The 124,848-nt window shown below is 39.5% G+C and overlaps 28 non-coding genes across 28 annotated transcripts; all 28 read right to left on the bottom strand.

Moving 5' to 3' along the window:
* Positions 1–381: 381 nt before the first annotated feature.
* On the bottom strand, positions 382–453 carry TRNAD-GUC (transfer RNA aspartic acid (anticodon GUC)). Its single transcript has one exon. It is a non-coding gene; the product is annotated as a tRNA-Asp (tRNA).
* A 26,663-nt stretch (positions 454–27,116) lies between these two features.
* On the bottom strand, positions 27,117–27,188 carry TRNAD-GUC (transfer RNA aspartic acid (anticodon GUC)). The gene has a single exon. It is a non-coding gene; the product is annotated as a tRNA-Asp (tRNA).
* Positions 27,189–28,528: 1,340 nt separating this feature from the next.
* TRNAD-GUC (transfer RNA aspartic acid (anticodon GUC)) lies at positions 28,529–28,600 on the bottom strand. Its single transcript has one exon. It is a non-coding gene; the product is annotated as a tRNA-Asp (tRNA).
* Positions 28,601–43,219: 14,619 nt separating this feature from the next.
* TRNAD-GUC (transfer RNA aspartic acid (anticodon GUC)) lies at positions 43,220–43,291 on the bottom strand. The gene has a single exon. It is a non-coding gene; the product is annotated as a tRNA-Asp (tRNA).
* A 1,342-nt stretch (positions 43,292–44,633) lies between these two features.
* TRNAD-GUC (transfer RNA aspartic acid (anticodon GUC)) lies at positions 44,634–44,705 on the bottom strand. Its single transcript has one exon. It is a non-coding gene; the product is annotated as a tRNA-Asp (tRNA).
* Positions 44,706–45,461: 756 nt separating this feature from the next.
* Positions 45,462–45,533, bottom strand: TRNAD-GUC (transfer RNA aspartic acid (anticodon GUC)). The gene has a single exon. It is a non-coding gene; the product is annotated as a tRNA-Asp (tRNA).
* A 2,778-nt stretch (positions 45,534–48,311) lies between these two features.
* TRNAD-GUC (transfer RNA aspartic acid (anticodon GUC)) lies at positions 48,312–48,383 on the bottom strand. The gene has a single exon. It is a non-coding gene; the product is annotated as a tRNA-Asp (tRNA).
* A 9,110-nt stretch (positions 48,384–57,493) lies between these two features.
* Positions 57,494–57,565, bottom strand: TRNAD-GUC (transfer RNA aspartic acid (anticodon GUC)). The gene has a single exon. It is a non-coding gene; the product is annotated as a tRNA-Asp (tRNA).
* Positions 57,566–74,401: 16,836 nt separating this feature from the next.
* TRNAD-GUC (transfer RNA aspartic acid (anticodon GUC)) lies at positions 74,402–74,473 on the bottom strand. The gene has a single exon. It is a non-coding gene; the product is annotated as a tRNA-Asp (tRNA).
* A 664-nt stretch (positions 74,474–75,137) lies between these two features.
* On the bottom strand, positions 75,138–75,209 carry TRNAD-GUC (transfer RNA aspartic acid (anticodon GUC)). Its single transcript has one exon. It is a non-coding gene; the product is annotated as a tRNA-Asp (tRNA).
* Positions 75,210–75,843: 634 nt separating this feature from the next.
* On the bottom strand, positions 75,844–75,915 carry TRNAD-GUC (transfer RNA aspartic acid (anticodon GUC)). Its single transcript has one exon. It is a non-coding gene; the product is annotated as a tRNA-Asp (tRNA).
* Positions 75,916–77,961: 2,046 nt separating this feature from the next.
* Positions 77,962–78,033, bottom strand: TRNAD-GUC (transfer RNA aspartic acid (anticodon GUC)). The gene has a single exon. It is a non-coding gene; the product is annotated as a tRNA-Asp (tRNA).
* Positions 78,034–78,787: 754 nt separating this feature from the next.
* TRNAD-GUC (transfer RNA aspartic acid (anticodon GUC)) lies at positions 78,788–78,859 on the bottom strand. The gene has a single exon. It is a non-coding gene; the product is annotated as a tRNA-Asp (tRNA).
* Positions 78,860–81,659: 2,800 nt separating this feature from the next.
* Positions 81,660–81,731, bottom strand: TRNAD-GUC (transfer RNA aspartic acid (anticodon GUC)). Its single transcript has one exon. It is a non-coding gene; the product is annotated as a tRNA-Asp (tRNA).
* A 1,414-nt stretch (positions 81,732–83,145) lies between these two features.
* On the bottom strand, positions 83,146–83,217 carry TRNAD-GUC (transfer RNA aspartic acid (anticodon GUC)). The gene has a single exon. It is a non-coding gene; the product is annotated as a tRNA-Asp (tRNA).
* Positions 83,218–83,850: 633 nt separating this feature from the next.
* TRNAD-GUC (transfer RNA aspartic acid (anticodon GUC)) lies at positions 83,851–83,922 on the bottom strand. The gene has a single exon. It is a non-coding gene; the product is annotated as a tRNA-Asp (tRNA).
* Positions 83,923–99,085: 15,163 nt separating this feature from the next.
* On the bottom strand, positions 99,086–99,157 carry TRNAD-GUC (transfer RNA aspartic acid (anticodon GUC)). The gene has a single exon. It is a non-coding gene; the product is annotated as a tRNA-Asp (tRNA).
* Positions 99,158–99,793: 636 nt separating this feature from the next.
* Positions 99,794–99,865, bottom strand: TRNAD-GUC (transfer RNA aspartic acid (anticodon GUC)). Its single transcript has one exon. It is a non-coding gene; the product is annotated as a tRNA-Asp (tRNA).
* A 634-nt stretch (positions 99,866–100,499) lies between these two features.
* TRNAD-GUC (transfer RNA aspartic acid (anticodon GUC)) lies at positions 100,500–100,571 on the bottom strand. Its single transcript has one exon. It is a non-coding gene; the product is annotated as a tRNA-Asp (tRNA).
* A 635-nt stretch (positions 100,572–101,206) lies between these two features.
* On the bottom strand, positions 101,207–101,278 carry TRNAD-GUC (transfer RNA aspartic acid (anticodon GUC)). Its single transcript has one exon. It is a non-coding gene; the product is annotated as a tRNA-Asp (tRNA).
* Positions 101,279–102,697: 1,419 nt separating this feature from the next.
* Positions 102,698–102,769, bottom strand: TRNAD-GUC (transfer RNA aspartic acid (anticodon GUC)). The gene has a single exon. It is a non-coding gene; the product is annotated as a tRNA-Asp (tRNA).
* Positions 102,770–105,551: 2,782 nt separating this feature from the next.
* Positions 105,552–105,623, bottom strand: TRNAD-GUC (transfer RNA aspartic acid (anticodon GUC)). The gene has a single exon. It is a non-coding gene; the product is annotated as a tRNA-Asp (tRNA).
* A 4,956-nt stretch (positions 105,624–110,579) lies between these two features.
* Positions 110,580–110,651, bottom strand: TRNAD-GUC (transfer RNA aspartic acid (anticodon GUC)). Its single transcript has one exon. It is a non-coding gene; the product is annotated as a tRNA-Asp (tRNA).
* A 2,130-nt stretch (positions 110,652–112,781) lies between these two features.
* Positions 112,782–112,853, bottom strand: TRNAD-GUC (transfer RNA aspartic acid (anticodon GUC)). The gene has a single exon. It is a non-coding gene; the product is annotated as a tRNA-Asp (tRNA).
* A 2,103-nt stretch (positions 112,854–114,956) lies between these two features.
* TRNAD-GUC (transfer RNA aspartic acid (anticodon GUC)) lies at positions 114,957–115,028 on the bottom strand. Its single transcript has one exon. It is a non-coding gene; the product is annotated as a tRNA-Asp (tRNA).
* A 639-nt stretch (positions 115,029–115,667) lies between these two features.
* On the bottom strand, positions 115,668–115,739 carry TRNAD-GUC (transfer RNA aspartic acid (anticodon GUC)). The gene has a single exon. It is a non-coding gene; the product is annotated as a tRNA-Asp (tRNA).
* A 1,352-nt stretch (positions 115,740–117,091) lies between these two features.
* TRNAD-GUC (transfer RNA aspartic acid (anticodon GUC)) lies at positions 117,092–117,163 on the bottom strand. The gene has a single exon. It is a non-coding gene; the product is annotated as a tRNA-Asp (tRNA).
* A 3,518-nt stretch (positions 117,164–120,681) lies between these two features.
* TRNAD-GUC (transfer RNA aspartic acid (anticodon GUC)) lies at positions 120,682–120,753 on the bottom strand. The gene has a single exon. It is a non-coding gene; the product is annotated as a tRNA-Asp (tRNA).
* Positions 120,754–124,848: the final 4,095 nt, after the last annotated feature.

Raw genomic sequence — 124,848 nt, 5'->3', positions numbered from 1 at the left:
ATATCTATATATATATATATAATCAGCTCAATTTACCATTTGCAGCTTATAACTATTAGCCACCAGGGGTCACTACTAACCAAAAGCAGTCATTCTACTTGTAAATTGTGCCAATCGAGTGGAACAGCAGCCTAGGATTCACCACTTCTTCATCTCATTTTCCAAGAGAATGCAGATGTAAAGTGTTTTTGATGGTACGCCTGTGCATATTGAAATATTCAGAGCATATTCTGAATTTCAGTTAACACATCAGTAAGCATTTTGTCCATCTGTGAATTCAACCTTTTTTCTCAATCGGAATAGGCAAGGATAATGACAGATATATTTTACAATGTTAGAAAGTGCATCATTTTATTTAATTGTGTGAATAAAAGGAATCGCCTCCCCGTCGGGGAATTGATCCCCGGTCTCCTGCGTGACAGGCAGGGATACTGACCACTATACTAACGAGGACTTATTGGCATCAGTTAAACAGTGCTCACCTCCTTGGAGTTAAGGCATACCCTCGATCAATTCACAGTATTGTAATAGGCAGATTTGCTGCTTTTGGTTAGGACAAGTAATCTTTTTTCCTAAATATTACAATACAGAAATTCCTAGCCAAAAACAATCAGTTTTATCAAGAAATGATTTCATTGAAATAAATATCTATCTATCGATCTGTCTATCTGGCTATCTTTCTAACTATCAATATATATATTTATATATATCTATATATATATATATAATCAGCTCACTTTACCATTTGCAGCTTATAACTATTAGCCACCAGGGGTCACTACTAACCAAAAGCAGTCATTCTACTTGTAAATTGTGCCAATCGAGTGGAACAGCAGCCTAGGATTCACCACTGCTTCATCTCATTTTCCAAGAGAATGCAGATGTAAAGTGTTTTTGATGGTACGCCTGTGCATATTGAAATATTCAGAGCATATTCTGAATTTCAGTTAACACATCAGTAAGCATTTTGTCCATCTGTGAATTCAACCTTTTTTCTCAATCGGAATAGGCAAGGATAATGACAGATATATTTTACAATGTTAGAAAGTGCATCATTTTATTTAATTGTGTGAATAAAAGGAATCGCCTCCCCGTCGGGGAATTGATCCCCGGTCTCCTGCGTGACAGGCGGGGATACTGACCACTATACTAACGAGGACTTATTGGCATCAGTTAAACAGTGCTCACCTCCTTGGGGTTAAGGCATACCCTCGATCAATTCACAGTATTGTAATAGGCAGATTTGCTGCTTTTGGTTAGGACAAGTAATCTTTTTTCCTAAATATTACAATACAGAAATTCCTAGCCAAAAACAATCAGTTTTATCAAGAAATTATTTCATTGAAATAAATATCTATCTATCGATCTGTCTATCTGGCTATCTTTCTAACTATCAATATATATATTTATATATATATATATATATATATATATATATAATCAGCTCACTTTATCATTTGCAGCTTATAACTATTAGCCACCAGGGGTCACTACTAACCAAAAGCAGTCATTCTACTTGTAAATTGTGCCAATCGAGTGGAACAGCAGCCTAGGATTCACCACTGCTTCATCTCATTTTCCAAGAGAATGCAGATGTAAAGTGTTTTTGATGGTACGCCTGTGCATATTGAAATATTCAGAGCATATTCTGAATTTCAGTTAACACATCAGTAAGCATTTTGTCCATCTGTGAATTCAACCTTTTTTCTCAATCGGAATAGGCAAGGATAATGACAGATATATTTTACAATGTTAGAAAGTGCATCATTTTATTTAATTGTGTGAATAAAAGGAATCGCCTCCCCGTCGGGGAATTGATCCCCGGTCTCCTGCGTGACAGGCGGGGATACTGACCACTATACTAACGAGGACTTATTGGCATCAGTTAAACAGTGCTCACCTCCTTGGGGTTAAGGCATACCCTCGATCAATTCACAGTATTGTAATAGGCAGATTTGCTGCTTTTGGTTAGGACAAGTAATCTTTTTTCCTAAATATTACAATACAGAAATTCCTAGCCAAAAACAATCAGTTTTATCAAGAAATTATTTCATTGAAATAAATATCTATCTATCGATCTGTCTATCTGGCTATCTTTCTAACTATCAATATATATATTTATATATATATATATATATATATATATATATATAATCAGCTCACTTTATCATTTGCAGCTTATAACTATTAGCCACCAGGGGTCACTACTAACCAAAAGCAGTCATTCTACTTGTAAATTGTGCCAATCGAGTGGAACAGCAGCCTAGGATTCACCACTGCTTCATCTCATTTTCCAAGAGAATGCAGATGTAAAGTGTTTTTGATGGTACGCCTGTGCATATTGAAATATTCAGAGCATATTCTGAATTTCAGTTAACACATCAGTAAGCATTTTGTCCATCTGTGAATTCAACCTTTTTTCTCAATCGGAATAGGCAAGGATAATGACAGATATATTTTACAATGTTAGAAAGTGCATCATTTTATTTAATTGTGTGAATAAAAGGAATCGCCTCCCCGTCGGGGAATTGATCCCCGGTCTCCTGCGTGACAGGCGGGGATACTGACCACTATACTAACGAGGACTTATCGGCATCAGTTAAACAGTGCTCACCTCCTTGGGGTTAAGGCATACCCTCGATCAATTCACAGTATTGTAATAGGCAGATTTGCTGCTTTTGGTTAGGACAAGTAATATTTGTTCCTAAATATTACAATACAGAAATTCCTAGCCAAAAACAATCAGTTTTATCAAGAAATGATTTCATTGAAATAAATATCTATCTATCGATCTGTCTATCTGGCTATCTTTCTAACTATCAATATATATATTTATATATATCTATATATATATATATAATCAGCTCACTTTACCATTTGCAGCTTATAACTATTAGCCACCAGGGGTCACTACTAACCAAAAGCAGTCATTCTACTTGTAAATTGTGCCAATCGAGTGGAACAGCAGCCTAGGATTCACCACTGCTTCATCTCATTTTCCAAGAGAATGCAGATGTAAAGTGTTTTTGATGGTACGCCTGTGCATATTGAAATATTCAGAGCATATTCTGAATTTCAGTTAACACATCAGTAAGCATTTTGTCCATCTGTGAATTCAACCTTTTTTCTCAATCGGAATAGGCAAGGATAATGACAGATATATTTTACAATGTTAGAAAGTGCATCATTTTATTTAATTGTGTGAATAAAAGGAATCGCCTCCCCGTCAGGGAATTGATCCCCGGTCTCCTGCGTGACAGGCGGGGATACTGACCACTATACTAACGAGGACTTATTGGCATCAGTTAAACAGTGCTCACCTCCTTGGGGTTAAGGCATACCCTCGATCAATTCACAGTATTGTAATAGGCAGATTTGCTGCTTTTGGTTAGGACAAGTAATCTTTTTTCCTAAATATTACAATACAGAAATTCCTAGCCAAAAACAATCAGTTTTATCAAGAAATTATTTCATTGAAATAAATATCTATCTATCGATCTGTCTATCTGGCTATCTTTCTAACTATCAATATATATATTTATATATATATATATTCACTGAAAAAACCATAGGTTATAGACCATATATAGTTAGGAATTAGCATTTACAAAACCTTGAAAATTCACTGAAAAAACCATAGGTTATAGACCATATATAGTTAGGAATTAGCATTTACAAAACCTTATTTTACTCACACAAAACCATTGAAATTCCATATATAGTTAGTTGCACTAACTATATATCGCGCACCCGCAATCCACTGCTGATGATGTCACATATTACATCATTCATGACATGGTCAGTGACATCACTGATGACATCACTGATGACATCTCAAATGACATCACTGATGACATCACTGATGACAACATCCAGTGACTGTATTTTTCTGTAAAGTTAAAATATGTCTTGAGTGGATGTATAAGTGTCTGGATGAAGGATTTAGTAGGTGCATGACTGACTGTATGAGTGAGTGATTAAATGTGTCTCACTGAATGCATGGGTTAGTGACTAAACTGTCTTAATTTGTGCATCATTATGTCTGTTGTTCTGTAAACTGCTGCATGTGTTGATCATTAGCTATACGAGAGGCTATATGTGTTATTAATTGGTTGCCCAAGTATTTCTATGGGAGATTGAGTTTGTGTGGGGGTGGCTGGAAGGTGTGAGACTCTATGCATAGATGTGTGAGCAGTTTATTCACTAGGTGTATGAGTTCAAGAGTGCATGTGGAAACAGCTACATGGGCAGTTGACTGTGTGCATGAGTGTATTGATGAGTGAATGGATATCTCAATGCTACATGTCATAGTAAGTACATATGTAAAACACAGTACATGTGAGAGTTGGCATATATAAATAACTGTGCATGAGAGCCACTGAATGAGTGAGTGGTTGTATCGATCATTGTGAACTTGTATCAGGGATTGTATAAGAGAGTAAATATGTGTTAGTATATGTTTCAATAAGTAAGGTGTGTTTAACTGTATAGTTGAAGAAATGGAGGTGAGATTGTTTCTTTGCATGACTGACTGGGTGTGTGAGTAACTCCATGGATGAGTGGCAGTGTGTGAGTGTCTGTATACACTGAGTGTATCTAAGGTTATATTAGAGTCTGAAGAGGTTTATCGTATTAGCACAAGAATGATGTCAAATGAGATGTCATCAGTGATGTCATCAGTGATGTCATTTGAGATGTCATCAGTGATGTCATCAGTGATGTCACTGACCATGTCATGAATGATGTAATATGTGACATCATCAGCAGTGGATTGCGGGTGCGCGATATATAGTTAGTGCAACTAACTATATATGGAATTTCAATGGTTTTGTGTGAGTAAAATAAGGTTTTGTAAATGCTAATTCCTAACTATATATGGTCTTTAACCTATGGTTTTTTCAGTGAATTTTCAAGGTTTTGTAAATGCTAATTCCTAACTATATATGGTCTATAACCTATGGTTTTTTCAGTGAATTTCATTGGTTTTTTAACAGCTAATATCTGTAGCTGTAAAATTTATTCTTCTTTAAATCCAAAAATATATTTTATATGTTTATGAATAATTATTTTTTTAAATATTTTTTTTTCTTCGTTCCCGCTTCGCGAATCGGGAACCTTACAGTAAAAAAATGTTCAGAAAAATAAAAAAAAAAGTTCTTTTCAGAACTACCTCCCCGTTATTAAAAAATTGGTACAATATTTGGAACTGTGCCAACCTCTATTTCTCTTAGTTCGCTTCCTAGTTCGCTCGCTGGTACGCGAACTGGAAGCGAACCAAAAACAGTAAGTATAAGGGAAGGAAACACACACTTATGTTAAAAGAAAGACAGCTATAGGGGAGTAAACTAGAGATACTATTACCCATAATCCACTACTGATGATGTCACATATTACATCATTCATGACATGCTCAATGACATCATCAGCAGAGGATTGCGGGTTTTTTGGCAACATGCCTTATCCACGGTTTAATAACGCTGCCTTTTGCTTTATATAAGTTTTCAAATTGTATGAAATATATACCAATAGGTCTTTATGAACCTTTAGGTAGTGCTTTTGTTCATGAGGTCTGGTCGCTTCCATACACATACAGATGTTTCAAAGATGATTAAGAAGTTTATCTGAATGGAGAGGAATGCACTGAGACGCCAGATCATTCACTAATGTGTAGGCACATACAGTTACACGATTCATGCAACAAACACCGACCAAATATGGCTTGCGTGTTGCAAGGCACGCCAGTTCCTGCTATCATCCCCACGTTCAAGTTGTTGGAAAATGGTAGTTATTTGATGCTCAATAATGAAGATTGTTCTGAGTTAATTAAAAGTATTCCTTTTATCGTAACAGTAAGTGAACGGGTTATTTGCTGCAGAAATGTTCTATTTCCTCCCACACATGAACATAGGGAGTTTTCAATCTGGCCACAAATACCAACCTTGGGACACGTTTCAACGGCATGACAAGAATAAGAGCTCTTTTGTCTCAGAGAGAGGTGGCCTTGAGTTCGGCCCGTGAAACTTTCGTACTTCACATAGCGAACACCCGTACACAGGTTTGCCTTTCAATTTCAGCAACATGTTTCCGACTATCTTTAACGCATCCTCCACAAAATCCCTGGCACACTTTTTTAAAGTTGTTACCAGTGGTCTCGTGACTTCATTTGAGAAAATCTTTGGAGTCATCCCTGCTCCCTTTCATTCCATTTTCTCCACTCTGGTTCGTGGATTGCATTTTTACTTGCATTACCAGCGGACGCTCTTGTGCTTTTTTACATTTTTAAATATGGATGTCCCTCCTATGCAACCTCCGACCCTGCAGCTGCTGACACTGTTCCGCAATCGCATGCTAGAATATTATGGCACAATGCCGTTGGCGATATTAAGCACGGCATATGGATTATCTTTTCGGTTCTCCTACTTCACCTGTGTCCAGCCTGTATTTCACTGCCTGACCTGTGATTTCGATTGGGCCATTGATTTGTGTCTCTGCGGACCGGTTTCTCCTGACGTCGACTTTAATCAGCTGATGACTCCTATCATTACTCACGAGTTGATTTGTCCTGGCGAAAGGATTATGGCTGTGGCATTGATGCATGGACTACTTGGTCCCTGGAATTTACTGGCGGCAGCACAGTCTTTCTTGGAACACAGCTTTCTTGAAAACCCACCGAGCTGTCCTCTGATGGTGATAGAGGATCCGGTGCTGGGAGAGCACGTATGTTCTTTTCCGCTTTTAAATTGGATGGCTGAACTGTTTTCGGATGAAGACGGTGACTTCCTGTTGGAGGCTGTTGCAGCTTATTTTGCATACACAGTTATGTCATAGACCTTTTTCATGTTTCATATGCTGAGTACTAGCATTTCATTGACAATTCATTGACTTAATTGTCAAGTTTTTATTATTTACCTTGCCTATTGGCTTAAGACTCGATAAAGTACTTGGCTGTTTTATTTTTCTTTAGCATTGAATTTTCCTAGTTTTTAATGCTTTACCTTGCGGACCGTCCACATATAAACTTGCAATCTGCTCTCATGAGATGGCACTTCTATTATCTTATTCAGTTCGTTTCCGGATCATGAGGAGGTGTCATCTAGGTCCTGGATATCTTTACACCGTGTTAAGTTAGCATGGGCTCATTACCGGTTTAAACGCCATTTTTCCTTTTTTGCAACTTCTGCACACGACATTTAGTTGTTGCTTTAGCTTTCCACCTAGTAGTTCATCGTGGTTTACATGAGAATAATATGTTATTGGTCTACTATCTGCTTTACTTGTTAAACTATATCTGTACAGCGAGTGCTAAAGTTTCAAGAACAACACGATACAGAATTGTTATGAGGTCTGATCTCCACGACTTCATACTCATAACATAAGTGCAACTTCTGCCAATTCTGGGCATGAGGCGGGTTTTATATTGCTTTGCCGAACACACATACACAACAGTTGATGCGGTTCACATGAAGAGAGAGCTGGTGTATGCTGATGTGATTCCTTCAAATCTAAGACACTAAAGTATGGGCACGCCCTAAACCAACACAAAGAGACCTTCTTAGCAAATAATATAATATGTGTATTAGGGAGGGTGAGATATAAGCAGCCGCGGGCCGTGGAGGGAGTTACGGTGAGGCAGGGAGGCGGGGAGGGGGAGAAGCAGGGTGGAGCCCTCTCTACCTTGCCCCTCCCCCTCCCCGCCTCCCTGCCCCACCGTAACTCCCTCCACGGCCCGCGGCTGCTTATAAGTGTTGCTAACTCTTATTCATTTACAGCATGTTAACATACTGTCACCATTCGCTTTTTATGTACTAGTAACTATGCTGGTAATTTTGCTACTGATAATATGTGTACTTGTATTCTCCACCCTGCTTCTCCCCCTCCCCGCCTCCCTGCCTCACCGTAACTCCCTCCACGGCCCGCGGCTGCTTATAAGTGTTGCTAACTCTTATTCATTTACAGCATGTTAACATACTATCACCATTCACTTTTTATGTACTAGTAACTATGCTGGTAATTTTGCTACTGATAATATGTGTACTTTTATTATCTAAGGTACTACGCCTGAGAAGACGGCATTAGTAAATAAACATTTCAAATACACATGTGTTCTTCTTAACTCCATGTTCTGGTTTCTAAGAAATATATAACGACCGACTGTTCATGAGTTCCACGTATCCTGAGGTACTATAAGTTCATATTCTGGATTGTCTAAACATTGAGAGTTTGTTATATCCAATGTGACACTGTACCTAGCTTGCTAAGGAGTTTTTGATTACTAACGTGAGTTTTGGGACACCCTAATTCGCCGAGGTTCCAATCCTCTGTCCACAGTTCTGTGTGAGAACAGAAACCCTGCGACAGGGGCACCCCCGACCCTTGCTGGAGCTTCATCACACTTGCGATACAACTCCAGCAATGCGCCACCTTTACGGCACAGATACATCACGCATCTGTGCTGTTTTTGCCCCATGATGCGCCGCATTGTAAATGCAGCACACCATAGGTGACGGAACAGCGGCACAGAATGACTAACACATCCCTGGTGATGCGCCAGTCATCATAAATGTATCCCTATGCTTCTTATCTTGTTAGAGATGAACCGCCATATGTATCATCAAAGTTTTTTGCATTTCCTAAATAGCGAACTTTAAGGAATAAATAGCGATTCTTTACCATTCCTAGTTTGCGATGAGCTATTTGCTAATTAGCCGAATGTAGCCCAATGAAGCCCAATGTAGCCCAAAGATGGCCGCCAGACACACAAAAAAACAAATGTAGCCCAAATATCAGCCAGATGTAGCCCAACTATAGCCCAGTGACAGAATGACCAATCAGCTTCGCAAACCTCCGTTACGCGAAGCGGAGCGCTGTTACAGATATATATCTTTTTTTGAACGTTAATTTCTCAAAATCCACTGGAGCACATATATTGAGACCTAGCAAAGGCACATCGGGCTACCAGTCCCTAATATTTTGCCAAGTTTCGTGCAAATCCATTCAGCCGTTCAATTATTATTATTATTATTTCTTTTTGCCCCGCGGGGCCCTTTTAAAACCTCCACATCAAACCTAGGGGGTCAGCGAGGATCTACTATGCCCCCTTATAGTTATTTCCCCCTTTGTTTTGACCTCCTCTTGTCTCTCGATCCTACCGAGAGACAAGATGGCGGCCGCTACGGACTGTTTGGAATGTTGACAGACGCCGGAGAACCAATCAGCTTCGCTTCACAAAGCTCCGTTGCGCGAAAAGTCCGCGAACCAGAGCGCTAACCGGTCCGCTGTTACAGATATATATCTTTTTTTAAACGTTAATTTCTCAAAATCCACTGGAGCACATATATTGAGACCTACAAAAGGCACATCGGGCTACCAGTCCCTACAATTTTGCCAAGTTTCGTGCAAATCCATTCAGCCGTTCGGGCTAAAAGTGAGGCCAACCGCCCTATGGAAAACTCAATGTTAAAAACACGTTTTGGGACCCCCCTTTTTTCTCGGCCCCCACTGGACGAACCCCCCCCAAATTTTCAAGGGCTGCTCAGAAACAAAATGTGCCATTTTCCTGAAAATTTCAGCCAATTCCGTCCACAAACGCCAAAGTTATTAGACATAGAATTTTCAAAAAACCCATAGAGAAAAAATCCTAACTATATATACCTACTGGCGATCGCCAGTAGGTAATATATATATATATGTATATATATATTCATTGAAAAAACCATAGGTTATAGACCATATATAGTTAGGAATTAGCATTTACAAAACCTTGAAAATTCACTGAAAAAACCATAGGTTATAGACCATATATAGTTAGGAATTAGCATTTAAAAAACCTTATTTTACTCACACAAAACCATTGAAATTCCATATATAGTTAGTTGCACTAACTATATATCGCGCACCTGCAATCCACTGCTGATCATGTCACATATTACATCATTCATGACATGGTCAGTGACATCACTGATGACATCACTGATGACATCTCAAATGACATCACTGATGACATCACTGATGACATCTCATTTGACATCATTCTTGTGCTAATACGATAAACCTCTTCAGACTCTAATATAACCTTAGATACACTCAGTGTATACAGACACTCACACACTTCCACTCATCCATGGAGTTACTCACACACCCAGTCAGTCATGCAAAGAAACAATCTCATCTCCATTTCTTCAACTATACAGTTAAACACACCTTACTTATTGAAACATATACTAACACATATTTACTCTCTTATACAATCCCTCATACAAGTTCACAATGATCGATACAACCACTCACTCATTCGGTGGCTCTCATGCACAGTTATTTATATATGCCAACTCTCACATGTACTGTGTTTTACATATGTACTTACTATGACATGTAGCATTGAGATATCCATTCACTCATCAATACACTCATGCACACAGTCAACTGCCCATGTAGCTGTTTCCACATGCACTCTTGAACTCATACACCTAGTGAATAAACTGTTCACACATCTATGCATAGAGTCACACACCTTCCAGCCACCCCCACACAAACTCAATCTCCCATAGAAATACTTGGGCAAGCAATTAATAACACATATAGCCTCTCGTATAGCTAATGATCAACACATGCAGCAGTTTACAGAACAACAGACATAATGATGCACAAATTAAGACAGTTTAGTCACTAACCCATGCATTCAGTGAGACACATTTAATCACTCACTCATACAGTCAGTCACGCACCTACTAAATCCTTCATCCAGACACTTATACATCCACTCATTCTTCAATATGTAAGATATATTTTAACTTTACAGAAACATACAGTCACTGGATGTTGTCATCAGTGATGTCATCAGTGATGTCATTTGAGATGTCATCAGTGATGTCATCAGTGATGTCACTGACCATGTCATGAATGATGTAATATGTGACATGATCAGCAGTGGATTGCAGGTGCGCGATATATAGTTAGTGCAACTAACTATATATGGAATTTCAATGGTTTTGTGTGAGTAAAATAAGGTTTTTTAAATGCTAATTCCTAACTATATATGGTCTATAACCTATGGTTTTTTCAGTGAATTTTCAAGGTTTTGTAAATGCTAATTCCTAACTATATATGGTCTATAACCTATGGTTTTTTCAGTGAATTTCAATGTTTTTTTAATAGCAAATATCATAAGCTGTCGAATGTCAAGTACGTGGTAAGTGAAAACATTTTCGTGTTTATGCACACTGATCTGCTTTGAATGGTGCCCCCCCCCTCATTTCTATTAGGAGTACTCTCTCTTTGCAGATAGTGAAAGGTAGTTAACGCAGGCCTTTGCCCCCGTTGTAATCCGTCGTGCCTGCTTCTCTCTCCATTTGATTGATTGTTATCCAAGTATTTACTGTTTTAGAATTAGTTCTCTTTGGTTCATTCTCTATTTACAAACAAACACAGAGTCGCAATACTCTGTTTAGTCTTTGCAGATAACGAAAAATCGTGTAAAAAAAAAGAAAAGGAATCGAGCAAAATCAGTAGGCCACTAATGGGATCTCTTTTTGACCTCGCTAAAATAGAAACATTAGGAACAACCCCTCATGACAAATACAAAACTAGTGAGATGAACTGAACTCCACACAATGATGGCTGCAAAACAGCCCGGCTCCGCCACCCACCCCGCCCAAAATAACGATAAAGAGCGGCTGCCATGATTGGTTGCGGAATGGCCACGACGGAGCTACGAAATGATGCTGCTCTCATGCTAACCCCAGCTTCAGTCTGAAACATCCAGAAACACTGTAGACTACCAATTCGATCAGTTCCGGTAGCGCCCCAATGTAACCCGGTAGAGAAGAACTAGCCCTCCCCTCTTTCACTGATGGTTCTTGTTGCCTGTCCCTTCTGTTCTCATTTAACAGAACTATTTAGCCTGCTGAAAGGGGTTGTGTTCCGACCGCTGGTTGGTGGAGACATTTTGACTATATTCTGGACCTGCGTTGTCGCGTAATGCGTCATATGACGCGCCGCGTTAGCGCATCCGGAAGTCATCCGGGGCGCGCAGCGCGTAACGTAAGCATAACAAGTCATGTGACTTGTTAATAAAACTTTTCATTGGTTCATTTTACTTTTCTTATTGTAATGATGAAAGGCTTGCTCATATGACCTAAAAATTACGCTTTTCATTACTTCCGAACATTATTTTTTCTTAAATATATGTTATAATGTTCCAGGCTAATGTACTTTCCCGGAAATTTTACAACTGTCCTGCAAGTAAAATATATTCTTTTTTCGAGAAAAAGAGCGTTTCTTCGTCCCATGATGGAGCCGTTGAGCAAAAGAGGGTCGACCTGCTGTCTTAGTCGCCGATACGCCTGAATATGAGATTCTTATCGATCACTTTATGTTGCAGGAATAGAAAACACAACAGCCCTTGACCATTTATCTTTACTGCGTTCCTTCGTATTATACCTTTTACCCTTCATGTAATTGGTCTGCTTTATTTCACTTGCCTTTTAATGATTCTAAAACAGTGACTATTATTACAAACTTTACCAATGTATATACTACTACCATGTTTTCTTTTAAAAACCTTTATTGTGAAAATTTCATTATACAAATACGAGCCTATAACCACGTGGGCCGGCCACGGAGCAAACTGTAATCGTATGTGATGAGTAGACATTTACACTGTAGAGGAACGTAACGGGCGGGCCATTAGGTTGCAAGAACTAAGGTGTCTAACAGTTACGGAATCGGTGGACGTACATTTTATAATTAAAATACGACAGGGCCAGTTACAATAAAATTATCTAGATATACATTTGCGGGCAAGTACCATGGGTGACGTTAATTCGAACTTTCAACAGTACAGTAATCAATAACACATCAGAACTTAATATCAATAGGGATGTCGAAATATTCAATCAATTCTCGTCCCCGCCCGCCATGTGCTTCAAAACTGCATACGTATCTCGTGATTTCAAGGTTCTGCAACCAGTACACAACAAGGAGTTACGAGTCCCATTTATTCCGGCGCCATTTTGGGCGAGGACGGGCAGGTCCAGGATATAGTCAAAATGTCTCTACCAACCATCGACTATGATGATGTTCATATGCTGTATTTATTAGAGTAACACTCATCTGCCCACATGAAATTAATTTACCACAATCTAAACATGTCATTTTAATCTTTCCAAAGTTCTTCTAAATATTTGGGACCGTTTCCCTTGCCTCTGAAGCTCTCAGTGCCACTTCTTTGATGAATGTACTAGCAGGTCAGGGGTTCTCCTCCAAATCTCTCTTTTATGCAGCACTATAATTAATTGGTGCCACCTCTCCATATGACGATGCATGGTATAGTTACCACAACTATATATTTTTTCGGTTCCTCTGGAGAGTTCATCGTGGCAGATGAAGCGTGTAACATACCGGGCATTTACCTTTTTTTGCATGTACAGGAAAGGAAAAAAAAATCGAGCGTTCGAGTTCTTAGGTGTCCCAGGGCCATTTTAGTGGACCAGGCCCAAATCCAAAGAACAGCTATCTCACAGGCTAATGGGGCGACCCACGCCGAGTTTCAGCATTGTAGGATGACCACACAAGTACAGCAACTTGCTAGACATCACCTCGGTGCCATCCGGATCTCGGCGCCCCACTGCAGATGAAGTGCCTCTCAACTATGAAACCACCAGAAAACGCTTGAGTCAGCTTTGTGTGAAGCCGCCATTTTGATTCAATCAATAGCGTCCCCCTGCACACATTCAGGGACCTGGTCGTGTCTTCAGGTCAAACGGATTTTGGGACAAGATGCAGAAAGGAAAAGGAAAAAAGTTCCGCCGGACCCCGGGAGGTGGCCGCCTATGTCATGGGCGATCTTAGGCCACACCAGGGCAATAGTGAAGCTGCAGCAGGTGCAAATAAGCTTCAGACAGTGTTACAAGCGCTGCTCAGAACTCTCAACTATGACACCACCTCGGTGCCATCCGGATCTTGGCGCCTTGTGCTGGTTCCGGCCTATTCACACATCGGTCCGCTACTGACGCCACCTCACAGGCCAACGGGGCACCCCACGCCGACTTTCGGCGCAGCATTGTAGGATGGCCACACCAGTGCGGCAAATTGCTGGACACCACCTCAGTGCCATCCAGATCTCGGCGCGTTGTGCTGCCTTCGGCCTATTCGCCACAAGTGCGCACGCAACTCAGCTGCATAGCGAGTGAAACACCAAGGGGCGCCCCACTGCAGCCGAGGAACCTCCATCTTGGGGGCGACGCACAGCATCACATTGCTTTCCAATGCAGTCAGATCCTCAAACAGCCCCCACTGACTGACGCGAACTCACAGGCCAACGGGGCGCCCCACGCCGACTTTCGGCGCAGCATTGTAGGATGGCCACACCAGTGCGGCAAGTTGCTGGACACCACCTCGGTGCCATCCGGATCTTGGCGCGTTGTGCTGCCTTTGGCCCCATTCGCACATCAGTCCGCTACTGACGCCATCTCACAGGCTAATGGGGCGCCCCACGCCGACTTTCAGCATTGTAGGATGACCACACCAGTACAGCAACTTGCTAGACATCACCTCGGTGCCATCCGGATCTCGGCGCCCCACTGCAGATGAAGTGCCTCTCAACTATGAAACCACCACGGTGACATCCGGATCTTGGCGCGTTGTGCTGCCTTCGGCCTATTCGCACATCGGTCCGCTACTGACGCCATCTCACAGGCTAATGGGGCGACCCACGCCGAGTTTCAGCATTGTAGGATGACCACACCAGTGCAGCAACTTGCTAGACATCACCTCGGTGCCATCCGAATCTTGGCATCTCAACGCCTAGTGGTATCTTCCATACAGAAAATATTGTTACGCTACCTTTGGCCCCATTCGCACATCAGTCCGCAACTTAGACATCACCTCGGTGCCATCCGGATCTTGGCATCTCAGCGCCTTGTGGTGTCAGTCAGAAAATATTGTTGCGCTGCCTTTGGCCCCATTCGCACATCAGTCCGCTACTGACACCATCTCACAGGCCAACAGGGCGCCCCACGCCGACTTTCAGCATTGTAGGATGGCCACACCAGTGCGGCAACTTACTAGACACCACCTCGGTGCCATCCGGATCTTGGCGCGTTGTGCTGCCTTCGGCCTATTCGCACATCGGTCCGCTACTGACGCAAACTCACAGGCCAACGGGGCGCCCCACGCCGACTTTCAACATTGTAGGATGGCCACACCAGTGCTGCAACTTGCTGGACACCACCTCGGTGCCATCCGGATCTTGGCGCGCTGTGTTGCCTTCGGCCTATTCGCACATCGGTCCGCTACTGACGCCGCCTCACGTGCCAACGTATTTTCTCCGCATTTTATACCCTATGCCGCATAACAGGTCATGTGACTTGTTTATAAAACTTTTCATTGGTTCATTTTACTTTTGGTTTCCTAATGATGGAAGGCTTGATCATATGACCTAAAAACAACACTTTTCATTGGATGAAAACTTTTTTTTTTTTCCAAACGATGAAAGCCCCACCTTGTTTCTGGATGTTTCAGACTGAAGCTGGCGTCAGCATGAGAGCACCACCATCTCGTAGCTCCGTCGTGGTCATTCCGCGAGCAATCATGGCAGCCGCTCCCCACCAGAAGCCTGCAGGAGTCGGGGCCCCCAAAACTTTTGATGAATTCTCAAAGCGGAGGGGACGCTTTCGAGAATGGGGTCCAAGACCTAGCAGACAAGCGTCCGATTTCCAAGGTGTCCCAGGGCCATTTCAGTGGACCAGGCCCAAAAAGGAAAGAGCCTGCCGCCATTTTGAGAGTCCTGTGACAGCCGACTATCGCTGCACCGCAAGAGTGGGCGCAACTCAGCTGAATTGCGGCTTTTGACACAGTGGACCAAAAACGGACGGAATGGCAACTGAAACGGTAAAGGGGCGCCCCACTACAACAGATGACACTCCACCTGGAGAGGCCCGTTCACGCCGCCTCCCCCGGGGCGCTCCACGCCGTTATTCGGAGCAGCATTGTAGGATACCAAAACCAGTGCGGCAACTTACTGGACATCACCTTGGTGCCATCGTTCTGCTGCCTTGGAACTATTCGCACAACAGTTTGCTACTGAAGACCCACCCCCCGCGACGCCCCACGCCGTTATTTGCTGGGTGGCAACTTACTAGACATCACTTTCGTGTCATCTAGATTTCAGCGCGTTCTGCTGCCTTGGAACTATTCGCACAACAGTTTGCTACTGATGACCCGCCCCACGCCGGAAATCTGGACGTTGTGCTGCGTTGGGACTATTCGCACAGCCGACCGCTACTTCGTTGTTTTTCCCTAAAAATGTTTATATGTTATTACTATTTTTGTTTTCTTGTATATATTTATAAATTATTAAAGTTTTATAATCTTACTACTTTGTCGGAGTGCTATATATTTTTAATGTGACACATAATTGTAAAAACTTTGATGTACAAAGAGTCATCCCTGGAATCTTCCGCTTCACGCTCGGTCCCCTCCCCAATCACAATACAGGATGGTTTTCAGATAATAGCAACGCTTCTGCTGTGACGGATCTCATCGAGTGTGGGCCTTGATCTACTATAACTCCTTTGAAGAGGGGTGAATCTTTACAGCTGTGGCCATAAACTACATCTGCAGGGCTAGCTGATACCCTAGGACCAGCCTGGACAATCGGACACAGAGGAAAAGGAGTGTCAGAGGGTGCAGTAGTGAATAGGGCGAAAGGGAGGTGTCGGGCGGGCACAGGGTGTGATTCTCAGGAAAGAGCAGCGCAGATGGGGGGAGGTTTATTACCCATGCATAAGACAGAGAGCGGGGGTGACCACTGCCTGGGGGAGATGCTTGCGAGGGTGGGGAGCCATGCTAAGGATCGACAGCGTGCACAGAGTGGGTCTGGTCAAGGCATCTAAAATGGCTGCCGTGCACGACAAAAGTGTGGCATTTGAAAAAAGACAAGATGGCGCAGACAATGTTTTTCAACACTTCCTGATTTCCTTCGAATCGAACGTTAAGAGACGTTGGGGCATATTACCAAAGTTAAGCGATATTTATCCCTAACGATGCATTGCAAAGATTTTTTTACCGTCAGAAATTATCGCAGATAAACGTTGCTATTATCAAAGTTTATCGCAAATACGATAAAAACCGACCGCAATGCATTAATATCGCTGAAAACTCAGCGATATTCATGCATTACCGAGCTAATCCTCTTAGCCATGTTATCCACCTCCCATAGGATAACATGGCTAAGAACTGCTCAGGGCAGCTGTTACTTTTTGGAGATATTCGCGCTTATCTCGAATATTTCCAAAAGTTGATAATAGGAGATAGCGATGTTAGCGACTGTTTCCAGTCGCTAACATCTTGGCATGCCCACTTTGCATGTCATTAGTGATAAATATCACTCACATGCAAAGTGGGGCCCAAGATGGTCGCTATCTCCTACTAGCCGTCGCTAACTGGTGTTAGCAACAGCTAGGTAATACATATATAATTTTATCTCCGCGAAGCGGAGCGCTGTTACAGATATATATCTTGTTTTTGAACGTTAATTTCTCAAAATGCACTGAAGCACATATATTGAGACCTAGCAAAGGCACATCGGGCTACCAGTCCCTAATATTTTACCAAGTTTCGTGCAAATCCATTCAGCCGTTCGATGATTATTATTATTTATTTATTTTGCCCCGCGGGGCCCTTTTAAAACCTCCACATCAAACCTAGGGGATCAGCGAGGATCTACTATGCCCCCTTATGGTCATTTGCCCCTTCGCTTTGGCCTCCTCTTGTCTCTCGATCCTACCGAGAGACAAGATGGCGGCCGCTACGGACTGTTTGGAATGTTTACAGACACCGGAGAGCCAATCAGCTTCGCTTCGCAAAGCTCCGTAACGCGAAAAGTACGCGAAGCGGTCCGCTGTTACAGATATATATCTTTTTTTAAACGTTAATTTCTCAAAATCCACTGGAGCACATATATTGAGACCTACAAAAGGCACATCGGGCTACCAGTCCCTACAATTTTGCCAAGTTTCGTGCAAATCCATTCAGCCGTTCGGGCTAAAAGTGAGGCCAACCGCCCTATGGAAAACTCAATGTTAAAAACACGTTTTGGGACCCCCCTTTTTTCTCGGCCCCCACTGGACGAACCCCCCCCAAATTTTCAAGGGCTGCTCAGAAACAAAATGTGATACAAAAGGGGATGATGGACGGAGCGTTTCAACAAATCAAACACTCACCCCCAGTCAACTGATCTGGGTTTAATCCATCACCATTCTTTAGTTCACTCAGCCACCCCAGTTCAGACATATGCAAATCAGTCTGACCCTGTGCCTCATGGGAACAGTCCAGCCCGAACTGCCAAGCCATGTCTTCCCTGGACCGGAAACAAGCATCCTGGGACCGGTTTCGGATTCATAATCCTCATCAGCCAGGCTATCTTGAATCCAGTGGCCAAGTGAACAAGGGACTCACGTCTGAGCATACCCTGCCACACTTAGGGCGAACAAAGCGATACAAAAGGGGATGATGGACGGAGCGTTTCAACAAATCAAACACTCACCCCCAGTCAACTGATCTGGGTTTAATCCATCACCATTCTTTAGTTCACTCAGCCACCCCAGTTCAGACATGGCCATATGCAAATCAGTCTGACCCTGTGCCTCATGGGAACAGTCCAGCCCGAACTGCCAAGCCATGTCTTCCCTGGACCGGAAACAAGCATCCTGGGACCGGTTTCGGATTCATAATCCTCATCAGCCAGGCTATCTTGAATCCAGTGGCCAAGTGAACAAGGGACTCACGTCTGAGCATACCCTGCCACACTTAGGGCGAACAAAGCGATACAAAAGGGGATGATGGACGGAGCGTTTCAACAAATCAAACACTCACCCCCAGTCAACTGATCTGGGTTTAATCCATCACCATTCTTTAGTTCACTCAGCCACCCCAGTTCAGACATGGCCATATGCAAATCAGTCTGACCCTGTGCCTCATGGGAACAGTCCAGCCCGAACTGCCAAGCCATGTCTTCCCTGGACCGGAAACAAGCATCCTGGGACCGGTTTCGGATTCATAATCCTCATCAGCCAGGCTATCTTGAATCCAGTGGCCAAGTGAACAAGGGACTCACGTCTGAGCATACCCTGCCACACTTAGGGCGAACAAAGCGATACAAAAGGGGATGATGGACGGAGCGTTTCAACAAATCAAACACTCACCCCCAGTCAACTGATCTGGGTTTAATCCATCACCATTCTTTAGTTCACTCAGCCACCCCAGTTCAGACATGGCCATATGCAAATCAGTCTGACCCTGTGCCTCATGGGAACAGTCCAGCCCGAACTGCCAAGCCATGTCTTCCCTGGACCGGAAACAAGCATCCTGGGACCGGTTTCGGATTCATAATCCTCATCAGCCAGGCTATCTTGAATCCAGTGGCCAAGTGAACAAGGGACTCACGTCTGAGCATACCCTGCCACACTTAGGGCGAACAAAGCGATACAAAAGGGGATGATGGACGGAGCGTTTCAACAAATCAAACACTCACCCCCAGTCAACTGATCTGGGTTTAATCCATCACCATTCTTTAGTTCACTCAGCCACCCCAGTTCAGACATGGCCATATGCAAATCAGTCTGACCCTGTGCCTCATGGGAACAGTCCAGCCCGAACTGCCAAGCCATGTCTTCCCTGGACCGGAAACAAGCATCCTGGGACCGGTTTCGGATTCATAATCCTCATCAGCCAGGCTATCTTGAATCCAGTGGCCAAGTGAACAAGGGACTCACGTCTGAGCATACCCTGCCACACTTAGGGCGAACAAAGCGATACAAAAGGGGATGATGGACGGAGCGTTTCAACAAATCAAACACTCACCCCCAGTCAACTGATCTGGGTTTAATCCATCACCATTCTTTAGTTCACTCAGCCACCCCAGTTCAGACATGGCCATATGCAAATCAGTCTGACCCTGTGCCTCATGGGAACAGTCCAGCCCGAACTGCCAAGCCATGTCTTCCCTGGACCGGAAACAAGCATCCTGGGACCGGTTTCGGATTCATAATCCTCATCAGCCAGGCTATCTTGAATCCAGTGGCCAAGTGAACAAGGGACTCACGTCTGAGCATACCCTGCCACACTTAGGGCGAACAAAGCGATACAAAAGGGGATGATGGACGGAGCGTTTCAACAAATCAAACACTCACCCCCAGTCAACTGATCTGGGTTTAATCCATCACCATTCTTTAGTTCACTCAGCCACCCCAGTTCAGACATGGCCATATGCAAATCAGTCTGACCCTGTGCCTCATGGGAACAGTCCAGCCCGAACTGCCAAGCCATGTCTTCCCTGGACCGGAAACAAGCATCCTGGGACCGGTTTCGGATTCATAATCCTCATCAGCCAGGCTATCTTGAATCCAGTGGCCAAGTGAACAAGGGACTCACGTCTGAGCATACCCTGCCACACTTAGGGCGAACAAAGCGATACAAAAGGGGATGATGGACGGAGCGTTTCAACAAATCAAACACTCACCCCCAGTCAACTGATCTGGGTTTAATCCATCACCATTCTTTAGTTCACTCAGCCACCCCAGTTCAGACATGGCCATATGCAAATCAGTCTGACCCTGTGCCTCATGGGAACAGTCCAGCCCGAACTGCCAAGCCATGTCTTCCCTGGACCGGAAACAAGCATCCTGGGACCGGTTTCGGATTCATAATCCTCATCAGCCAGGCTATCTTGAATCCAGTGGCCAAGTGAACAAGGGACTCACGTCTGAGCATTCCCTGCCAAACTTAGGGCGAACAAAGCGATACAAAAGGGGATGATGGACGGAGCGTTTCAACAAATCAAACACTCACCCCCAGTCAACTGATCTGGGTTTAATCCATCACCATTCTTTAGTTCACTCAGCCACCCCAGTTCAGACATGGCCATATGCAAATCAGTCTGACCCTGTGCCTCATGGGAACAGTCCAGCCCGAACTACCAAGCCATGTCTTCCCTGGACCGGAAACAAGCATCCTGGGACCGGTTTCGGATTCATAATCCTCATCAGCCAGGCTATCTTGAATCCAGTGGCCAAGTGAACAAGGGACTCACGTCTGAGCATACCCTGCCACACTTAGGGCGAACAAAGCGATACAAAAGGGGATGATGGACGGAGCGTTTCAACAAATCAAACACTCACCCCCAGTCAACTGATCTGGGTTTAATCCATCACCATTCTTTAGTTCACTCAGCCACCCCAGTTCAGACATGGCCATATGCAAATCAGTCTGACCCTGTGCCTCATGGGAACAGTCCAGCCCGAACTGCCAAGCCATGTCTTCCCTGGACCGGAAACAAGCATCCTGGGACCGGTTTCGGATTCATAATCCTCATCAGCCAGGCTATCTTGAATCCAGTGGCCAAGTGAACAAGGGACTCACGTCTGAGCATACCCTGCCACACTTAGGGCGAACAAAGCGATACAAAAGGGGATGATGGACGGAGCGTTTCAACAAATCAAACACTCACCCCCAGTCAACTGATCTGGGTTTAATCCATCACCATTCTTTAGTTCACTCAGCCACCCCAGTTCAGACATGGCCATATGCAAATCAGTCTGACCCTGTGCCTCATGGGAACAGTCCAGCCCGAACTGCCAAGCCATGTCTTCCCTGGACCGGAAACAAGCATCCTGGGACCGGTTTCGGATTCATAATCCTCATCAGCCAGGCTATCTTGAATCCAGTGGCCAAGTGAACAAGGGACTCACGTCTGAGCATACCCTGCCACACTTAGGGCGAACAAAGCGATACAAAAGGGGATGATGGACGGAGCGTTTCAACAAATCAAACACTCACCCCCAGTCAACTGATCTGGGTTTAATCCATCACCATTCTTTAGTTCACTCAGCCACCCCAGTTCAGACATGGCCATATGCAAATCAGTCTGACCCTGTGCCTCATGGGAACAGTCCAGCCCGAACTGCCAAGCCATGTCTTCCCTGGACCGGAAACAAGCATCCTGGGACCGGTTTCGGATTCATAATCCTCATCAGCCAGGCTATCTTGAATCCAGTGGCCAAGTGAACAAGGGACTCACGTCTGAGCATACCCTGCCACACTTAGGGCGAACAAAGCGATACAAAAGGGGATGATGGACGGAGCGTTTCAACAAATCAAACACTCACCCCCAGTCAACTGATCTGGGTTTAATCCATCACCATTCTTTAGTTCACTCAGCCACCCCAGTTCAGACATGGCCATATGCAAATCAGTCTGACCCTGTGCCTCATGGGAACAGTCCAGCCCGAACTGCCAAGCCATGTCTTCCCTGGACCGGAAACAAGCATCCTGGGACCGGTTTCGGATTCATAATCCTCATCAGCCAGGCTATCTTGAATCCAGTGGCCAAGTGAACAAGGGACTCACGTCTGAGCATACCCTGCCACACTTAGGGCGAACAAAGCGATACAAAAGGGGATGATGGACGGAGCGTTTCAACAAATCAAACACTCACCCCCAGTCAACTGATCTGGGTTTAATCCATCACCATTCTTTAGTTCACTCAGCCACCCCAGTTCAGACATGGCCATATGCAAATCAGTCTGACCCTGTGCCTCATGGGAACAGTCCAGCCCGAACTGCCAAGCCATGTCTTCCCTGGACCGGAAACAAGCATCCTGGGACCGGTTTCGGATTCATAATCCTCATCAGCCAGGCTATCTTGAATCCAGTGGCCAAGTGAACAAGGGACTCACGTCTGAGCATACCCTGCCACACTTAGGGCGAACAAAGCGATACAAAAGGGGATGATGGACGGAGCGTTTCAACAAATCAAACACTCACCCCCAGTCAACTGATCTGGGTTTAATCCATCACCATTCTTTAGTTCACTCAGCCACCCCAGTTCAGACATGGCCATATGCAAATCAGTCTGACCCTGTGCCTCATGGGAACAGTCCAGCCCGAACTGCCAAGCCATGTCTTCCCTGGACCGGAAACAAGCATCCTGGGACCGGTTTCGGATTCATAATCCTCATCAGCCAGGCTATCTTGAATCCAGTGGCCAAGTGAACAAGGGACTCACGTCTGAGCATACCCTGCCACACTTAGGGCGAACAAAGCGATACAAAAGGGGATGATGGACGGAGCGTTTCAACAAATCAAACACTCACCCCCAGTCAACTGATCTGGGTTTAATCCATCACCATTCTTTAGTTCACTCAGCCACCCCAGTTCAGACATGGCCATATGCAAATCAGTCTGACCCTGTGCCTCATGGGAACAGTCCAGCCCGAACTGCCAAGCCATGTCTTCCCTGGACCGGAAACAAGCATCCTGGGACCGGTTTCGGATTCATAATCCTCATCAGCCAGGCTATCTTGAATCCAGTGGCCAAGTGAACAAGGGACTCACGTCTGAGCATACCCTGCCACACTTAGGGCGAACAAAGCGATACAAAAGGGGATGATGGACGGAGCGTTTCAACAAATCAAACACTCACCCCCAGTCAACTGATCTGGGTTTAATCCATCACCATTCTTTAGTTCACTCAGCCACCCCAGTTCAGACATGGCCATATGCAAATCAGTCTGACCCTGTGCCTCATGGGAACAGTCCAGCCCGAACTGCCAAGCCATGTCTTCCCTGGACCGGAAACAAGCATCCTGGGACCGGTTTCGGATTCATAATCCTCATCAGCCAGGCTATCTTGAATCCAGTGGCCAAGTGAACAAGGGACTCACGTCTGAGCATACCCTGCCACACTTAGGGCGAACAAAGCGATACAAAAGGGGATGATGGACGGAGCGTTTCAACAAATCAAACACTCAACCCCAGTCAAATGATCTGGGTTTAATCCATCACCATTCTTTAGTTCACTCAGCCACCCCAGTTCAGACATGGCCATATGCAAATCAGTCTGACCCTGTGCCTCATGGGAACAGTCCAGCCCGAACTGCCAAGCCATGTCTTCCCTGGACCGGAAACAAGCATCCTGGGACCGGTTTCGGATTCATAATCCTCATCAGCCAGGCTATCTTGAATCCAGTGGCCAAGTGAACAAGGGACTCACGTCTGAGCATACCCTGCCACACTTAGGGCGAACAAAGCGATACAAAAGGGGATGATGGACGGAGCGTTTCAACAAATCAAACACTCACCCCCAGTCAACTGATCTGGGTTTAATCCATCACCATTCTTTAGTTCACTCAGCCACCCCAGTTCAGACATGGCCATATGCAAATCAGTCTGACCCTGTGCCTCATGGGAACAGTCCAGCCCGAACTGCCAAGCCATGTCTTCCCTGGACCGGAAACAAGCATCCTGGGACCGGTTTCGGATTCATAATCCTCATCAGCCAGGCTATCTTGAATCCAGTGGCCAAGTGAACAAGGGACTCACGTCTGAGCATACCCTGCCACACTTAGGGCGAACAAAGCGATACAAAAGGGGATGATGGACGGAGCGTTTCAACAAATCAAACACTCACCCCCAGTCAACTGATCTGGGTTTAATCCATCACCATTCTTTAGTTCACTCAGCCACCCCAGTTCAGACATGGCCATATGCAAATCAGTCTGACCCTGTGCCTCATGGGAACAGTCCAGCCCGAACTGCCAAGCCATGTCTTCCCTGGACCGGAAACAAGCATCCTGGGACCGGTTTCGGATTCATAATCCTCATCAGCCAGGCTATCTTGAATCCAGTGGCCAAGTGAACAAGGGACTCACGTCTGAGCATACCCTGCCACACTTAGGGTGAACAAAGCGATACAAAAGGGGATGATGGACGGAGCGTTTCAACAAATCAAACACTCACCCCCAGTCAACTGATCTGGGTTTAATCCATCACCATTCTTTAGTTCACTCAGCCACCCCAGTTCAGACATGGCCATATGCAAATCAGTCTGACCCTGTGCCTCATGGGAACAGTCCAGCCCGAACTGCCAAGCCATGTCTTCCCTGGACCGGAAACAAGCATCCTGGGACCGGTTTCGGATTCATAATCCTCATCAGCCAGGCTATCTTGAATCCAGTGGCCAAGTGAACAAGGGACTCACGTCTGAGCATACCCTGCCACACTTAGGGCGAACAAAGCGATACAAGAGGGGATGATGGACGGAGCGTTTCAACAAATCAAACACTCACCCCCAGTCAACTGATCTGGGTTTAATCCATCACCATTCTTTAGTTCACTCAGCCACCCCAGTTCAGACATGGCCATATGCAAATCAGTCTGACCCTGTGCCTCATGGGAACAGTCCAGCCCGAACTGCCAAGCCATGTCTTCCCTGGACCGGAAACAAGCATCCTGGGACCGGTTTCGGATTCATAATCCTCATCAGCCAGGCTATCTTGAATCCAGTGGCCAAGTGAACAAGGGACTCACGTCTGAGCATACCCTGCCACACTTAGGGCGAACAAAGCGATACAAAAGGGGATGATGGACGGAGCGTTTCAACAAATCAAACACTCACCCCCAGTCAACTGATCTGGGTTTAATCCATCACCATTCTTTAGTTCACTCAGCCACCCCAGTTCAGACATGGCCATATGCAAATCAGTCTGACCCTGTGCCTCATGGGAACAGTCCAGCCCGAACTGCCAAGCCCTGTCTTCCCTGGACCGGAAACAAGCATCCTGGGACCGGTTTCGGATTCAAGCAAGCCGGGCTGAAGACGGCTGGAATGCCAGAAACCGGTCCTCGGAAGCTTGTTTCCCGTCCAGGGAAGACATGGCTTGGCGGTTCGGGCTGCACTGTTCCCATGAGGCACAGGGTCAGACTGATTTGCATATAGCCATGTCTGAACTGGGGTGGCAGAGTGGGCTAAAGAACGGTGATGGATTAAACCCAGATCTTTTGACTGGGTGTGAGTGTTTGATTGATTCAGATGCTCTGTCCATCACCACCCCCTTTTGTACCGCTTTTGGCCGCCATAAGTGTGGCAGGGTATGCTCAGACGTGAGTCCCTTGCTCACTTTGCCACTGGATTCAAGCAAGCCGGGCTGAAGACGGCTGGAATGCCAGAAACCGGTCCTCGGAAGCTTGTTTCCCGTCCAGGGAAGACATGGCTTGGCGGTTCGGGCTGCACTGTTCCCATGAGGCACAGGGTCAGACTGATTTGCATATAGCCATGTCTGAACTGGGGTGGCAGAGTGGGCTAAAGAACGGTGATGGATTAAACCCAGATCTTTTGACTGGGTGTGAGTGTTTGATTGATTCAGATGCTCTGTCCATCACCACCCCCTTTTGTACCGCTTTTGGCCGCCATAAGTGTGGCAGGGTATGCTCAGACGTGAGTCCCTTGCTCACTTTGCCACTGGATTCAAGCAAGCCGGGCTGAAGACGGCTGGAATGCCAGAAACCGGTCCTCGGAAGCTTGTTTCCCGTCCAGGGAAGACATGGCTTGGCGGTTCGGGCTGCACTGTTCCCATGAGGCACAGGGTCAGACTGATTTGCATATAGCCATGTCTGAACTGGGGTGGCAGAGTGGGCTAAAGAACGGTGATGGATTAAACCCAGATCTTTTGACTGGGTGTGAGTGTTTGATTGATTCAGATGCTCTGTCCATCACCACCCCCTTTTGTACCAGAAACAAAATGTGCCATTTTCCTGAAAATTTCAGCCAATTCCGTCCACAAACGCCAAAGTTATTAGACATAGAATTTTCAAAAAACCCATAGAGAAAAAATCCTAACTATATATACCTACTGGCGACCGCCAGTAGGTAATATATATACATATATATATATATATATATATATATATATATATATATAATCAGCTCACATTACCATTTGCAGCTTATAACTATTAGCCACCAGGGGTCACTACTAACCAAAAGCAGTCATTCTACTTGTAAATTGTGCCAATCGAGTGGAACAGCAGCCTAGGATTCACCACTGCTTCATCTCATTTTCCAAGAGAATGCAGATGTAAAGTGTTTTTGATGGTACGCCTGTGCATATTGAAATATTCAGAGCATATTCTGAATTTCAGTTAACACATCAGTAAGCATTTTAGCCATCAGTGAATTCAACCTTTTTTCTCAATCAGAATAGGCAAGGATAATGACAGATATATTTTTTAATGTTAGAAAGTACATCATTTTATTTCATTGTGTGAATAAAATGAATCGACTCCCCGTCGGGGAATTGAACCCTGGTCTCCCGCGTGACAGGCGGGGATACTGACCACTATACTAACGAGGACTTATTGGCATCAGTTAAACAGTGCTCACCTCCTTGGGGTTAAGGCATACCCTCGATCAATTCACAGTATTGTAATAGGCAGATTTGCTGCTTTTGGTTAGGACAAGTAATCTTTTTTCCTAAATATTACAATACAGAAATTCCTAGCCAAAAACAATCAGTTTTATCAAGAAATGATTTCATTGAAATAAATATCTATCTATCGATCTGTCTATCTGGCTATCTTTCTAACTATCAATATATATATTTATATATATCTATATATATATATATAATCAGCTCACTTTACCATTTGCAGCTTATAACTATTAGCCACCAGGGGTCACTACTAACCAAAAGCAGTCATTCTACTTGTAAATTGTGCCAATCGAGTGGAACAGCAGCCTAGGATTCACCACTGCTTCATCTCATTTTCCAAGAGAATGCAGATGTAAAGTGTTTTTGATGGTACGCCTGTGCATATTGAAATATTCAGAGCATATTCTGAATTTCAGTTAACACATCAGTAAGCATTTTGTCCATCTGTGAATTCAACCTTTTTTCTCAATCGGAATAGGCAAGGATAATGACAGATATATTTTACAATGTTAGAAAGTGCATCATTTTATTTAATTGTGTGAATAAAAGGAATTGCCTCCCCGTCGGGGAATTGATCCCCGGTCTCCTGCGTGACAGGCGGGGATACTGACCACTATACTAACGAGGACTTATTGGCATCAGTTAAACAGTGCTCACCTCCTTGGGGTTAAGGCATACCCTCGATCAATTCACAGTATTGTAAGAGGCAGATTTGCTGCTTTTGGTTAGGACAAGTAATCTTTTTTCCTAAATATTACAATACAGAAATTCCTAGCCAAAAACAATCAGTTTTATCAAGAAATGATTTCATTGAAATAAATATCTATCTATCGATCTGTCTATCTGGCTATCTTTCTAACTATCAATATATATATTTATATATATCTATATATATATATATAATCAGCTCACTTTACCATTTGCAGCTTATAACTATTAGCCACCAGGGGTCACTACTAACCAAAAGCAGTCATTCTACTTGTAAATTGTGCCAATCGAGTGGAACAGCAGCCTAGGATTCACCACTGCTTCATCTCATTTTCCAAGAGAATGCAGATGTAAAGTGTTTTTGATGGTACGCCTGTGCATATTGAAATATTCAGAGCATATTCTGAATTTCAGTTAACACATCAGTAAGCATTTTGTCCATCTGTGAATTCAACCTTTTTTCTCAATCGGAATAGGCAAGGATAATGACAGATATATTTTACAATGTTAGAAAGTGCATCATTTTATTTAATTGTGTGAATAAAATGAATCGCCTCCCCGTCGGGGAATTGAACCCCGGTCTCCCGCGTGACAGGTGGGGATACTGACCACTATACTAACGAGGACTTATTGGCATCAGTTAAACAGTGCTCACCTCCTTGGGGTTAAGGCATACCCTTGATCAATTCACAGTATTGTAATAGGCAGATTTGCTGCTTTTGGTTAGGACAAGTAATCTTTTTTCCTAAATATTACAATACAGAAATTCCTAGCCAAAAACAATCAGTTTTATCAAGAAATTATTTCATTGAAATAAATATCTATCTATCGATCTGTCTATCTGGCTATCTTTCTAACTATCAATATATATATTTATATATATATATATATATATATATATATATATATATATATATATATATATATATGTATATATATATATATATATATTCACTGAAAAAACCATAGGTTATAGACCATATATAGTTAGGAATTAGCATTTACTAAACCTTATTTTACTCACACAAAACCATTGAAATTCCATATATAGTTAGTTGCACTAACTATATATCGCGCACCCGCAATCCACTGCTGATGATGTCACATATTACATCATTCATGACATGGTCAGTGACATCACTGATGACATCACTGATGACATCTCAAATGACATCACTGATGACATCACTGATGACATCTCAAATGACATCACTGATGACATCATGACACACCAATACCAGTTACTACATACGCACTCACTGATTCCTACGTCTACACACACATTCACTCATTCACCCATACAATAACTCATACATACAGTCACTTATTATTACAACACTATCATATGCACTCATACACCTATGCAGACAGTCACACACTGCCACTCATCCATGGAGTTACTCACACACCAAGTCAGTCCTGTAAAGAATCAATCACACTTCCATTTCTTCATCTATACAGTTAAACACAGAACACCATACTTCAGTGACATCACTGATGACATCACTAATGACATCTGAAATGACATCACTGATGACATCTCAAATGACATCACTGATGACATCATGACACACCAATACCAGTTACTACATACGCACTCACTGATTCGTACGTCTACACACACATTCACTCATTCACCCATACAATTACTCATACATACAGTCAGTTATTATTAGAACACTATCATATGCACTCATACACCTAGTCAGTCCTGTGAAGAATCAATCACACTTCGATTTCCTCATCTATAGTTAAACACAGAACACCATACTTTTCACACATATACTAACACATACTTACTCTCTTATACAATCACTGATACAAGTACACATTGATATGCACAGAGTCACACACCTCCCAGCCAGCCACACACACACTCAGTCTTCCATACATCCAGTCATTCTTCAATATGTAAAACGTATTTAAACTTTACAAAAACACACAGACACTAGATGATGTCATCAGTGATGTCATTTGAGATGTCATCAGTGATGTCATCAGTGATGTCACTGACCATGTCATGAATGATGTAATATGTGACATCATCAGCAGTGGATTGCGGGTGCGCGATATATAGTTAGTGCAACTAACTATATATGGAATTTCAATGGTTTTGTGTGAGTAAAATAAGGTTTAGTAAATGCTAATTCCTAACTATATATGGTCTATAACCTATGGTTTTTTCAGTGAATTTTCAAGGTTTTGTAAATGCTAATTCCTAACTATATATGGTCTATAACCTATGGTTTTTTCAGTGAATTTCATTGGTTTTTTAACAGCTAATATCTGTAGCTGTAAAATTTATTCTTCTTTAAATCCAAAAATATATTTTATATGTTTATGAATAATTATTTTTTTAAATATTTTTTTTTCTTCGTTCCCGCTTCGCGAATCGGGAACCTTACAGTAAAAAAATGTTCAGCAAAATAAAAAAAAAAGTTCTTTTCAGAACTACCTCCCCGTTATTAAAAAATTGGTACAATATTTGGAACTGTGCCAACCTCTATTTCTCTTAGTTCGCTTCCTAGTTCGCTCGCTGGTACGCGAACTGGAAGCGAACCAAAAACAGTAAGTATAAGGGAAGGAAACACACACTTATGTTAAAAGAAAGACAGCTATAGGGGAGTAAACTAGAGATACTATTACCCATAATCCACTACTGATGATGTCACATATTACATCATTCATGACATGCTCAGTGACATCATCAGCAGAGGATTGCGGGTTTTTTGGCAACATGCCTTATCGACGGTTTAATAACGCTGCCTTTTGCTTTATATAAGTTTTCAAATTGTATGAAATATATACCAATAGGTCTTTATGAACCTTTAGGTAGTGCTTTTGTTCATGAGGTCTGGTCGCTTCCATACACATACAGATGTTTCAAAGATGATCAAGAAGTTTATCTGAATGGAGAGGAATGCACTGAGACGCCAGATCATTCACTAATGTGTAGGCACATACAGTTACACGATTCATGCAACAAACAGCGACCAAATATGGCTTGCGTGATGCAAGGCACGCCAGTTCCTGCTATCATCCCCACGTTCAAGTTGTTGGAAAATGGTAGTTATTTGATGCTCAATAATGAAGATTGTTCTGAGTTAATTAAAAGTATTCCTTTTATCGTAACAGTAAGTGAACGGGTTATTTGCTGCAGAAATGTTCTATTTCCTCCCACACATGAACATAGGGAGTTTTCAATCTGGCCACAAATACCAACCTTGGGACACGTTTCAACAGCATGACAAGAATAAGAGCTCTTTTGTCTCAGAGAGAGGTGGCCTTGAGTTCGGCCCGTGAAACTTTCGTACTTCACATAGCGAACACCCGTACACAGGTTTGCCTTTCAATTTCAGCAACATGTTTCCGACTATCTTTAACGCATCCTCCACAAAATCCCTGGCACACTTTTTTAAAGTTGTTACCAGTGGTCTCGTGACTTCATTTGAGAAAATCTTTGGAGTCATCCCTACTCCCTTTCATTCCATTTTCTCCACTCTGGTTCGTGGATTGCATTTTTACTTGCATTACCAGCGGACGCTCTTGTACTTTTTTACATTTTTAAATATGGATGTCCCTCCTATGCAACCTCCGACCCTGCAGCTGCTGACACTGTTCCGCAATCGCATGCTAGAATATTATGGCACAATGCCGTTGGCGATATTAAGCACGGCATATGGATTATCTTTTCGGTTCTCCTACTTCACCTGTGTCCAGCCTGTATTTCACTGCCTGACCTGTGATTTCGATTGGGCCATTGATTTGTGTCTCTGCGGACCGGTTTCTCCTGTCGTCGACTTTAATCAGCTGATGACTCCTATCATTACTCACGAGTTGATTTGTCCTGGCGAAAGGATTATGGCTGTGGCATTGATGCATGGACTACTTGGTCCCTGGAATTTACTGGCGGCAGCACAGTCTTTCTTGGAACACAGCTTTCTTGAAAACCCACCGAGCTGTCCTCTGATGGTGATAGAGGATCCGGTGCTGGGAGAGCACGTATGTTCTTTTCCGCTTTTAAATTGGATGGCTGAACTGTTTTCGGATGAAGACGGTGACTTCCTGTTGGAGGCTGTTGCAGCTTATTTTGCATACACAGTTATGTCATAGACCTTTTTCATGTTTCATATGCTGAGTACTAGCATTTCATTGACAATTCATTGACTTAATTGTCAAGTTTTTATTATTTACCTTGCCTATTGGCTTAAGACTCGATAAAGTACTTGGCTGTTTTATTTTTCTTTAGCATTGAATTTTCCTAGTTTTTAATGCTTTACCTTGCGGACCGTCCACATATAAACTTGCAATCTGCTCTCATGAGATGGCACTTCTATTATCTTATTCAGTTCGTTTCCGGATCATGAGGAGGTGTCATCTAGGTCCTGGATATCTTTACACCGTGTTAAGTTAGCATGGGCTCATTACCGGTTTAAACGCCATTTTTCCTTTTTTGCAACTTCTGCACACGACATTTAGTTGTTGCTTTAGCTTTCCACCTAGTAGTTCATCGTGGTTTACATGAGAATAATATGTTATTGCTCTACTATCTGCTTTGCTTGTTAAACTATATCTGTACAGCGAGTGCTAAAGTTTCAAGAACAACACGATACAGAATTGTTATGAGGTCTGATCTCCACGACTTCATACTCATAACATAAGTGCAACTTCTGCCAATTCTGGGCATGAGGCGGGTTTTATATTGCTTTGCCGAACACACATACACAACAGTTGATGCGGTTCACATGAAGAGAGAGCTGGTGTATGCTGATGTGATTCCTTCAAATCTAAGACACTAAAGTATGGGCACGCCCTAAACCAACACAAAGAGACCTTCTTAGCAAATAATATAATATGTGTATTAGGGAGGGTGAGATATAAGCAGCCGCGGGCCGTGGAGGGAGTTACGGTGAGGCAGGGAGGCGGGGAGGGGGAGAAGCAGGGTGGAGCCCTCTCTACCTTGCCCCTCCCCCTCCCCGCCTCCCTGCCCCACCGTAACTCCCTCCACGGCCCGCGGCTGCTTATAAGTGTTGCTAACTCTTATTCATTTACAGCATGTTAACATACTGTCACCATTCGCTTTTTATGTACTAGTAACTATGCTGGTAATTTTGCTACTGATAATATGTGTACTTGTATTCTCCACCCTGCTTCTCCCCCTCCCCGCCTCCATGCCTCACCGTAACTCCCTCCACGGCCCGCGGCTGCTTATAAGTGTTGCTAACTCTTATTCATTTACAGCATGTTAACATACTATCACCATTCACTTTTTATGTACTAGTAACTATGCTGGTAATTTTGCTACTGATAATATGTGTACTTTTATTATCTAAGGTACTACGCCTGAGAAGACGGCATTAGTAAATAAACATTTCAAATACACATGTGTTCTTCTTAACTCCATGTTCTGGTTTCTAAGAAATATATAACGACCGACTGTTCATGAGTTCCACGTATCCTGAGGTACTATAAGTTCATATTCTGGATTGTCTAAACATTGAGAGTTTGTTATATCCAATGTGACACTGTACCTAGCTTGCTAAATAGTTTTTGATTACTAACGTGAGTTTTGGGACACCCTAATTCGCCGAGGTTCCAATCCTCTGTCCACAGTTCTGTGTGAGAACAGAAACCCTGCGACAGGGGCACCCCTGACCCTTGCTGGAGCTTCATCACACTTGCGATACAACTCCAGCAATGCATTCGCCGAGGTTCCAATCCTCTGTCCACAGTTCTGTGTGAGAACAGAAACCCTGCGACAGGGGCACCCCCGACCCTTGCTGGAGCTTCATCACACTTGCGATACAACTCCAGCAATGCGCCACCTTTACGGCACAGATACATCACGCATCTGTGCTGTTTTTGCCCCATGATGCGCCGCATTGTAAATGCAGCACATCATAGGTGACGGAACAGCGGCACAGAATGACTAACACATCCCTGGTGATGCGCCAGTCATCATAAATGTATCCCTATGCTTCTTATCTTGTTAGAGATGAACCGCCATATGTATCATCAAAGTTTTTTGCATTTCCTAAATAGCGAACTTTAAGGAATAAATAGCGATTCTTTACCATTCCTAGTTTGCGATGAGCTATTTGCTAATTAGCCGAATGTAGCCCAATGAAGCCCAATGTAGCCCAATGTAGCCCAAAGATGGCCGCCAGACACACAAAAAAACAAATGTAGCCCAAATATCAGCCAGATGTAGCCCAACTATAGCCCAGTGACAGAATGACCAATCAGCTTCGCAAACCTCCGTTACGCGAAGCGGAGCGCTGTTACAGATATATATCTTTTTTTGAACGTTAATTTCTCAAAATCCACTGGAGCACATATATTGAGACCTAGCAAAGGCACATCGGGCTACCAGTCCCTAATATTTTGCCAAGTTTCGTGCAAATCCATTCAGCCGTTCAATTATTATTTTTATTATTTTTTTTTGCCCCGCGGGGCCCTTTTAAAACCTCCACATCAAACCTAGGGGGTCAGCGAGGATCTACTATGCCCCCTTATAGTTATTTCCCCCTTTGTTTTGACCTCCTCTTGTCTCTCGATCCTACCGAGAGACAAGATGGCGGCCGCTACGGACTGTTTGGAATGTTGACAGACGCCGGAGAACCAATCAGCTTCGCTTCACAAAGCTCCGTTGCGCGAAAAGTCCGCGAACCAGAGCGCTAACCGGTCCGCTGTTACAGATATATATCTTTTTTTAAACGTTAATTTCTCAAAATCCACTGGAGCACATATATTGAGACCTACAAAAGGCACATCGGGCTACCAGTCCCTACAATTTTGCCAAGTTTCGTGCAAATCCATTCAGCCGTTCGGGCTAAAAGTGAGGCCAACCGCCCTATGGAAAACTCAATGTTAAAAACACGTTTTGGGACCCCCCTTTTTTCTCGGCCCCCCCTTGACGAACCCCCCCCAAATTTTCAAGGGCTGCTCAGAAACAAAATGTGCCATTTTCCTGAAAATTTCAGCCAATTCCGTCCACAAACGCCAAAGTTATTAGACATAGAATTTTCAAAAAACCCATAGAGAAAAAATCCTAACTATATATACCTACTGGCGACCGCCAGTAGGTAATATATATATATATATATATATATATATATATATATATGTATATATATATATATATATATATATATATATATATATATATATTCACTGAAAAAACCATAGGTTATAGACCATATATAGTTAGGAATTAGCATTTAAAAAACCTTATTTTACTCACACAAAACCATTGAAATTCCATATATAGTTAGTTGCACTAACTATATATTGCGCACCCGCAATCCACTGCTGATGATGTCACATATTACATCATTCATGACATGGTCAGTGACATCACTGATGACATCACTGATGACATCTCAAATGACATCACTGATGACATCACTGATGACAACATCCAGTGACTATGTTTCTGTAAAGTTAAAATATGTCTTACATATTGAAGAATGAGTGGATGTATAAGTGTCTGGACGAAGGATTTAGTAGGTGCATGACTGAATGTATGAGTGAGTGATTAAATGTGTCTCACTGAGTGCATGGGTTAGTGACTAAACTGTCTTAATTTGTGCATCATTATGTCTGTTGTTCTGTAAACTGCTGCATGTGTTGATCAGTAGCTATATGAGTAACTATATGGGTTATTGATTGATTGCCCAAGTATTTGCATGGGAGACTGAGTGTGTGTGTGGCTGGATGGGAGGTGTGTGACTCTGTACAGATCAATGTGTACTTGTATCAATGATTGTATAAGAGAGTAAGTATGTGTTAGTATATGGTTGAAAACGTAAGGTGCTCTATGTTTAACTGTATAGAGTAGAAAATGGAAGTGTGATTGATTCTTTACAGGACTGACTAGGTGTGTGAGTAACTCCATGGATGAGTGGCAGAGTGGCAGTGTCTGTATAGGTGTATGAGTGCATATGATTGTGTTGTAAACATGAGTGATTGTATGTATGAATGATTGTATGGGTGAATGAGTGAATGTGTGTGTAGACGTAGGAATCAGTGAGTACGTATGTAGTAACTAGTATTGGTGTGTCAATTGTTTCAAAAATTATACTCTGTTTTTAACACTGGGTGAAACAGAGGTTATATTAAAATGTGAGGAGATGCATTGTATTGTCACATGAATGATATCATCAGTGATGTGATCATTGATGTCAAGTGAGATGTCATCAGTGATGTCATTTGAGATGTCATCAGTGATGTCATCAGTGATGTCACTGACCATGTCATGAATGATGTAATATGTGACATCATCAGCAGTGGATTGCGGGTGCGCAATATATAGTTAGTGCAACTAACTATATATGGAATTTCAATGGTTTTGTGTGAGTAAAATAAGGTTTTTTAAATGCTAATTCCTAACTATATATGGTCTATAACCTATGGTTTTTTCAGTGAATTTTCAAGGTTTTGTAAATGCTAATTCCTAACTATATATGGTCTATAACCTATGGTTTTTTCAGTGAATTTCAATGGTTTTTTAATAGCAAATATCATAAGCTGTCGAATGTCAAGTACGTGGTAAGAATTTTTTTTTTCGTGTTTATGCACACTGATCTGCTTTGATTGCTGCCCCCCACCCCTCATTTCTATTAGGAGTACTCTCTCTTTGCAGATAGTGAAGGGTAGTTAACGCAGCCCTTTCCCCCTTTGTAATCCGTCGTGCCTGCTTCTCTCTCCATTTGATTGATTGTTCTCTTTGGTTCATTCTCTATTTACAAACAAGCACAGAGTCGCAATACTCTGTTTAGTCTTTGCAGATAGCGAAAAATCGTGTAAAAAAACAAAAGGAATCGAGCAAAATCAGTAGGCCACTAATGGGATCTCTTTTGACCTCGCTAAAATAGAAACATTAGGAACAACCTGTTGAAAATAGCAATGCGTATGTATATAAGCGGCGTTCATTTGTGTTCACAGTACCCCTTGTTGATTGTTTCAATCGAGCATTGAATTGTTCGAAGTTAATTCTCTTAACGATCTTCTCTACCTGCAAACGAGGAAGAATAGGAATATTCTATCTCCCTTTGCAGATAGTGAAGGGTAGGTAACGCAAGCCTTTAACACGTCGTACCTATTTCATTCCTCATTGATTGATTGATTGTCCGAACATTGACTGTTTGGGAATTAGTTCTTTTTGGAGGTATTCCCTGTTTGCAAATAAACGTAGGAAAATCTTTGCAAGTAGTGAAAGGGTACGTAATGCGGACCGTTCTCCCCCGTTGTAATCTGTCATGCCTATCTACTCCCCACTGATTGATGCACCTTTTTCACCCGGACCATTTACTAGAGATACGTCATCTGGCCCGACCAGAGAGCACCCCTAGTGAAAAGGACATATGCAATAATAACGAAGTGATCACTGTATCCTGTTAACAGAAACTTTACCATGAAACAACCTGGAAAGAAAAAAATAGGAAAACGAAAATCAGTAGGCCACTGATGAACATGAACTTTTATTAAACAACGAACAAAGAAACGATAACATAACGTAATGATAAAACCTATTAATGTCCTAGAAACAAGAAAACGTTAAAATATGCCAGTGGTGAGAGACCAGAAAAACAGTAAGAGAAACCAAATCACCCCTCGCTGTCCCACCGCCTGCCACGCCAAAAAAATCGATAGACTAGGGAAAATGCAAGTCAGTAGAACATCCACCCCCACTCTGGAAACTTCCAAGGTGGGGCAGGGTTCCGGCTACGCCCAGCCGGGAGCAGCCCATATAAGGCAGGTCCTGCTGCCACGCCTCGGCCAGGAGATCCTAACGTAGGGTGTAGCCGGAGGAGAGGCCGAGACCAGCGGGACCCGGCCAGGGGATTGCCTTTACAACGCTGAACAGTTGCAGGGGGGGGGGAATGTCTCCTCGACCCTCCCCTCTCTCTCCCAGTCCGGCCGCGGTGGCCCTTGAGAGTTGCAGGTAGTCCCGCCACATGCTCTTCCGGTCCGACCACCAACGGTCGGGGGGCCGAGGCCGACGGGATCCGGCTGCAGCCGATAAACCAAGAAACCCGTTCATGGGGCCAGAGCCAGGGGCGTCCGGCCGACATCCACCGGAAGCCCGGCCCAAAGACGGACGGGACACTTCTTTCTTTTATAATGGCTGCGACAACACTGGAGGGGGATGTCTTGCACATGCCTCCGACCCCCCCCTCGTCCTCATCGCCTGGTCCGGCCATAACAAATCTCAAGCGAGACGCCGTGGGGTGCACTGGGAGGGAGAGACGGTGCGAACAGGCCTCTCCCGCCTCCCCAGGTGGAGGCTTCCCAGCTGCACCCTCAGCGCTCCAGGCGGTGGCATCCTAACAACTACAGTGCTGCACAGTTTCGGAACGACCTAGATAACGGTTCTTCCACTGTGGCCATGCTGCAACGTCTCGCCCGGCAGGGTGGAGCCCGTCCGCTCATGTGACCCCGCGATCGCCGGTAGCTGCCGAACTCTCAAAATGGCGGTCGACCTGGCAAGAGCGGGCCCAACATAAAGAAATGGCCCGGTCACTGGTTGACTCCACCACCGTAGTCCTCCACGACCTTGAAGATTCTAGAGGAGCCGCGGGAGTCTCCGACCCCCGATGGGGAATGACTGCCATGATCGCCCGTGGAGTGACGAAACTGTATCCGCGGGACGTCGGCGCTCCCATGCTGGCGCCAGCCTCACTTTGAATTACTACAATCCTGCAGACCTTACTTCCGGTGAAAGCACAGTGTGACCCGGTAGGAAAAATTATTGCACCCCCTCCCCTTTTTGACTGATAGTTCAAACCACCGATCCTTTCCTTTGCCCTTTTAACGGAACTTTGGACTGCCTCCCCCTCTTTTACATTTTCTAGAGAAAACAAAACATTAACCACTACATTAGCATAGCAGTTGACACCAGAACTGTTTTCAAATTGAAAACCAACAACATCTTCAACAGAATCCTTTTTGTTTCTGCTGTGACCCTGCTACAGCACAGGCATTGTCCCCAGCAGTAATTCTGCAATGCCGGTAAGAATAGCTGTGGTGCCTACTGGACTCACTCACCCCCGCGGCGCCCCACGCCGTTTTTTGCTGGGCGGCAACTTACTAGACATCACCTTCGTGCCATCTAGATTTCAGCGCGTTCTGCTGCCTTGGAACTATTCGCACAACAGACCGCTACTGACAAGAATATTTCATTATTGGTGCTGTCAATTTCAATAAATCTATTGGATAATTAAAAAGAAATTGCCACGGTCTCTTCGTTGTTTAAATGTTTTTACTGTTTTTGTTTTGTTGTATATATTTATATGTTATTAAAGTTTTATATTCCTACTACTTTGTTGGAGTGCTATATATTTTTAATGTGACACATAATTGTAAAAACTTTGATGTACAAAGAGTCATTCCTGGAATCTTCCGCTTCAGGCTCAGTCCCCTCCCCAATCACAATACAGGATGGTTTTCAGATAGTAGGAACACGTGTGCTGTGACGGATCACATCGGGTGTGGGCCTTGATCTACTATAACTCCTTTGAAGAGGGGTGATTCTTTACAGCTGGGGCCATAAACTACATCTGCAGGGCTAGCTGATAGCCTAGGACCGGCCTGGACATTCGGACACAGAGGAAGAGGAGTGTCAGAGGGTGCGGTAGTGAATAGGGCGAAAGGGAGGTGTCGGGCGGGCACAGAGTGTGATTCTCAGGGAAGAGCAGTGCAGATGGGGGAAGGTTTATTGCCCATGCATAAGACAGAGAGCGGTGGTGACCAGTGCCTGGGGGAGATGCTTACGAGGGTGAGGAGCCATGCTACGAATCGACAGCGTGCAGAGAGTGGGTCTGGTCAAGACATCTAAAATGGCTGCCGTGCACGACAAAAGTGTGGCATTTCAAAAAAGGCAAGATGGCGCAGACAATGTTTTTCAACACTTCCTCATTTCCTTCGAATCGAACGTTAACAGACGTTGGGGCATATTACCAAAGTTAAGCGATATTTATCGCTAACGATGCTTACCAACCAATTTTTTACCACTAAGCATCGTCAGAAATTATCGAAGATAAACCTTACTATTATCAAGGTTTATCGCAAATGCGATAATAAACGGCCGCAATGCATGAATATCGCTAAAAACTCAGCGATATTCATGCATTACCGAGCTAATACTCTTAGCCATGTTATCCACCTCCCATTGGATAACATGGCTAAGAACTGCTCAGGGCAGGTGTTACTTTTTGGAGATATTCGCGCTTACCGCGAATATCTCCAAAAGTTGGTAATAGGAGATAGATATCTTGCATGTTGTAATGCAAGTTATTGTGGTATATGGAACTCATACCATAATCTCTCAGGAAAGCAGAAACTGATCCTTTTGGGACCGCCTAAAAAGGCCTAGGGGGTGAGGAGTACTCTACTTTGACCCCTTTTCACGTTCCAAACTATTTTATTTTACTCTCTTCTGTAATTACACAAAATACCAGCGATAAGATGCATCGGAGACACACAGTGAGAGAAAGGAGGCCGGAGATGAAGAAGACATGTCAAATACACATTGGAGATAATATAGTGGCAGAAGGGAAGTAAATATGAGTAAACTTACCATGTAACATAAAAATGTTGCACTCTATACTATAAGTCTCATTTTATACTACAATCACTTCGCTACAACCTCATAAATTAAAAATAAAAATGAATAATGTCTCAAACAATTTTTGATTTCTAAATATAAATGTATTCTTCAGAATTTTCTAAATTTGAAAGAACTAGTAACATGTCCTCATCAGTAATTTCCTCTTCAATCATCTCATCTGGAATCTCCTCATTAAAAGTCTGCAATGATGATTCTTGTAACTCTATGGTCTCCAAACACTCGATAAATTCGCCATCAAGAGATTGATCAAAAAAATCATTCAAGTCATCTCCTCCTTCTGACAATATTTCATTATTGGTGCTGTCAATTTCAATCAATGTAGTGGAATCATTCAAGTCATCTCCTCGTGACAATATTTCATTATTGGTGCTCTCAATTTCAATCAATGTAGTGGAATCATTCAAGTCATCTCCTCCTTGTGACAATATTTCATTATTGGTGCTGTCCATTTCAATCAATCTAATGGAATCATACAAGCCATCTCCTCCTTGTGACAATATTTCATTATTGGTGCTCTCAATTTCAATCAATGTAGTGGAATCATTCAAGTCATCTCCTTGTGACAATATTTCATTCTTGGTGCTGTCCATTTCAATCAATCTAATGGAATCATACAAGTCATGTCCTCCTTGTGACAATATTTCATTATTGGTGCTCTCAATTTCAATCAATGTAGTGGACAATTCAAAAGAAATTGCCACGGTCTCTTCATTGTGAGCCATTTTATTTTGAAATTGCTTGCTGTAAATTGCAGAAAAAAATAATCACTTTCATTTATCGTCTTTAGTAATACATAATATAAAACTAACTTTATCAAGTATTTAGTATAACAGAAGGACTGCAAATAAATAACAGAAAACATTTTTCAAATTATCTTCAAGTGTACAACATAGTTCCCCATACAAATTAACAACTCACCTTTTTAAAAGTAGCAGAAGTGTTAGTACTGTGTAAATCAAACACCAGAAATTCACCACCAAAAATTCCTCACAAATGTACCTCAGACAGTAGTATCACAAAATGGCTGTGGTTTCCTCTCATTTGACATATATACATAACCAATTAACTTTCATCACACACAAATACAAAACCAAAGTAACATTTTAATTGGTTCTAAATTTCAACACTTTCAAATGTGTTTTCCCCATGCAATTTTCCATAGGACATTTACATACGTCTACAGCCTGAATGGCTGAACGGAATTACACCAAACTTGGCAAAATGGTACATCAAACCTAAGAGGTCAGGAAGGATCTACTATGCCCCCTTATGGTCATTTCCCCCTTCGCTTTGGCCTCCTCTTGTCTCTCAATCCTACCGAGGGACAAGATGGCGGCCGCTACGGACTGTTTGGAATGTTGACAGACGCCGGAGAACCAATCAGCTTCGCAAAGCTCCGTAACGCGAAAAGTACGCGAAGCGGAGCGCTGTTACAGATATATATCTTTTTTTCAACGTTAATTTCTCAAAATCCACTGGAGCACATATATTGAGACCTAGCAAAGGCACATCGGGCTACCAGTCCCTAATATTTTGCCAAGTTTCGTGCAAATCCATTCAGCCGTTCGATTATTATTATTTTGTTTTTTTTTTGCCCCGCGGGGCCCTTTTAAAACCTCCACATCAAACCTAGGGGGTCAGCGAGGATCTACTATGCCCCCTTATAGTTATTTCCCCCTTTGTTTTGACCTCCTCTTGTCTCTCGATCCTACCGAGAGACAAGATGGCGGCCGCTACGGACTGTTTGGAATGTTGACAGACGCCGGAGAACCAATCAGCTTCGCTTCACAAAGCTCCGTTGCGCGAAAAGTCCGCGAACCAGAGCGCTAACCGGTCCGCTGTTACAGATATATATCTTTTTTTAAACGTTAATTTCTCAAAATCCACTGGAGCACATATATTGAGACCTACAAAAGGCACATCGGGCTACCAGTCCCTACAATTTTGCCAAGTTTCGTGCAAATCCATTCAGCCGTTCGGGCTAAAAGTGAGGCCAACCGCCCTATGGAAAACTCAATGTTAAAAACACGTTTTGGGACCCCCCTTTTTTCTCGGCCCCCACTGGACGAACCCCCCCCAAATTTCCAAGGGCTGCTCAGAAACAAAATGTGCCATTTTCCTGAAAATTTCAGCCGATTCCGTCCACAAACGCCAAAGTTATTAGACATAGAATTTTCAAAAAACCCATAGAGAAAAAATCCTAACTATATATACCTACTGGCGACCGCCAGTAGGTAATATATATATATATATAATCAGCTCACATTACCATTTGCAGCTTATAACTATTAGCCACCAGGGGTCACTACTAACCAAAAGCAGTCATTCTACTTGTAAATTGTGCCAATCGAGTGGAACAGCAGCCTAGGATTCACCACTGCTTCATCTCATTTTCCAAGAGAATGCAGATGTAAAGTGTTTTTGATGGTACGCCTGTGCATATTGAAATATTCAGAGCATATTCTGAATTTCAGTTAACACATCAGTAAGCATTTTGGCCATCAGTGAATTCAACCTTTTTTCTCAATCGGAATAGGCAAGGATAATGACAGATATATTTTACAATGTTAGAAAGTACATCATTTTATTTCATTGTGTGAATAAAATGAATCGCCTCCCCGTCGGGGAATTGAACCCCGGTCTCCCGCGTGACAGGCGGGGATACTGACCACTATACTAACGAGGACTTATTAGCATCAGTTAAACAGTGCTCACCTCCTTGGGGTTAAGGCATACCCTCGATCAATTCACAGTATTGTAATAGGCAGATTTGCTGCTTTTGGTTAGGACAAGTAATCTTTTTTCCTAAATATTACAATACAGAAATTCCTAGCCAAAAACAATCAGTTTTATCAAGAAATTATTTCATTGAAATAAATATCTATCTATCGATCTGTCTATCTGGCTATCTTTCTAACTATCAATATATATATTTATATATATCTATATATATATATATAATCAGCTCAATTTACCATTTGCAGCTTATAACTATTAGCCACCAGGGGTCACTACTAACCAAAAGCAGTCATTCTACTTGTAAATTGTGCCAATCGAGTGGAACAGCAGCCTAGGATTCACCACTTCTTCATCTCATTTTCCAAGAGAATGCAGATGTAAAGTGTTTTTGATGGTACGCCTGTGCATATTGAAATATTCAGAGCATATTCTGAATTTCAGTTAACACATCAGTAAGCATTTTGTCCATCTGTGAATTCAACCTTTTTTCTCAATCGGAATAGGCAAGGATAATGACAGATATATTTTACAATGTTAGAAAGTGCATCATTTTATTTAATTGTGTGAATAAAAGGAATCGCCTCCCCGTCGGGGAATTGATCCCCGGTCTCCTGCGGGACAGGCAGGGATACTGACCACTATACTAACGAGGACTTATTGGCATCAGTTAAACAGTGCTCACCTCCTTGGGGTTAAGGCATACCCTCGATCAATTCACAGTATTGTAATAGGCAGATTTGCTGCTTTTGGTTAGGACAAGTAATCTTTTTTCCTAAATATTACAATACAGAAATTCCTAGCCAAAAACAATCAGTTTTATCAAGAAATGATTTCATTGAAATAAATATCTATCTATCAATCTGTCTATCTGGCTATCTTTCTAACTATCAATATATATATTTATATATATATCTATATATATATATATAATCAGCTCACTTTACCATTTGCAGCTTATAACTATTAGCCACCAGGGGTCACTACTAACCAAAAGCAGTCATTCTACTTGTAAATTGTGCCAATCGAGTGGAACAGCAGCCTAGGATTCACCACTGCTTCATCTCATTTTCCAAGAGAATGCAGATGTAAAGTGTTTTTGATGGTACGCCTGTGCATATTGAAATATTCAGAGCATATTCTGAATTTCAGTTAACACATCAGTAAGCATTTTGTCCATCTGTGAATTCAACCTTTTTTCTCAATCGGAATAGGCAAGGATAATGACAGATATATTTTACAATGTTAGAAAGTGCATCATTTTATTTAATTGTGTGAATAAAATGAATCGCCTCCCCGTCGGGGAATTGAACCCCGGTCTCCCGCGTGACAGGTGGGGATACTGACCACTATACTAACGAGGACTTATTGGCATCAGTTAAACAGTGCTCACCTCCTTGGGGTTAAGGCATACCCTCGATCAATTCACAGTATTGTAATAGGCAGATTTGCTGCTTTTGGTTAGGACAAGTAATCTTTTTTCCTAAATATTACAATACAGAAATTCCTAGCCAAAAACAATCAGTTTTATCAAGAAATTATTTCATTGAAATAAATATCTATCTATCGATCTGTCTATCTGGCTATCTTTCTAACTATCAATATATATTTATATATATATATATATATATATATATATATATATATATATATATATATATATATATACATATATATATATCTATATATATGTATATATATATATATATATATATATATATATATATATATATATATATATATATATATATATATATATAATCAGCTCACATTACCATTTGCAGCTTATAACTATTAGCCACCAGGGGTCACTACTAACCAAAAGCAGTCATTCTACTTGTAAATTGTGCCAATCGAGTGGAACAGCAGCCTAGGATTCACCACTGCTTCATCTCATTTTCCAAGAGAATGCAGATGTAAAGTGTTTTTGATGGTACGCCTGTGCATATTGAAATATTCAGAGCATATTCTGAATTTCAGTTAACACATCAGTAAGCATTTTGGCCATCAGTGAATTCAACCTTTTTTCTCAATCAGAATAGGCAAGGATAATGACAGATATATTTTACAATGTTAGAAAGTACATCATTTTATTTCATTGTGTGAATAAAATGAATCGCCTCCCCGTCGGGGAATTGAACCCCGGTCTCCCGCGTGACAGGCGGGGATACTGACCACTGTACTAACGAGGACTTATTGGCATCAGTTAAACAGTGCTCACCTCCTTGGGGTTAAGGCATACCCTCGATCAATTCACAGTATTGTAATAGGCAGATTTGCTGCTTTTGGTTAGGACAAGTAATCTTTTTTCCTAAATATTACAATACAGAAATTCCTAGCCAAAAACAATCAGTTTTATCAAGAAATTATTTCATTGAAATAAATATCTATCTATCGATCTGTCTATCTGGCTATCTTTCTAACTATCAATATATATATTTATATATATATATATATATATATATATATATATATATATAATCAGCTCACTTTATCATTTGCAGCTTATAACTATTAGCCACCAGGGGTCACTACTAACCAAAAGCAGTCATTCTACTTGTAAATTGTGCCAATCGAGTGGAACAGCAGCCTAGGATTCACCACTGCTTCATCTCATTTTCCAAGAGAATGCAGATGTAAAGTGTTTTTGATGGTACGCCTGTGCATATTGAAATATTCAGAGCATATTCTGAATTTCAGTTAACACATCAGTAAGCATTTTGTCCATCTGTGAATTCAACCTTTTTTCTCAATCGGAATAGGCAAGGATAATGACAGATATATTTTACAATGTTAGAAAGTGCATCATTTTATTTAATTGTGTGAATAAAAGGAATCGCCTCCCCGTCGGGGAATTGATCCCCGGTCTCCTGCGTGACAGGCGGGGATACTGACCACTATACTAACGAGGACTTATCGGCATCAGTTAAACAGTGCTCACCTCCTTGGGGTTAAGGCATACCCTCGATCAATTCACAGTATTGTAATAGGCAGATTTGCTGCTTTTGGTTAGGACAAGTAATCTTTTTTCCTAAATATTACAATACAGAAATTCCTAGCCAAAAACAATCAGTTTTATCAAGAAATGATTTCATTGAAATAAATATCTATCTATCGATCTGTCTATCTGGCTATCTTTCTAACTATCAATATATATATTTATATATATCTATATATATATATATAATCAGCTCACTTTACCATTTGCAGCTTATAACTATTAGCCACCAGGGGTCACTACTAACCAAAAGCAGTCATTCTACTTGTAAATTGTGCCAATCGAGTGGAACAGCAGCCTAGGATTCACCACTGCTTCATCTCATTTTCCAAGAGAATGCAGATGTAAAGTGTTTTTGATGGTACGCCTGTGCATATTGAAATATTCAGAGCATATTCTGAATTTCAGTTAACACATCAGTAAGCATTTTGTCCATCTGTGAATTCAACCTTTTTTCTCAATCGGAATAGGCAAGGATAATGACAGATATATTTTACAATGTTAGAAAGTGCATCATTTTATTTAATTGTGTGAATAAAAGGAATTGCCTCCCCGTCGGGGAATTGATCCCCGGTCTCCTGCGTGACAGGCGGGGATACTGACCACTATACTAACGAGGACTTATTGGCATCAGTTAAACAGTGCTCACCTCCTTGGGGTTAAGGCATACCCTCGATCAATTCACAGTATTGTAAGAGGCAGATTTGCTGCTTTTGGTTAGGACAAGTAATCTTTTTTCCTAAATATTACAATACAGAAATTCCTAGCCAAAAACAATCAGTTTTATCAAGAAATGATTTCATTGAAATAAATATCTATCTATCGATCTGTCTATCTGGCTATCTTTCTAACTATCAATATATATATTTATATATATCTATATATATATATATAATCAGCTCACTTTACCATTTGCAGCTTATAACTATTAGCCACCAGGGGTCACTACTAACCAAAAGCAGTCATTCTACTTGTAAATTGTGCCAATCGAGTGGAACAGCAGCCTAGGATTCACCACTGCTTCATCTCATTTTCCAAGAGAATGCAGATGTAAAGTGTTTTTGATGGTACGCCTGTGCATATTGAAATATTCAGAGCATATTCTGAATTTCAGTTAACACATCAGTAAGCATTTTGTCCATCTGTGAATTCAACCTTTTTTCTCAATCGGAATAGGCAAGGATAATGACAGATATATTTTACAATGTTAGAAAGTGCATCATTTTATTTAATTGTGTGAATAAAAGGAATTGCCTCCCCGTCGGGGAATTGATCCCCGGTCTCCTGCGTGACAGGCGGGGATACTGACCACTATACTAACGAGGACTTATTGGCATCAGTTAAACAGTGCTCACCTCCTTGGGGTTAAGGCATACCCTCGATCAATTCACAGTATTGTAAGAGGCAGATTTGCTGCTTTTGGTTAGGACAAGTAATCTTTTTTCCTAAATATTACAATACAGAAATTCCTAGCCAAAAACAATCAGTTTTATCAAGAAATGATTTCATTGAAATAAATATCTATCTATCGATCTGTCTATCTGGCTATCTTTCTAACTATCAATATATATATTTATATATATATATATATATATATATATATATATATATAATCAGCTCACTTTATCATTTGCAGCTTATAACTATTAGCCACCAGGGATCACTACTAACCAAAAGCAGTCATTCTACTTGTAAATTGTGCCAATCGAGTGGAACAGCAGCCTAGGATTCACCACTGCTTCATCTCATTTTCCAAGAGAATGCAGATGTAAAGTGTTTTTGATGGTACGCCTGTGCATATTGAAATATTCAGAGCATATTCTGAATTTCAGTTAACACATCAGTAAGCATTTTGTCCATCTGTGAATTCAACCTTTTTTCTCAATCGGAATAGGCAAGGATAATGACAGATATATTTTACAATGTTAGAAAGTGCATCATTTTATTTAATTGTGTGAATAAAAGGAATCGCCTCCCCGTCGGGGAATTGATCCCCGGTCTCCCGCGTGACAGGCGGGGATACTGACCACTATACTAACGAGGACTTATCGGCATCAGTTAAACAGTGCTCACCTCCTTGGGGTTAAGGCATACCCTCGATCAATTCACAGTATTGTAATAGGCAGATTTGCTGCTTTTGGTTAGGACAAGTAATCTTTTTTCCTAAATATTACAATACAGAAATTCCTAGCCAAAAACAATCAGTTTTATCAAGAAATGATTTCATTGAAATAAATATCTATCTATCGATCTGTCTATCTGGCTATCTTTCTAACTATCAATATATATATTTATATATATTACCTACTGGCGGTCGCCAGTAGGTATATATAGTTAGGATTTTTTCTCTATGGGTTTTTTGAAAATTCTATGTCTAATAACTTTGGCGTTTGTGGACGGAATCGGCTGAAATTTTCAGGAAAATGGCACATTTTGTTTCTGAGCAGCCCTTGAAAATTTGGGGGGGGTTCGTCCAGTGGGGGCCGAGAAAAAAGGGGGGTCCCAAAACGTGTTTTTAACATTGAGTTTTCCATAGGGCGGTTGGCCTCACTTTTAGCCCGAACGGCTGAATGGATTTGCACGAAACTTGGCAAAATTGTAGGGACTGGTAGCCCGATGTGCCTTTTGTAGGTCTCAATATATGTGCTCCAGTGGATTTTGAGAAATTAACGTTTAAAAAAAGATATATATCTGTAACAGCGGACCGGTTAGCGCTCTGGTTCGCGGACTTTTCGCGCAACGGAGCTTTGTGAAGCGAAGCTGATTGGTTCTCCGGCGTCTGTCAACATTCCAAACAGTCCGTAGCGGCCGCCATCTTGTCTCTCGGTAGGATCGAGAGACAAGAGGAGGTCAAAACAAAGGGGGAAATAACTATAAGGGGGCATAGTAGATCCTCGCTGACCCCCTAGGTTTGATGTGGAGGTTTTAAAAGGGCCCCGCGGGGCAAAAAAAAAACAAAATAATAATAATCGAACGGCTGAATGGATTTGCACGAAACTTGGCAAAATATTAGGGACTGGTAGCCCGATGTGCCTTTGCTAGGTCTCAATATATGTGCTCCAGTGGATTTTGAGAAATTAACGTTGAAAAAAAGATATATATCTGTAACAGCGCTCCGCTTCGCGTACTTTTCGCGTTACGGAGCTTTGCGAAGCTGATTGGTTCTCCGGCGTCTGTCAACATTCCAAACAGTCCGTAGCGGCCGCCATCTTGTCCCTCGGTAGGATTGAGAGACAAGAGGAGGCCAAAGCGAAGGGGGAAATGACCATAAGGGGGCATAGTAGATCCTTCCTGACCTCTTAGGTTTGATGTACCATTTTGCCAAGTTTGGTGTAATTCCGTTCAGCCATTCAGGCTGTAGACGTATGTAAATGTCCTATGGAAAATTGCATGGGGAAAACACATTTGAAAGTGTTGAAATTTAGAACCAATTAAAATGTTACTTTGGTTTTGTATTTGTGTGTGATGAAAGTTAATTGGTTATGTATATATGTCAAATGAGAGGAAACCACAGCCATTTTGTGATACTACTGTCTGAGGTACATTTGTGAGGAATTTTTGGTGGTGAATTTCTGGTGTTTGATTTACACAGTACTAACACTTCTGCTACTTTTAAAAAGGTGAGTTGTTAATTTGTAAGGGGAACTATGTTGTACACTTGAAGATAATTTGAAAAATTTTTTCTGTTATTTATTTGCAGTCCTTCTGTTATACTAAATACTTGATGAAGTTAGTTTTATATTATGTATTACTAAAAACGATAAATGAAAGTGATTATTTTTTTCTGCAATTTACAGCAAGCAATTTCAAAATAAAATGGCTCACAATGAAGAGACCGTGGCAATTTCTTTTGAATTGTCCACTACATTGATTGAAATTGAGAGCACCAATAATGAAATATTGTCACAAGGAGGACATGACTTGTATGATTCCATTAGATTGATTGAAATGGACAGCACCAAGAATGAAATATTGTCACAAGGAGATGACTTGAATGATTCCACTACATTGATTGAAATTGAGAGCACCAATAATGAAATATTGTCACAAGGAGGAGATGGCTTGTATGATTCCATTAGATTGATTGAAATGGACAGCACCAATAATGAAATATTGTCACAAGGAGGAGATGACTTGAATGATTCCACTACATTGATTGAAATTGAGAGCACCAATAATGAAATATTGTCACGAGGAGATGACTTGAATGATTCCACTACATTGATTGAAATGGACAGCACCAATAATGAAATATTGTCAGAAGGAGGAGATGACTTGAATGATTTTTTTGATCAATCTCTTGATGGCGAATTTATCGAGTGTTTGGAGACCATAGAGTTACAAGAATCATCATTGCAGACTTTTAATGAGGAGATTCCAGATGAGATGATTGAAGAGGAAATTACTGATGAGGACATGTTACTAGTTGTTTCAAATTTAGAAAATTCTGAAGAATAAATTTATATTTAGAAATCAAAAATTGTTTGAGACATTATTTATTTTTATTTTTAATTTATGAGGTTGTAGCGAAGTGATTGTAGTATAAAATGAGACTTATAGTATAGAGTGCAACATTTTTATGTTACATGGTAAGTTTACTCATATTTACTTCCCTTCTGCCACTATATTATCTCCAATGTGTATTTGACATGTCTTCTTCATCTCCGGCCTCCTTTCTCTCACTGTGTGTCTCCGATGCATCTTATCGCTGGTATTTTGTGTAATTACAGAAGAGAGTAAAATAAAATAGTTCGGAACGTGAAAAGGGGGCAAAGTAGAGTACTCCTCACCCCCTAGGCCTTTTTAGGCGGTCCCAAAAGGATCAGTTTCTGCTTTCCTGAGAGATTATGGTATGAGTTCCATATACCACAATAACTTGCATTACAACATGCAAGATATCTATCTCCTATTACCAACTTTTGGAGATATTCGCGCTAAGCGCGAATATCTCCAAAAAGTAACACCTGCCCTGAGCAGTTCTTAGCCATGTTATCCAATGGGAGGTGGATAACATGGCTAAGAGTATTAGCTCGGTAATGCATGAATATCGCTGAGTTTTTAGCGATATTCATGCATTGCGGCCGTTTATTATCGCATTTGCGATAAACCTTGATAATAGTAAGGTTTATCTTCGATAATTTCTGACGATGCTTAGTGGTAAAAAATTGGTTGGTAAGCATCGTTAGGGATAAATATCGCTTAACTTTGGTAATATGCCCCAACGTCTGTTAACGTTCGATTCGAAGGAAATGAGGAAGTGTTGAAAAACATTGTCTGCGCCATCTTGCCTTTTTTGAAATGCCACACTTTTGTCGTGCACGGCAGCCATTTTAGATGTCTTGACCAGACCCACTCTCTGCACGCTGTCGATTCGTAGCATGGCTCCTCACCCTCGTAAGCATCTCCCCCAGGCACTGGTCACCACCGCTCTCTGTCTTATGCATGGGCAATAAACCTTCCCCCATCTGCGCTGCTCTTCCCTGAGAATCACACTCTGTGCCCGCCCGACACCTCCCTTTCGCCCTATTCACTACCGCACCCTCTGACACTCCTCTTCCTCTGTGTCCGAATGTCCAGGCCGGTCCTAGGCTATCAGCTAGCCCTGCAGATGTAGTTTATGGCCCCAGCTGTAAAGAATCACCCCTCTTCAAAGGAGTTATAGTAGATCAAGGCCCACACCCGATGTGATCCGTCACAGCACACGCGTTCCTACTATCTGAAAACCATCCTGTATTGTGATTGGGGAGGGGACCGAGCCTGAAGCGGAAGATTCCAGGAATGACTCTTTGTACATCAAAGTTTTTACAATTATGTGTCACATTAAAAATATATAGCACTCCAACAAAGTAGTAGGAATATAAAACTTTAATAACATATAAATATATACAACAAAACAAAAACAGTAAAAACATTTAAACAACGAAGAGACCGTGGCAATTTCTTTTTAATTATCCAATAGATTTATTGAAATTGACAGCACCAATAATGAAATATTCTTGTCAGTAGCGGTCTGTTGTGCGAATAGTTCCAAGGCAGCAGAACGCGCTGAAATCTAGATGGCACGAAAGTGATGTCTAGTAAGTTGCCGCCCAGCAAAAAACGGCGTGGGGCGCCGCGGGGGTGAGTGAGTCCAGTAGGCACCACAGCTATTCTTACCGGCATTGCAGAATTACTGCTGGGGACAATGCCTGTGCTGTAGCAGGGTCACAGCAGAAACAAAAAGGATTCTGTTGAAGATGTTGTTGGTTTTCAATTTGAAAACAGTTCTGGTGTCAACTGCTATGCTAATGTAGTGGTTAATGTTTTGTTTTCTCTAGAAAATGTAAAAGAGGGGGAGGCAGTCCAAAGTTCCGTTAAAAGGGCAAAGGAAAGGATCGGTGGTTTGAACTATCAGTCAAAAAGGGGAGGGGGTGCAATAATTTTTCCTACCGGGTCACACTGTGCTTTCACCGGAAGTAAGGTCTGCAGGATTGTAGTAATTCAAAGTGAGGCTGGCGCCAGCATGGGAGCGCCGACGTCCCGCGGATACAGTTTCGTCACTCCACGGGCGATCATGGCAGTCATTCCCCATCGGGGGTCGGAGACTCCCGCGGCTCCTCTAGAATCTTCAAGGTCGTGGAGGACTACGGTGGTGGAGTCAACCAGTGACCGGGCCATTTCTTTATGTTGGGCCCGCTCTTGCCAGGTCGACCGCCATTTTGAGAGTTCGGCAGCTACCGGCGATCGCGGGGTCACATGAGCGGACGGGCTCCACCCTGCCGGGCGAGACGTTGCAGCATGGCCACAGTGGAAGAACCGTTATCTAGGTCGTTCCGAAACTGTGCAGCACTGTAGTTGTTAGGATGCCACCGCCTGGAGCGCTGAGGGTGCAGCTGGGAAGCCTCCACCTGGGGAGGCGGGAGAGGCCTGTTCGCACCGTCTCTCCCTCCCAGTGCACCCCACGGCATCTCGCTTGAGATTTGTTATGGCCGGACCAGGCGATGAGGACGAGGGGGGGGGTCGGAGGCATGTGCAAGACATCCCCCTCCAGTGTTGTCGCAGCCATTATAAAAGAAAGAAGTGTCCCGTCCGTCTTCGGGCCGGGCTTCCGGTGGATGTCGGCCGGACGCCCCTGGCTCTGGCCCCATGAACGGGTTTCTTGGTTTATCGGCTGCAGCCGGATCCCGTCGGCCTCGGCCCCCCGACCGTTGGTGGTCGGACCGGAAGAGCATGTGGCGGGACTACCTGCAACTCTCAAGGGCCACCGCGGCCGGACTGGGAGAGAGAGGGGAGGGTCGAGGAGACATTCCCCCCCCCTGCAACTGTTCAGCGTTGTAAAGGCAATCCCCTGGCCGGGTCCCGCTGGTCTCGGCCTCTCCTCCGGCTACACCCTACGTTAGGATCTCCTGGCCGAGGCGTGGCAGCAGGACCTGCCTTATATGGGCTGCTCCCGGCTGGGCGTAGCCGGAACCCTGCCCCACCTTGGAAGTTTCCAGAGTGGGGGTGGATGTTCTACTGACTTGCATTTTCCCTAGTCTATCGATTTTTTTGGCGTGGCAGGCGGTGGGACAGCGAGGGGTGATTTGGTTTCTCTTACTGTTTTTCTGGTCTCTCACCACTGGCATATTTTAACGTTTTCTTGTTTCTAGGACATTAATAGGTTTTATCATTACGTTATGTTATCGTTTCTTTGTTCGTTGTTTAATAAAAGTTCATGTTCATCAGTGGCCTACTGATTTTCGTTTTCCTATTTTTTTCTTTCCAGGTTGTTTCATGGTAAAGTTTCTGTTAACAGGATACAGTGATCACTTCGTTATTATTGCATATGTCCTTTTCACTAGGGGTGCTCTCTGGTCGGGCCAGATGACGTATCTCTAGTAAATGGTCCGGGTGAAAAAGGTGCATCAATCAGTGGGGAGTAGATAGGCATGACAGATTACAACGGGGGAGAACGGTCCGCATTACGTACCCTTTCACTACTTGCAAAGATTTTCCTACGTTTATTTGCAAACAGGGAATACCTCCAAAAAGAACTAATTCCCAAACAGTCAATGTTCGGACAATCAATCAATCAATGAGGAATGAAATAGGTACGACGTGTTAAAGGCTTGCGTTACCTACCCTTCACTATCTGCAAAGGGAGATAGAATATTCCTATTCTTCCTCGTTTGCAGGTAGAGAAGATCGTTAAGAGAATTAACTTCGAACAATTCAATGCTCGATTGAAACAATCAACAAGGGGTACTGTGAACACAAATGAACGCCGCTTATATACATACGCATTGCTATTTTCAACAGGTTGTTCCTAATGTTTCTATTTTAGCGAGGTCAAAAGAGATCCCATTAGTGGCCTACTGATTTTGCTCGATTCCTTTTGTTTTTTTACACGATTTTTCGCTATCTGCAAAGACTAAACAGAGTATTGCGACTCTGTGCTTGTTTGTAAATAGAGAATGAACCAAAGAGAACAATGAATCAAATGGAGAGAGAAGCAGGCACGACGGATTACAAAGGGGGAAAGGGCTGCGTTAACTACCCTTCACTATCTGCAAAGAGAGAGTACTCCTAATAGAAATGAGGGGTGGGGGGCAGCAATCAAAGCAGATCAGTGTGCATAAACACGAAAAAAAAAATTCTTACCACGTACTTGACATTCGACAGCTTATGATATTTGCTATTAAAAAACCATTGAAATTCACTGAAAAAACCATAGGTTATAGACCATATATAGTTAGGAATTAGCATTTACAAAACCTTGAAAATTCACTGAAAAAACCATAGGTTATAGACCATATATAGTTAGGAATTAGCATTTAAAAAACCTTATTTTACTCACACAAAACCATTGAAATTCCATATATAGTTAGTTGCACTAACTATATATTGCGCACCCGCAATCCACTGCTGATGATGTCACATATTACATCATTCATGACATGGTCAGTGACATCACTGATGACATCACTGATGACATCTCAAATGACATCACTGATGACATCTCACTTGACATCAATGATCACATCACTGATGATATCATTCATGTGACAATACAATGCATCTCCTCACATTTTAATATAACCTCTGTTTCACCCAGTGTTAAAAACAGAGTATAATTTTTGAAACCATTGACACACCAATACTAGTTACTACATACGTACTCACTGATTCCTACGTCTACACACACATTCACTCATTCACCCATACAATCATTCATACATACAATCACTCATGTTTACAACACAATCATATGCACTCATACACCTATACAGACACTCACACTCTGCCACTCATCCATGGAGTTACTCACACACCTAGTCAGTCCTGTAAAGAATCAATCACACTTCCATTTTCTACTCTATACAGTTAAACATAGAGCACCTTACGTTTTCAACCATATACTAACACATACTTACTCTCTTATACAATCATTGATACAAGTACACATTGATCTGTACAGAGTCACACACCTCCCATCCAGCCACACACACACTCAGTCTCCCATGCAAATACTTGGGCAATCAATCAATAACCCATATAGTTACTCATATAGCTACTGATCAACACATGCAGCAGTTTACAGAACAACAGACATAATGATGCACAAATTAAGACAGTTTAGTCACTAACCCATGCACTCAGTGAGACACATTTAATCACTCACTCATACATTCAGTCATGCACCTACTAAATCCTTCGTCCAGACACTTATACATCCACTCATTCTTCAATATGTAAGACATATTTTAACTTTACAGAAACATAGTCACTGGATGTTGTCATCAGTGATGTCATCAGTGATGTCATTTGAGATGTCATCAGTGATGTCATCAGTGATGTCACTGACCATGTCATGAATGATGTAATATGTGACATCATCAGCAGTGGATTGCGGGTGCGCAATATATAGTTAGTGCAACTAACTATATATGGAATTTCAATGGTTTTGTGTGAGTAAAATAAGGTTTTTTAAATGCTAATTCCTAACTATATATGGTCTATAACCTATGGTTTTTTCAGTGAATTTTCAAGGTTTTGTAAATGCTAATTCCTAACTATATATGGTCTATAACCTATGGTTTTTTCAGTGAATCTATATATATATATATATAATCAGCTCACTTTACCATTTGCAGCTTATAACTATTAGCCACCAGGGGTCACTACTAACCAAAAGCAGTCATTCTACTTGTAAATTGTGCCAATCGAGTGGAACAGCAGCCTAGGATTCACCACTGCTTCATCTCATTTTCCAAGAGAATGCAGATGTAAAGTGTTTTTGATGGTACGCCTGTGCATATTGAAATATTCAGAGCATATTCTGAATTTCAGTTAACACATCAGTAAGCATTTTGTCCATCTGTGAATTCAACCTTTTTTCTCAATCGGAATAGGCAAGGATAATGACAGATATATTTTACAATGTTAGAAAGTGCATCATTTTATTTAATTGTGTGAATAAAAGGAATTGCCTCCCCGTCGGGGAATTGATCCCCGGTCTCCTGCGTGACAGGCGGGGATACTGACCACTATACTAACGAGGACTTATTGGCATCAGTTAAACAGTGCTCACCTCCTTGGGGTTAAGGCATACCCTCGATCAATTCACAGTATTGTAAGAGGCAGATTTGCTGCTTTTGGTTAGGACAAGTAATCTTTTTTCCTAAATATTACAATACAGAAATTCCTAGCCAAAAACAATCAGTTTTATCAAGAAATGATTTCATTGAAATAAATATCTATCTATCGATCTGTCTATCTGGCTATCTTTCTAACTATCAATATATATATTTATATATATCTATATATATATATATAATCAGCTCACTTTACCATTTGCAGCTTATAACTATTAGCCACCAGGGGTCACTACTAACCAAAAGCAGTCATTCTACTTGTAAATTGTGCCAATCGAGTGGAACAGCAGCCTAGGATTCACCACTGCTTCATCTCATTTTCCAAGAGAATGCAGATGTAAAGTGTTTTTGATGGTACGCCTGTGCATATTGAAATATTCAGAGCATATTCTGAATTTCAGTTAACACATCAGTAAGCATTTTGGCCATCAGTGAATTCAACCTTTTTTCTCAATCAGAATAGGCAAGGATAATGACAGATATATTTTACAATGTTAGAAAGTACATCATTTTATTTCATTGTGTGAATAAAATGAATCGCCTCCCCGTCAGGGAATTGAACCCCGGTCTCCCGCGTGACAGGCGGGGATACTGACCACTATACTAACGAGGACTTATTGGCATCAGTTAAACAGTGCTCACCTCCTTGGGGTTAAGGCATACCCTCGATCAATTCACAGTATTGTAATAGGCAGATTTGCTGCTTTTGGTTAGGACAAGTAATCTTTTTTCCTAAATATTACAATACAGAAATTCCTAGCCAAAAACAATCAGTTTGATCAAGAAATTATTTCATTGAAATAAATATCTATCTATCGATCTGTCTATCTGGCTATCTTTCTAACTATCAATATATATATTTATATATATATATATATATTACCTACTGGCGGTCGCCAGTAGGTATATATAGTTAGGATTTTTTCTCTATGGGTTTTTTGAAAATTCTATGTCTAATAACTTTGCCGTTTGTGGACGGAATTGGCTGAAATTTTCAGGAAAATGGCACATTTTGTTTCTGAGCAGCCTTTGAAAATTTGGGGGGGGTTCGTCAAGGGAGGGCCGAGAAAAAAGGGGGGTCCCAAAACGCGTTTTTCCCATGTTAATTTCCATAGGGCGGTTGGCCTCACTTTTAGCCCGAACGGCTGAATGGATTTGCACGAAACTTGGCAAAATTGTAGGGACTGGTAGCCCGATGTGCCTTTTGTAGGTCTCAATATATGTGCTCCAGTGGATTTTGAGAAATTAACGTTTAAAAAAAGATATATATCTGTAAGCGCGGACCAGGCAGCGGTCTGGTTCGCGGACTTTTCGCGCAACGGAGCTTTGTGAAGCGAAGCTGATTGGTTCTCCGGCGTCTGTCAACATTCCAAACAGTCCGTAGCGGCCGCCATCTTGTCTCTCGGTAGGATCGAGAGACAAGAGGAGGCGAAAGTGAAGGGGCAAATGACCATAAGGGGGAATAGTAGATCCTCGCTGACCCCCTAGGTTTGATGTGGAGGTTTTAAAAGGGCCCCGCGGGGCAAAAAAAAAAATAATAATAATAATCGAACGGCTGAATGGATTTGCACGAAACTTGGCAAAATTGTAGGGACTGGTAGCCCGATGTGCCTTTGCTAGGTCTCAATATATGTGCTCCAGTGGATTTTGAGAAATTAACGTTCAAAAAAAGATATATATCTGTAACAGCGCTCCGCTTCGCGTACTTTTCGCGTTACGGAGGTTTGCGAAGCTGATTGGTTTTTCGGCGTCTGTAAACATTCCAAACAGTCCGTAGCGGCCGCCATCTTGTCTCTCGGTAGGATCGAGAGACAAGAGGAGGCCAAAGCGAAGGGGCAAATGACCATAAGGGGGCATAGTAGATCGTCCCTGACCCCCTAGGTTTGATGTGGAGGCTTTGAAAGGTTCTCGCAGGGCAAAAAAATATATACCGTTTTTTTTGTTTTTTTGCGTGGAGTGCGCTCGGTTCGCGAACCGGGAAGCGTTCTGGGGAGCGTACTTTCTTGAAAATTAGTGAAAAAAGTTAGAGTACAATAATAATTGTGAGTGATCAGATGTAGGGTAGCTCTGAGAAGAGCTTTTGGGTTTATGGTACATTTAGGTACTTATAAGTAGGTACCAATGCACATTCTTAAATTCAGAGTGAAAACTCTGTTGCCCTCATCTGAGAAGTGAACTCCATCTCCTCTGTAGATATCTTGCATGTAGTAACGCAAGTTATTGTTGTACAGGGAGCCCATTCCATGGTCTCTCATGTAAGCTGAAACAGATTTGTTTACATGCTTCCTCGATTTCTCAATTTGTGGACAAAATTGGTTCGACCACCTCCATTTCTGTCTTTGGCATATATTTGAATATACCAAGGCAGTCTGAGGAAAAAGTGCCATCAATTGCTCAAAGGTGTCCTTTAAAAGCATTTCCAGACCTACCCCAGTCAAAGTGCCCAAATCATTACCTCCACAGTGCACAATTAACAGGTCAGGTTTTGGCAAATGCATAAAGGTTTTCACCAATGGTATCAATTGGTGACATTTTAATCCTCTGTGGCCAAACCACTTAATTTCCACATCTTGTAAATTGAGGTTAGGTAAATTCCTGTTTTCAGCGTACCTTTGAGCCCAATAGATGTAGCTATGTCCAACAATCCAGACAGAAAACATGGCGAGAGAAGGTTCTCCTGCAGTCAGATGAAGTGTGGCAATGAAATGGCAGTTGAAAAAATGAGAGTGTAAAATGAAAAAAACTGAGGAGTTTCTGTGTTAATGAAGCAGTAAGAGTGATTGGTGGATTTTGATTGCTGAAAACAGAAAGTTAGTGTGCATGGATGAGTTCGTTGAAAGATGTATTTTGAGTGGCGAAGAAAAAATCATTAAATGAAAGAATGCTTTGGATATGCAGGTGCACTGAGAGTTCAGAGTTCAATTGCAACATTGTTGTGTGAGAGGTCTTGCAAGAGGTGGTTGCTATGCAGAAAAAGCAGAGAGGGGGCAGAGGGGGGAAGGGTTTTGCTTTGAAAAAAAGTGAGGGAAGAGTTTTGATTGGGTGACATGAGAGATCTGTGTGAGGAATTACAGCATTTCTGTGCTTTTGATAGCTGCAGACTCTGGAGTGCATACCTTTTGCTCTGCTGAAGACAAATTGGTGTGTTTCTGAGACTGTTTTGAAACTCAAAGTACTTGCTAAGGTGAGAAAAAATTTCTTTAATTTAGATAGAAAATAGTGTGCTTTAAGGAGAAAATTATGAAGAAAGTTGTGTTTTTCAAATGTTGCTTTGTCTCAAGTGTTTCACAAATAGATTTTGTTTGTTTGAGAAATTGTAATTGGAGAAAATGTGAAGTATTAGTACTGACAGGGCTTTTATGTGCATAGGAGCTGTGGAGTGTTTTCAAATTATGACTTGTAAATCGTTTTTGAGAAAAAGCAATGGTTTTAATATTGATGAGAAGGACATAATGGTGTCTGCTTCTTTATAAGGTAATTGAGAGTCTTTCCCATTTCAATGTAAGAAGTTTGTCTGTGGAGCAAATTGCTTGTAAATATGCTCCCACCTGTGCATGGCAAATTTAAATTTTGAATGTTTCCGTTACATAGGCATGTTAAAGGTGACTGAAACATGCTGCAAAGGCAATCAAAAAATGCTTTTATGTGTCTTAAGGACATTTTAAGTCATTTCCCCATGTGCAGTGTTTTCAAATTATGAGTTGAAAATCGTTTTTGAGGTAAAGGAATGTTTTCAAAATTTATGTGCGCCATATGACCCCAAATTTTTTTTTCAGGGGTGCAGCAGGGTGTTCTTGAGATACCCCTGCACCGTCGGAAAAATTCGTAATTTGCGATGAGGTAATTGCTAATCGCAAATTGCACCTTCATTCCTATGGGCCTCCTGCTGCATGGAAATGAATGGGTAATCTTGCTGAAATGCAAAGTCGAATCTGTATTTAAAAGGGTCTGCACCTCTGTACGGGTGTTCGCTATGTGAAGCACGAAAGTTTCACGGGCCGAACTCAAGGCCACCTCTCTCTGAGACAAAAGAGCTCTTATTTTTGCCATGCTGTTGAAATGTGCTCCCAAGGTTGGTATTTGTGGCCAGATTGAAAACTCCCTATGTTCATGTGTGGGAGGAAATAGAACATTTCTGCAGCAAATAACCCGTTCATTTACTGTTACGATAAAATGAATACTTTTAATTAACCCAGAACAATCTTCATTATTGAGCATCAAATAACTACCATTTTCCAAGAACTTGAACGTGGGGATGATAGCAGGAACTGGCGTGCCTTGCAACACGCAAGCCATATTTGGTCGGTGTTTGTTGCATGAACCGTGTAACTGTCTGTGCCTACACATTAGTGAATGATCTGGCGTCTCAGTGCATTCCTCTCCATTCAGATAAAGTTCTTGATCATCTTTGAAAATCTGTATGTGTATGGAAGCGACCAGACTTGATGAAGAAAACCACTACCTAAAGGTTAATAACGACCTATTGGTATATATTTCATACAATTTGAAAACTTATATAAAGCAAAAGGCAGCGTTATTAAACCGTGGATAAGGCACGTTGCCAAAGCAGTCAACCTTTTGGATTTATACTGGAAATGTTAAAGGAAGAATTACGGAGTAGGGCCTGTAAATCTTTAATAGACAACGAGTAAAATTACTCCAACCATCGTATTCCTCTAACTCCGGGATAGTAGGGGTGTTTAATTTTTTAGAAGTAGCCAATCCAAAGCATTTGGTCTGGGAAATTGTTTCATTCACAAACAACATATGTTTTGGGATGAGACATGCACGGTGGAAAGCCTCAGTGCCTTGTACCTGCCAGGTTCGTGAACCCCAAACTGATGTAGATCCTGGATATTTTTACTCTGTATTACGTTAGCATGGTCTCATTACTGGTTTAAACGCCATTTTTCCTTTTTTGTAAGTTCTGCACACGACACTTAGTTGTTGCTTTAGCTTTCAGCCTACCTGCGTCAAGATCTATGCCTGCTTCAAGCAGGCGCAGGGTTTTGATGTAGCTTTGTCCTATCTGATTGTAAATGCGGCACACCGTGGGTGGCAGAGCAGCGGTGCACGTTAACTGGTGCATCCCTGGGGATGTGCTAGTTGATATAAATCTGCCCCTTTACATTTAATTATGTGCAGGGGACACAGAGTAGGTGAGGTTTATCCAAGGTTAAGAAGAGATGAGTCCTGTTCAGTGAAAAATTGAAGATAGGCTTCAGTATATTATATACTTAAGTAGTGTGTTAAGTTTTTGATGACTGTTATTAATTTACTGTTGGGTAATAGTGGTTAATAACATTTTTTATTATATTTTACCACAGATTCAACTGCACATTATTTCAAGATTTTAGGATGCCTAGCAAAGAAAGAGTAAGAAAGGCTGGAAAACGTCAAAGACAGCAGGAGCATGGAATATTGCAGCAGTCCTCTAACAAAAAGATTTGTCAAGTCACCAAGAAAGCACCGGGTAAGAGTCGAAAAACAGTCATAAGAAATATGTCTAGTAAAAAAAATATTACTACAGAAAATGTTTTACTCCAGAAAAGGAGACCGAATTCAAATGGTAAGGAAAGGCCAATGAGAAATGTTACTGCTAGAGTAAGAGATAACTCTATGCATGAAAGTAGAAGGAAACAACAGTTTAGGGATATTCGTAAACGAATGTTCCGCAACAGGATAATTGGGAATTTGTTAAAAAATATTAAGAAAGGTCAGCAGAAAGTGGTTTTTTATAAGAGAAAAAAAATAGTTGAGAAAGTTATTGATCAGGCCTTTGAAATTAAACGTAAGTTATTTATTTTGACAATCAATAGAATTAGGAAGCTAAACAAGGTAATTTATGATTTCAAAAGAAATAGTAGATGGAAGAGAATAGTTAATCGTAGTAATTTTTGTGAAGTTTTTTCTGGAGAATGGATGCATAGTTCAAGCTCTGAGGCATTTTTTAATGAGGAGAGTTATTTCCAGGATAATGATTTGGTGCATGCAGTTGACACCAGTGGTCGAGCTTATGAAGTGAAAGATGGTTGTCCAGTTGAAAAAGAAAAACTTGTGAGAACAGAGATAGAAGAGGTGTTAGGTAATGAGGTTTTAGGGAGACGTCCTAAGGGTCCTGTGTACACCTGGAAGTGTAGTAGTATTTGCAGTGTACGACAGGATTCCATCAATTTGCTTTGTGATTTTATACGGTCATTTAGTAAGAAAAGTTTGAAGCAGAAAATGAAGTTGTTGCAAGAATTAGATCCTTGCAGAGTGAGAGAAGTGATAGGTTTGCATGGTCATTCACTGGCTTGTCTTTCCAGGAGAGTATGCCAGAGTGTTTTTCATCATTTCAGGATGCTAGCAGTGCATCATAATAAAGTGAGGAAATTAGTTAGAATGTTGTATTATGCTAAGAGTCCAGCAATTATGCTAAAACAATTATGCGCTGCTCTTTTGCATGGTTCTGAAATAGATGTGAAGAATATATGTGAAGAAATTGAGTTTTGTTACTTTGGAAGTAAAGAGGAGAATGTTGAAATTGACCAAGAAGAAGAGAGTAATGTGGAAGATAGTGTACAGGTTTCCAGTACAGATAATTTCCAGAGGGAAATTGCGACGTTTGAGGTGAAATCAAGTGAGAGGCCAAATTTCACTTGTGTGTGTTGTCGACGCACTTATTATAAGAATCAGACTAAGTTAGTGGATTTATATGGAAAAAGTGAAAGGGAAAATAATAGTGAATGGAAGGATTTTACAACATACTTGATGGTAGAAAATTGTTTTGATTTGGGATTGGATCAACGTGTGTGTACTTATTGTTGTAACAAATTAAATCAAAACCAGATGCCTGCTAGAGCAGTTCATAATAATCTGGAATTGGTTGAAATTCCTTCTGAATTGAAGGATTTAAATACTTATGAATCTATTTTGATTCAAAGTATCCATCCCTTTCAGGCTATTGTAAGAATGGAGCCAAAGACAGGGAAATTGCCTCCATCAGATTTACAGAGAGGATTAAAGGGAAGAGTTGTTTATTTGCCTCTAGATTTGAAGAAAAACATTAACACAATTAGAGTAGAAAAAGTGGAAGAGGAACCTCTGGTTATCTTAGTTAATGGGGTTCCGACAAAGAATAAGAAAATATGGCAAGATTTAGTAGATGTTAGGAAAGTCAAAAGGGCAACATTGTATTTGAAAAAATATAATAAATACTATAAAAATGTATATGTTGCAGAAGAGGAAGTAAGTGAGGAAGAGGATAGCGATTTGTGTGCTGGTCAAATTGAGAAAGTAGAACCCTGTACTAGTGAAGAAATATATGAACATTATAGTGTTCATCCTTTGCATTCCAAGGAAGTCATGGGGAATGCTATTGAGTTGTTTCAAATGAAACAAGCGAAAGGGAGTCCCATTAGTGTTTGGGAGGAAAGTTTGGAAGCTCGGTGTTTTCCACAGCTTTTTCCAACAGGTCAGGAAGGAAGATATGATGAGCGACCTCATCAAATTCCTGCTTCTGAATACCGGACTTTGCGATTGTATGCAGGAGATCCTAGGTTTCGACAATGCATTCCTTATTTGTTTCATCTCCTGTTTGAAAGCGATCTGTCTGGACTGTCATATGCAGTGAACCACATCTTGAAAAGTGGTATACACATGCAAAACATCTCGGCAAGTGACTTTATGGATAAAGTCAATGTCCAAGACAGTATTTTGGATTCTCACCTGATTAATCTCATGGCGTGTCAGCGTGGTACTAATGAGTACTGGTACCGTCGTCATGGTGATTTAAAATGTATGCTGAGGAACTTAGGAACTCCCACATGGTTCCTCACTTTGAGCTGTGCTGAGTATGGCTGGGAAGACTTACTTGAATTTCTACGAGAGGCAAATGCTAACGTAGAAAACATCGAATTCAAGACACCCGGAGAACTGTGCTCTTTGGATCCAGTCAATGTATGTAGGTACTTCAATCATAGATTTGAAGGTATGATGTCTTTCATCATGAATAAGAAGAATCCACCTCTTGGAGAGGTGTTGGATTTCTTCTGGAGGAAGGAGTACCAAGCAAGAGGTGCTCCTCATATACATATGTTGCTGTGGATCAAGGATGCACCTAAATTTGGAACGGATGCAGACGACTCAGTGATGAGTTTCATAGAACAGTATTCTACGTGTGCTGTTCCAAACGCAAAGGAGAAAAAAAGCCTAAGAGAAAAAGTTCTACGTTTCCAAAGCCATCGATGTGGAAAGTACTGTCGTCGTAAATTCCGGAACAAAGACAAGTTCTACACCAAATGTCGTTTCGGCTTTCCACGATCGGTGATTTCTAAAGGAAGAGTGAACAGTTTGATGTCTTCGCTGCGACATAATGTGATGAAGAAATCACCTAAAAACACATACAATTTGAAGAGGAACGAAGAGTCTAAGTACATCAACGACTACAACCCGGTGATTTTGTCCATGTGGAATGCTAACATGGATATACAGTTTGTGGCTGATAACTGTATGGCTGTGGCTAGGTATGTGACATCTTACATCACCAAAAAAGAGAAGACAGAATTGAAGGATATGTGGGAGGACATTTCCCATGAAAAGAGCCTCAGCAAGAAGTTGTACAGTTTCAGTCTGAAGATGTTGTCGCATCGAGAAATCGGAGCTTACGAATGTTCTGACCGGTTGTCTTCAGCAAGTCTCTATGCCAAGTCCAGGAGTATCGTTTGGGCGAGTGTTGGTCTTGCTGCAACGCGTAATCGAGTTCTGAAACCTGTGCGGGAAATTGAGTATTTGGCGGAAAAGGAGCCAAACAGTACCGACATTTTGAAGAGCAACATGTTGGATACATATTATCCAAATCGAAGCAGTCACCTCGAGAATGTTTGTCTGTATGAGGTTCTGCAAAATTACATATTCAAGAGGAACATCAAAGAAGATACTGAGAAAGGAGTGTATGCTGTAATAGGAAGTGAGGGATGTCTGGTCAAGCAAAGAAAATGCCACTTGATAAACCATCGAAAATTGAGTGGCGAATCTCCTGAAAAAAAGGAGTTTTTCTATTTAGCACTTTTGCAACTTTTTAAGCCTTGGCGTGCAGAAGAGGAACTGCTTGGAGATTTCCTCTGTTACGAAGACTCTTTCAATGCTGCCAAGGAGACCATAGAATGTCCTGCTTTTCTCAAATATGTAGAAATGTTGAATGTGGAAATTGAGCAGGAAGCAACGATTGCAGCCGAGATTGCCAGAGACAGTTCTCAGGACAGTCAGAGTTCTGCTTCATTGAGTCAGGATCCACTAGGAGGACCTCTTATCGAAAATGAAGCTGCCACTGCTATGAATGAAGTGGAAAGAGCCATGGCACATGCTCAGGAGGATGCGGTTAACTTAGAAGAGTTGGAAAGACAACTCAACGTTGAGCAGAGGAAAATATATGACGAACTTACCATGCAAATTGATCATGGATTAAGTCATGATAAGAAAGAGTGCTCATGTACGTCGTTGAAGCCTGTCCGACTGTACGTGAGTGGAGAAGCGGGAACTGGAAAAAGTTTCCTTATTAAAGCAATTTCATGTTATTTGCAGGAAAGGACAGAGTCATCGCTGTCTTGTGTTGTCACCGCTCCAACTGGACTGGCAGCACATAACATTAAAGGGATTACTTTACATCGTTTACTGATGCTGCCAGTGGAGCATGACAACAAATTAGAATATCACAAGCTATCTGGAGATGCTTGTTTTGAAGTTTCAAGAGTCTTGAGGAAAATGAAACTTCTTATCATTGACGAAGTAAGCATGGTTTCCAATGTTATGCTTGCCTTTGTGCATTTGAGAATGCAAGAAGTTCTCAAAACAGAGTATGATGTGTTATTTGGTGGCAAACACATCATTGTTTTTGGAGATCTTCTGCAGCTGACACCAGTGAAAGGGCAACCTGTGTTCAAAATGCTCACGCATGAAGATACCAGGAAGTGCTTAGGGAGTATTGGCAACGTCAATATATGGTTAAACTTCAATTATGCTGAACTGCATGAAAATATGCGTCAGGCAAAGGATGAAGTTTACAAGACTATTCTACAAGATGTTAGAATTGGAAAAGTGACCGAGCATGGGAAAGAAGCTTTACATGCACGATTACTGACAAATTTATATCCAGACGAAGATGTTGTGCCTGAGAATATTTTTCAGAAAGTTACTGAGAAAAAATCTGGAATATGTTTGATGCCAACTCTTGCAGAATGTGCCAAATTCAACAACAAAATGTTGCATTTAGAAAAGCAAGAGATTGTGAAATTGGAAGCTATTGACAGAGTAGAGCATATGGGATCAACAATTATTTTGTCTGAGAATCTGAAAACAAAATTGGATTCATTAGAGAAGAGTATATCTAAAACTGCGGGTTTTGAAAAGACTCTGAATGTGTGCTTGAACTGCCGTATAATTTTAAGAAGGAATTTACATGTTGAAAGAGGTCTGGTAAATGGATCAATGGGTAATGTTGTTGATTTTGTGAAATACAGAAATAGAGATGGAATTGAATTTTTAAAAATTAAATTTGATGGCATTGAGGAAGTACAGCTAATTGCTCGTTGTTCTGCTAGATTTTTGCTTGTAAAAGACTTATATGTTCGTCGTAAGCAGTTTCCTGTTTGCTTGGCATATGCGGTGACAATCCATAAATCGCAAGGTTTAAGTGTAGACTGTGCATTGGTGAATATTGGCAGTTCTGTGTTCAAGGAGGGTATGGCATATGTGGCATTGTCACGAGTTAGGACTTTATCGGGATTGTACTTGATTGAGTGTGATGTCACAAACATTTGTGCGGATCTAGATTGTGTTAAGGAATACAATAGGTTGAGAAGAGAGTATGCGCCACATTTGCCTCAGTATCCTTTGTTTGAGAAACGTGTGGTAGGCCGGAAACGAAGAAATGTGACCAATACTGGGGAGGTTGTAGCAAAAAGACGAAAAGTTGATGAACCTGAAATTATAAGCAGAAACAAAAAGGATTCTGTTGAAGATGTTGTTGGTTTTCAATTTGAAAACAGTTCTGGTGTCAACTGCTATGCTAATGTAGTGGTTAATGTTGTCTTTTCTCTAGAAACTTTAAAAGAACAGATTGTGGTCAATTCGGATCAAAGATTTTGCAGTTTGTTAAATTCTGTGTTAGAGAAATGTAGCACTGATAGAACAAACATAGAAAGTGTGTCTGAAATTCGAAATCTGTTAGACAGATGTTCAGGCCAAACACAATTCTCTCAAAATAGTCAGCAAGATTGTCAGGAGTTTTTAATGTATATGCTTGATGTATTGCATGATGAAGGTGTAGATGTAGATCACCTGTTTGGGCTTTCTTATCAATGGCAGCATGACTGCGAGAACTGTAGGGTATCAGCTACTACTAGTGTAGACTCAGAAAGATTTATATATTTAACTTTGCCACACAGTAAATCAGTCTCTTTTAATAAGCTAGTAAAAGCAGCTGATCACAACATGGAGTGTAGCCAATGTAAATCTGAAATGATGTCCACTTTATTTATACGAACATATGGCCAGTATGTCATTTTAATGTTCCAACGATGTAGGCCTGATGGAACAAAATTGACAACTTTAATTAAAAATTTTGTGGCTTCACAGTTGTCAATATCAGGAAGGACTTTTGTAACTGTAGCAATTATATATCATGATGGTCCTTCAATAACATCAGGACATTATACAGCTTATTTAAAGTGTAGAAATGGCTGGTCATTCTGCAATGATTCTGTTTTAATTTTCAAAAAAAAATTGCCATATGACCTTAAAAACTCTTACCTGGTGTTTTTAAAACCAAAATTTTAGGGAAAGAATCTCGGGATGTGCTCTGAGGAATTTCAAGAAGTTCTTATGGCTCCTACACTATTTGGCCTTGAGGATAAGTGTAGTACAGAGACATAACTTCTAACCATAAGACTGGACGTCATGGAAAAATAACTGCACTTTGAATGAGTTCAGAAAAACTATTTCTTTTTATAAGCTAATTGAAGCAGCGAATCAAAACATGGAGTAGAGGGAATGTAAGTCTGCAATGCTGTCTACTGTTTTACATTGCTTTGTGATTAAAAGTGATGTAGAGAATTAAATAATTGTACTAGTCATAAAGGTAGTGTAAGTCTGCTTCATAGTAAGCAGTATCAGTGTGATAGGAAATGTAGAACATGATTGAGCAAGAAGGGGAAGATATTACTAGTCCAGGATTGTGTAAATGATCTTCAACATTTTAATTCTGAAAGTTGCGGAAATGCGAAAAGACGGGATTGGCTTACAAGAAATCCAAGTTATACATGGCTCTGACACGATTTGGCCTTGTGGAATCGTGTGGTAGAGAGCGAGAAGTCATTTATTGTATGTAACATGTTTTTGAAAACGATGGAAGTTTTCTTTCAGAAAGTGGCGGGTTGAAAGTAATAACAGCACAACAGAGTGTAAGCTGTTCATAGGACATCCTTGGCCGTCATGGAAAGTAAGTTAACTTTAAGGAGTTCTGAATTCTGATTTGTAATGTATGGGTTTTTTAAACACAATCATTTTGATTGTGTTTTTTTTTCCCCGCTGTTATATGATGAATACCTTCAAGTCACTGTTTTAGTGAAATTTGATACATTCTGAGAACAGCAAAAATAAACCATTTAACATGTATAATTAATTCTGTTCTGTTTGCATTTATGATGTACATGTAGAACTGTGTAGGAGGCATGGAGAAGGTGAGGCTTCTGTCAGTGTCAAAGTTGTTGCATACAGTGCTCATATTCTACGTAGTCTTTTATATTTCATTACTTTCACTGTTTCTGACAGATCTAAAAAATTTTTTTTTAAAAGAACAGTAAGTATAAGGGAAGGAAACAGACAGTTATGTTAAAAGAAACACAGCTATAGGGAATAAACTAGGGATACTGTTACCCGCAATCCTCTGCTGATGATGTCACTGAGCATGTCATGAATGATGTAATATGTGACATCATCAGCAGTGGATTACGGGTAATAGTATCTCTAGTTTACTCCCCTATAGCTGTCTTTCTTTTAACATAACTGTCTGTTTCCTTCCCTTATACTTACTGTTCTTTTTTATAAAAAAAATTTTTTGGTTCGCTTCCGGTTCGCGTACCGGGGAGCGAACTGGGAAGCGAACTAAGAGAAATAGAGGTTGGCACAGTTGCAAATATTGTACCAATTTTTTTATAACGGGGAGGTAGTTCTGAAAAGAACTTTTTTTTAAATTGTTTTTGTTGTTTTATATTTTTTTTATTATTTTTCTGAACATTTTTTTTACTTTTTTTGAATTTTTCTGAACAGTTTTATATTTTTTTTGTTTTTTTTTCGGAGGGGGCAACGAAAACGATTCATTGTAAAGGGCTCAACAGGAGGAAGAAAACAAAAAAAAGAATTTATTGTTTGGGGAGTTTCGGACAAACATGAGCATGATTGTTAATAGCTCTGTTGATCAGAGTGATGCTACTTTCTGCGTAGCAAATGATTCCACTGCAATGTACGCAGACTTGTTTTACTTCACGAAATCTCGTTTGTATATTTGGCACCATCTCCCTGCCCTCTGGTCCCGTTACTTCCGGTACAACAGATCTTCTGGCCATAATAGGGAGATTATCTAGGTCGTCCTGTTCCTCTTCTTCCTCTTCTTGCTGAATTATAACTTTAGCAGGTGGTCCACTCTTCCTTGGATGTGGTGGAGGTGGTGGGGAAGCACCAGCTGAAGCTAGTAAAGAAGCCATTGCTCACTGGTAACAAAGGGTCTTTCTCTCACAATGATGAAAGTCAGAGTGAGGAAAGAAGGAGGGATTTTCACCATTTGGGAAAAAAAATAGTTCTCAACCAATGAAAAGTGTTCATTTTAGATCATATGACCTAGTCTTACATCATTAGGAAACCGAAAGTGAAATGAACCAATGAAAAGTGTTATTACCAAGTCACATGACCTGCTGTGTTTACGTTACGCGCTTTGCAGGGCCTCCCGGTTTGCTTCCAGAAACCTGTGCTTTGCGACTCGGTAAGCGTACGAGTTCGCTAACGTAGCACGTCATATGACGTATCACGCGACAACGCGAAACGTCATGCGGACGGGAGGCGTCACGATGTTGTTTTCTAACGCGGCAGTTGCGGTAAAGAAACGTTTACCGGCTCGCGGTCTATTTCGCGGCATCAAGGTCAGCTAACGGGAAGCTTCCCGATTCGCGAAGCGGGAACGAAGAAAAAAAAATATTTAAAAAAAAAAATTATTCATAAACATATAAAATATATTTTTGGATTTAAAGAAGAATACATTTTACAGCTACAGATATTAGCTGTTAAAAAACCAATGAAATTCACAGAAAAAACCATAGGTTATAGACCATATATAGTTAGGAATTAGCATTTACAAAACCTTGAAAATTCACTGAAAAAACCATAGGTTATAGACCATATATAGTTAGGAATTAGCATTTAAAAAACCTTATTTTACTCACACAAAACCATTGAAATTCCATATATAGTTAGTTGCACTAACTATATATCGCGCACCCGTAATCCACTGCTGATGATGTCACATATTACATCATTCATGACATGGTCAGTGACATCACTGATGACATCACTGATGACATCTCAAATGACATCACTGATGACAACATCCAGTGATTATGTGTTTCTGTAAAGTTTAAATATGTTTTACATATTGAAGAATGAGTGGATGTATAAGTGTCTCAATGAAGGTTTTAGTAGGTGCGTGATTGACTGTATGAGTGAGTGATTAAATGCGTCTTACTAAATGCACGGGTTAGTGACTAAACTGTCTGAAAGTGTGCATCAGCATGTCTGTTGTTGTGCAAGCTGCTGCATGTGTTGATCAGTAGCTATATAAGTAGCTATATGGGTTATTGATTGGTTGCACAAGTATTTGTATGGGAGACTGAGTGTGTGTATGACTGGCTGGGAGGTGTGTGACTCTGTGCAGATCAATGTGTACTTGTATCAGTGATTCTATAAGAGAGTAAGTATGTGTTAGTATATGTTTTAAAATGTAAGGTACTCTATGTTTAACTGTGTAGATTAGAAAATGGAACTGTGATTGATTCTTTACAGGACTGACTAGGTGTGTGAGTAACTCCATGGATGAGTGGCAGAGTGTGAGTGTCTGTATAGGTGTATGAGTGCATATGATAGTGTTGTAAAGATGAGTGATTGTATGTATGAATGATTGTATGGGTGAATGAGTGAAGGTGTGTGTAGACGTAGGAATCAGTGAGTGGGTATGTAGTAACTAGTATTGGTGTGTCAATGGTTTCAAAAATTATACTCTGTATTTAACACTGGGTGTAACAGAGGTTATATTAAAGTGTGAGGAGATGCATTGTATTGTCACATTAATGATATCATCATTGATGTGACCATTGATGTCAAATGAGATATCATCAGTGATGTCATTTGAGATGTCATCAGTGATGTCATCAGTGATGTCACTGACCATGTCATGAATGATGTAATATGTGACATCATCAGCAGTGGATTACGGGTGCGCGATATATAGTTAGTGCAACTAACTATATATGGAATTTCAATGGTTTTGTGTGAGTAAAATAAGGTTTTTTAAATGCTAATTCCTAACTATATATGGTCTATAACCTATGGTTTTTTCAGTGAATATATATATATATATATATATATATATAATCAGCTCACTTTATCATTTGCAGCTTATAACTATTAGCCACCAGGGATCACTACTAACCAAAAGCAGTCATTCTACTTGTAAATTGTGCCAATCGAGTGGAACAGCAGCCTAGGATTCACCACTGCTTCATCTCATTTTCCAAGAGAATGCAGATGTAAAGTGTTTTTGATGGTACGCCTGTGCATATTGAAATATTCAGAGCATATTCTGAATTTCAGTTAACACATCAGTAAGCATGTTGTCCATCTGTGAATTCAACCTTTTTTCTCAATCGGAATAGGCAAGGATAATGACAGATATATTTTACAATGTTAGAAAGTGCATCATTTTATTTAATTGTGTGAATAAAAGGAATCGCCTCCCCGTCGGGGAATTGATCCCCGGTCTCCTGCGTGACAGGCGGGGATACTGACCACTATACTAACGAGGACTTATCGGCATCAGTTAAACAGTGCTCACCTCCTTGGGGTTAAGGCATACCCTCGATCAATTCACAGTATTGTAATAGGCAGATTTGCTGCTTTTGGTTAGGACAAGTAATCTTTTTTCCTAAATATTACAATACAGAAATTCCTAGCCAAAAACAATCAGTTTTATCAAGAAATGATTTCATTGAAATAAATATCTATCTATCGATCTGTCTATCTGGCTATCTTTCTAACTATCAATATATATATTTATATATATCTATATATATATATATAATCAGCTCACTTTACCATTTGCAGCTTATAACTATTAGCCACCAGGGGTCACTACTAACCAAAAGCAGTCATTCTACTTGTAAATTGTGCCAATCGAGTGGAACAGCAGCCTAGGATTCACCACTGCTTCATCTCATTTTCCAAGAGAATGCAGATGTAAAGTGTTTTTGATGGTACGCCTGTGCATATTGAAATATTCAGAGCATATTCTGAATTTCAGTTAACACATCAGTAAGCATTTTGTCCATCTGTGAATTCAACCTTTTTTCTCAATCGGAATAGGCAAGGATAATGACAGATATATTTTACAATGTTAGAAAGTGCATCATTTTATTTAATTGTGTGAATAAAAGGAATTGCCTCCCCGTCGGGGAATGGATCCCCGGTCTCCTGCGTGACAGGCGGGGATACTGACCACTATACTAACGAGGACTTATTGGCATCAGTTAAACAGTGCTCACCTCCTTGGGGTTAAGGCATACCCTCGATCAATTCACAGTATTGTAAGAGGCAGATTTGCTGCTTTTGGTTAGGACAAGTAATCTTTTTTCCTAAATATTACAATACAGAAATTCCTAGCCAAAAACAATCAGTTTTATCAAGAAATTATTTCATTGAAATAAATATCTATCTATCGATCTGTCTATCTGGCTATCTTTCTAACTATCAATATATATATTTATATATATCTATATATATATATATAATCAGCTCACTTTACCATTTGCAGCTTATAACTATTAGCCACCAGGGGTCACTACTAACCAAAAGCAGTCATTCTACTTGTAAATTGTGCCAATCGAGTGGAACAGCAGCCTAGGATTCACCACTGCTTCATCTCATTTTCCAAGAGAATGCAGATGTAAAGTGTTTTTGATGGTACGCCTGTGCATATTGAAATATTCAGAGCATATTCTGAATTTCAGTTAACACATCAGTAAGCATTTTGTCCATCTGTGAATTCAACCTTTTTTCTCAATCGGAATAGGCAAGGATAATGACAGATATATTTTACAATGTTAGAAAGTGCATCATTTTATTTAATTGTGTGAATAAAATGAATCGCCTCCCCGTCGGGGAATTGAACCCCGGTCTCCCGCGTGACAGGTGGGGATACTGACCACTATACTAACGAGGACTTATCGGCATCAGTTAAACAGTGCTCACCTCCTTGGGGTTAAGGCATATCCTCGATCAATTCACAGTATTGTAATAGGCAGATTTGCTGCTTTTGGTTAGGACAAGTAATCTTTTTTCCTAAATATTACAATACAGAAATTCCTAGCCAAAAACAATCAGTTTTATCAAGAAATTATTTCATTGAAATAAATATCTATCTATCGATCTGTCTATCTGGCTATCTTTCTAACTATCAATATATATATTTATATATATATATATATATATATATATATATATATATATATATATATATATATATAATCAGCTCACATTACCATTTGCAGCTTATAACTATTAGCCACCAGGGGTCACTACTAACCAAAAGCAGTCATTCTACTTGTAAATTGTGCCAATCGAGTGGAACAGCAGCCTAGGATTCACCACTGCTTCATCTCATTTTCCAAGAGAATGCAGATGTAAAGTGTTTTTGATGGTACGCCTGTGCATATTGAAATATTCAGAGCATATTCTGAATTTCAGTTAACACATCAGTAAGCATTTTGGCCATCAGTGAATTCAACCTTTTTTCTCAATCAGAATAGGCAAGGATAATGACAGATATATTTTACAATGTTAGAAAGTACATCATTTTATTTCATTGTGTGAATAAAATGAATCGCCTCCCCGTCGGGGAATTGAACCCCGGTCTCCCGCGTGACAGGCGGGGATACTGACCACTATACTAACGAGGACTTATTGGCATCAGTTAAACAGTGCTCACCTCCTTGGGGTTAAGGCATACCCTCGATCAATTCACAGTATTGTAATAGGCAGATTTGCTGCTTTTGGTTAGGACAAGTAATCTTTTTTCCTAAATATTACAATACAGAAATTCCTAGCCAAAAACAATCAGTTTTATCAAGAAATTATTTCATTGAAATAAATATCTATCTATCGATCTGTCTATCTGGCTATCTTTCTAACTATCAATATATATATTTATATATATATATATATATATATATAATCAGCTCACTTTATCATTTGCAGCTTATAACTATTAGCCACCAGGGATCACTACTAACCAAAAGCAGTCATTCTACTTGTAAATTGTGCCAATCGAGTGGAACAGCAGCCTAGGATTCACCACTGCTTCATCTCATTTTCCAAGAGAATGCAGATGTAAAGTGTTTTTGATGGTACGCCTGTGCATATTGAAATATTCAGAGCATATTCTGAATTTCAGTTAACACATCAGTAAGCATTTTGGCCATCAGTGAATTCAACCTTTTTTCTCAATCAGAATAGGCAAGGATAATGACAGATATATTTTACAATGTTAGAAAGTACATCATTTTATTTCATTGTGTGAATAAAATGAATCGCCTCCCCGTCGGGGAATTGAACCCCGGTCTCCCGCGTGACAGGCGGGGATACTGACCACTATACTAACGAGGACTTATTGGCATCAGTTAAACAGTGCTCACCTCCTTGGGGTTAAGGCATACCCTCGATCAATTCACAGTATTGTAATAGGCAGATTTGCTGCTTTTGGTTAGGACAAGTAATCTTTTTTCCTAAATATTACAATACAGAAATTCCTAGCCAAAAACAATCAGTTTTATCAAGAAATTATTTCATTGAAATAAATATCTATCTATCGATCTGTCTATCTGGCTATCTTTCTAACTATCAATATATATATTTATATATATATATATATATATATAATCAGCTCACTTTATCATTTGCAGCTTATAACTATTAGCCACCAGGGATCACTACTAACCAAAAGCAGTCATTCTACTTGTAAATTGTGCCAATCGAGTGGAACAGCAGCCTAGGATTCACCACTGCTTCATCTCATTTTCCAAGAGAATGCAGATGTAAAGTGTTTTTGATGGTACGCCTGTGCATATTGAAATATTCAGAGCATATTCTGAATTTCAGTTAACACATCAGTAAGCATTTTGTCCATCTGTGAATTCAACCTTTTTTCTCAATCGGAATAGGCAAGGATAATGACAGATATATTTTACAATGTTAGAAAGTGCATCATTTTATTTAATTGTGTGAATAAAAGGAACCGCCTCCCCGTCGGGGAATTGATCCCCGGTCTCCTGCGTCACAGGCGGGGATACTGACCACTATACTAACGAGGACTTATCGGCATCAGTTAAACAGTGCTCACCTCCTTGGGGTTAAGGCATACCCTCGATCAATTCACAGTATTGTAATAGGCAGATTTGCTGCTTTTGGTTAGGACAAGTAATCTTTTTTCCTAAATATTACAATACAGAAATTCCTAGCCAAAAACAATCAGTTTTATCAAGAAATTATTTCATTGAAATAAATATCTATCTATCGATCTGTCTATCTGGCTATCTTTCTAACTATCAATATATATATTTATATATATCTATATATATATATATATAATCAGCTCACTTTACCATTTGCAGCTTATAACTATTAGCCACCAGGGGTCACTGCTAACCAAAAGCAGTCATTCTACTTGTAAATTGTGCCAATCGAGTGGAACAGCAGCCTAGGATTCACCACTGCTTCATCTCATTTTCCAAGAGAATGCAGATGTAAAGTGTTTTTGATGGTACGCCTGTGCATATTGAAATATTCAGAGCATATTCTGAATTTCAGTTAACACATCAGTAAGCATTTTGTCCATCTGTGAATTCAACCTTTTTTCTCAATCGGAATAGGCAAGGATAATGACAGATATATTTTACAATGTTAGAAAGTGCATCATTTTATTTAATTGTGTGAATAAAAGGAATTGCCTCCCCGTCGGGGAATTGATCCCCGGTCTCCTGCGTGACAGGCGGGGATACTGACCACTATACTAACGAGGACTTATTGGCATCAGTTAAACAGTGCTCACCTCCTTGGGGTTAAGGCATACCCTCGATCAATTCACAGTATTGTAAGAGGCAGATTTGCTGCTTTTGGTTAGGACAAGTAATCTTTTTTCCTAAATATTACAATACAGAAATTCCTAGCCAAAAACAATCAGTTTTATCAAGAAATGATTTCATTGAAATAAATATCTATCTATCGATCTGTCTATCTGGCTATCTTTCTAACTATCAATATATATATTTATATATATCTATATATATATATATAATCAGCTCACTTTACCATTTGCAGCTTATAACTATTAGCCACCAGGGGTCACTACTAACCAAAAGCAGTCATTCTACTTGTAAATTGTGCCAATCGAGTGGAACAGCAGCCTAGGATTCACCACTGCTTCATCTCATTTTCCAAGAGAATGCAGATGTAAAGTGTTTTTGATGGTACGCCTGTGCATATTGAAATATTCAGAGCATATTCTGAATTTCAGTTAACACATCAGTAAGCATTTTGTCCATCTGTGAATTCAACCTTTTTTCTCAATCGGAATAGGCAAGGATAATGACAGATATATTTTACAATGTTAGAAAGTGCATCATTTTATTTAATTGTGTGAATAAAATGAATCGCCTCCCCGTCGGGGAATTGAACCCCGGTCTCCCGCGTGACAGGTGGGGATACTGACCACTATACTAACGAGGACTTATTGGCATCAGTTAAACAGTGCTCACCTCCTTGGGGTTAAGGCATACCCTCGATCAATTCACAGTATTGTAATAGGCAGATTTGCTGCTTTTGGTTAGGACAAGTAATCTTTTTTCCTAAATATTACAATACAGAAATTCCTAGCCAAAAACAATCAGTTTTATCAAGAAATTATTTCATTGAAATAAATATCTATCTATCGATCTGTCTATCTGGCTATCTTTCTAACTATCAATATATATATTTATATATATATATATATATATATATATATATATATATATATATATATATATATATATATATATATATATATATATATATATCTATGTCTATGTATATATATATATATATATATATATATATATATATATATATATATATATATATAATCAGCTCACATTACCATTTGCAGCTTATAACTATTAGCCACCAGGGGTCACTACTAACCAAAAGCAGTCATTCTACTTGTAAATTGTGCCAATCGAGTGGAACAGCAGCCTAGGATTCACCACTGCTTCATCTCATTTTCCAAGAGAATGCAGATGTAAAGTGTTTTTGATGGTACGCCTGTGCATATTGAAATATTCAGAGCATATTCTGAATTTCAGTTAACACATCAGTAAGCATTTTGGCCATCAGTGAATTCAACCTTTTTTCTCAATCAGAATAGGCAAGGATAATGACAGATATATTTTACAATGTTAGAAAGTACATCATTTTATTTCATTGTGTGAATAAAATGAATCGCCTCCCCGTCGGGGAATTGAACCCCGGTCTCCCGCGTGACAGGCGGGGATACTGACCACTATACTAACGAGGACTTATTGGCATCAGTTAAACAGTGCTCACCTCCTTGGGGTTAAGGCATACCCTCGATCAATTCACAGTATTGTAATAGGCAGATTTGCTGCTTTTGGTTAGGACAAGTAATCTTTTTTCCTAAATATTACAATACAGAAATTCCTAGCCAAAAACAATCAGTTTGATCAAGAAATTATTTCATTGAAATAAATATCTATCTATCGATCTGTCTATCTGGCTATCTTTCTAACTATCAATATATATATTTATATATATATATATATATATATATATATATATATATATATATATAATCAGCTCACTTTATCATTTGCAGCTTATAACTATTAGCCACCAGGGATCACTACTAACCAAAAGCAGTCATTCTACTTGTAAATTGTGCCAATCGAGTGGAACAGCAGCCTAGGATTCACCACTGCTTCATCTCATTTTCCAAGAGAATGCAGATGTAAAGTGTTTTTGATGGTACGCCTGTGCATATTGAAATATTCAGAGCATATTCTGAATTTCAGTTAACACATCAGTAAGCATTTTGTCCATCTGTGAATTCAACCTTTTTTCTCAATCGGAATAGGCAAGGATAATGACAGATATATTTTACAATGTTAGAAAGTGCATCATTTTATTTAATTGTGTGAATAAAAGGAATCGCCTCCCCGTCGGGGAATTGATCCCCGGTCTCCTGCGTGACAGGCGGGGATACTGACCACTATACTAACGAGGACTTATCGGCATCAGTTAAACAGTGCTCACCTCCTTGGGGTTAAGGCATACCCTCGATCAATTCACAGTATTGTAATAGGCAGATTTGCTGCTTTTGGTTAGGACAAGTAATCTTTTTTCCTAAATATTACAATACAGAAATTCCTAGCCAAAAACAATCAGTTTTATCAAGAAATGATTTCATTGAAATAAATATCTATCTATCGATCTGTCTATCTGGCTATCTTTCTAACTATCAATATATATATTTATATATATCTATATATATATATATATAATCAGCTCACTTTACCATTTGCAGCTTATAACTATTAGCCACCAGGGGTCACTACTAACCAAAAGCAGTCATTCTACTTGTAAATTGTGCCAATCGAGTGGAACAGCAGCCTAGGATTCACCACTGCTTCATCTCATTTTCCAAGAGAATGCAGATGTAAAGTGTTTTTGATGGTACGCCTGTGCATATTGAAATATTCAGAGCATATTCTGAATTTCAGTTAACACATCAGTAAGCATTTTGTCCATCTGTGAATTCAACCTTTTTTCTCAATCGGAATAGGCAAGGATAATGACAGATATATTTTACAATGTTAGAAAGTGCATCATTTTATTTAATTGTGTGAATAAAAGGAATTGCCTCCCCGTCGGGGAATTGATCCCCGGTCTCCTGCGTGACAGGCGGGGATACTGACCACTATACTAACGAGGACTTATTGGCATCAGTTAAACAGTGCTCACCTCCTTGGGGTTAAGGCATACCCTCGATCAATTCACAGTATTGTAAGAGGCAGATTTGCTGCTTTTGGTTAGGACAAGTAATCTTTTTTCCTAAATATTACAATACAGAAATTCCTAGCCAAAAACAATCAGTTTTATCAAGAAATGATTTCATTGAAATAAATATCTATCTATCGATCTGTCTATCTGGCTATCTTTCTAACTATCAATATATATATTTATATATATCTATATATATATATATAATCAGCTCACTTTACCATTTGCAGCTTATAACTATTAGCCACCAGGGGTCACTACTAACCAAAAGCAGTCATTCTACTTGTAAATTGTGCCAATCGAGTGGAACAGCAGCCTAGGATTCACCACTGCTTCATCTCATTTTCCAAGAGAATGCAGATGTAAAGTGTTTTTGATGGTACGCCTGTGCATATTGAAATATTCAGAGCATATTCTGAATTTCAGTTAACACATCAGTAAGCATTTTGTCCATCTGTGAATTCAACCTTTTTTCTCAATCGGAATAGGCAAGGATAATGACAGATATATTTTACAATGTTAGAAAGTGCATCATTTTATTTAATTGTGTGAATAAAATGAATCGCCTCCCCATCGGGGAATTGAACCCCGGTCTCCTGCGTGACAGGTGGGGATACTGACCACTATACTAACGAGGACTTATTGGCATCAGTTAAACAGTGCTCACCTCCTTGGGGTTAAGGCATACCCTCGATCAATTCACAGTATTGTAATAGGCAGATTTGCTGCTTTTGGTTAGGACAAGTAATCTTTTTTCCTAAATATTACAATACAGAAATTCCTAGCCAAAAACAATCAGTTTTATCAAGAAATTATTTCATTGAAATAAATATCTATCTATCGATCTGTCTATCTGGCTATCTTTCTAACTATCAATATATATATTTATATATATATATATATATATATATATATATATATATATATATATATATATAATCAGCTCACATTACCATTTGCAGCTTATAACTATTAGCCACCAGGGGTCACTACTAACCAAAAGCAGTCATTCTACTTGTAAATTGTGCCAATCGAGTGGAACAGCAGCCTAGAATTCACCACTGCTTCATCTCATTTTCCAAGAGAATGCAGATGTAAAGTGTTTTTGATGGTACGCCTGTGCATATTGAAATATTCAGAGCATATTCTGAATTTCAGTTAACACATCAGTAAGCATTTTGGCCATCAGTGAATTCAACCTTTTTTCTCAATCAGAATAGGCAAGGATAATGACAGATATATTTTACAATGTTAGAAAGTACATCATTTTATTTCATTGTGTGAATAAAATGAATCGCCTCCCCGTCGGGGAATTGAACCCCGGTCTCCCGCGTGACAGGCGGGGATACTGACCACTATACTAACGAGGACTTATTGGCATCAGTTAAACAGTGCTCACCTCCTTGGGGTTAAGGCATACCCTCGATCAATTCACAGTATTGTAATAGGCAGATTTGCTGCTTTTGGTTAGGACAAGTAATCTTTTTTCCTAAATATTACAATACAGAAATTCCTAGCCAAAAACAATCAGTTTTATCAAGAAATTATTTCATTGAAATAAATATCTATCTATCGATCTGTCTATCTGGCTATCTTTCTAACTATCAATATATATATTTATATATATTTATATATATATATATATATATTTATATATATCTATATATATATATATAATCAGCTCACTTTACCATTTGCAGCTTATAACTATTAGCCACCAGGGGTCACTACTAACCAAAAGCAGTCATTCTACTTGTAAATTGTGCCAATCGAGTGGAACAGCAGCCTAGGATTCACCACTGCTTCATCTCATTTTCCAAGAGAATGCAGATGTAAAGTGTTTTTGATGGTACGCCTGTGCATATTGAAATATTCAGAGCATATTCTGAATTTCAGTTAACACATCAGTAAGCATTTTGTCCATCTGTGAATTCAACCTTTTTTCTCAATCGGAATAGGCAAGGATAATGACAGATATATTTTACAATGTTAGAAAGTGCATCATTTTATTTAATTGTGTGAATAAAAGGAATTGCCTCCCCGTCGGGGAATTGATCCCCGGTCTCCTGCGTGACAGGCGGGGATACTGACCACTATACTAACGAGGACTTATTGGCATCAGTTAAACAGTGCTCACCTCCTTGGGGTTAAGGCATACCCTCGATCAATTCACAGTATTGTAAGAGGCAGATTTGCTGCTTTTGGTTAGGACAAGTAATCTTTTTTCCTAAATATTACAATACAGAAATTCCTAGCCAAAAACAATCAGTTTTATCAAGAAATTATTTCATTGAAATAAATATCTATCTATCGATCTGTCTATCTGGCTATCTTTCTAACTATCAATATATATATTTATATATATATATATATATATATATATATATATATGTATATATATATATATATATATATATATATATAATCAGCTCACATTACCATTTGCAGCTTATAACTATTAGCCACCAGGGGTCACTACTAACCAAAAGCAGTCATTCTACTTCTAAATTGTGCCAATCGAGTGGAACAGCAGCCTAGGATTCACCACTGCTTCATCTCATTTTCCAAGAGAATGCAGATGTAAAGTGTTTTTGATGGTACGCCTGTGCATATTGAAATATTCAGAGCATATTCTGAATTTCAGTTAACACATCAGTAAGCATTTTGGCCATCAGTGAATTCAACCTTTTTTCTCAATCAGAATAGGCAAGGATAATGACAGATATATTTTACAATGTTAGAAAGTACATCATTTTATTTCATTGTGTGAATAAAATGAATCGCCTCCCCGTCGGGGAATTGAACCCCGGTCTCCCGCGTGACAGGCGGGGATACTGACCACTATACTAACGAGGACTTATTGGCATCAGTTAAACAGTGCTCACCTCCTTGGGGTTAAGGCATACCCTCGATCAATTCACAGTATTGTAATAGGCAGATTTGCTGCTTTTGGTTAGGACAAGTAATCTTTTTTCCTAAATATTACAATACAGAAATTCCTAGCCAAAAACAATCAGTTTTATCAAGAAATTATTTCATTGAAATAAATATCTATCTATCGATCTGTCTATCTGGCTATCTTTCTAACTATCAATATATATATTTATATATATATATATATATATATAATCAGCTCACTTTACCATTTGCAGCTTATAACTATTAGCCACCAGGGGTCACTAGTAACCAAAAGCAGTCATTCTACTTGTAAATTGTGCCAATCGAGTAGAACAGCAGCCTAGGATTCACCACTGCTTCATCTCATTTTCCAAGAAAATGCAGATGTAAAGTGTTTTTGATGGTACGCCTGTGCATATTGAAATATTCAGAGCATATTCTGAATTTCAGTTAACACGTCAGTAAGCATTTTGGCCATCAGTGAATTCAACCTTTTTTTCTCAATCGGAATAGGCAAGGATAATGACAGATATATTTTACAATGATAGAAAGTACATCATTTTATTTAATTGTGTGAATAAAATGAATCGACTCCCCGTCGGGGAATTGAACCCCGGTCTCTCGCGTGACAGGCGGGGATACTGACCACTATACTAACGAGGACTTATTGGCATCTGTTAAACAGTGCTCACCTCCTTGGGGTTAAGGCATACCCTCGATCAATTCACAGTATTGTAATAGGCAGATTTGCTGCTTTTGGTTAGGACAAGTCATCTTTTTTCCTAAATATTACAATACAGAAATTCCTAGCCAAAAACAATCAGTTTTATCAAGAAATTATTTCATTGAAATAAATATCTATCTATCGATCTGTCTATCTGGCTATCTTTCTAACTATCAATATATATATTTATATATATCTATATATATCTATATATAATCAGCTCACTTTATCATTTGCAGCTTATAACTATTAGCCACCAGGGGTCACTACTAACCAAAAGCAGTCATTCTACTTGTAAATTGTGCCAATCGAGTGGAACAGCAGCCTAGGATTCACCACTGCTTCATCTCATTTTCCAAGAGAATGCAGATGTAAAGTGTTTTTGATGGTACGCCTGTGCATATTGAAATATTCAGAGCATATTCTGAATTTCAGTTAACACATCAGTAAGCATTTTGTCCATCTGTGAATTCAACCTTTTTTCTCAATCGGAATAGGCAAGGATAATGACAGATATATTTTACAATGTTAGAAAGTGCATCATTTTATTTAATTGTGTGAATAAAAGGAATCGCCTCCCCGTCGGGGAATTGATCCCCGGTCTCCTGCGTGACAGGCGGGGATACTGACCACTATACTAACGAGGACTTATTGGCATCAGTTAAACAGTGCTCACCTCCTTGGGGTTAAGGCATACCCTCGATCAATTCACAGTATTGTAATAGGCAGATTTGCTGCTTTTGGTTAGGACAAGTAATCTTTTTTCCTAAATATTACAATACAGAAATTCCTAGCCAAAAACAATCAGTTTTATCAAGAAATTATTTCATTGAAATAAATATCTATCTATCGATCTGTCTATCTGGCTATCTTTCTAACTATCAATATATATATTTATATATATATATATATATATATATATGTATATATATATATATATATATATATATATATATATATATATATATATATATATAATCAGCTCACATTACCATTTGCAGCTTATAACTATTAGCCACCAGGGGTCACTACTAACCAAAAGCAGTCATTCTACTTCTAAATTGTGCCAATCGAGTGGAACAGCAGCCTAGGATTCACCACTGCTTCATCTCATTTTCCAAGAGAATGCAGATGTAAAGTGTTTTTGATGGTACGCCTGTGCATATTGAAATATTCAGAGCATATTCTGAATTTCAGTTAACACATCAGTAAGCATTTTGGCCATCAGTGAATTCAACCTTTTTTCTCAATCAGAATAGGCAAGGATAATGACAGATATATTTTACAATGTTAGAAAGTACATCATTTTATTTCATTGTGTGAATAAAATGAATCGCCTCCCCGTCGGGGAATTGAACCCCGGTCTCCCGCGTGACAGGAGGGGATACTGACCACTATACTAACGAGGACTTATTGGCATCAGTTAAACAGTGCTCACCTCCTTGGGGTTAAGGCATACCCTCGATCAATTCACAGTATTGTAATAGGCAGATTTGCTGCTTTTGGTTAGGACAAGTAATTTTTTTTCCTAAATATTACAATACAGAAATTCCTAGCCAAAAACAATCAGTTTTATCAAGAAATTATTTCATTGAAATAAATATCTATCTATCGATCTGTCTATCTGGCTATCTTTCTAACTATCAATATATATATTTATATATATCTATATATATATATATATAATCAGCTCACTTTATCATTTGCAGCTTATAACTATTAGCCACCAGGGGTCACTACTAACCAAAAGCAGTCATTCTACTTGTAAATTGTGCCAATCGAGTGGAACAGCAGCCTAGGATTCACCACTGCTTCATCTCATTTTCCAAGAGAATGCAGATGTAAAGTGTTTTTGATGGTACGCCTGTGCATATTGAAATATTCAGAGCATATTCTGAATTTCAGTTAACACATCAGTAAGCATTTTGTCCATCTGTGAATTCAACCTTTTTTCTCAATCGGAATAGGCAAGGATAATGACAGATATATTTCACAATGTTAGAAAGTGCATCATTTTATTTAATTGTGTGAATAAAAGGAATCGCCTCCCCGTCGGGGAATTGATCCCCGGACTCCTGCGTGACAGGCGGGGATACTGACCACTATACTAACGAGGACTTATTGGCATCAGTTAAACAGTGCTCACCTCCTTGGGGTTAAGGCATACCCTCGATCAATTCACAGTATTGTAATAGGCAGATTTGCTGCTTTTGGTTAGGACAAGTAATCTTTTTTCCTAAATATTACAATACAGAAATTCCTAGCCAAAAACAATCAGTTTTATCAAGAAATGATTTCATTGAAATAAATATCTATCTATCGATCTGTCTATCTGGCTATCTTTCTAACTATCAATATATATATTTATATATATCTATATATATATATATAATCAGCTCACTTTACCATTTGCAGCTTATAACTATTAGCCACCAGGGGTCACTACTAACCAAAAGCAGTCATTCTACTTGTAAATTGTGCCAATCGAGTGGAACAGCAGCCTAGGATTCACCACTGCTTCATCTCATTTTCCAAGAGAATGCAGATGTAAAGTGTTTTTGATGGTACGCCTGTGCATATTCAGAGCATATTCTGGATTTCAGTTAACACATCAGTAAGCATTTTGTCCATCTGTGAATTCAACCTTTTTTCTCAATCGGAAAAGGCAAGGATAATGACAGATATATTTTACAATGTTAGAAAGTGCATCATTTTATTTAATTGTGTGAATAAAAGGAATCGCCTCCCCGTCGGGGAATTGATCCCCGGTCTCCTGCGTGACAGGCGGGGATACTGACCACTATACTAACGAGGACTTATAGTCATCAGTTAAACAGTGCTCACCTCCTTGGGGTTAAGGCATACCCTCGATCAATTCACAGTATTGTAATAGGCAGATTTGCTGCTTTTGGTTAGGACAAGTAATCTTTTTTCCTAAATATTACAATACAGAAATTCCTAGCCAAAAACAATCAGTTTTATCAAGAAATTATTTCATTGAAATAAATATCTATCTATCGATCTGTCTATCTGGCTATCTTTCTAACTATCAATATATATATTTATATATATATATATATATATATATATGTATATATATATATATATATATATATATATATATATATATATATATATAATCAGCTCACATTACCATTTGCAGCTTATAACTATTAGCCACCAGGGGTCACTACTAACCAAAAGCAGTCATTCTACTTCTAAATTGTGCCAATCGAGTGGAACAGCAGCCTAGGATTCACCACTGCTTCATCTCATTTTCCAAGAGAATGCAGATGTAAAGTGTTTTTGATGGTACGCCTGTGCATATTGAAATATTCAGAGCATATTCTGAATTTCAGTTAACACATCAGTAAGCATTTTGGCCATCAGTGAATTCAACCTTTTTTCTCAATCAGAATAGGCAAGGATAATGACAGATATATTTTACAATGTTAGAAAGTACATCATTTTATTTCATTGTGTGAATAAAATGAATCGCCTCCCCGTCGGGGAATTGAACCCCGGTCTCCCGCGTGACAGGAGGGGATACTGACCACTATACTAACGAGGACTTATTGGCATCAGTTAAACAGTGCTCACCTCCTTGGGGTTAAGGCATACCCTCGATCAATTCACAGTATTGTAATAGGCAGATTTGCTGCTTTTGGTTAGGACAAGTAATTTTTTTTCCTAAATATTACAATACAGAAATTCCTAGCCAAAAACAATCAGTTTTATCAAGAAATTATTTCATTGAAATAAATATCTATCTATCGATCTGTCTATCTGGCTATCTTTCTAACTATCAATATATATATTTATATATATCTATATATATATATATAATCAGCTCACTTTATCATTTGCAGCTTATAACTATTAGCCACCAGGGGTCACTACTAACCAAAAGCAGTCATTCTACTTGTAAATTGTGCCAATCGAGTGGAACAGCAGCCTAGGATTCACCACTGCTTCATCTCATTTTCCAAGAGAATGCAGATGTAAAGTGTTTTTGATGGTACGCCTGTGCATATTGAAATATTCAGAGCATATTCTGAATTTCAGTTAACACATCAGTAAGCATTTTGTCCATCTGTGAATTCAACCTTTTTTCTCAATCGGAATAGGCAAGGATAATGACAGATATATTTCACAATGTTAGAAAGTGCATCATTTTATTTAATTGTGTGAATAAAAGGAATCGCCTCCCCGTCGGGGAATTGATCCCCGGACTCCTGCGTGACAGGCGGGGATACTGACCACTATACTAACGAGGACTTATTGGCATCAGTTAAACAGTGCTCACCTCCTTGGGGTTAAGGCATACCCTCGATCAATTCACAGTATTGTAATAGGCAGATTTGCTGCTTTTGGTTAGGACAAGTAATCTTTTTTCCTAAATATTACAATACAGAAATTCCTAGCCAAAAACAATCAGTTTTATCAAGAAATGATTTCATTGAAATAAATATCTATCTATCGATCTGTCTATCTGGCTATCTTTCTAACTATCAATATATATATTTATATATATCTATATATATATATATAATCAGCTCACTTTACCATTTGCAGCTTATAACTATTAGCCACCAGGGGTCACTACTAACCAAAAGCAGTCATTCTACTTGTAAATTGTGCCAATCGAGTGGAACAGCAGCCTAGGATTCACCACTGCTTCATCTCATTTTCCAAGAGAATGCAGATGTAAAGTGTTTTTGATGGTACGCCTGTGCATATTCAGAGCATATTCTGAATTTCAGTTAACACATCAGTAAGCATTTTGTCCATCTGTGAATTCAACCTTTTTTCTCAATCGGAAAAGGCAAGGATAATGACAGATATATTTTACAATGTTAGAAAGTGCATCATTTTATTTAATTGTGTGAATAAAAGGAATCGCCTCCCCGTCGGGGAATTGATCCCCGGTCTCCTGCGTGACAGGCGGGGATACTGACCACTATACTAACGAGGACTTATAGTCATCAGTTAAACAGTGCTCACCTCCTTGGGGTTAAGGCATACCCTCGATCAATTCACAGTATTGTAATAGGCAGATTTGCTGCTTTTGGTTAGGACAAGTAATCTTTTTTCCTAAATATTACAATACAGAAATTCCTAGCCAAAAACAATCAGTTTTATCAAGAAATGATTTCATTGAAATAAATATCTATCTATCGATCTGTCTATCTGGCTATCTTTCTAACTATCAATATATATATTTATATATATCTATATATATATTCACAGAAAAAACCATAGGTTATAGACCATATATAGTTAGGAATTAGCATTTACAAAACCTTGAAAATTCACTGAAAAAACCATAGGTTATAGACCATATATAGTTAGGAAATAGCATTTAGAAAACCTTATTTTACTCACACAAAACCATTGAAATTCCATATATAGTTAGTTGCACTAACTATATATCGCGCACCTGCAATCCACTGCTGATGATGTCACATATTACATCATTCATGACATGGTCAGTGACATCACTGATGACATCACTGATGACATCTCAAATGACATCACTGATGACATCACTGATGACATCTCATTTGACATTACTGATCACATCACTGATGACATCATTCATGTGATGATACAATGAACCTCTTCAGACTCTAATATAACCTTAGATACACTCAGTGTAAACAGACACTCACAGACTGTCACTCATCCATGGAGTTACTCACACACCTAGTCAGTCTTGCAAAGAATCAATCACACCTCGATTTCCTCAACTATATAGTTATACACACCTTACTTATTGGAACATATAATAACACATATTTACTCTGTTATACAATCCCTGATACAAGTTCACAATAATCCATACAGCCACTCACACATTCACTGGCTCTTATGCACAGTTATTTATATATGTCAACTATCACATGTACTGTGTTTTACATATGTACTTACTTTGACATGTAGCACTGAGATATCCATTCACTCACCAATACACTCATGCACACAGTCAACCGCCCATACAGATGTTTCCACATGCACTTTTGAACCCATACATCTAGTGAATCAACTGCTCACACATCTATGCACAGAGTCATACACCTCCCAGACACCCACACACACACTCAGTCTCCCATACAAATACTTGGGCAACTAATCAATAACCCATATAGTTAGTCATATAGCTAATGATCAACACATGCATCAGATTACAAAACAACAGACACAATGATGCACAATTTAAAACAGTTTAGTCACTAACCCATGCACTCAGTGAGACACATTTAATCACTCACTTATACAGTCAGTCATGCACCTACTAAATCCTTCATCCAGACACTTATACATCCACTCATTCTTCAATATGTAAGACATATTTTAACTTTACAGAAGCATACAGTCACTGGATGTTGTCATCAGTGATGTCATCAGTGATGTCATTTGAGATGTCATCAGTGATGTCATCAGTGATGTCACTGACCATGTCATGAATGATGTAATATGTGACATCATCAGCAGTGGATTGCAGGTGCGCGATATATAGTTAGTGCAACTAACTATATATGGAATTTCAATGGTTTTGTGTGAGTAAAATAAGGTTTTCTAAATGCTATTTCCTAACTATATATGGTCTATAACCTATGGTTTTTTCAGTGAATTTTCAAGGTTTTGTAAATGCTAATTCCTAACTATATATGGTCTATAACCTATGGTTTTTTCTGTGAATTTCATTGGTTTTTTAACAGCTAATATCTGTAGCTGTAAAATGTATTCTTCTTTAAATCCCAAAATATATTTTATATGTTTATGAATAATTTTTTTTTAAAATATTTTTTTTTCTTCGTTCCCGCTTCGCGAATCGGGAAGCTTCCCGTTAGCTGACCTTGATGCCGCGAAATAGACCGCGAGCCGGTAAACGTTTCTTTACCGCAAGTGCCGCGTTAGAAAACAACATCGTGACGCCTCCCGTCCGCATGACGTTCCACGTTGTCGCTTGATACGTCATATGACGTGCTACGTTAGCAAACTGGTACGCGAAGCGAGTGCCAAAGCGCAGGTTTCTGGAAGCAAACCGGGAGGCCCTGCAAAGCGCTTAACGTAAACACAGCAAGTCATGTGACTTGGTAATAACACTTTTCATTGGTTCATTTCACTTTTGGTTTCCTAATGATGTAAGACTAGGTCATATAATCTAAAATGAACACTTTTGATTGGTTGAGAACTCTTGTTTTTCCCAAATGATGAAAATCCCTCCTTCTTTCCTCACTCTGACTTTCATCATTGTGAGAGAAAGACCCTTTGTGATCACTGAGCAATGGCTTCTTTAGTAGCTTCAGCTGGTGCTTCCCCACCACCTCCACCACATCCAAGGAAGAGTGGACCACCTGCTCAAGTTGTAATTCAACAAGAAGAAGAAGAAGAGGAACAGGAGGACGAGCACGAAGAGAGGCAGTTTTTGCCTGAGCAGCCCAAGACGTCTCACCGGAAAGAAAACTTCATTTGGCAATTTTTTAAAATTCCCAAAGGTCAGAAAAAAGTAAATGCAAGATACGTAACTTGCCTTATATGTCAAGATAGACTGTCCAGAGGGACCGACAAAAAATACAGTTTCGGAAACTACACAATGCATCGCCATATGACTAGGTGGCATCCTAACAACTACAGTGCTGCACAGTTTCGGAACGACCTAGATAATCTCCCTATTATGGCCAGAAGATCAGTTGTACCGGAAGTAACGGGACCAGAGGGCAGGGAGATGGTGCCAAATATACAAATGAGATTTGGTGAAGTAAAACACACCTGCGTATTTTGCGATGGATTCATTTCCTACGGAGAAAGAAGCATCACTCTGATCAACAGAGCTATTGACTATCATATGCAAGTTTGTCCGAAACGCCCAAAATAATAAATACTTCTTTTTTTTGTTTTGTTGCTCCTGTTGAGCCCTTTACAATGAATCGTTTTCATTGCCCCCTCCAAGAAAAACCCAAAAAAATATAAAACTGTTCCGAAAAATTCAAAAACAGTAAAAAAATGTTCAGAAAAAAAAAAAAAAAAGTTCTTTTCAGAACTACCTCCCCGTTATTAAAAAATTGGTACAATATTTGGAACTGTGCCAACCTCTATTTCTCTTAGTTCGCTTCCTAGTTCGCTCGCTGGTACGCGAACTGGAAGCGAACCAAAAACAGTAAGTATAAGGGAAGGAAACACACACTTATGTTAAAAGAAAGACAGCTATAGGGGAGTAAACTAGAGATACTATTACCCATAATCCACTACTGATGATGTCACATATTACATCATTCATGACATGCTCAGTGACATCATCAGCAGAGGATTGCGGGTTTTTTGGCAACATGCCTTATCCACGGTTTAATAACGCTGCCTTTTGCTTTATATAAGTTTTCAAATTGTATGAAATATATACCAATAGGTCTTTATGAACCTTTAGGTAGTGCTGTTGTTCATGAGGTCTGGTCGCTTCCATACACATACAGATGTTTCAAAGATGATCAAGAAGTTTATCTGAATGGAGAGGAATGCACTGAGACGCCAGATCATTCACTAATGTGTAGGCACATACAGTTACACGATTCATGCAACAAACACCGACCAAATATGGCTTGCGTGTTGCAAGGCACGCCAGTTCCTGCTATCATCCCCACGTTCAAGTTGTTGGAAAATGGTAGTTATTTGATGCTCAATAATGAAGATTGTTCTGAGTTAATTAAAAAGTATTCCTTTTATCGTAACAGTAAGTGAACGGGTTATTTGCTGCAGAAATGTTCTATTTCCTCCCACACATGAACATAGGGAGTTTTCAATCTGGCCACAAATACCAACCTTGGGACACGTTTCAACGGCATGACAAGAATAAGAGCTCTTTTGTCTCAGAGAGAGGTGGCCTTGAGTTCGGCCCGTGAAACTTTCGTACTTCACATAGCGAACACCCGTACACAGGTTTGCCTTTCAATTTCAGCAACATGTTTCCGACTATCTTTAACGCATCCTCCACAAAATCCCTGGCACACTTTTTTAAAGTTGTTACCAGTGGTCTCGTGACTTCATTTGAGAAAATCTTTGGAGTCATCCCTGCTCCCTTTCATTCCATTTTCTCCACTCTGGTTCGTGGATTGCATTTTTACTTGCATTACCAGCGGACGCTCTTGTGCTTTTTTACATTTTTAAATATGGATGTCCCTCCTATGCAACCTCCGACCCTGCAGCTGCTGACACTGTTCCGCAATCGCATGCTAGAATATTATGGCACAATGCCGTTGGCGATATTAAGCACGGCATATGGATTATCTTTTCGGTTCTCCTACTTCACCTGTGTCCAGCCTGTATTTCACTGCCTGACCTGTGATTTCGATTGGGCCATTGATTTGTGTCTCTGCGGACCGGTTTCTCCTGACGTCGACTTTAATCAGCTGATGACTCCTATCATTACTCACGAGTTGATCTGTCCTGGCGAAAGGATTATGGCTGTGGCATTGATGCATGGACTACTTGGTCCCTGGAATTTACTGGCGGCAGCACAGTCTTTCTTGGAACACAGCTTTCTTGAAAACCCACCGAGCTGTCCTCTGATGGTGATAGAGGATCCGGTGCTGGGAGAGCACGTATGTTCTTTTCCGCTTTTAAATTGGATGGCTGAACTGTTTTCGGATGAAGACGGTGACTTCCTATTGGAGGCTGTTGCAGCTTATTTTGCATACACAGTTATGTCATAGACCTTTTTCATGTTTGATATGCTGAGTACTAGCATTTCATTGACAATTCATTGACTTATTTGTCAAGTTTTTATTATTTACCTTGCCTATTGGCTTAAGACTCGATAAAGTACTTGGCTGTTTTATTTTTCTTTAGCATTGAATTTTCCTAGTTTTTAATGCTTTACCTTGCGGACCGTCCACATATAAACTTGCAATCTGCTCTCATGAGATGGCACTTCTATTATCTTATTCAGTTCGTTTCCGGATCATGAGGAGGTGTCATCTAGGTCCTGGATATCTTTACACCGTGTTAAGTTAGCATGGGCTCATTACCGGTTTAAACGCCATTTTTCCTTTTTTGCAACTTCTGCACACGACACTTAGTTGTTGCTTTAGCTTTCCACCTAGTAGTTCATCGTGGTTTACATGAGAATAATATGTTATTGGTCTACTATCTGCTTTACTTGTTAAACTATATCTGTACAGCGAGTGCTAAAGTTTCAAGAACAACACGATACAGAATTGTTATGAGGTCTGATCTCCACGACTTCATACTCATAACATAAGTGCAACTTCTGCCAATTCTGGGCATGAGGCGGGTTTTATATTGCTTTGCCGAACACACATACACAACAGTTGATGCGGTTCACATGAAGAGAGAGCTGGTGTATGCTGATGTGATTCCTTCAAATCTAAGACACTAAAGTATGGACACGCCCTAAACCAACACAAAGAGACCTTCTTAGCAAATAATATAATATGTGTATTAGGGAGGGTGAGATATAAGCAGCCGCGGGCCGTGGAGGGAGTTACGATGGGGCAGGGAGGCGGGGAGGGGGAGAAGCAGGGTGGAGCCCTCTCTACCTTGCCCCTCCCCCTCCCCGCCTCCCTGCCCCACCGTAACTCCCTCCACGGCCCGCGGCTGCTTATAAGTGTTGCTAACTCTTATTCATTTACAGCATGTTAACATACTGTCACCATTCGCTTTTTATGTACTAGTAACTATGCTGGTAATTTTGCTACTGATAATATGTGTACTTGTATTCTCCACCCTGCTTCTCCCCCTCCCCGCCTCCCTGCCTCACCGTAACTCCCTCCACGGCCCGCGGCTGCTTATAAGTGTTGCTAACTCTTATTCATTTACAGCATGTTAACATACTATCACCATTCACTTTTTATGTACTAGTAACTATGCTGGTAATTTTGCTACTGATAATATGTGTACTTTTATTATCTAAGGTACTACGCCTGAGAAGACGGCATTAGTAAATAAACATTTCAAATACACATGTGTTCTTCTTAACTCCATGTTCTGGTTTCTAAGAAATATATAACGACCGACTGTTCATGAGTTCCACGTATCCTGAGGTACTATAAGTTCATATTCTGGATTGTCTAAACATTGAGAGTTTGTTATATCCAATGTGACACTGTACCTAGATTGCTAAATAGTTTTTGATTACTAACGTGAGTTTTGGGACACCCTAATTCGCCGAGGTTCCAATCCTCTGTCCACAGTTCTGTGTGAGAACAGAAACCCTGCGACAGGGGCACCCCCGACCCTTGCTGGAGCTTCATCACACTTGCGATACAACTCCAGCAATGCGCCACCTTTACGGCACAGATACATCACGCATCTGTGCTGTTTTTGCCCCATGATGCGCCGCATTGTAAATGCAGCACACCATAGGTGACGGAACAGCGGCACAGAATGACTAACACATCCCTGGTGATGCGCCAGTCATCATAAATCTATCCCTATGCTTCTTATCTTGTTAGAGATGAACCGCCATATGTATCATAAAAGTTATTTGCATTTCCTAAATAGCGAACTTTAAGGAATAAATAGCGATTCTTTACCATTCCTAGTTTGCGATGAGCTATTTGCTAATTAGCCGAATGTAGCCCAATGAAGCCCAATGTAGCCCAATGTAGCCCAAAGATGGCCGCCAGACACACAAAAAAACAAATGTAGCCCAAATATCAGCCAGATGTAGCCCAACTATAGCCCAGTGACAGAATGACCAATCAGCTTCGCAAACCTCCGTTACGCGAAGCGGAGCGCTGTTACAGATATATATCTTTTTTTGAACGTTAATTTCTCAAAATCCACTGGAGCACATATATTGAGACCTAGCAAAGGCACATCGGGCTACCAGTCCCTAATATTTTGCCAAGTTTCGTGCAAATCCATTCAGCCGTTCAATTATTCTTTTTATTATTTTTTTTTGCCCCGCGGGGCCCTTTTAAAACCTCCACATCAAACCTAGGGGGTCAGCGAGGATCTACTATGCCCCCTTATAGTTATTTCCCCCTTTGTTTTGACCTCCTCTTGTCTCTCGATCCTACCGAGAGACAAGATGGCGGCCGCTACGGACTGTTTGGAATGTTGACAGACGCCGGAGAACCAATCAGCTTCGCTTCACAAAGCTCCGTTGCGCGAAAAGTACGCGTCCTGGGACGCTGCCCGGTCCGCTGTTACAGATATATATCTTTTTTTAAACGTTAATTTCTCAAAATCCACTGGAGCACATATATTGAGACCTACAAAAGGCACATCGGGCTACCAGTCCCTACAATTTTGCCAAGTTTCGTGCAAATCCATTCAGCCGTTCGGGCTAAAAGTGAGGCCAACCGCCCTATGGAAAACTCAATGTTAAAAACACGTTTTGGGACCCCCCTTTTTTCTCGGCCCCCACTGGACGAACCCCCCCCAAATTTTCAAGGGCTGCTCAGAAACAAAATGTGCCATTTTCCTGAAAATTTCAGCCGATTCCGTCCACAAACGCCAAAGTTATTAGACATAGAATTTTCAAAAAACCCATAGAGAAAAAATCCTAACTATATATACCTACTGGCGACCGCCAGTAGGTAATATATATAATCAGCTCACTTTACCATTTGCAGCTTATAACTATTAGCCACCAGGGGTCACTACTAACCAAAAGCAGTCATTCTACTTGTAAATTGTGCCAATCGAGTGGAACAGCAGCCTAGGATTCACCACTGCTTCATCTCATTTTCCAAGAGAATGCAGATGTAAAGTGTTTTTGATGGTACGCCTGTGCATATTCAGAGCATATTCTGAATTTCAGTTAACACATCAGTAAGCATTTTGTCCATCTGTGAATTCAACCTTTTTTCTCAATCGGAATAGGCAAGGATAATGACAGATATATTTTACAATGTTAGAAAGTGCATCATTTTATTTAATTGTGTGAATAAAAGGAATCGCCTCCCCGTCGGGGAATTGATCCCCGGTCTCCTGCGTGACAGGCGGGGATACTGACCACTATACTAACGAGGACTTATAGTCATCAGTTAAACAGTGCTCACCTCCTTGGGGTTAAGGCATACCCTCGATCAATTCACAGTATTGTAATAGGCAGATTTGCTGCTTTTGGTTAGGACAAGTAATCTTTTTTCCTAAATATAACAATACAGAAATTCCTAGCCAAAAACAATCAGTTTTATCAAGAAATGATTTCATTGAAATAAATATCTATCTATCGATCTGTCTATCTGGCTATCTTTCTAACTATCAATATATATATTTATATATATCTATATATATATATATATATAATCAGCTCACTTTACCATTTGCAGCTTATAACTATTAGCCACCAGGGGTCACTACTAACCAAAAGCAGTCATTCTACTTGTAAATTGTGCCAATCGAGTGGAACAGCAGCCTAGGATTCACCACTGCTTCATCTCATTTTCCAAGAGAATGCAGATGTAAAGTGTTTTTGATGGTACGCCTGTGCATATTGAAATATTCAGAGCATATTCTGAATTTCAGTTAACACATCAGTAAGCATTTTGTCCATCTGTGAATTCAACCTTTTTTCTCAATCGGAATAGGCAAGGATAATGACAGATATATTTTACAATGTTAGAAAGTGCATCATTTTATTTAATTGTGTGAATAAAAGGAATCGCCTTCCCGTCGGGGAATTGATCCCCGGTCTCCTGCGTGACAGGCGGGGATACTGACCACTATACTAACGAGGACTTATTGGCATCAGTTAAACAGTGCTCACCTCCTTGGGGTTAAGGCATACCCTCGATCAATTCACAGTATTGTAATAGGCAGATTTGCTGCTTTTGGTTAGGACAAGTAATCTTTTTTCCTAAATATTACAATACAGAAATTCCTAGCCAAAAACAATCAGTTTTATCAAGAAATTATTTCATTGAAATAAATATCTATCTATCGATCTGTCTATCTGGCTATCTTTCTAACTATCAATATATATATTTATATATATATATATATATATATATATATATATGTATATATATATATATATATATATATATATATATATATATATAATCAGCTCACATTACCATTTGCAGCTTATAACTATTAGCCACCAGGGGTCACTACTAACCAAAAGCAGTCATTCTACTTCTAAATTGTGCCAATCGAGTGGAACAGCAGCCTAGGATTCACCACTGCTTCATCTCATTTTCCAAGAGAATGCAGATGTAAAGTGTTTTTGATGGTACGCCTGTGCATATTGAAATATTCAGAGCATATTCTGAATTTCAGTTAACACATCAGTAAGCATTTTGTCCATCTGTGAATTCAACCTTTTTTCTCAATCGGAATAGGCAAGGATAATGACAGATATATTTTACAATGTTAGAAAGTGCATCATTTTATTTAATTGTGTGAATAAAATGAATCGCCTCCCCGTCGGGGAATTGAACCCCGGTCTCCCGGGTGACAGGTGGGGATACTGACCACTATACTAACGAGGACTTATTGGCATCAGTTAAACAGTGCTCACCTCCTTGGGGTTAAGGCATACCCTCGATCAATTCACAGTATTGTAATAGGCAGATTTGCTGCTTTTGGTTAGGACAAGTAATCTTTTTTCCTAAATATTACAATACAGAAATTCCTAGCCAAAAACAATCAGTTTTATCAAGAAATTATTTCATTGAAATAAATATCTATCTATCGATCTGTCTATCTGGCTATCTTACTAACTATCAATATATATATTTATATATATCTATATATATATATATATAATCAGCTCACTTTACCATTTGCAGCTTATAACTATTAGCCACCAGGGGTCACTAGTAACCAAAAGCAGTCATTCTACTTGTAAATTGTGCCAATCGAGTAGAACAGCAGCCTAGGATTCACCACTGCTTCATCTCATTTTCCAAGAAAATGCAGATGTAAAGTGTTTTTGATGGTACGCCTGTGCATATTGAAATATTCAGAGCATATTCTGAATTTCAGTTAACACGTCAGTAAGCATTTTGGCCATCAGTGAATTCAACCTTTTTTTCTCAATCGGAATAGGCAAGGATAATGACAGATATATTTTACAATGATAGAAAGTACATCATTTTATTTAATTGAGTGAATAAAATGAATCGACTCCCCGTCGGGGAATTGAACCCCGGTCTCCCGCGTGACAGGCGGGGATACTGACCACTATACTAACGAGGACTTATTGGCATCCGTCAAACAGTGCTCACCTCCTTGGGGTTAAGGCATACCCTCGATCAATTCACAGTATTGTAATAGGCAGATTTGCTGCTTTTGGTTAGGACAAGTAATCTTTTTTCCTAAATATTACAATACAGAAATTCCTAGCCAAAAACAATCAGTTTTATCAAGAAATTATTTCATTGAAATAAATATCTATCTATCGATCTGTCTATCTGGCTATCTTTCTAACTATCAATATATATATTTATATATATCTATATATATCTATATATAATCAGCTCACTTTATCATTTGCAGCTTATAACTATTAGCCACCAGGGGTCACTACTAACCAAAAGCAGTCATTCTACTTCTAAATTGTGCCAATCGAGTGGAACAGCAGCCTAGGATTCACCACTGCTTCATCTCATTTTCCAAGAGAATGCAGATGTAAAGTGTTTTTGATGGTACGCCTGTGCATATTGAAATATTCAGAGCATATTCTGAATTTCAGTTAACACATCAGTAAGCATTTTGGCCATCAGTGAATTCAACCTTTTTTCTCAATCAGAATAGGCAAGGATAATGACAGTTATATTTTACAATGTTAGAAAGTACATCATTTTATTTCATTGTGTGAATAAAATGAATCGCCTCCCCGTCGGGGAATTGAACCCCGGTCTCCCGCGTGACAGGCGGGGATACTGACCACTATACTAACGAGGACTTATTGGCATCAGTTAAACAGTGCTCACCTCCTTGGGGTTAAGGCATACCCTCGATCAATTCACAGTATTGTAATAGGCAGATTTGCTGCTTTTGGTTAGGACAAGTAATCTTTTTTCCTAAATATTACAATACAGAAATTCCTAGCCAAAAACAATCAGTTTTATCAAGAAATTATTTCATTGAAATAAATATCTATCTATCGATCTGTCTATCCGGCTATCTTTCTAACTATCAATATATATATTTATATATATCTATATATATATATATAATCAGCTCACTTTATCATTTGCAGCTTATAACTATTAGCCACCAGGGGTCACTACTAACCAAAAGCAGTCATTCTACTTGTAAATTGTGCCAATCGAGTGGAACAGCAGCCTAGGATTCACCACTGCTTCATCTCATTTTCCAAGAGAATGCAGATGTAAAGTGTTTTTGATGGTACGCCTGTGCATATTGAAATATTCAGAGCATATTCTGAATTTCAGTTAACACATCAGTAAGCATTTTGTCCATCTGTGAATTCAACCTTTTTTCTCAATCGGAATAGGCAAGGATAATGACAGATATATTTTACAATGTTAGAAACTGCATCATTTTATTTAATTGTGTGAATAAAATGAATCGCCTCCCCGTCGGGGAATTGAACCCCGGTCTCCCGCGTGACAGGTGGGGATACTGACCACTATACTAACGAGGACTTATTGGCATCAGTTAAACAGTGCTCACCTCCTTGGGGTTAAGGCATACCCTCGATCAATTCACAGTATTGTAATAGGCAGATTTGCTGCTTTTGGTTAGGACAAGTAATCTTTTTTCCTAAATATTACAATACAGAAATTCCTAGCCAAAAACAATCAGTTTTATCAAGAAATTATTTCATTGAAATAAATATCTATCTATCGATCTGTCTATCTGGCTATCTTTCTAACTATCAATATATATATTTATATATATCTATATATATATATATAATCAGCTCACTTTACCATTTGCAGCTTATAACTATTAGCCACCAGGGGTCACTAGTAACCAAAAGCAGTCATTCTACTTGTAAATTGTGCCAATCGAGTAGAACAGCAGCCTAGGATTCACCACTGCTTCATCTCATTTTCCAAGAAAATGCAGATGTAAAGTGTTTTTGATAGTACGCCTGTGCATATTGAAATATTCAGAGCATATTCTGAATTTCAGTTAACACGTCAGTAAGCATTTTGGCCATCAGTGAATTCAACCTTTTTTTCTCAATCGGAATAGGCAAGGATAATGACAGATATATTTTACAATGATAGAAAGTACATCATTTTATTTAATTGTGTGAATAAAATGAATCGACTCCCCGTCGGGGAATTGAACCCCGGTCTCCCGCGTGACAGGCGGGAATACTGACCACTATACTAACGAGGACTTATTGGCATCCATCAAACAGTGCTCACCTCCTTGGGGTTAAGGCATACCCTCGATCAATTCACAGTATTGTAATAGGCAGATTTGCTGCTTTTGGTTAGGACAAGTAATCTTTTTTCCTAAATATTACAATACAGAAATTCCTAGCCAAAAACAATCAGTTTTATCAAGAAATTATTTCATTGAAATAAATATCTATCTATCGATCTGTCTATCTGGCTATCTTTCTAACTATCAATATATATATTTATATATATCTATATATATCTATATATAATCAGCTCACTTTATCATTGGCAGCTTATAACTATTAGCCACCAGGGGTCACTACTAACCAAAAGCAGTCATTCTACTTGTAAATTGTGCCAATCGAGTGGAACAGCAGCCTAGGATTCACCACTGCTTCATCTCATTTTCCAAGAGAATGCAGATGTAAAGTGTTTTTGATGGTACGCCTGTGCATATTGAAATATTCAGAGCATATTCTGAATTTCAGTTAACACATCAGTAAGCATTTTGTCCATCTGTGAATTCAACCTTTTTTCTCAATCGGAATAGGCAAGGATAATGACAGATATATTTTACAATGTTAGAAAGTGCATCATTTTATTTAATTGTGTGAATAAAAGGAATCCCCTCCCCGTCGGGGAATTGATCCCCGGTCTCCTGCGTGACAGGCGGGGATACTGACCACTATACTAACGAGGACTTATTGGCATCAGTTAAACAGTGCTCACCTCCTTGGGGTTAAGGCATACCCTCGATCAATTCACAGTATTGTAATAGGCAGATTTGCTGCTTTTGGTTAGGACAAGTAATCTTTTTTCCTAAATATTACAATACAGAAATTCCTAGCCAAAAACAATCAGTTTTATCAAGAAATTATTTCATTGAAATAAATATCTATCTATCGATCTGTCTATCTGGCTATCTTTCTAACTATCAATATATATATTTATATATATATATATATATATATATATATATATATATATATATATATATATATATATATATGTATATATATATATATATATATATATATATATATATATATAATCAGCTCACATTACCATTTGCAGCTTATAACTATTAGCCACCAGGGGTCACTACTAACCAAAAGCAGTCATTCTACTTGTAAATTGTGCCAATCGAGTGGAACAGCAGCCTAGGATTCACCACTGCTTCATCTCATTTTCCAAGAGAATGCAGATGTAAAGTGTTTTTGATGGTACGCCTGTGCATATTGAAATATTCAGAGCATATTCTGAATTTCAGTTAACACATCAGTAAGCATTTTGGCCATCAGTGAATTCAACCTTTTTTCTCAATCAGAATAGGCAAGGATAATGACAGATATATATTTACAATGTTAGAAAGTACATCATTTTATTTCATTGTGTGAATAAAATGAATTGCCTCCCCGTCGGGGAATTGAACCCCGGTCTCCCGCGTGACAGGCGGGGATACTGACCACTATACTAACGAGGACTTATTGGCATCAGTTAAACAGTGTTCACCTCCTTGGGGTTAAGGCATACCCTCGATCAATTCACAGTATTGTAATAGGCAGATTTGCTGCTTTTGGTTAGGACAAGTAATCTTTTTTCCTAAATATTACAATACAGAAATTCCTAGCCAAAAACAATCAGTTTTATCAAGAAATTATTTCATTGAAATAAATATCTATCTATCGATCTGTCTATCTGGCTATCTTTCTAACTATCAATATATATATTTATATATATCTATATATATATATATATATAATCAGCTCACTTTATCATTTGCAGCTTATAACTATTAGCCACCAGGGGTCACTACTAACCAAAAGCAGTCATTCTACTTGTAAATTGTGCCAATCGAGTGGAACAGCAGCCTAGGATTCACCACTGCTTCATCTCATTTTCCAAGAGAATGCAGATATAAAGTGTTTTTGATGGTACGCCTGTGCATATTGAAATATTCAGAGCATATTCTGAATTTCAGTTAACACATCAGTAAGCATTTTGTCCATCTGTGAATTCAACCTTTTTTCTCAATCGGAATAGGCAAGGATAATGACAGATATATTTTACAATGTTAGAAAGTGCATCATTTTATTTAATTGTGTGAATAAAAGGAATCGCCTCCCCGTCGGGGAATTGATCCCCGGTCTCCTGCGTGACAGGCGGGGATACTGACCACTATACTAACGAGGACTTATCGGCATCAGTTAAACAGTGCTCACCTCCTTGGGGTTAAGGCATACCCTCGATCAATTCACAGTATTGTAATAGGCAGATTTGCTGCTTTTGGTTAGGACAAGTAATCTTTTTTCCTAAATATTACAATACAGAAATTCCTAGCCAAAAACAATCAGTTTTATCAAGAAATGATTTCATTGAAATAAATATCTATCTATCGATCTGTCTATCTGGCTATCTTTCTAACTATCAATATATATATTTATATATATCTATATATATATATATAATACGCTCACTTTACCATTTGCAGCTTATAACTATTAGCCACCAGGGGTCACTACTAACCAAAAGCAGTCATTCTACTTGTAAATTGTGCCAATCGAGTGGAACAGCAGCCTAGGATTCACCACTGCTTCATCTCATTTTCCAAGAGAATGCAGATGTAAAGTGTTTTTGATGGTACGCCTGTGCATATTGAAATATTCAGAGCATATTCTGAATTTCAGTTAACACATCAGTAAGCATTTTGTCCATCTGTGAATTCAACCTTTTTTCTCAATCGGAATAGGCAAGGATAATGACAGATATATTTTACAATGTTAGAAAGTGCATCATTTTATTTAATTGTGTGAATAAAAGGAATCGCCTCCCCGTCGGGGAATTGATCCCCGGTCTCCTGCGTGACAGGCGGGGATACTGACCACTATACTAACGAGGACTTATAGTCATCAGTTAAACAGTGCTCACCTCCTTGGGGTTAAGGCATACCCTCGATCAATTCACAGTATTGTAATAGGCAGATTTGCTGCTTTTGGTTAGGACAAGTAATCTTTTTTCCTAAATATTACAATACAGAAATTCCTAGCCAAAAACAATCAGTTTTATCAAGAAATGATTTCATTGAAATAAATATCTATCTATCGATCTGTCTATCTGGCTATCTTTCTAACTATCAATATATATATTTATATATATCTATATATATATATATAATCAGCTCACTTTACCATTTGCAGCTTATAACTATTAGCCACCAGGGGTCACTACTAACCAAAAGCAGTCATTCTACTTGTAAATTGTGCCAATCGAGTGGAACAGCAGCCTAGGATTCACCACTGCTTCATCTCATTTTCCAAGAGAATGCAGATGTAAAGTGTTTTTGATGGTACGCCTGTGCATATTGAAATATTCAGAGCATATTCTGAATTTCAGTTAACACATCAGTAAGCATTTTGTCCATCTGTGAATTCAACCTTTTTTCTCAATCGGAATAGGCAAGGATAATGACAGATATATTTTACAATGTTAGAAAGTGCATCATTTTATTTAATTGTGTGAATAAAAGGAATCGCCTCCCCGTCGGGGAATTGATCCCCGGTCTCCTGCGTGACAGGCGGGGATACTGACCACTATACTAACGAGGACTTATTGGCATCAGTTAAACAGTGCTCACCTCCTTGGGGTTAAGGCATACCCTCGATCAATTCACAGTATTGTAATAGGCAGATTTGCTGCTTTTGGTTAGGACAAGTAATCTTTTTTCCTAAATATTACAATACAGAAATTCCTAGCCAAAAACAATCAATTTTATCAAGAAATTATTTCATTGAAATAAATATCTATCTATCGATCTGTCTATCTGGCTATCTTTCTAACTATCAATATATATATTTATATATATATATATATATATATATATATATATATATATATATATATATATAATCAGCTCACATTACCATTTGCAGCTTATAACTATTAGCCACCAGGGGTCACTACTAACCAAAAGCAGTCATTCTACTTCTAAATTGTGCCAATCGAGTGGAACAGCAGCCTAGGATTCACCACTGCTTCATCTCATTTTCCAAGAGAATGCAGATGTAAAGTGTTTTTGATGGTACGCCTGTGCATATTGAAATATTCAGAGCATATTCTGAATTTCAGTTAACACATCAGTAAGCATTTTGGCCATCAGTGAATTCAACCTTTTTTCTCAATCAGAATAGGCAAGGATAATGACAGATATATTTTACAATGTTAGAAAGTACATCATTTTATTTCATTGTGTGAATAAAATGAATCGCCTCCCCGTCGGGGAATTGAACCCCGGTCTCCCGCGTGACAGGCGGGGATACTGACCACTATACTAACGAGGACTTATTGGCATCAGTTAAACAGTGCTCACCTCCTTGGGGTTAAGGCATACCCTCGATCAATTCACAGTATTGTAATAGGCAGATTTGCTGCTTTTGGTTAGGACAAGTAATCTTTTTTCCTAAATATTACAATACAGAAATTCCTAGCCAAAAACAATCAGTTTTATCAAGAAAGTATTTCATTGAAATAAATATCGATCTATCGATCTGTCTATCTGGCTATCTTTCTAACTATCAATATATATATTTATATATATCTATATATATATATATAATCAGCTCACTTTATCATTTGCAGCTTATAACTATTAGCCACCAGGGGTCACTACTAACCAAAAGCAGTCATTCTACTTGTAAATTGTGCCAATCGAGTGGAACAGCAGCCTAGGATTCACCACTGCTTCATCTCATTTTCCAAGAGAATGCAGATGTAAAGTGTTTTTGATGGTACGCCTGTGCATATTGAAATATTCAGAGCATATTCTGAATTTCAGTTAACACATCAGTAAGCATTTTGTCCATCTGTGAATTCAACCTTTTTTCTCAATCGGAATAGGCAAGGATAATGACAGATATATTTCACAATGTTAGAAAGTGCATCATTTTATTTAATTGTGTGAATAAAAGGAATCGCCTCCCCGTCGGGGAATTGATCCCCGGACTCCTGCGTGACATGCGTGGATACTGACCACTATACTAACGAGGACTTATTGGCATCAGTTAAACAGTGCTCACCTCCTTGGGGTTAAGGCATACCCTCGATCAATTCACAGTATTGTAATAGGCAGATTTGCTGCTTTTGGTTAGGACAAGTAATCTTTTTTCCTAAATATTACAATACAGAAATTCCTAGCCAAAAACAATCAGTTTTATCAAGAAATTATTTCATTGAAATAAATATCTATCTATCGATCTGTCTATCTGGCTATCTTTCTAACTATCAATATATATATTTATATATATCTATATATATATATATATATAATCAGCTCACTTTATCATTTGCAGCTTATAACTATTAGCCACCAGGGGTCACTACTAACCAAAAGCAGTCATTCTACTTGTAAATTGTGCCAATCGAGTGGAACAGCAGCCTAGGATTCACCACTGCTTCATCTCATTTTCCAAGAGAATGCAGATATAAAGTGTTTTTGATGGTACGCCTGTGCATATTGAAATATTCAGAGCATATTCTGAATTTCAGTTAACACATCAGTAAGCATTTTGTCCATCTGTGAATTCAACCTTTTTTCTCAATCGGAATAGGCAAGGATAATGACAGATATATTTTACAATGTTAGAAAGTGCATCATTTTATTTAATTGTGTGAATAAAAGGAATCGCCTCCCCGTCGGGGAATTGATCCCCGGTCTCCTGCGTGACAGGCGGGGATACTGACCACTATACTAACGAGGACTTATCGGCATCAGTTAAACAGTGCTCACCTCCTTGGGGTTAAGGCATACCCTCGATCAATTCACAGTATTGTAATAGGCAGATTTGCTGCTTTTGGTTAGGACAAGTAATCTTTTTTCCTAAATATTACAATACAGAAATTCCTAGCCAAAAACAATCAGTTTTATCAAGAAATGATTTCATTGAAATAAATATCTATCTATCGATCTGTCTATCTGGCTATCTTTCTAACTATCAATATATATATTTATATATATCTATATATATATATATAATACGCTCACTTTACCATTTGCAGCTTATAACTATTAGCCACCAGGGGTCACTACTAACCAAAAGCAGTCATTCTACTTGTAAATTGTGCCAATCGAGTGGAACAGCAGCCTAGGATTCACCACTGCTTCATCTCATTTTCCAAGAGAATGCAGATGTAAAGTGTTTTTGATGGTACGCCTGTGCATATTGAAATATTCAGAGCATATTCTGAATTTCAGTTAACACATCAGTAAGCATTTTGTCCATCTGTGAATTCAACCTTTTTTCTCAATCGGAATAGGCAAGGATAATGACAGATATATTTTACAATGTTAGAAAGTGCATCATTTTATTTAATTGTGTGAATAAAAGGAATCGCCTCCCCGTCGGGGAATTGATCCCCGGTCTCCTGCGTGACAGGCGGGGATACTGACCACTATACTAACGAGGACTTATCGGCATCAGTTAAACAGTGCTCACCTCCTTGGGGTTAAGGCATACCCTCGATCAATTCACAGTATTGTAATAGGCAGATTTGCTGCTTTTGGTTAGGACAAGTAATCTTTTTTCCTAAATATTACAATACAGAAATTCCTAGCCAAAAACAATCAGTTTTATCAAGAAATGATTTCATTGAAATAAATATCTATCTATCGATCTGTCTATCTGGCTATCTTTCTAACTATCAATATATATATTTATATATATCTATATATATATATATAATACGCTCACTTTACCATTTGCAGCTTATAACTATTAGCCACCAGGGGTCACTACTAACCAAAAGCAGTCATTCTACTTGTAAATTGTGCCAATCGAGTGGAACAGCAGCCTAGGATTCACCACTGCTTCATCTCATTTTCCAAGAGAATGCAGATGTAAAGTGTTTTTGATGGTACGCCTGTGCATATTGAAATATTCAGAGCATATTCTGAATTTCAGTTAACACATCAGTAAGCATTTTGTCCATCTGTGAATTCAACCTTTTTTCTCAATCGGAATAGGCAAGGATAATGACAGATATATTTTACAATGTTAGAAAGTGCATCATTTTATTTAATTGTGTGAATAAAAGGAATCGCCTCCCCGTCGGGGAATTGATCCCCGGTCTCCTGCGTGACAGGCGGGGATACTGACCACTATACTAACGAGGACTTATAGTCATCAGTTAAACAGTGCTCACCTCCTTGGGGTTAAGGCATACCCTCGATCAATTCACAGTATTGTAATAGGCAGATTTGCTGCTTTTGGTTAGGACAAGTAATCTTTTTTCCTAAATATTACAATACAGAAATTCCTAGCCAAAAACAATCAGTTTTATCAAGAAATGATTTCATTGAAATAAATATCTATCTATCGATCTGTCTATCTGGCTATCTTTCTAACTATCAATATATATATTTATATATATCTATATATATATATATAATCAGCTCACTTTACCATTTGCAGCTTATAACTATTAGCCACCAGGGGTCACTACTAACCAAAAGCAGTCATTCTACTTGTAAATTGTGCCAATCGAGTGGAACAGCAGCCTAGGATTCACCACTGCTTCATCTCATTTTCCAAGAGAATGCAGATGTAAAGTGTTTTTGATGGTACGCCTGTGCATATTGAAATATTCAGAGCATATTCTGAATTTCAGTTAACACATCAGTAAGCATTTTGTCCATCTGTGAATTCAACCTTTTTTCTCAATCGGAATAGGCAAGGATAATGACAGATATATTTTACAATGTTAGAAAGTGCATCATTTTATTTAATTGTGTGAATAAAAGGAATCGCCTCCCCGTCGGGGAATTGATCCCCGGTCTCCTGCGTGACATGCGGGGATACTGACCACTATACTAACGAGGACTTATTGGCATCAGTTAAACAGTGCTCACCTCCTTGGGGTTAAGGCATACCCTCGATCAATTCACAGTATTGTAATAGGCAGATTTGCTGCTTTTGGTTAGGACAAGTAATCTTTTTTCCTAAATATTACAATACAGAAATTCCTAGCCAAAAACAATCAGTTTTATCAAGAAATTATTTCATTGAAATAAATATCTATCTATCGATCTGTCTATCTGGCTATCTTTCTAACTATCAATATATATATTTATATATATCTATATATATATATATATATAATCAGCTCACTTTACCATTTGCAGCTTATAACTATTAGCCACCAGGGGTCACTACTAACCAAAAGCAGTCATTCTACTTGTAAATTGTGCCAATCGAGTGGAACAGCAGCCTAGGATTCACCACTGCTTCATCTCATTTTCCAAGAGAATGCAGATGTAAAGTGTTTTTGATGGTACGCCTGTGCATATTGAAATATTCAGAGCATATTCTGAATTTCAGTTAACACATCAGTAAGCATTTTGTCCATCTGTGAATTCAACCTTTTTTCTCAATCGGAATAGGCAAGGATAATGACAGATATATTTTACAATGTTAGAAAGTGCATCATTTTATTTAATTGTGTGAATAAAAGGAATCGCCTCCCCGTCGGGGAATTGATCCCCGGTCTCCTGCGTGACAGGCGGGGATACTGACCACTATACTAACGAGGACTTATTGGCATCAGTTAAACAGTGCTCACCTCCTTGGGGTTAAGGCATACCCTCGATCAATTCACAGTATTGTAATAGGCAGATTTGCTGCTTTTGGTTAGGACAAGTAATCTTTTTTCCTAAATATTACAATACAGAAATTCCTAGCCAAAAACAATCAATTTTATCAAGAAATTATTTCATTGAAATAAATATCTATCTATCGATCTGTCTATCTGGCTATCTTTCTAACTATCAATATATATATTTATATATATATATATATATATATATATATATATATATATGTATATATATATATATATATATATATATACATATATATATATATATATATATATATATATATATAATCAGCTCACATTACCATTTGCAGCTTATAACTATTAGCCACCAGGGGTCACTACTAACCAAAAGCAGTCATTCTACTTCTAAATTGTGCCAATCGAGTGGAACAGCAGCCTAGGATTCACCACTGCTTCATCTCATTTTCCAAGAGAATGCAGATGTAAAGTGTTTTTGATGGTACGCCTGTGCATATTGAAATATTCAGAGCATATTCTGAATTTCAGTTAACACATCAGTAAGCATTTTGGCCATCAGTGAATTCAACCTTTTTTCTCAATCAGAATAGGCAAGGATAATGACAGATATATTTTACAATGTTAGAAAGTACATCATTTTATTTCATTGTGTGAATAAAATGAATCGCCTCCCCGTCGGGGAATTGAACCCCGGTCTCCCGCGTGACAGGCGGGGATACTGACCACTATACTAACGAGGACTTATTGGCATCAGTTAAACAGTGCTCACCTCCTTGGGGTTAAGGCATACCCTCGATCAATTCACAGTATTGTAATAGGCAGATTTGCTGCTTTTGGTTAGGACAAGTAATCTTTTTTCCTAAATATTACAATACAGAAATTCCTAGCCAAAAACAATCAGTTTTATCAAGAAATTATTTCATTGAAATAAATATCGATCTATCGATCTGTCTATCTGGCTATCTTTCTAACTATCAATATATATATTTATATATATCTATATATATATATATAATCAGCTCACTTTATCATTTGCAGCTTATAACTATTAGCCACCAGGGGTCACTACTAACCAAAAGCAGTCATTCTACTTGTAAATTGTGCCAATCGAGTGGAACAGCAGCCTAGGATTCACCACTGCTTCATCTCATTTTCCAAGAGAATGCAGATGTAAAGTGTTTTTGATGGTACGCCTGTGCATATTGAAATATTCAGAGCATATTCTGAATTTCAGTTAACACATCAGTAAGCATTTTGTCCATCTGTGAATTCAACCTTTTTTCTCAATCGGAATAGGCAAGGATAATGACAGATATATTTCACAATGTTAGAAAGTGCATCATTTTATTTAATTGTGTGAATAAAAGGAATCGCCTCCCCGTCGGGGAATTGATCCCCGGACTCCTGCGTGACAGGCGGGGATACTGACCACTATACTAACGAGGACTTATTGGCATCAGTTAAACAGTGCTCACCTCCTTGGGGTTAACGCATACCCTCGATCAATTCACAGTATTGTAATAGGCAGATTTGCTGCTTTTGGTTAGGACAAGTAATCTTTTTTCCTAAATATTACAATACAGAAATTCCTAGCCAAAAACAATCAGTTTTATCAAGAAATTATTTCATTGAAATAAATATCTATCTATCGATCTGTCTATCTGGCTATCTTTCTAACTATCAATATATATATTTATATATATCTATATATATATATATATATAATCAGCTCACTTTACCATTTGCAGCTTATAACTATTAGCCACCAGGGGTCACTACTAACCAAAAGCAGTCATTCTACTTGTAAATTGTGCCAATCGAGTGGAACAGCAGCCTAGGATTCACCACTGCTTCATCTCATTTTCCAAGAGAATGCAGATGTAAAGTGTTTTTGATGGTACGCCTGTGCATATTGAAATATTCAGAGCATATTCTGAATTTCAGTTAACACATCAGTAAGCATTTTGTCCATCTGTGAATTCAACCTTTTTTCTCAATCGGAATAGGCAAGGATAATGACAGATATATTTTACAATGTTAGGAAGTGCATCATTTTATTTAATTGTGTGAATAAAAGGAATCGCCTCCCCGTCGGGGAATTGATCCGCGGTCTCATGCGTGACAGGCAGGGATACTGACCACTATACTAACGAGGACTTATTGGCATCAGTTAAACAGTGCTCACCTCCTTGGGGTTAAGGCATACCCTCGATCAATTCACAGTATTGTAATAGGCAGATTTGCTGCTTTTGGTTAGGACAAGTAATCTTTTTTCCTAAATATTACAATACAGAAATTCCTAGCCAAAAACAATCAGTTTTATCAAGAAATTATTTCATTGAAATAAATATCTATCTATCGATCTGTCTATCTGGCTATCTTTCTAACTATCAATATATATATTTATATATATATATATATATATATATATATATATATATATATATATATATATATATGTATATATATATATATATATATATATATATATATATATATATATATATATAATCAGCTCACATTACCATTTGCAGCTTATAACTATTAGCCACCAGGGGTCACTACTAACCAAAAGCAGTCATTCTACTTCTAAATTGTGCCAATCGAGTGGAACAGCAGCCTAGGATTCACCACTGCTTCATCTCATTTTCCAAGAGAATGCAGATGTAAAGTGTTTTTGATGGTACGCCTGTGCATATTGAAATATTCAGAGCATATTCTGAATTTCAGTTAACACATCAGTAAGCATTTTGGCCATCAGTGAATTCAACCTTTTTTCTCAATCAGAATAGGCAAGGATAATGACAGATATATTTTACAATGTTAGAAAGTACATCATTTTATTTCATTGTGTGAATAAAATGAATCGCCTCCCCGTCGGGGAATTGAACCCCGGTCTCCCGCGTGACAGGCGGGGATACTGACCACTATACTAACGAGGACTTATTGGCATCAGTTAAACAGTGCTCACCTCCTTGGGGTTAAGGCATACCCTCGATCAATTCACAGTATTGTAATAGGCAGATTTGCTGCTTTTGGTTAGGACAAGTAATCTTTTTTCCTAAATATTACAATACAGAAATTCCTAGCCAAAAACAATCAGTTTTATCAAGAAATTATTTCATTGAAATAAATATCTATCTATCGATCTGTCTATCTGGCTATCTTTCTAACTATCAATATATATATTTATATATATCTATATATATATATAATCAGCTCACTTTATCATTTGCAGCTTATAACTATTAGCCACCAGGGGTCACTACTAACCAAAAGCAGTCATTCTACTTGTAAATTGTGCCAATCGAGTGGAACAGCAGCCTAGGATTCACCACTGCTTCATCTCATTTTCCAAGAGAATGCAGATGTAAAGTGTTTTTGATGGTACGCCTGTGCATATTGAAATATTCAGAGCATAGTCTGAATTTCAGTTAACACATCAGTAAGCATTTTGTCCATCTGTGAATTCAACCTTTTTTCTCAATCGGAATAGGCAAGGATAATGACAGATATATTTTACAATGTTAGAAAGTGCATCATTTTATTTAATTGTGTGAATAAAAGGAATCGCCTCCCCGTCGGGGAATTGATCCCCAGTCTCCTGCGTGACAGGCGGGATACTGACCACTATACTAACGAGGACTTATCGGCATCAGTTAAACAGTGCTCACCTCCTTGGGGTTAAGGCATACCCTCGATCAATTCACAGTATTGTAATAGGCAGATTTGCTGCTTTTGGTTAGGACAAGTAATCTTTTTTCCTAAATATTACAATACAGAAATTCCTAGCCAAAAACAATCAGTTTTATCAAGAAATGATTTCATTGAAATAAATATCTATCTATCGATCTGTCTATCTGGCTATCTTTCTAACTATCAATATATATATATTTATATATATCTATATATATATATATAATCAGCTCACTTTACCATTTGCAGCTTATAACTATTAGCCACCAGGGGTCACTACTAACCAAAAGCAGTCATTCTACTTGTAAATTGTGCCAATCGAGTGGAACAGCAGCCTAGGATTCACCACTGCTTCATCTCATTTTCCAAGAGAATGCAGATGTAAAGTGTTTTTGATGGTACGCCTGTGCATATTGAAATATTCAGAGCATATTCTGAATTTCAGTTAACACATCAGTAAGCATTTTGTCCATCTGTGAATTCAACCTTTTTTCTCAATCGGAATAGGCAAGGATAATGACAGATATATTTTACAATGTTAGAAAGTGCATCATTTTATTTAATTGTGTGAATAAAAGGAATCGCCTCCCCGTCGGGGAATTGATCCCCGGTCTCCTGCGTGACAGGCGGGGATACTGACCACTATACTAACGAGGACTTATTGGCATCAGTTAAACAGTGCTCACCTCCTTGGGGTTAAGGCATACCCTCGATCAATTCACAGTATTGTAATAGGCAGATTTGCTGCTTTTGGTTAGGACAAGTAATCTTTTTTCCTAAATATTACAATACAGAAATTCCTAGCCAAAAACAATCAGTTTTATCAAGAAATTATTTCATTGATATAAATATCTATCTATCGATCTGTCTATCTGGCTATCTTTCTAACTATCAATATATATATTTATATATATATATATATATATATATATATATATATATATATATGTATATATATATATATATATATATATATATATATATATATAATCAGCTCACATTACCATTTGCAGCTTATAACTATTAGCCACCAGGGGTCACTACTAACCAAAAGCAGTCATTCTACTTCTAAATTGTGCCAATCGAGTGGAACAGCAGCCTAGGATTCACCACTGCTTCATCTCATTTTCCAAGAGAATGCAGATGTAAAGTGTTTTTGATGGTACGCCTGTGCATATTGAAATATTCAGAGCATATTCTGAATTTCAGTTAACACATCAGTAAGCATTTTGGCCATCAGTGAATTCAACCTTTTTTCTCAATCAGAATAGGCAAGGATAATGACAGATATATTTTACAATGTTAGAAAGTACATCATTTTATTTCATTGTGTGAATAAAATTAATCGCCTCCCCGTCGGGGAATTGAACCCCGGTCTCCCGCGTGACAGGCGGGGATACTGACCACTATACTAACGAGGACCTATTGGCATCAGTTAAACAGTGCTCACCTCCTTGGGGTTAAGGCATACCCTCGATCAATTCACAGTATTGTAATAGGCAGATTTGCTGCTTTTGGTTAGGACAAGTAATCTTTTTTCCTAAATATTACAATACAGAAATTCCTAGCCAAAAACAATCAGTTTTATCAAGAAATTATTTCATTGAAATAAATATCTATCTATCGATCTGTCTATCTGGCTATCTTTCTAACTATCAATATATATATTTATATATATCTATATATATATATATATATAATCAGCTCACTTTACCATTTGCAGCTTATAACTATTAGCCACCAGGGGTCACTAGTAACCAAAAGCAGTCATTCTACTTGTAAATTGTGCCAATCAAGTAGAACAGCAGCCTAGGATTCACCACTGCTTCATCTCATTTTCCAAGAAAATGCAGATGTAAAGTGTTTTTGATGGTACGCCTGTGCATATTGAAATATTCAGAGCATATTCTGAATTTCAGTTAACACGTCAGTAAGCATTTTGGCCATCAGTGAATTCAACCTTTTTTTCTCAATCGGTATAGGCAAGGATAATGACAGATATATTTTACAATGATAGAAAGTACATCATTTTATTTAATTGTGTGAATAAAATGAATCGACTCCCCGTCGGGGAATTGAACCCCGGTCTCCCGCGTGACAGGCGGGGATACTGACCACTATACTAACGAGGACTTATTGGCATCTGTTAAACAGTGCTCACCTCCTTGGGGTTAAGGCATACCCTCGATCAATTCACAGTATTGTAATAGGCAGATTTGCTGCTTTTGGTTAGGACAAGTAATCTTTTTTCCTAAATATTACAATACAGAAATTCCTAGCCAAAAACAATCAGTTTTATCAAGAAATTATTTCATTGAAATAAATATCTATCTATCGATCTGTCTATCTGGCTATCTTTCTAACTATCAATATATATATATTTATATATATCTATATATATATATAATCAGCTCACTTTATCATTTGCAGCTTATAACTATTAGCCACCAGGGGTCACTACTAACCAAAAGCAGTCATTCTACTTGTAAATTGTGCCAATCGAGTGGAACAGCAGCCTAGGATTCACCACTGCTTCATCTCATTTTCCAAGAGAATGCAGATGTAAAGTGTTTTTGATGGTACGCCTGTGCATATTGAAATATTCAGAGCATATTCTGAATTTCAGTTAACACATCAGTAAGCATTTTGTCCATCTGTGAATTCAACCTTTTTTCTCAATCGGAATAGGCAAGGATAATGACAGATATATTTTACAATGTTAGAAAGTGCATCATTTTATTTAATTGTGTGAATAAAAGGAATCGCCTCCCCGTCGGGGAATTGATCCCCGGTCTCCTGCGTGACAGCCGGGGATACTGACCACTATACTAACGAGGACTTATTGGCATCAGTTAAACAGTGCTCACCTCCTTGGGGTTAAGGCATACCCTCGATCAATTCACAGTATTGTAATAGGCAGATTTGCTGCTTTTGGTTAGGACAAGTAATCTTTTTTCCTAAATATTACAATACAGAAATTCCTAGCCAAAAACAATCAGTTTTATCAAGAAATTATTTCATTGAAATAAATATCTATCTATCGATCTGTCTATCTGGCTATCTTTCTAACTATCAATATATATATTTATATATATATATATATATATATATATATATATATATATATATATATGTATATATATATCAGCTTATAACTATTAGCCACCAGGGGTCACTACTAACCAAAAGCAGTCATTCTACTTCTAAATTGTGCCAATCGAGTGGAACAGCAGCCTAGGATTCACCACTGCTTCATCTCATTTTCCAAGAGAATGCAGATGTAAAGTGTTTTTGATGGTACGCCTGTGCATATTGAAATATTCAGAGCATATTCTGAATTTCAGTTAACACATCAGTAAGCATTTTGGCCATCAGTGAATTCAACCTTTTTTCTCAATCAGAATAGGCAAGGATAATGACAGATATATTTTACAATGTTAGAAAGTACATCATTTTATTTCATTGTGTGAATAAAATGAATCGCCTCCCCGTCGGGGAATTGAACCCCGGTCTCCCGCGTGACAGGCGGGGATACTGACCACTATACTAACGAGGACTTATTGGCATCCGTTAAACAGTGCTCACCTCCTTGGGGTTAAGGCATACCCTCGATCAATTCACAGTATTGTAATAGGCAGATTTGCTGCTTTTGGTTAGGACAAGTAATCTTTTTTCCTAAATATTACAATACAGAAATTCCTAGCCAAAAACAATCAGTTTTATCAAGAAATTATTTCATTGAAATAAATATCTATCTATCGATCTGTCTATCTGGCTATCTTTCTAACTATCAATATATATATTTATATATATCTATATATATCTATATATAATCAGCTCACTTTATCATTTGCAGCTTATAACTATTAGCCACCAGGGGTCACTACTAACCAAAAGCAGTCATTCTACTTGTAAATTGTGCCAATCGAGTGGAACAGCAGCCTAGGATTCACCACTGCTTCATCTCATTTTCCAAGAGAATGCAGATGTAAAGTGTTTTTGATGGTACGCCTGTGCATATTGAAATATTCAGAGCATATTCTGAATTTCAGTTAACACATCAGTAAGCATTTTGTCCATCTGTGAATTCAACCTTTTTTCTCAATCGGAATAGGCAAGGATAATGACAGATATATTTTACAATGTTAGAAAGTGCATCATTTTATTTAATTGTGTGAATAAAAGGAATCGCCTCCCCGTCGGGGAATTGATCCCCGGTCTCCTGCGTGACAGGCGGGGATACTGACCACTATACTAACGAGGACTTATTGGCATCAGTTAAACAGTGCTCACCTCCTTGGGGTTAAGGCATACCCTCGATCAATTCACAGTATTGTAATAGGCAGATTTGCTGCTTTTGGTTAGGACAAGTAATCTTTTTTCCTAAATATTACAATACAGAAATTCCTAGCCAAAAACAATCAGTTTTATCAAGAAATTATTTCATTGAAATAAATATCTATCTATCGATCTGTCTATCTGGCTATCTTTCTAACTATCAATATATATATTTATATATATATATATATATATATATATATATATATGTATATATATATATATATATATATATATATATATATATATATATATATAATCAGCTCACATTGCCATTTGCAGCTTATAACTATTAGCCACCAGGGGTCACTACTAACCAAAAGCAGTCATTCTACTTCTAAATTGTGCCAATCGAGTGGAACAGCAGCCTAGGATTAACCACTGCTTCATCTCACTTTCCAAGAGAATGCAGATGTAAAGTGTTTTTGATGGTACGCCTGTGCATATTGAAATATTCAGAGCATATTCTGAATTTCAGTTAACACATCAGTAAGCATTTTGGCCATCAGTGAATTCAACCTTTTTTCTCAATCAGAATAGGCAAGGATAATGACAGATATATTTTACAATGTTAGAAAGTACATCATTTTATTTCATTGTGTGAATAAAATGAATCGCCTCCCCGTCGGGGAATTGAACCACGGTCTCCCGCGTGACAGGCGGGGATACTGACCACTATACTAACGAGGACTTATTGGCATCAGTTAAACAGTGCTCACCTCCTTGGGGTTAAGGCATACCCTCGATCAATTCACAGTATTGTAATAGGCAGATTTGCTGCTTTTGGTTAGGACAAGTAATCTTTTTTCCTAAATATTACAATACAGAAATTCCTAGCCAAAAACAATCAGTTTTATCAAGAAATTATTTCATTGAAATAAATATCTATCTATCGATCTGTCTATCTGGCTATCTTTCTAACTATCAATATATATATTTATATATATCTATATATATATATATAATCAGCTCACTTTATCATTTGCAGCTTATAACTATTAGCCACCAGGGGTCACTACTAACCAAAAGCAGTCATTCTACTTGTAAATTGTGCCAATCGAGTGGAACAGCAGCCTAGGATTCACCACTGCTTCATCTCATTTTCCAAGAGAATGCAGATGTAAAGTGTTTTTGATGGTACGCCTGTGCATATTGAAATATTCAGAGCATATTCTGAATTTCAGTTAACACATCAGTAAGCATTTTGTCCATCTGTGAATTCAACCTTTTTTCTCAATCGGAATAGGCAAGGATAATGACAGATATATTTCACAATGTTAGAAAGTGCATCATTTTATTTAATTGTGTGAATAAAAGGAATCGCCTCCCCGTCGGGGAATTGATCCCCGGACTCCTGCGTGACAGGCGGGGATACTGACCACTATACTAACGAGGACTTATTGGCATCAGTTAAACAGTGCTCACCTCCTTGGGGTTAAGGCATACCCTCGATCAATTCACAGTATTGTAATAGGCAGATTTGCTGCTTTTGGTTAGGACAAGTAATCTTTTTTCCTAAATATTACAATACAGAAATTCCTAGCCAAAAACAATCAGTTTTATCAAGAAATGATTTCATTGAAATAAATATCTATCTATCGATCTGTCTATCTGTCTATCTTTCTAACTATCAATATATATATTTATATATATCTATATATATATATATAATCAGCTCACTTTACCATTTGCAGCTTATAACTATTAGCCACCAGGGGTCACTACTAACCAAAAGCAGTCATTCTACTTGTAAATTGTGCCAATCGAGTGGAACAGCAGCCTAGGATTCACCACTGCTTCATCTCATTTTCCAAGAGAACGCAGATGTAAAGTGTTTTTGATGGTACGCCTGTGCATATTGAAATATTCAGAGCATATTCTGAATTTCAGTTAACACATCAGTAAGCATTTTGTCCATCTGTGAATTCAACCTTTTTTCTCAATCGGAATAGGCAAGGATAATGACAGATATATTTTACAATGTTAGAAAGTGCATCATTTTATTTAATTGTGTGAATAAAAGGAATCGCCTCCCCGTCGGGGAATTGATCCCCGGTCTCCTGCGTGACAGGCGGGGATACTGACCACTATACTAACGAGGACTTATAGTCATCAGTTAAACAGTGCTCACCTCCTTGGGGTTAAGGCATACCCTCGATCAATTCACAGTATTGTAATAGGCAGATTTGCTGCTTTTGGTTAGGACAAGTAATCTTTTTTCCTAAATATTACAATACAGAAATTCCTAGCCAAAAACAATCAGTTTTATCAAGAAATGATTTCATTGAAATAAATATCTATCTATCGATCTGTCTATCTGGCTATCTTTCTAACTATCAATATATATATTTATATATATCTATATATATATATATAATCAGCTCACTTTACCATTTGCAGCTTATAACTATTAGCCACCAGGGGTCACTACTAACCAAAAGCAGTCATTCTACTTGTAAATTGTGCCAATCGAGTGGAACAGCAGCCTAGGATTCACCACTGCTTCATCTCATTTTCCAAGAGAATGCAGATGTAAAGTGTTTTTGATGGTACGCCTGTGCATATTGAAATATTCAGAGCATATTCTGAATTTCAGTTAACACATCAGTAAGCATTTTGGCCATCAGTGAATTCAACCTTTTTTCTCAATCAGAATAGGCAAGGATAATGACAGATATATTTTACAATGTTAGAAAGTACATCATTTTATTTCATTGTGTGAATAAAATGAATCGCCTCCCCGTCGGGGAATTGAACCCCGGTCTCCCGCGTGACAGGCGGGGATACTGACCACTATACTAACGAGGACTTATTGGCATCAGTTAAACAGTGCTCACCTCCTTGGGGTTAAGGCATACCCTCGATCAATTCACAGTATTGTAATAGGCAGATTTGCTGCTTTTGGTTAGGACAAGTAATCTTTTTTCCTAAATATTACAATACAGAAATTCCTAGCCAAAAACAATCAGTTTTATCAAGAAATTATTTCATTGAAATAAATATCTATCTATCGATCTGTCTATCTGGCTATCTTTCTAACTATCAATATATATATCTATATATATATATATATATATATATATATGTATTACCTACTGGCGGTCGCCAGTAGGTATATATAGTTAGGATTTTTTCTCTATGGGTTTTTTGAAAATTCTATGTCTAATAACTTTGGCGTTTGTGGACGGAATTGGCTGAAATTTTCAGGAAAATGGCACATTTTGTTTCTGAGCAGCCCTTGAAAATTTGGGGGGGGTTCGTCCAGTGGGGGCCGAGAAAAAAGGGGGGTCCCAAAACGTGTTTTTAACATTGAGTTTTCCATAGGGCGGTTGGCCTCACTTTTAGCCCGAACGGCTGAATGGATTTGCACGAAACTTGGCAAAATTGTAGGGACTGGTAGCCCGATGTGCCTTTTGTAGGTCTCAATATATGTGCTCCAGTGGATTTTGAGAAATTAACGTTTAAAAAAAGATATATATCTGTAACAGCGGACCGGTTAGCGCTCTGGTTCGCGGACTTTTCGCGCAACGGAGCTTTGTGAAGCGAAGCTGATTGGTTCTCCGGCGTCTGTCAACATTCCAAACAGTCCGTAGCGGCCGCCATCTTGTCTCTCGGTAGGATCGAGAGACAAGAGGAGGTCAAAACAAAGGGGGAAATAACTATAAGGGGGCATAGTAGATCCTCGCTGACCCCCTAGGTTTGATGTGGAGGTTTTAAAAGGGCCCCGCGGGGCAAAAAAAAATAATAAAAATAATAATCGAACGGCTGAATGGATTTGCACGAAACTTGGCAAAATATTAGGGACTGGTAGCCCGATGTGCCTTTGCTAGGTCTCAATATATGTGCTCCAGTGGATTTTGAGAAATTAACGTTCAAAAAAAGATATATATCTGTAACAGCGCTCCGCTTCGCGTAACGGAGGTTTGCGAAGCTGATTGGTCATTCTGTCACTGGGCTATAGTTGGGCTACATCTGGCTGATATTTGGGCTACATTTGTTTTTTTGTGTGTCTGGCGGCCATCTTTGGGCTACATTGGGCTACATTGGGCTTCATTGGGCTACATTCGGCTAATTAGCAAATAGCTCATCGCAAACTAGGAATGGTAAAGAATCGCTATTTATTCCTTAAAGTTCGCTATTTAGGAAATGCAAATAACTTTGATGATACATATGGCGGTTCATCTCTAACAAGATAAGAAGCATAGGGATAGATTTATGATGACTGGCGCATCACCAGGGATGTGTTAGTCATTCTGTGCCGCTGTTCCGTCACCTATGGTGTGCTGCATTTACAATGCGGCGCATCACGGGGCAAAAACAGCACAGATGCGTGATGTATCTGTGCCGTAAAGGTGGCGCATTGCTGGAGTTGTATCGCAAGTGTGATGAAGCTCCAGCAAGGGTCGGGGGTGCCCCTGTCGCAGGGTTTCTGTTCTCACACAGAACTGTGGACAGAGGATTGGAACCTCGGCGAATTAGGGTGTCCCAAAACTCACGTTAGTAATCAAAAACTATTTAGCAAGCTAGGTACAGTGTCACATTGGATATAACAAACTCTCAATGTTTAGACAATCCAGAATATGAACTTATAGTACCTCAGGATACGTGGAACTCATGAACAGTCGGTCGTTATATATTTCTTAGAAACCAGAACATGGAGTTAAGAAGAACACATGTGTATTTGAAATGTTTATTTACTAATGCCGTCTTCTCAGGCGTAGTACCTTAGATAATAAAAGTACACATATTATCAGTAGCAAAATTACCAGCATAGTTACTAGTACATAAAAAGTGAATGGTGATAGTATGTTAACATGCTGTAAATGAATAAGAGTTAGCAACACTTATAAGCAGCCGCGGGCCGTGGAGGGAGTTACGGTGAGGCAGGGAGGCGGGGAGGGGGAGAAGCAGGGTGGAGAATACAAGTACACATATTATCAGTAGCAAAATTACCAGCATAGTTACTAGTACATAAAAAGCGAATGGTGACAGTATGTTAACATGCTGTAAATGAATAAGAGTTAGCAACACTTATAAGCAGCCGCGGGCCGTGGAGGGAGTTACGGTGGGGCAGGGAGGCGGGGAGGGGGAGGGGCAAGGTAGAGAGGGCTCCACCCTGCTTCTCCCCCTCCCCGCCTCCCTGCCTCACCGTAACTCCCTCCACGGCCCGCGGCTGCTTATATCTCACCCTCCCTAATACACATATTATATTATTTGCTAAGAAGGTCTCTTTGTGTTGGTTTAGGGCGTGCCCATACTTTAGTGTCTTAGATTTGAAGGAATCACATCAGCATACACCAGCTCTCTCTTCATGTGAACCGCATCAACTGTTGTGTATGTGTGTTCGGCAAAGCAATATAAAACCCGCCTCATGCCCAGAATTGGCAGAAGTTGCACTTATGTTATGAGTATGAAGTCGTGGAGATCAGACCTCATAACAATTCTGTATCGTGTTGTTCTTGAAACTTTAGCACTCGCTGTACAGATATAGTTTAACAAGTAAAGCAGATAGTAGACCAATAACATATTATTCTCATGTAAACCACGATGAACTACTAGGTGGAAAGCTAAAGCAACAACTAAATGTCGTGTGCAGAAGTTGCAAAAAAGGAAAAATGGCGTTTAAACCGGTAATGAGCCCATGCTAACTTAACACGGTGTAAAGATATCCAGGACCTAGATGACACCTCCCCATGATCCGGAAACGAACTGAATAAGATAATAGAAGTGCCATCTCATGAGAGCAGATTGCAAGTTTATATGTGGACGGTCCGCAAGGTAAAGCATTAAAAACTAGGAAAATTCAATGCTAAAGAAAAATAAAACAGCCAAGTACTTTATCGAGTCTTAAGCCAATAGGCAAGGTAAATAATAAAAACTTGACAATTAAGTCAATGAATTGTCAATGAAATGCTAGTACTCAGCATATGAAACATGAAAAAGGTCTATGACATAAGTGTGTATGCAAAATAAGCTGCAACAGCCTCCAACAGGAAGTCACCGTCTTCATCCGAAAACAGTTCAGCCATCCAATTTAAAAGCGGAAAAGAACATACGTGCTCTCCCAGCACCGGATCCTCTATCACCATCAGAGGACAGCTCGGTGGGTTTTCAAGAAAGCTGTGTTCCAAGAAAGACTGTGCTGCCGCCAGTAAATTCCAGGGACCAAGTAGTCCATGCATCAATGCCACAGCCATAATCCTTTCGCCAGGACAAACCAACTCGTGAGTAATGATAGGAGTCATCAGCTGATTAAAGTCGACGTCAGGAGAAACCGGTCCGCAGAGACACAAATCAATGGCCCAATCGAAATCACAGGTCAGGCAGTGAAATACAGGCTGGACACAGGTGAAGTAGGAGAACCGAAAAGATAATCCATATGCCGTGCTTAATATCGCCAACGGCATTGTGCCATAATATTCTAGCATGCGATTGCGGAACAGTGTCAGCAGCTGCAGGGTCGGAGGTTGCATAGGAGGGACATCCATATTTAAAAATGTAAAAAAGCACAAGAGCGTCCGCTGGTAATGCAAGTAAAAATGCAATCCACGAACCAGAGTGGAGAAAATGGAATGAAAGGGAGCAGGGATGACTCCAAAGATTTTCTCAAATGAAGTCACGAGACCACTGGTAACAACTTTAAAAAAGTGTGCCAGGGATTTTGTGGAGGATGCGTTAAAGATAGTCGGAAACATGTTGCTGAAATTGAAAGGCAAAGCTGTGTACGGGTGTTCGCTATGTGAAGTACGAAAGTTTCACGGGCCGAACTCAAGGCCACCTCTCTCTGAGACAAAAGAGCTCTTATTCTTGTCATGCCGTTGAAACGTGTCCCAAGGTTGGTATTTGTGGCCAGATTGAAAACTCCCTATGTTCATGTGTGGGAGGAAATAGAACATTTCTGCA

The sequence above is a fragment of the Lissotriton helveticus genome, chromosome 1_2, assembly GCF_964261635.1.
Source record: "Lissotriton helveticus chromosome 1_2, aLisHel1.1, whole genome shotgun sequence".
Lineage (NCBI taxonomy): Eukaryota > Metazoa > Chordata > Amphibia > Caudata > Salamandridae > Lissotriton > Lissotriton helveticus.
This window is presented reverse-complemented; position numbering and strand designations above follow the sequence as displayed.